This window comes from Lynx rufus, unplaced genomic scaffold (assembly GCF_022079265.1).
Source record: "Lynx rufus isolate CCGP_SWC_20201006 ecotype Redwood Valley unplaced genomic scaffold, mLynRuf1.p SCAF_2, whole genome shotgun sequence".
NCBI lineage: Eukaryota > Metazoa > Chordata > Mammalia > Carnivora > Felidae > Lynx > Lynx rufus.
Window position 1 is genome coordinate 194647840 of NW_025814834.1, and position 142578 is coordinate 194790417.

General features: G+C 46.1%; 4 protein-coding genes across 9 annotated transcripts in view; 1 reads left to right on the forward strand and 3 right to left on the reverse strand.

Annotated features, from left to right (window-relative positions):
- Positions 1-2891: 2891 nt before the first annotated feature.
- Positions 2892-5264, forward strand: EVA1B (eva-1 homolog B). The gene is made up of 3 exons (XM_047084792.1): positions 2892-3826; positions 4229-4334; positions 4562-5264. The coding sequence occupies exons 2-3, from the start codon at positions 4268-4270 to the stop codon at positions 4990-4992; spliced, it is 498 nt and encodes a 165-aa protein (XP_046940748.1). The 5' UTR covers positions 2892-3826; positions 4229-4267; the 3' UTR covers positions 4993-5264.
- Positions 5265-5918: 654 nt separating this feature from the next.
- On the reverse strand, positions 5919-18568 carry SH3D21 (SH3 domain containing 21). 2 transcript variants are annotated; one of them, XM_047084791.1, is made up of 12 exons: positions 18063-18568; positions 17833-17888; positions 17698-17743; positions 17447-17547; positions 17241-17327; positions 17036-17078; positions 7884-7977; positions 7744-7796; positions 7513-7607; positions 6507-7354; positions 6358-6421; positions 5919-6279 (listed from the first exon to the last, which is right to left on the reverse strand). In XM_047084791.1, the coding sequence occupies exons 1-12, from the start codon at positions 18178-18180 to the stop codon at positions 6208-6210; spliced, it is 1677 nt and encodes a 558-aa protein (XP_046940747.1). In that variant the 5' UTR covers positions 18181-18568; the 3' UTR covers positions 5919-6207. The 2 variants fall into 2 exon arrangements, with proteins under 2 accessions (XP_046940747.1, XP_046940746.1); XM_047084790.1 differs by having other exon boundaries at positions 5919-6421.
- Positions 18569-20410: 1842 nt separating this feature from the next.
- THRAP3 (thyroid hormone receptor associated protein 3) lies at positions 20411-94536 on the reverse strand. Of its 3 annotated transcripts, none has more exons than XM_047082273.1 (12): positions 94460-94535; positions 66330-66431; positions 40709-40876; positions 35210-36115; positions 32952-33665; positions 31839-32011; positions 30975-31086; positions 29856-29940; positions 27705-27892; positions 24676-24871; positions 24105-24248; positions 20411-22007 (listed from the first exon to the last, which is right to left on the reverse strand). In XM_047082273.1, exons 3-12 carry the CDS (start codon positions 40843-40845, stop codon positions 21786-21788), a joined length of 2877 nt encoding a protein of 958 aa, XP_046938229.1. In that variant the 5' UTR covers positions 40846-40876; positions 66330-66431; positions 94460-94535; the 3' UTR covers positions 20411-21785. The 3 variants fall into 3 exon arrangements, with proteins under 3 accessions (XP_046938229.1, XP_046938230.1, XP_046938231.1); XM_047082274.1 differs by having other exon boundaries at positions 40709-40880; XM_047082275.1 differs by lacking the exon at positions 24105-24248 and having other exon boundaries at positions 94460-94536.
- Positions 94537-121180: 26644 nt separating this feature from the next.
- MAP7D1 (MAP7 domain containing 1) overlaps positions 121181-142578 on the reverse strand; it is a 23858-nt gene continuing 2460 nt past the window's right edge. The window contains exons 2-18 of one of the 3 annotated variants that reach the window (XM_047084303.1): positions 130414-130764; positions 130205-130273; positions 128978-129141; positions 128134-128248; positions 126580-126690; positions 125304-125426; positions 125041-125207; positions 124796-124938; positions 123928-124256; positions 123469-123646; positions 123243-123381; positions 123001-123105; positions 122669-122722; positions 122454-122496; positions 122261-122351; positions 121946-122139; positions 121181-121777 (exon numbers count right to left, since the gene is read on the reverse strand). In XM_047084303.1, the coding sequence (XP_046940259.1) occupies positions 121767-121777; positions 121946-122139; positions 122261-122351; positions 122454-122496; positions 122669-122722; positions 123001-123105; positions 123243-123381; positions 123469-123646; positions 123928-124256; positions 124796-124938; positions 125041-125207; positions 125304-125426; positions 126580-126690; positions 128134-128248; positions 128978-129141; positions 130205-130273; positions 130414-130764 (2387 nt within the window). In that variant the 3' untranslated portion in view covers positions 121181-121766. Of the gene's footprint in view, positions 121778-121945; positions 122140-122260; positions 122352-122453; positions 122497-122668; positions 122723-123000; positions 123106-123242; positions 123382-123468; positions 123647-123927; positions 124257-124795; positions 124939-125040; positions 125427-126579; positions 126691-128133; positions 128249-128977; positions 129142-130204; positions 130274-130413; positions 130765-142578 lie in introns of all 3 variants that reach the window. The other 2 variants (XM_047084302.1, XM_047084304.1) reach the window with 2 other exon arrangements.

A 142578-nucleotide genomic window follows, 5' to 3' on the forward strand; every position in this document is an offset into this window, starting at 1 on the left:
AAGGTGAACGTGCACATAGCACTTCGCCAAGTACCAGCTACCGGGAGGGCACTCGTACCCATAACTGTTACTGTTCATTGTGCAAACTCCACTGTGCCCTCTGCCCAGCAGCTGTCCCAGGGCTAAAGGGTGTTCAGAGGGCTGGGCAGGTTTGAGGAAGCCATCGGTTGGTCACCTTCTCTCCTCCGAGACCTAATCAGCTCCTGAACCCCTCAGTGGGGAGGCCCCAGTGTCAGGAATAGAGCTGCTGAGGCCAATCCCCAGCTCGGCCACTGGGGAAGGGGGCAGGGTCGTGTCTCGCGTGGGGCTTTGAAAACGCCAGCCCCCCTGAGATCCCTCCCAGAGGTCTGTTTCTCTCAGTCCCCTGACCTCCCATGAAGACCTGTCTTGGGGCGCCTGGGTGGCTCAGTCAGTTAAGCATCCGACTCTCGATTTCAGTCGGCTCAGGTTATGATCTCACAGATCCGGGAACTCGAGCCCCGTGTCAGGCTCTGTGCTAACAGTGAGGAGCCTGCAAGGGATTCTCTCTCTCCCCCTCTCTCTGCCCCTTCTGTGTGCACACACGTGCCCTCTCTTTCTCTCTCAAAATAAACATGAAAAAAAAAAAAAAAAGACCTGTCTTTCCTGTGTTTCATCTTAGGATCACTCTCTGTGCCTCCCAAGGTGACAAATTTCAAGTGTCACAGGCTGACAGGAAAGCGGAGAGGCAGCCCGCAAGCGGGCAGGCCTCAGGTCAGAGGCCGGCAGACAGGGCGGAAAGTCAGGTGGACCGACGGGAGGCACGCCAGGCCGTGATACATGCGCAGAGACCCGGGCAGCACAACAGGAAAGCAGGCGGCTGGGCAGACCCGCGGCCAGGCTGGCGGGCAGCGCGAGGCAGGCCGAAAAGCAGATAGGCAGGTGGCCAGGAGGGCATGAGGGCTGTGGGGATGGATGGCCTTTGGGCACATCCCCCGGGGCCGCCCCGAGCAGCCCTCAGCCGCTTTTGAACCTTTCCAGGGCCAGGCTGCTGCTTCTCCCACCCAGCCGAGCCTGGCCACACGCAACCCCCGCCTAGGGAAGGCGGCGCTCTGGGCCCAGGAACCGGCTCAACCCCCACTCTGCTCCAGCCTGGCCGCCTGCTTCCCCAGGGCCGAGTCACACCTGACCCACTCCAAACACACAAGTCACACACCAGTCCAGCTACAGACACCTGTGTCTGCAGGGAGCAATCCCCAGAGGTCCGCATAGCACGCTCACGGCTTAACACGAGCGTATCCTGATCCGATGCCGCCCTCATAGGTCCGGCGGGGGGGGGGGGGGGCACGCACGTGGAGCCCCACAAAGACACAGGTGCCAAGGGAGGCACAATCGGAGGCACAGCATCCTCAAGGGGGGTCGCGGAAGCACCGCCGCAGCACGCGCCACTGTTCGCTCGGGTGGGAGGCATTCTGCAGCTCGCTGCACCCGTGGAAACCCACCGGTACCACAGCCAGTGGCTAGATTCTGGCCTCACCCTCGCCTCTCCGCTCAGTGTGGCATGGCCGCCCTTGTCCTCCTCCCGGCCGACTCCTCCTCCCACCTCACCCGTCTCTCACCCACTCCTCCACGAGAGCCCTCGAGGTTGCGGCATCCGAGCTCAGGCTTCGGCGGCTTACTCTTCCCTCCCGGCCCCAGAGGTGATCCCACCCGCTCCCCGAGTGTCCAATCCATCTTAGGTGTTGAGGGCCCTCAACTGCGCGTCCCGCCCAGACCCCTGGCGGCTTCCCCCGTCTGCCACCTCCCCTGGGTATGTGGGGGACATCGCGTATCTAACAATCTAGCCTGAAGCTCTGCCCCCAAACCTGCTCCGCACAGAAGCGCCCTCAGGTGTTCAGGCCCAACATCAAGCCGTCCCCCCACATTTTCCCTCACGTCCACGTCCAAGGCGGGAATTGTTGAAAGCCTTCCGAAGACCGAAGACCGCTTGAAGGTGATGCCCTCACCTCCTCCAGGGGGACTTCCGAGCCAAGCCCCGGGGCGCTGTTTGATCAGATGGCTGCAGTCGCTCACTGCTCTCCCTGTCGTGGCCCATGCTACACTGAGCGCCCACGGGGTCTCTCCAAAGTACATCAGGACCCGTGACGCTCCCCTGAGACTCTCAGGGTTCCCCACCACACTGACGGTAAAGTCCAAGCACCCTCCACTGCACCCCAAGACACTCCTGCCTCAGAGCTGGCCCCCACTCCTGCCCGGACACTCTCCCCCCCCCCCCAAGATCCCGCAGTGGCAGGATTCAGGCCTAGCCTCCAGTGCCCTCCAGGTGTTCTCCACCACCCTCTGAGCCTTAACACCCAGGCTACCTTTATCATGTAATGTCTGTAATGTCCTTTCCATGAGGGCAGACATTTGTGTTCTGTTTATGGCCGAACCCCCATTACTAGGAGGTCCTGGGCAGATGCCCTCAGCATCTGCTGATGAGTGGCTGTATGGATTTATCCACAGCCGTACCCACGCCCACACAAATGCTCAGAGACAACACGAAAATGGACGTGCACACACACAGATATGGGCAGAAATGCCTCCGCGCACATACACAAAACACACAGGAGTCCTTTCCCACCCCCATGGGGGCCAGTCTTCCCTTTCTCCATCTAGATCTGCCCTCTGCTTGAACCCAGGCTCAGGACTGGGAGTGGGGGGTCTCCAGCCTGGACAGAGAGGGGGGTCACTGGCCCACAGGCCTCAGGCAGAGCCTTCAGCTATGTCTGCAATTTCCTCTCCCCCTTCCTTCCCTCCTCCTCTCTGAGGCTCCCGCCAAGAAGGCCTCCCCCTCACCCCAAGCCCCAACACAGGAAGGGGGGCCCAGCAGGGGGGGCTGAGAGTCTGAGCAGGAAGAAGCCTCAGGCCGCACGCGCGGATCACACAACACATGGTACCCTCGAGCCCTGCGCCCAGGCGGGCATGGATGCGGCCGCATCCCGCATCGGCAGGTTTATCCGGGAGCGAAACGCGTCACTTCACTGCCGCCTGCTCTTGTGAAGGGCACAGGGGGCCAGAAGTTCCAGGCTGGGCTCTGCAAGGCCGGCCTGCGCCTGGCTCCCAGCCGGACTCCAACATTCATTAACCCTGTGTGACAAGATCTCTGCCAGCTGGACACACTCACCCAGCCTGGGCCCTGGGAGGAGGGCATTAGAGCTCCCTCCGTTGTAAGTTGAAAATCTGGGGGAGGACTGGAGAAAAGGAGCAATCTTCCCTGGGTGAGGGGGCCTCCTGGGAGGAAGAGCAAGGTGTAGAGGAGGGGTTAAGAGCCCGGGGCTCTAGAGGCAGAGAGCAGTGGATTCAAATCCTGACCGTTTGGTAAAATTATTCAACCACTCCGTGACTCAGTTTACTCATCTGCCAAGTGGCGACAATGGTACTCACGTTCTAGGATTGTTAGAATATCGTAAAGGGCACTCACGCACTGCCTGGCACCCAGGCAGAACTTCATCCTACTATTATTGTTGTTATTGGTAGCTTGGGGGCGGGACGCTGCCACCGGCCTCCCCAGCGGTTTCCTGTGGGGGAGCCGGCGGCCCCGCGGGCCTCGCTCCCCCTCCTCCCAGTCGCTCGCTCCTCTCCCCTTCCTCTCCCGGCCCTTTTCCTCCCCGCCTCCCCCCGCCCCGCCCCGCCCCGCCTCTTTCCTCGGAGGAAACTTTCCGCCGGCTGGTCCATCGGCCCGTGTCCGGCCCGCGCTGCCGCGGCCTGGGAGCCGAGTGGGGCAGGCGGGGCGGCCGGGACCGGACGGGGCGGCAGCGGCCGGGTCCAGGGTGTATGCGGCGGCCGGACGCGCCGGGGCCGGCAGCGGGGAAGCGGGGCGCTGACGGTGAGTGAGCCGGGGCCTCCGGGCCGGTGGGTCCCCGCGGGGCGGGCTGGTTGGGAGAGTGAGGCGGCTTCCCCTGCCGGGAGCCCGCCCTGGGAGTGGGGAAGGCGCTCGCGTCTCTCTCCTCCATCCCACTGCCGGGACGTCGAAGCCGGGCCTCATTTGGAGACCCGACGAGGGGGCGGAGTCTTCTGCGGCCCACTCCCCTGACCCCTCCAGTTAGAGGGGAGTCTGCGCCCTGGGAAAGGGTCCCCCCGGCCGGGCCGAGGTCTGTAACGAAGTTAGGGAGCTGCTGTCGCCAAGGTGGGCCCTAGGGCTGCTCTTCCAGGGAGGAGCTGCCCGGAGGAAGCGGGGTAGGGGCAGCTCTAGGCTGGGGATTGGGATCTGACCTTGCTGACCTCGCAGGCTGGCCGGGGGGCTGCCCTTCCACCCCCGGAGCGCAGCATGGACGCCCCCCGAAGGGACATGGAATTGCTCAGCAACAGCCTGGCGGCCTACGCACACATTCGCGGTGAGGGCGGGCCCCGGGGGGCATGGGCCCCTCCCTGCTCCTCTGAGGCCCCACTCCACCCCTTCCCTCCCCACCTCCCTGCCCCCCCCCCACCGCCCGAGGGCGGCTACCTACTCTCTCAAATAAGGAGTACTGTCCTTGGCCCCCAAACTTAGAAGCGGGGGGAGCTCCCCTAAATGGAATGGGGAGTCAGGGCTCCTGCATGACTTCTGCCCTCTGACCCCCAGCTAACCCCGAGAGCTTTGGCCTCTACTTCGTGCTGGGAGTCTGCTTTGGCCTGCTGCTAACGCTGTGCCTACTAGTCATCAGCATCTCCTGTGCGCCCCGCCCGCGGCCCCGGGCCCCTGCTCCGCGCCGGGACCCCCGCAGCAGCACCCTGGAGCCGGAGGACGACGATGAGGACGAAGAGGACACGGTGACGAGGCTGGGCCCCGACGACACGCTCCCAGGCCCAGAGCTGTCCGCCGAACCCGACGGGCCCCTGAGCGTCAACGTCTTCACGTCGGCGGAGGAGCTGGAGCGGGCGCAGCGCCTGGAGGAGCGCGAGCGGATCCTGAGGGAGATTTGGCGCACCGGACAGCCGGACCTGCTGGGTACTGGCACGCTGGGGCCCAGCTCCACGGCCACAGGCACCCTGGGTCGTATGCACTATTACTGACCCGTCCCGCTCCCGCTGCGAGGCACTCTGAGTACTGGTCAGGGGCGTGAACTCAGAGCTGCCCCAGGACGTTGGAACTGCCCCTGCCTGCGGTGCTATGGAGGCCCCACCCCCCACAGCTTCCTCAGTGCTGTTGCGCATGGATCCCCACCTTCCGGGACCCCCAGTCCTGCCAGAAAGCCCGTGGGGGACGACAGGACACAGGATCCCCAGCCTCTCTCTGAGGACCGGTTAAGAGATGAAGTGACCAATGAAAACTGCATTCTCAGTGAGTCAGTCTCCCTCCGTTACTCCTGCCCCCAAGATCCCCCAGGCTCCTGCCCTGCAGGGGGCCCCTGGGTTGAGACCCTCCTCGACTCTTTCACCAGGCTGACCACCTCCATCTACCCACCCAACACCTCAGCACACATGCTTGCATTCAGTTCACAGACTCTGCAAAAACACACACTCCACCACCTCACAGCCTCACGCACAAAGAACAAGTTATCACTGGCATTCCTTCCTCACGGATGCATTCCTTCCCGCCGAAGGCGTGGGCACACTTTGCCCCCATCCCTACAAATGCTCTGTGATCATGCATCATGGCAATCACACACAAACACGCACGCACGCACACATCAGGCCCCGGGACCCCGACACCAAGGCACTATTCGCCCCAATGTTAACCGTGTGTGCCTGAGCTGGGCTATGGACTTCGTGTCCGAGCAGAGGTGCGTTCCAGTGAGTCCTTCTGAGCAGACTGTGGGGCCAACTGGGAGGGGTCAGGGCTCGAAAGCAGGCCCGCCCAGCCCCTCCTCTGGCGCACAGCTGGATTCCGGAATCCGGGCCCACAGGCAGAGTCCCACCCCGCCTGGGCCCCTCCGGCCGGCCGTCTCTCCAGCACCCGGCAGACGTCCGAAGGAGACGCCCCCCACCCACCCCCGCCATCCGGTGGATAAAAATAGCCGCGCGCAGGCCTTGGGAACGGTAATGGGAGCCACATGTTGGCCAGATGTGCCCGGGAGAGACCGCCAGGAATGCGGAGGGCCGGGAGCGCGGGGGGCCGGTCCCGCCCCCGCCACGCAGGCCCCGCCCCCGCACGGACCAGGCAGGCAAGGGGAGCGCTTACACCGCAGTTTACTTTCTTGTGTTTCTCAAAGTCGTGTGGGAGGACGTGGGTGGCCGGGGCCTGACTTCCCCCCAGGTCCCGCCGTAGTCCCCCTCCCGGGCCCACCCTCAGTGCGTCTGCGTCTGCACGTGGATGGAGCCCCGGGTCCGGGACTCCTGGGTCCCCTGCTTCATCTGCACCTAGTCGGGAGAGGGCGTCAGGAGAGGCGGGCAGGGGAGGGCCAGCCCCCAGCCCCCTGGGATCCGCACCCCACCCACCTCCAGCAACAGGCGCTTCTCTTTCTCGCTCTTCAGCTCCTCCCAGATGTCCGTCAGCTTCCTCCTGCGGACAGAGACCAAGGGTAAGGGGTGGGCTGGGCAGGCTTAGAGCCCCCGCCTCCCTCCCTGCCCTCCCCCTTCCCACTTACTCCAGCTGCACCCACATCCGCTCCAGCGACCTTTTTAAAGACTCCACCTCGTCCTGTAGCCTCATTATATCGCCTCTGTCACTTTTGCTGTCCGTGAGATTTTGTGGGACCGGAGAAAGTAGGCTGGGAGTCTCTTGGGGGTCTGGAGTCGACTTGATAGGATGAGGATTCTTTTGAACAGGGGCTGTCTCTTTGGGGGACTCCTGCTCTTTGGGGGGTGCCTCCTTCTTCTGGGTAGCCTCATGCTGCCCAGGTACCTCCTGGGCAGGCACGGACCCTGGCTTGGACTCAGACTGGAACGGGGAGCTGTCCTTCTGATCCACAGGGTATGTCCTCATGCAGAGGTCAGGCTCCTCTGGCATATGGACCTCTTGGGATTGAGCCTCATTGGCCACGAGAGGCTTGAACTTCAGCAGGGCTTGCTCCGGAGAGAAGTGATGGAGCTGAGTGTTGTCTCTAGTGGAGGCCTCTGCAGAGAGCACCTGCTCAGGGGTCAAGACCTTTTCTAGGGTGGGGGTCTCATCCCCAGGCAGGGCCATCTTTGGGCCAGGGGCTTCATCCTCAGGTGGGACGTCTGGGGCAGGGGCCTCATCCCCAGAAGTCACGCTGTGTGGGCTGGGAGCCTTGTCCAGAGTCAGGCTCTCCTCTGGGGTGGGGTTCTCTGGGGCTGGGCCCTTGAACTCCAGAATCTGGGCCTCCTCTGAGATGGGGACCTTATCTGGAGTCAGGGTTTCCTCTGGAGTGGGGGCCTTATCCAGAGACAGAGTCTTCTCTGGGCTGGGAGTCTTGTCCAGAGTAGGGGTTTTATTCACAGGAGGGGCCTTTGCCAGGCTGCTCTGCTCTTCCTCCTGTGGTGATGCGGGTCAGGTCTCAGTTGAGGGCTGGGTACCTTGACAGTTTGAGTCAGGTCCCCCTTGGCCTGGGATCCTTCCCTCTTGTACGCCACGCCCCTGGGAACCAGACCCTGCCCAGCAGTCTCACTCTCCTGCGTCTCAGGCCCTCTTACCTGACTGGTGGCAGAGCGCTGCCAGGAAGTCTGGGTGTTCGATCCCTTTCTACCAGGGTGGCCTGGACCCCTTCTGAGGAAGCTGCCACTGGAGCCTAGAAGAGCAGAACCTCAGGGGTACAAGCTCCCCCGACTCTGGGTCCTTCCCCATCTCTGTCCTTCAGCACAACCACCCTGTCCCTGTCCCCCATTCCTCGCCCACCCCCGCTGGAGGGGGGCTGCGAGACCTACCGGAGTCTCGGGAGGGGCGCTTCTGACTGTCTCCACTGGGTATCCAAGATGGCCTGGAACATATCACCATCAGACCAGAAGGTGGGGGGCAGGGAGCAGCCTTTCCTTTGTACCCTCCCCACCCCCACCCTGCTCCTTACTTGGGTTTGCTGGGCTCAGTGGGGGCTGTCACCAGCTTCTTGACTGTAGGCAGGGCTGCTTTGGGCATCATCCTTTTTGGTTCCTTAAGAGGAGCTGGGAGGGAAGAAGGGAGTGTGGCACCCATTCACTCCCTTATCCGTTCATCTAACGGTTGGTGGCCCTGTCCTGTGCACAGGGGACTAGGGACAGGAGATGAACATTTGACTCTGCCTCCTCAGAACTCTGGGGAAGCCTACCGCCCTCGTGCCGCGTGGGCATGGGGAACCATGGGAGCAACCTGAAGGGGCACCTGGCAGAAGACAGTTGTCAGGGAAGGCTTTGGAGGGAACATGCTTTCATATCCTGCCCGTTTTTAATCCATTCTTTTCTTTTCTTTTCCTCTCTTTTCTTTCCTTTTTTAAAGTAATTCTGTGCCCAACGTGGGGCTCAAACTCACAACCCCAAGATCAAGAGTTGCACGCTCTACCGACCGAGCCAGCCAGGCGCCCCTATCCAGACTTCTCTAAGACCTGTCTCCTGCTCGGTGCCCATGGCTGTCTCCCTGGGTCAGACTTCATCTTTTTCCTAGACCACAGCAATAACCTTCCCCAATCCGGTCCTCCCTCTGTAGAACTTCTCGGTCTTCTCTATCTCATTTACTCCCTAAGAGACCTCACCCAGTTTGAAGGATTCAATTAGCAACAACAGGCCAACGACTCCCGCATTTTCATCTCTAGCCCCTGAGCTGCAGACACTGTCCAACTGCCCTCTCTGTTTCTAGCTGGGGAGCTAAGTGGCATCATACACTTAATGTACCCAAAACTGAACTCTGACTTGTCATCCCCCAAACCTGCCTCTCTTCCAGACACCCCCTCACGCACTTGCCCATTTGCTCAGATGACGAGTCATCGCTGACCTCTTTCATTCCCTTATGCTGCACATCCAAACCAGCGGTCCGTCTCGACTGCTCTACCTTCAAAACGTCCTGAATTCAATCACTCGTCTCCACCTCTGCCACTAAGTGCTCTGGACCCAGGCATCTTCACCCAGACTATGGCCAACAGCCACCACCCTGCGCTCTGGCTTGCACTGCCCCCCTGTCCACAGCATGTTCCCACAGCAATCAGAGTGAGCTCAGGTCCAGGCATCTGGGCGGCTCAGTTGGTTAAGCATCTGACCGGTTCGGGTCATGATCTCATGTTTCGTGAGTTCGAGTCCCGCATTGGGTGAGCCCTGCTTCTCTCTCTCTCTCTCTCTCTCTGCCCCTTGTAGGATTCTCTCTCTCTCCCTCTCTCCCTTTCTGCCCTCACTCACTTGCGCCCTCTCTGTCAAAAAAACCCCAAAAAACAAAAACGAAAACAAATGAGCTCATATTCTACTGGGGAAGCAGACATAAGCAAAAGTCGAATATGCAATGTGTTGGAGTTATCAGGTATTACTGAGGAAGAATAAGCAGAGGAATGTCAATTTTATTTACTCTTTTAAGTTTATTTATTTTGAGAGAGAGAGAGAGTGAGAGCACGAGCATGTGAGGGGCAGAGAGAGAGGGAGAGAGAGAGAGAGAGAGAGAGAGAACCCCAAGCAGGCTCTGCACTGTCAGTGCAGAGTCCGATGTGGGGCTTGAACCCATGAACCGTGAGATCATGACTTGAGCCGAAACCAAGGGTCAGGTTCTTAGCGAACTGAGCCACCCAGGCGCCCCAGGAATGTCCATTTTAAATGGGGTGGTTGGAGAAGGCCACACTGAGATGACATCGGCGCGAACACAGTCACACGCGGGGACGTTCATATTTGTGGACACACGACCAGCCACTCTGGCACGTGCACACATGCTGGCATTTAGTCACACGCACAGTATCACACGCAGACACATGCACAAATCCTGACGGTGTGCATAGTGGGCTAGAGCGTGGATCCTATTGCCAGACACCAGGCTTTGACGTCCTCCATTACTTGCCAGCTGTGTGAAAACTTGGGTAAGTCACTTAACCTCTCTGTGCCCCGGCATCCTCATCCACCCAGTATACATCTGGTAGGGTTGTTGTGAGGTCTGGGTGACTTCCTTCACATGAGGCGCTTAGAAGAGTATTTGGCATATAGTCAAAGCTCAGTAAATGTCAGCTTTGACTTCAGCTGCTCGTACTTCGGCTGACAGGTGCTCGATAGGGCCCTCCCACTGGAGAACAATTATATCCTCCTTAAGATACAATTTTGAGGCACTGTTGGAACTCGAAGAGGTGGGGGAGGTCCATTAAAAAGGAGGGAACTGAGGGGCGCCTGGGTGGCTCAGTTGGTTGAGTATCTGACTTCGGCTCAGGTCATGATCTCACGGTTCGTGAGTTAGAGCCCCACCTTGGACCCTGTGCTGACAGCTCAGCGCCTGGAGCCTGCTTCGGATTCTGTGTCTCCCTCTCTCTCTCTGCCCTTCCCCCGCACTTGCTCTCTCTCTGTCTCTCACAAATAAATAAACGTTAAAAAAAATTGTTTTTCTAATAAAAAAAAAAGGAGGGAACTGAGGCCAGAAAAGTAGGGAGAGGGCAGCACTACTGTGGCTACTGAGCCTGGGCCTGTGATGAGCAGATGCCCCACGGTGTCTCCCTTGGCTCTCCACACAACCCAAGCTTGGTTGCTACGCAGCAGTGAGCCCTTTCTTCCAGAGGGCTGAAGTGGTCTCTACTGGTGGGTGCCCTGTAGTTACTGGTGGGAGTAGAGGCAAGTCCTCTCTGGAAGAAATCTTCCCCTACTGAGGCATACACAACTCACTCAGGTTGGAATCGAGTCATGAGCTCACACACAAAAATCATAAAACACACGAGAAAGGAGGCCCCTGAGAATGGGACTCAGCAGACACAACACACAGCAGACACAGGAGTTGTCAGAGAACATAGTTGTGTGCAACATGAGCACGAAAGGAAGGGACCATCAGGAATAAACAGGCAAATGTGGGAGGGCGGGGAAAGAAAACTGAAACTGCTAGAGATGAAAAACAGCGTTCTTGAAATAAATCAAATGCACTACAGGTTAAATAGCAGATTCAACACAGCCAAAACAGCAGAGAGATCCAGTAAACAGGAAGCACAGTGAGACAAGGAGCAGAAAATCTGAAAGCAGAGGTAAAGGAGTGGATAATGACAGGGGGTCTGACCGCGGCTGAATGAAGGGCCAGACAAATCCTCACCTCTAAAGGCAACTAGAAAGCTGGACAAAACCATCATTTCCATGCCCTGGAAATGGACCAAAGGCATGAGATAATCCGAGAAGCATTTATGCTTGATGGCGTCCTTGCCCACGGCTGCACCTGTCCCTTCTCTGCCAGCATGATCCACACCGACCCTCTGTGGCCTAGGTCAGGCTGCAGGAGTTGGCAGCTTTCATGGCCATGAGAGAAGGGAGGTCACATGATTTGGGGTTTAACCTGAGACTTGGCACAGGTTTCGGAGATATGACACCAAAAGCACAAGCAACCAAAGAAAAAAAATAGGGAAGTGAGACTTCATCAAGATGTAAAACTTTTGCGCATTAAAAGGTACCATTAAGAAAGTACAAAGACAGGGGCGCCTGGGTGGCTCAGTCGGTTAAGCGGCCGACTTCGGCTCAGGTCATGATCTCGCGGTCTGTGAGTTCGAGCCCCGCGTCGGGCTCTGTGCTGACAGCTCAGAGCCTGGAGCCTGTTTCAGATTCTGTGTCTCCCTCTCTCTCTGACCCTCCCCTGTTCATGCTCTGTCTCTCTCTGTCTCAAAAATAAATAAACAAAAAAAAAAAAAAAAAAAAGAAAGCACAAAGACAGCCGACAGGATGGGAGAAAATATGTGCAAAGTACGTGTCTGATAAGGGACTTTGCTCAAGATATATATAAACTCTACAGGTCGGGGCACCTGGGTGGCTCCATTGGTTAAGCGTCTGACTCTTGATTTCAGCTCAGAATATGATCTCACGGTTGTGAGATCAAGCCCTGGGTTGGGCTCCATGCTCAGCATGGAGCCTGCTTGCGATTCTCTCTCTCTCTGCCCCTACCCACCTGTCTCTCAAATTAAAAAAATAAACATTAAAAAATAAAAAACTTCTACAAGTCAAATAACCCAATTTAAAAATGGGCAAAGGATCCAAATAGACATTTCTCCGGAAGATATATAAATTGTCAATAAACATATGAAGAGACAGTCCACATCTAAGCTGGCACAGAGAGGTGCAGCAGAAGAACCACAATGAGAAACCACGTCACACACACTAGGATGATTATCATGAAAAGGAGAGGAACAAGGGCTGGGGAGGATGTGGAAAAAGTAGAACCCTCGTGCACCTGCTGGTAGGAACAGAAAACGGGACTAGCGCTTTGGCGAACAGTCTGACGGTTCCTCCCAACGCTAAATACAGAGCGGTCACAGCACCCAGAAGCCATTTGCCTAGGCATACACCCAAGAGAAATGGAAACACGTCAACACAAAAACTTGTACACAAATGTTCATGCCCCCAAAAGTAGAAACAACCTCAATGTCCACCAGCAAACACGTGGATGAATTGTGGTACATCCATACGAGGGAATATTATCGGGCAACCAAAAGGAATGAAGCATAGCACACGCCGGAAAAATGGATGAACCTTGAAAACAAAAGGTACGATAGAAAAGGTGTCTTTTTAAGTACTTGAATATATTAACAAGTCTCTGATGAGACTGAACAAGAAAAAAGAGAGGAAAAAATTACTAGAAATGAAAAAAGACTTTTAAGTACAGATACGGATTATAAAAGAACATTATGAATGACTTTATGCAAATAACTAGAAAACTGATAAAATGGATAATCACAAATATAACTCATTAAAACTGATTTAAGAATTTAGCCAGATTTTTGGTCAGCCATCAGTACCCAGGGACCAGGAGATTAGACTGCTAATGGTGCAAGGCTCCTAAAATGCAAGGTTTCCTCCCGAGTTCCAAGGTCAAGCCATTTGAATAACAGTTGCAAAGGGACCTTGCAGATGTAATCAAGTTAAGATGAGGTCATACTCTCCCAGGCGCCTGGGTGGGCTCAGTTGGTTAAGCATCTGACTTTGGCTCAGGTCATGATCTTGCAGTTCCTGGGTTTGAGCCCTGAGTCAGGCTCCACGCCGACAGCTCAGAGCCTGGAACGTGCTTCTGATTCTGTGTCTCCCTCTCTCTGGCCCTCCCCCGCTCATGCTGTGTCTCACTCTCTCTCTCTCAAAAATAAAATAAAAAACATTAAAAATAACTAAATAAATAAAGGAGAAAACCCAGAGAATCATTTCAAAAGATTCATATAAACAATTTGAGAAAATTCAACACATACTTGTTTTTTTTAATTAAAAAGATTTTTTATGATTATTTTTGAGAGAGAGTGTGAGTGGGGGAGGAGCAGAGAGAGGGAGACACAGACTCCGAAGCAGGCTCCAGGCTCTGAGCTGTCAGCACAGGGCCCAACACGGGGCTCGAACTCACAAACTGCGAGATCGTGACCTGAGTCAAAGTTGGGTGCTGAACTGACTGAGCTGCCCAGATGCCCCTCGACACATACTCTTGATAAATATTCTAAATAAACTAGAAATAGAATCGTTGTTAAAGGAGAAGTTTGGAAACATTCCACTTGAAATCAGAACATAGTAATGATGCTCAATGTGACTACTTCTATTCAATAATGTATTGAGCCCCTAGCCACTATAGGAAAATAGGAAAATAAAATGAAGACATAAGGGGTAGAAAAGATAGAGCAAAATTGTCATTAGTCACAGATGACATAACTGTCTTCAAAGAAAACTTATTAGGAATCCATAGATAAACTATTAGAAATAATAAGAGTTTAGCACCGTGGCTGGCTATAAAATCAATATATGAAAATCAATGCATTTCTATATTCCAAAATAAACAGAAGAATATCTAATTTTTTAAAAGGCACAAGAAAAAAAATAAAAATAAAAGGCACAAGAAAAAATCTGTGGTATTTAGAAATAAATTTTATAAAAGCTGGGTAAAAATCACGCGGAAAATAATAAACGATGCTGAAATAGCTCCTTGTCCATATGGAAAAAGTTCTAATTGGGTCACTCATTAAAAATCAATGCCACAGAGAATGCAAACTGGTGCAGCCACTCTGGAAAACAGTACGGAGTTTCCTCAAAAAAATTAAAAATAGAACTACCCTACGACCCAGCAATTGTACTACTAGGTATTTATCCAAGGGATACAGGTATGCTGTTTCGAAGGGGCACATGCACACCAATGTTTATAGCAGCACTATCAACAATAGCCAAAGTATGGAAACAGCCCAAATGCCCATCGATGGATGATGTCCATCGATGGATGAATGGATAAAGAAGATGTGGTATATATACACAATGGAGTATTACTCGGCAATCAAAAAGAATGAAATCTTGCCATTCGCAACTACGTGGATGGAACTGGAGGGTATTATGTTAAGCAAATGAGTCAGAGGAAGACAAATAGACAAATATCATATGACTTCACTCATATGAGGACTTTAAGATACAAAACAGATGAACATAAGGGAAGGGAAGCAAAAATAATATAAAAACAGGGATGGGGACAAAGCATAAGAGACTCATAAATATGGAGAACAAACAGAGGGTTACTGGAGGGGTTGTGGGAGGGGGGATGGTCTAAGTGGGTAAGAGGCATTAAGGAATCTACTCCTGAAATCATTGTTGCACCATATGGTAACTAACTTGGATGTAAATTAAAAAAATAAATTAAAAGAAAATTTCTTACAAATAAAAATACTCAAAAAAAAAAATCAAAGCTACAGAGATGAAGGCACTTTAAAAAGCAACACTTCAAATGTTTTAAAGAAATATAAATGAAGGGTGCCTGGGTGGCTCAGTTGGTTAAGCCTTGGACTTCAACTCAGGTCGCGATCTGGCGGTTTGTAAGGTCGAGACCCACATCAGGCTCTTCACTAACAGTGCAGAGCCTGCTGGGAATTGTTTCTCTCCCTTGCTCTCTGCTCCCCGCCCCCACTCATGTTTTCTCTCTCTAAATAAAATAAGCTTAAAAAGAAGAAATAAGCTTAAAAAGAAGAAGGGGTGCCTGGCTGACTCAGTTGGTTGGGTGTCCTATGTCAGCCCAGGTCATGATCTCCCAGTCCGGTCCGTGGGTTCCAGCCCTGTGTCAGGCTCTGTGCTGAAGGCTCAGAGCCTGGAGCCTGCTTCAGATTCTGTGTCTCCCTCTCTCTCTGCCCCTCCCCTACTCACGCTCTCTCTCAAAAATAAACAAACATTAAAAAAAAAAAAAAATATATATATATATATATATGACTGTTTTTCTGAATTTGGAGCAGGAAGGATTTCTTAGACAAGGAAAAACCTGCTAACCATTAAAGATTGATATGTTTGCATTAAAATTAAGCATTCCTGCTCATCAAAGAACACCATTATACAAAAAGAGACAATAAACCACAATGAGAAAAAATATTTGTAAGGCATATAACCCACAAAAGATTGGTATTCAGTTTATATAAAGAACTCCAACTAATTATAACTAACCAGGGAGGAGCATCTGGATGGCTCAGTCGGTTGAGCAACTCCGGCTCAGGTCATGATCTCACAGCTTGTGAGTTGGAGCCTCGCGTCGGGCTCTGTGCTGACAGCTCGGAGCCTGGAGCCTGCTTCGGATTCTGTGTCTCCCTCACTCTCCACCCCTACCCCTCTCATGCTCTCTCTCTCTCTCCAAGATAAATAAACGTTAAAAAAATTTTTCTTTAATTATAACTAACCAGGGAAATAAATGCAAATTAAGTCCAAAAGGAGATGCTTTTTGTAGCTACTAGATTCACACACACACACACACACACACACACACAAGTAAAAGGTGATAATACCTCTGTTAAAGAGGATTTGGATTAACAGGATCTCATACAGCTCATACACCGATGGTGGAATATTAAAGTGTACAACACTTTGAAAACCAAAGCGACTTTATGTCATAAAAACTGAACATTCACGAACCCTATAATCTAGAAGTGCCACTCCTAGGATTATATCCTAGAGAAATTATTGTACGTGCACACCAGGACAGAGGCTCAGGAATGTTAGAACTATTTGTTGTAACAAAAACTAGAAATAATGAAAATGTCTAACATCAGGCGATCAGATACATACAGAAGCTGTGGTAAATTCCCTGCAAGGAATATTATACAGCAGAGGAAAATTAGTGAATTTACATCTACATACAACATGGATTAATCTTAGAAATATGATGGTGATTGGAAACAGCAACTCCCAGAAGACTATAAACAAGATATCATTTTTATCAAGCTCAAAAGAAGCAAAAATTAATTAAGCAATACATTATGTAGGCGCATACATAGGTAAGGAAACTTAAAAACTCAAGGGAATTATAAACACAAAATTCGGGATAGTGGTTACCTTTTTGGGGTAGGTAGCAGAATGGGAAAGAAAAGGAACACACAAACTATTAGCAATATTCTAGTTCTTGGGTTTGGTGACAGATGGCGAATGTTCACGGGAGTCCATTGTTGAGGTTTAAAGCACATATGTACGTTTTGCGTGAAATATTACATTAAAAGATAAATAAAATAACCCCAACAGAACTATTCACTGACACGTTTATATGACGTGTGAACACACACATTGTCTCATAGACGCAGACGCATTGATCCATACCTTTCCTTAAAAAAGGAAATGAATCTATGGGGCGCCTGGGCGGCTCAGTCAGTTAAGCGGCCGACTTTGGCTCAGGTCATGATCTCGCGGTCCGTGAGTTTGAGCCCCGCGTCAGGCTCTGTGCTGACAGCTCAGAGCCTGGAGCCTGTTTCAGATTCTGTGTCTCCCTCTCTCTGACCCTCCCCCGTTCATGCTCTGTCTCTCTCTGTCTCAAAAATAAACATTAAAAAAAATTTAAAAAAGAAAGGAAATGAATCTAAACACGCTGATAGCCACATTCTCAAGACACACAAAAAATTATGAACACAGTAATACACTGATTCCTACACACTGATCTGCACACATTCCTACCAGGTCCTTAACTCACATAGAGGTAGCTCCTAAGGGGCTATAATACTGAACCACTGGAGAGCTATGGGTGTTTACGGATGGGCAACTAAACTGGTGAGCCCCCCCCCGACCCCCGCCGACAACAAAATCCACCCCCCCCACACAACTCCCAGGCTTCCTGGGCACCCACCTGACTCCCGAGATGCCACTTTCCGTGGGATCAGCTTCTTGATCTGTGAAGAAGAAAATTATCAGAATCTGAAGAAGGGTCCCCACATTTCTAAGTTCACCCTCATTTAGGGGCGAACTAAATGCCCATTAAACACCACGACCCCCAACTTTGTCCAGAGCAGCACACCCCACCCCCCTACCTGAGTGTCTGGCTCCATACTCACTGGGGGTGGGGGGAGCACAAAGTTGTCTGGAAAGACTCCTCTTCTGCCTTGAGACTCTCCTTCCCACCAGCCCTTATCCTCTGTGGTCTGGGAGAGCAAGAGGCCATGGGGAAGGGAGCCAGATCCCCAAGCTCCTTCCTTCCAGGGTGCCTCCGCTTCTTCACGCACCCTTCCGGGCCGCCTCCCCTGCCCTGCGCCTTTCCTACCTTCCTCAGTACTTTCACCTCGTCTCCTCTCCGCAGCGCCAACTCATCTGGGGCCTCAGGCTGGTAGTCGAACAGCACCCTATAGATCTCAGGGCGGGAGACTGAGGGGAGGTCAGTCCACTGAAGCCAACTCCTCTCCTCGGATCAGTCAGCCGCTCCCTCCCCCATCAGCCTAGTTGGGGGTTCCCCTCTCCCAAGTCAGGGTGGCTCTCAGGAGGGGGTTTCCAGGAAACCTTTGGCTGGGTGCTCACCTGTCTGCAGGTAGTCTGGAGGGCTGTCATAGGTCAGACTGCTCAGCTAATGGAGGAGGGGGAGGGTGGAAGAAGCTGAGCCTCCACCTCCCCAAGAGGAACTCACCACTCCTGTGCCCACCGCACCCAGTTTACCTTGGGAGGCCGCTGGGGACTGGGGCTGACTGAAGGCATGTCTGGGTTCCCGAGGCCTGGTGGGGACAGTGAAGTTAGGGGGCTTGCTAATTCAGTTTAGATCGTGGGAGAGGTCAAAGGGGTCACAGGGTCAGGATGTGTGGATCACAGGCCCGGGCCACCGGGAGGGTCACTGGAGATTCCAGAGTCTGGTCACAAGGGTTCTCGGGGTCACAGGGTGCAGGTCTCACTTGGGGGCCCACTGTCCAGCAACTCCACAAAGTTGGATGGGAAGGCTCCCAGCTGCCCGTTCTTCTTCCCCAGCCACCAGCCGTCCTCAATCTGGGGAGGAGGAGGACGCAGGGCCATCTGGTTCTGCCCCAGGGTCTTTCGAGAATTCTTCCACCATTTTTTCTGCCCCGATTCTGCCCAATGCCCACCTCCTCCTTTGCTCCCTCACTTTCCCGTTTTGGCGCCCTCACCATCCCCATCGCCCACACCCTCACTTCACACATCTCCCTGGGGACGCAAGCGCTCCAGCACCTCAAGCACCTCCAGCCCTCCAGCACCTCCGTCCAAAGCCTCTCATCATCACCTCGTCCCCTCACCTCCTTTATCACTTCCACAATCTCCCCAGCTTGCAACTTCAGCTCGTCCGCCTGCTCCGGGCTGTAGTTGAAGTTCACCTTGCACCATCTTTGGGGGCCCCGAGATTTGGCGGGGCGACCTCAGATCGGACCAGAGAGAGAGGCCGCTGATCTGTGAGCCCCAGTCCACTGAGCTCAGAGAGGGGCGGGCCGGGAGCGCCCTAGCAGAAGCTCCAGGCCCCGCCCTGAGGCGGAGCATTGTACCCAAGAACCAATCACAGACCACAGAGTGCCGATTGGCCCCGCCCAGAGCCGCGCCCGTCACGTCCCGCTAGGGGTGGCCGGAGCCGCGCAGGCTCCGCGCGCCCGCCCACCCGGCCTGGCGCTCACCTCGGCGGCGCGCACAGCGCGGGCTCGGTGCCTCCCCGGCGCCGCGCAGAGCCTCGGGGATCTCCTGGAGATGAGGGCATGGGGACGTGGGGGCTCTCAGTTCCTGAGGGCGCGCACTGAGACCCTCCTCCACCCGACCTGCGGCCCGGCCTCACCTGCACCGACCTCTCGGGGAAGAGGCCACAACGACCCCGTAGCTCTCCGCGCAGCCAGCCCCGTGCGGACCCCTCGCACACCTGCCGGACCACGTCCCCGGGGGCCAGATTCAGTTCGTCCTCCTTCTGCGCGCGGTATCCGGCCAGGACCAGCACCTCTGCGGGCGGAGGACCGGGCGGGGGCGCGTCTCAGAAGGGACCGGTCTGGGCACACTGGCTTAGGCGAGAATCCCGGGCTCCGCGTGGAGGACAACGGGAGAGCAGGGCGGTGGTGTGAGCCATTTCCGCCACCCCAAACCCTCTGCACATACCCATAGCTTCAGGGTCGCGCTCCAGAGCCGGGCGCTGGAAGGACAGTACTGTCCCGCAGGCAGCCGAGTACTGGGCCCAGGTAGGATGGGTGGGACGAGCTGCGAGGTTGTGAAGCGAAGGAGGCGGAGACGCTAGCCGATAGGTCGGGCCCCGGATTCTGGGAGTGGGTGTGGGAGAGGGGGCGGCCCGGCTCAGCAGGTTCGGCCCCCAACCCAGGGATGAGGAGGACTCCAGGGTCCCTGGCCAGTGCTGGGGGCACAGCTCCCCCACGTGTTTATCCCAACCTAGTCACTTAAATTACAGTCTAGCCGCCTCTCCTCCCCCTGGCAGCCGTAGGCCCTGAGGCTCCCACCCACCGTTCGCAAAGAGCCTTCCCTGGCCTATCTTCTCCCCGCTGGCAAGCTTTGAGCAGCCGGGGAAGAGGCGGGAGAGGCGCATACCAGGGTGGGGCCCCCAGCAGGCTGCAACTGCTCTGAGGCAGGCCCTGGGTGGAGGAGGTGGCTGTCTAGCGCACACAAAGCTATTCCTAGTGTACTCCAAATCTCTGCTGTCCCTGGAAGGCACGTTACCCCCACAGCCCCACCCCAGGTCAAAGGAGGAGGGCAGAGACCCCAGCTTCCCGCCACCTGGCTTCTTTGGTTTCATAAAACACCTCCCAGATTCTCCTTGGGAAAAGGGCGAGAAAAAAAGAACTTGAAGAGCTTCCGTGGCTCCTGCTCAGAGCCAAGCTCAGAGCTAGTAAGGGCTGAAGTTTAGGGTCCATCTGGCGCGAATCCCATCCAGGCTGGGCTTTCAAGTAATCTTTCTGCTCAGTGGTGAACACGGAAGGCTGAACCTGTTGTCCACGACCCGTGACCTTTACCCCACCACTTTGGAAGCCAAAGTCCTTGCCCATAACACAGGGAAAAAACCTAGTTCTCTTGGGGTGTCCAAGTTACAGGATGATGCAAAACCACTGGGGTGACGAGTTACTAGCCAGCAAAGGGTGGCAGTCTCCTCCCAGAACAACTGGGCACGGAGCTGATGAAGAGACTGAGCAACAGTCTGGGCCCAGCCCTCACAGACATTTGTCTTTCAGCTGCCCTGAAGCTGCTGTGGCAGGTACCCTCCCCCCCTCCCCCCCCACACACTAAGGGTGACAATGACCAGAGTCCATTTACATCTGCCTTCTTCATTTATTTATTTATTTGCAGGAGGAGTTGAAACAAATTTGAAGGGTGTTTTCATTTTTTCCCCCTAAACATGAATCATTCAAGTAAAACCAACTTAACTATAGAAATGTAGCAAAGTAAGGGGAAAGAAGCACAACAACCCAAGAGGCAAAGGTTGGGGGTGGGGGGAAGAGGTGGGTGCAGTCCGCATATAACATATGCATAAATGCCATATGATTCACCTGCTCAGGACCGCCTCCCCAGAAGGCAAGCACAAGGACCCATTTTAAGAGGATGTTTTCCCCCCAAACATCCAAGAATGTTTCAACTTAAAGCTTAAGGTTTTAAAAAAAAAAAAGGAAAAGAAAAAACAAACCCCCACAAACCACTCAGCCATAACCACCTTCCTTAATCGATCATAGGAGTTTCTTTTCATTTTATAAAAAGATTAATAAAAAATATTGAAAAAATTATTTTCTCATCTTATATTTGTAAAGATAATAGAATTCAGAAGTTTCTTAGAAAACAGACCAGAAACTGCCGTCCAGTTTCCACCCCTGTTGCTGAGAGGATCAGCAGGACTACAAAGTTTGGGATACTGGAGCTGCTGGTGGAGAATGGGATGCCCAGCCCAGAAGAAATCAGAAAATATTGGGGTGTGGGGGGGACGTGGGGTATGGTTAGCAGCACACCATCGGATACATGGCTGTGCAGAAAAGGGGAACACAAGGTGGTCAGAAAGGCCTTGAACTCCTCCTCGACATACAAAACCAATTTTTACAAAGATCCAAGCAGTTTGGTCCCAAACTGAGGTGAACACTTCAAAGTTTATTCACATGCTTTGTTTTCTCTTTGAAGAATCAAAGTTGCCCAAATTAAATCTTTCTGCTATGGTTACTACATATGCCTAAAAAAAAAAAAAAGAAAAAGAAAAAAGAAAAAAAAGGAAGAAGAAGGGCTTTTAAAATCAGGATAAGGGAGAAGAGATTGAAAATCAAATTAGTCCTCTTAGCTCCAAATGAAATTAAGAACAAAACTGTTGGTTTCTAATAGGGAACAAACCAAAATCCAGGTATCGCTCTCCCCTCCCTACCCCAGCCCCCACCCCGCACACCAACAACAAATGAGAAACACAGCTAAAGCCCAATGTGTTGTGTTCTGCTCCAGAGCTGGGCCCAACCCCCAGGCCCCTCAGCCGGCCGCCTGTCCAGTGGGACTTGGCGCCAGGGATGCTTTCGGCGGTGATATAGGATTCTGCGTGGCTGGGGGGTGAGGGGGGTGGGATTTTCGCAATCTTGAGGCTTCTCTGTTTCGCTCCTCACCAGCCATCTTCCCAGCGCCCTCTCTCCCCTGGGCAGGGGCTCCCATCAGAGTGGCCCCTACTCAGTTGTGGGCTGTAAATTGTCCTTCTCTTCTCGGTTCTCTGTCCCACTCTCGTCGTCTTCAATCTCCCCTTCCTCCCCACTGAACTTGTCATGGGCCCATTTGGGGCTGGTGCTGGATTTCCGGAACATGAACCGGCCTCGACCCCGGGGGAAGGCTCCTCGGCCCCGACCCCGGCTCACCCACTTGTCACTGCCTTCGCCTTCACGGTCATCATGCTGAGAGGAAGGAAAACTGCCATCAGTACTGGAGCAAACAATCATGGCCAGAGCCCTCTTCTCATCCAAATGTGACTCTCAAACCAACCTTTTGCCCCACCCCACCGTTTGTTCCTTTTGTGTCCTCATCCCTGTGCCCTAGTCCAAAAATGCTACTGATTCAGATCCAAGACGATCTTCCTGTTGTGTGCCTTAGGAATTCTAAGGCAGTGGCTTGGGGGCATTATAATAATGATGATAAAACCCTCACTGAGCACTGAAAGACCTTCACACCCATGACCTCATTTAATTCTCACTTCTACCCTCCTATCATGATCACCCTCCACCATGCAAAAGAGGAAGGAAAAAGGCTTAGCAACTTTAGGTGACTCCATGTTATTTAATACACCATCTCTCAAAGGACAGGTCTGAGAAAGCCAATCACACCAAAACATGAAACTATGTCTGATGTGGGACATCAGGCAGCTACCAGAGGAAGTGACAATACCTCGCTGGGATGTCAGCTTTTCCCACCCGCCCCACCCCCCCACCCCAACCAGCCTGGAACAGGAAGTGAGAACAAAGGCAAATGACTTGGTCACAGTGTCAGACCTTTAAGTGGCAAAGGCAGGACCAGAACCCAGCCTCCCATCTTCTATCCCCCCTTTAATTTCATGCAAAGAGGCAGTGTGGCTGAGCAGAAAAAAAACACAGCCTGCATCTCAATCCTGTTCTGATGATCTCATGAGAGAAGGAGGCTCCAATGAAAGAATGAGAAAGCATTTTGAAAACTAGAAGTTGGTGTTCCCTCATGAGCCGCATGGCTTCAAAAACTCCAAACCATCACAAGCAGGACCTCAGGCTCCAGGGGTCAACTCAGCTAAGGGCCAGCTGCGTATTACCAGGGCTGCCTGTTCAACAGCCTAAATGCATGAGCCAGCAAGGCTCCTTCAGAAGGCAGATGGGAGACAGGGAGAAGGGCTCTAGATGGACTTTAATCCTTCTCCTATAGCAGGGCCACTCCAGCACTGATCCTAGGCCACACCAACTCCTCCCTGGAGGGTCCAAGGGTCCTCTAGGAGTCTCAACTCAGCTCCTAGCAGCCCCAGAAAAGTCAAGTTGGCTGTACATAACCATCTACAAAACATGTTTCCTAACTGTGCAACTGACAATACACACCAACACCAGCCCTTCTTGTGGGTGATGAAGCCTTGGCTGCAAGTTTACTTTGGTTACAACACTCAGCGTCACGTGCTGGGACCTAGGCCTGCTAGTGATATATAGCAAGGCGGAGAGAACTTACTCACTGGCAAGGTAATCCAGCCTAGAAGAGCCCCAATATGAGGGAGACAGGGAGAGCCTGGGAAATGCCTGCTACTTCGGAGTGACCAGAAGCTGAGATGAAAGGAGCCCAGTGTCATTTCATTCTGGAGACAGATTCCCCTCCCTCACAGAGACCCTGTGCTGTCTTTTCTATCTATCTTGCACGAGGGAGTGAGAGTGGAACTGCAGACTTGGGAGAGGGTTATGACTCCATCCCTGAATAAAGGCTGGAGGGAGGCTGAGGTTGGGTTAGCAATTAAAAAGCTCACAGACCTATGAGGCACCTGGGTGGCTCAGTTGGTTAAGTGTCTGACTCTGAACTTTGGCTCAGGTCATGATCTCACAGTTAGTGAGTTTGAGCTCCGTGTCGGGCTCTGTGCTGGCAGTGCGGAGCCTGCTTGTGATTCTTTCTCTCTCTGCCCTTTCCCTGTACGGTCTCTCTCAAAATAAATAAATAAACTTAAAAAAAAAAAAAAAAAAAAAAAAAAAAAAAAAAAAAAAAAGCTCACAGACTAAAAAGGCCAGAGCAAGCCTTCTTGTTTATCCTAGAATCCATAAACCTCTTAGACGATAAAACACTTCTGAGGCCAGGACCAGCTCTCAAGAGAACACTCATCTTTGCCGGCACTGTGCTGTCCCTCAAGTACAAATCCCCCCCCCCCCCCCCCCCGCCATGCAATATGTCTGCACACGTATTTAATCACATTCTGGACAGATCAATTAAAGCCTTGGTATCAGCTACTGTGTGTGCCCAAGGCACTGCTCCGGCCCTTCCCGCTTATCCCAGACACCTACCAAGTAATACTTCTTGCTTTTGGGTGTGTACTCGGGGTCCCACTCCTCCTCCCGGGTTCTCTTTTGAAAATCATTGTTGCTGTTATTGTTGTTGTTACCAGAGTAGTTGCCTCTGCCCCAGCCTCTCCCTCTGGCTCGAAATTGCTGTGGCATAAGTAGGGAAAAGGAACAAAGGACTCTGTCAGGAATGGAGAAAAACAACTCCCTGCCTTCTGTTCAAATCCTGTTCTAGTGCAGAACAGACAGCAGTCCTCTGGTCAATCTGCTGGTCAAATGGTCTCTAGCTCAAGTCTGGAGCCCATACAGAGAGGACCGCATGGCACAAGGCCCTCCCTACAGACACAGCAGGGACTCAAGGTAAGTAGGGGAAATAATGAGGTCAGAAGCCCCAAGAGGTTTTCTAGGTAAGAAATATAAGTAAAAAGAAAAAGCTTAAGGAAGAGGGGAACCACAGATTCTGGGATCTATAGACTGAATTCCTTGTATCAAGGACAATAAAACTAGTATTTGGATAAACAAACAATTGGGAGGAATAGGGGCTCAGAGAAAGGGAGAGGGGGCAGGATCTTACAAAGGTCCCTCGAGCTCTGCCTCCTCTTTCACTTGGACCCACGAAGTCTTTGGTCCCCAGTCTGGACTTGTCAAAGCCTGTGGTGCTCTCTTCCCTCTCCTCCGTCTCTTCAGTGTATTCTTCCGCTTTGTAGGAGTGGGATGACTGGGAGGAAGAGGAGGATGACCTGGACCGGTCTCGCGCTCTCCGGTGCTTCCTACGAAAACAGAAGAGCCAGGGATTCAAATCACCAAGCTCCAGGGTACAGCCCTTGGCTGGGGACTCACTGGTAAGAAGCACAGGGCAATCAGGAACATATCTGTGATGAAAACACTGAAGACACTGAGTAACCTCAAAACACCCAACTCACCCCCAACTTACCCACCCAGGGTACCTAGGAGGCCTCCTCTCAGTTCTGTGGGTCATGTTCAGTGACAGGTCTATGTGTCAGCCTGTGATGAACATGGGACATACACAGAGAAGGAACAGAACACAGCCCATGGCCCCGTATAATACATTTGCATGAACTAGAAAGGCAGAGGAGAGAACACTGCATTGCAAGCCACGATGTATCTGGGACTGGGACAGAGGCTTAATATATTACCATGTGTTTAGTGCTTTACATTACTTTTATTTCTCATAGGAAGAACACTACTGGCCTAATTTAGGCCTGTTCGAGAGACTGAACAAACAATATGCTTCAACACTTCACAATGACATAGCAGGTGAGTAGTGAATGGCGGCTGTGATTATTCAGTATTATTTCTCCCACTTTATAGACAAGAGATTCAGGGTGACAGAGCTGAGCAGAACTGGGGTTCAAACCTAGCTCTAATTATACCACTATCCCACATACCACCTCTCACTGAGCTCAAACAGGTTGAGTTATTAAAACACAGGATCCGGCAAAACTCTTCCCAGAGTTACTTCCCTCCCTTCCCTTCATCTGAGAGAAATTACAGACCAGGGCAAATTAGCTTACTACAATGAGTCACCGTCTATGGAGAAGTCGGTGCCAGCCCTGCCATGTGCTAGTGGGGGTTATTGGCTGCCTTTAAGATGGCAGAAAGGCCAGGCTCCCAGGAGTAGAGGACACTTAGAGGTAAAGGCCAGCCAAGCGCCAATAACCTACTGCTATCCTCCCTTCCCATGTCCTCCTCCATTTCGCAAACAAAGCACCCTGCTCCCCCTCCCACTACATTCGACATTTGAGAAGCTCAAGAACTTAAATATTTAAATCCTAGTGCCTCTTTCTAGCATTTACTCATAAATAGGGGAAATCTAAGTTATCATCACAGGATTTTTCTAAGAGGTTTTAAAAACAAGATCCCAAAAGGCCTCAGACTGGAGTCCCAGCATCACTTTTATTACTTGTGTGATCTTGGGTTAAGTTGTTCTTCAGTCATTCAAGAAACCGTTTTTGTAAACTGAAGAGTGATGTGATATATATATATATTTTTTTTAATTTCTTTTAATTTTTTTTTTTTTAATTTATTTTTGAGACAGAGAGAGACAGAGCATGAGAGGGGAGGGGCAGAGAGAGAGGGAGACACAGAATCTGAAGCAGGCTCCAGGCTCCGAGCCGTCAGCACAGAGCCCAACACTGGGCTCGAACTCAGGGACTGTGAGATCACGACCTGAGCCGAAGTCGGATGCCCAACCGACTGAGTCACCCAGGAGCCCCTGAAGAGTGATATTTAACGAGATTAAACATCTTTCTTCTTGCCCCAATCACAAAACACTAGGGTTTCAACATCACACAGCAAGTCAGAGGAAGAGGTACATGCTCCAGGGAAAGGAATCAGGATCAATAATCCAAACCCAACCCTGAAATGTTTGAGGGGTTTTGCCTCCTTTCCACCAGAAGCAGTGCTGAGGACTACTGGACCACCACATCCACTCCCTGTTGAGGACTATCAGGTCCCTTTGTCAGGGGGGGCAGCCCTGGCAAGTACCAGGGCTCCTGATGCACAAGTAACACAGTGGAAGGAAGAAAAAGTGGAACAGAAGATCTGAGTTTTGATGTCAGCTGATAATATGTCATTTCAGAAAAATCATTATAAGCTCAGCTTATCTTTCAAATGGGCAAAGCGGGTACCATACCAACCGTGCAACTTATCTCAAAGGATTGTTATCAGAAAATGGATAATGAAAACGCCTGCTGGCCAAAGTTCAGAAACAGCAAAAGTGGTGTTGCTTCATATGGGAATGTGTGGGGCCTCAATTCTACGTTTAATGAGACATGATTGAAAAGTCATGGAACTTTCACAGATGTAAACAGAAATGACAGTACCTTGGCATGAATGCTGCCCTATGAAGTTCAACAACGCTACCTTTGTTTAAAGAATATTTGGAACACCTTACTTGGAAGTGTCTGTCAAACTAGATCTTAAAGGGCATTTAAGATCAACAATCTTGGGGCGCCTGGGTGGCTCAGTCAAGTATTCAATTCTTGATTTTGGCTCAGGTCATGATTTCATGCTTCGTGAGACAGAGCCCCAAGAACCCCCTCATCATGCTCTGTGCTGACAGCATTGAGCCTGCTTGGGATTCATTCTCTCTCTCTCTCTCTCTCTCTCTCAAAATAAACATTAATGGGGGGGGGGAGGTAATGTTCTTAAAAAAAAAAATCAACAACCTTGTCCTATATTTAGTTTCACCCTATGTCTTTGACAAAAGTGTTACTATGAGCCAACAACTTTGAGCCATTTCTAAAACATAACCTCCCCATTAAAATTTGTGATGAAAAAGAATGTATCAAAGAAAATGTCTAAAATAACCCAAAAGGAATTCCCAAATGGTTTTCCACTCCATCCCTAGAGCCAAACTAAACACCCATCTCCCAGGAGGCCTTCTCTGGACAAGGATCATACCCCTACTTTGATGCAGAAGTTGTTTTCAAGCCAGGGACCTTACTTGACAGTTACAGGATATCAAAGAACAAACTGCTATCATCCCTAACCCTAAATGAAACTGTGGTATAGAGCCCAGAAGGAGCAGACAAGAGACCCCACTCAGAAGTCTGAATGAGGGAACAGGGGCTTACGTACTTCTGCTTCTTTGATCCTTTATGAGTTTTCTCTGTTTTCTCAGCTGATCTTTCCCTCGAGTGGCTTGAGTCTCGGGAATCCACTGATTCTCTTGATTTACCTCGTTTAAGATCTCTCTCCTTATGTTTTTTACGACGTTCAATATCAAGGCGGAGATCAACAGGATCATCTTTGTATTTTCCCTCAGTCTGCCAAGAGAGAAATCAAAATGAAGGTTTTTGGGATTCAGGGCTGCCAACTCAACCACCCCACAAACTGTGGTTTCCACTCCAATGGAGTGGTACAGAGGAAGCACTGGGAGTGTGAGGCACTGCACCCAAGCTTGGGAGGGATACAGGACGTCCCACAGAAGTCCCTTCCTGAGGGTCCCTCACAGAACCCAAACCAGTTCTCTGAAATAATGATGTCTACCTTCCGAAAATGCTGAACATTGATCTCGCCTTGTTTGCTTCCTCTGTGGCCCAGTAATGACTCTGGCTAGCCTACAAGCTGAGAAGGCCAAATTCCGCTTTAGAGGGTGGCTGGTTAGGCTGGCTCAGGCCTATAGTCACCACCAAGAGCGGAAATGCCTGTGTCGTGTTGTCCTTCCCTACCTATGCTGTAGCAGCCACCATGGGTTTATGCTCTCCTTGGAACTGGCTCTGAGCATGCAGCCCAGCAACAGAGCATGGGACACTTCAGCAACCTTCCAAAATGCTTACTTACAATGAGAAACAGCTTTAGAGAGGGAACATCAAAAACCATAATGGAAAATTCATGAAGTGACAATACCAGGTTGAGATTTATTTTAAAAAAGAAAAAAGCAGCAGAAAAAGAAAGCAAAACCCCGTTTTTGCTGACTTCCTAGGAAGTCGAAGCCTCAGGGCACATGCACCGCAGATGGACAGCAGTAGCACTGTGCGTCCCAAACCAGGGCAAAGGCTTTCGACAGCTCTTGGGACACTCAGAGCAGAGGGCAAGGTGGATTCAGGATCATTAAGCACCAGGATTTGCCTCATGGGAAGTAAAACTTCCCTAAAAGAGGAAGGAATGGGGAGCTGACTCTGTATTAACACTGCACTTACACAAACTACTAAGCCTTTTGCCGAAATAAGTTTAAGGTTTATTTTTATCATGTTGGTTTTGAGAGGGAATGGGGCCTCTGCACCCTCCAAAGACAAAAACAGAACAAAACAACAAAACAAAGGCAGACGCTGCTCCCTGAGGCCGTGCACCCCCAGCACCTCTATGGGGTCAGCTCTGCGAGGCCTTGAGGACCAGCTCTCTTCTGCTGTTTCAAAGCCTTGCATTTCACATGGTTAGTGCCGAGCTGGGGGAGTACCGGGGGGTGGGGGAGGCGACAAATGGAGAAAAAGAAAAGGGGGTGGGAGAGAAGACACTGTGCCAGAGTGCTTCTCATCACATTCAACTACCAGGACAATTCTGTCCAGAAGACTTGAAGATTAATATCTTTAGAAAAGGTTTCAGCAGCAATGGAAATCTTTAATTTTAAATTTTAACTGCATATGTGAATGAAGGTCAATAAACACTAAGACTTAAAAAAAAACCCAAACCTATTATTTCACAGTAAAAAGACTGCATACAAGCTTTAACTTCTTAATAACTATGTTTGCGTGCACATCATTGCAAATGTAGCTGGGCTATCAAAATAATGTTTAGCTTTTAAAGTAACAGTAACCGACAGATGATAAATATGGTACAATGTTAGGAAAAAAAACTGGACTAGCTGTTTAAAACAGTCTACCATGTTAAGATATGAATATTTCACTCTCCTCTGACATGCATGTCTTTTTGAAATCATGGTTGGAAATAGTGCATGTAATATAGTTGATTTGATAATACTTACAAGCAGAAAAATATCACAAAAAGTTTCTTCTCTCATCATGGGCACTTGTTCCAAAACTCCTCTCTTTTTTTTCTCAAGCTCACCTCAATAGACTTTGGGGTCATTTACCATATTCTAACCACTTCACAAAGGTTGTTGATACATTTAATAAAAATTAACCCTTTGTAGTTCATTTTTAGAATTATGCCCATCCTTAAAAGAAAAACACAAACTTAAGTAGAGAGTAATTTAAACAAACACATTTCTGTCAAGTTCATGCCCAACGCACTCATTTTGTTGGAATTACGATCAAAGCAACAGTTCACCTTGTAGCCAGGTTCCCGTGGGCTTTTCATTTCGTCATGAGCCAAACCATGTTTTCTGAATGTACTGGGAGAAATGTCTATCCTCCTAAAAATTGAAAACAGAAAAAAGGTTTAATATCCCACCGTATGAATACAGTAGTGGTAACATTTTAGTTCATAAGCTGGGCAACAGAATCATAGGCATTCTTTTTCATTATGTTTCCTAACTTAGACACATACATTATTTACATTCTTTGCTTATATGTTTATACTCTCCCATAGGTGTGTCCGTGAGCACACAGGCGCGTACACACAACATACGCACCAACCTCTCAAACTCAAACTGAAGAAACTTCTCATTCCTTCCCAATACTGTTACAGCCAGGAAGAAAGACTCACCTACACCCACACCTTTTATCTCAAATTCACATCAAGACTATCCATGCCCTGCTAACCTCAAAGAGCAGTTTTCATCTTGGGAAGAAGAATATAATAGCCCATTATTTACCTATGAGATTCGGTCTAGATGAGAAAACAACGGCCTGGCACGTACACACACCCCAAAGACCCTAAAACCCGAAGACTGTTGTAGAAACAGCATTCTCCTACCTACCGCAACAGGCTCAAGAGCGGACTATTAAGAAATTGAAGATACGGCCAAGTTTGTTTCTAGACAAAGTCCGTAACTGCTGAATATACAGCCACAATTGAATGTGATACTCTAAAACTGCTGGGCTTTTAAACCCTTTGACACAATTCTGCAAGCTCTCCCACCCACTGCAAATTCTTCCAAAAGAAGTAGATATATGGAACACAGGGGTTGCTTACAGAAAGTGAGCATTTACTCTGCCTATAGAAAGTTCACAGTGGTCACAGGTTACTATTTGTCAGCTCCCAACAATACAAGGATTCATCTATATCAAAAGGCCGGTCTTCCTCAGGCCCAAAGTGAGCAACCATAGTCATTAAGGCATGTCCTTTCCACTCAAACAACAAACGCCCACTGCTACCCTAGAGTCTGGAGAGTGTTTACCCTAAACCCTGCTGCTAACGCACCTAATGTTGATAAAAACAAGAGGAGTTTATTATCTGATGAGCAATCTTTTATGGCCACCTCCAGTGTAAGGCTGAAGTCCTCACCTGTGTATCTCTGGGCTTTTCTTGTTTTTAGCCGCCTCCTGCTCAGTTCCTCTCTTTAGGTATTTAGTAAAGCGCTCATGCAATGTCATTCCTGAGGACCCAAAGTGATGCTCTGTGGGAATTCAAAGAACACGTTATGCTACCAAAGGCAGAATATTCAACTCTTCTGCATGAACCTGTAGCCAGAGATGTGACTCAAGTCGTCAAATACACGTAACAAACACGCTGAAAAGAGGAAGGAAAAACGGCTGGTTCAGACACGATCCAATGTTGGCCAATGGGTTTCCACTATATAAGTCCCTTGTCTTAGGACATGGATACAAGGAAACCGAGAGCTCACTTCTCTGTGAATCACAGCACCAACTCCCACTGGAGTTTAGATTTCAGGTAGAACCTGTAACTGGCCCAACCTAGCTTCTGTATCACTTCTCTCAGCCATTCCCAACCTGCCCACCTCAATCTGCCCAGGAAATGGTAGAATAATGTGGGGAAGAAATTCACACCACAAAGTCTCTGAGAGATCTCTACAGGCTTTCATCTGCTAGAAAGGAAAAGACAGAGGTGCTGGAAAAGCCACTTTTCATACTTCCTTCTGCCAGCATTTTAAACCTTACATGAAGTATTTTACCTATTCTCACGAGCACAGGTTACTATAATTTCGAAATGTTCAAGTCTGTAATTACAAAATGGAAACTCCTCCTCGGAAGGAATTTCCTTCAAGCCAGTCCCTAGCTTCAAAGGCCCTTTTGATGAGATAAAGGGCCCCAAAAGGTTCCCTTAGTCACCCACTCATCCTTCTGCTTATAGCAGAGGAAGCTAAGCACGCAGAAAGGGAGGCTCAAGCAGGCTGGGGTCTGCACTCACCTTTAACATGGTGAACAATGGTCACTATATGCTGGGCAAACAGTTCAGAGGGGCTCCGCTGAGATTGAGCTGACTGTATGTGCTGGAAAATGGAACGAAATTCCTGTTCCTTTTTGTTGCTATGGACTAGATCCCGACAGAGCTTGCGTTCCTGAGCCAATAAGCCACTGGGTCTGAAAAAGAAACATAGGGAGGCCCCGTGTAACAAGATATACAGGAAGTCAAAACACTCAAACCCTAAAAATACAATGCTTTTTTTTCCTCAGTAGTTTTAAATTTACCCACAAAGTTCCTTTTTGCTTCCTACCCAAGTTCAAAGTAATTTCAATGGACCATAACTAGGGAAAAGGGCATCCAAAATCTCTCTTCCCTTTTTTCACTGGGAGTCTTTGAGAGGAACAAATGGTCAGGGTAAAGTACTGAACATCAGTAACTCTGTTTTTGGAGTCGCTGCTGGTTTTAACACACACAACAAATTGAAAAGTATTTAAAAGATCAACTAGCTTGCCCAGCCAGGGCCACTCAGTGAAGTGACACAGTGACGTGGGAGGTGCCTGGAATGCTGCTCAGGCAGACTTCCAACTGGCTGTGCGGTTCTCACACCAGGTATAAAACACAGTCTGGGCCTTACCGTTCTTCCCTGAAGTTCTGCCAACACACCCTTCTTCCACCCAAGCCCCAACTTTAAAATTGCTATGTTATGTGATGGAGGTCTGTAGTAATAACTGACTCTGGTAACCAGCATGGAAAAATGGATTCTGGATGGCTCCACAGGCAAAATCACCTTAAGCACATTTAAGGGGAAAAAATGGGATGACAGGGGATATGGGGTAGGGTAATGGACAGAGGTCAAGAGGGGACCCAACACCCAGAAAGCCAGTCACTGAAGACTGCAAAGATGCTTCACCACCCCTGTGATACTGCCCCCAACACATAACTCCTTAATGACACACACTTCTCCACTGAACACAGGTTGACGTATCAGCTATGAAACTTGGATAGCACAGGAAATACAGGAGGGGCCTGTCCTGGTTCCAGAACATCCTTAGAGAGAGGGATAAGGAGATGCCCCTTAGACCACTAAAGCCCTGAGGTTCAAGGACCACACCTCACCTGGCAAGGTCCTCATCAAAAGAGTCCATCCGGACATTGACCTGGGCCTCTCGAGTAATAGAAAAGGAAGACTTCCCTGAGGAAAAGTCTCCTTTGGCTCCTAGCTTCTCTCGGCTCTCAGAGGTCTTTCTCGGGGGAGGTGAAGAGCTTTTCTCCTGGACTGCTTTGTAAGCGGTCACTCGGAAATTCTTTTCAGGCACAAACCCCCGGTGCCCACTTTCGGTTCTCTTGGGCCCTCCCCGATCCTCCTTTTTGGATCTCTCTGAGAAAGATTCCTCCTCCAGCTCCTCGGTTTTCCTCTGCTTTTCCTTTCCTGGAGGCGCATACACCAGGCCCTCCCATTTGCCGGACTTCTCCTCCTCCTGGTTTTTGTTTGCACCTGCTATAACTTTCGACATAAATTTGGGTTCATCATCAAACTCTGATTCCTTCCTTCCCTTTGCTTTGTCTTTATCTTGACCATCCATGTCCTCCTTATGGAAGTCAGCCATCTTCTTCTCAAAGTCATCTCGAAGCTTATACCTTTTGGGAGACTGGCTACCCCGAAAAGACTTTTCAGCATCAGTTTTGGGAGCAAATGGATCAGATTTCATTTTCGCATCACCCAAGCCCGTGTCAGAGAAGCTCCCTTTTTCTTTCATTTTCTCTTTATCAGTGTTTGTTTGTTTCTGTTCCTTATCTTTTCCGTTCTCGGTCTTCTGCTCTTCTAGGTACCTAGTTATAAAACACAAGGGAGACACAAAAGAGGCTTCTTTAAGCAACCTGATCTAAAACAGCACCATTCTTTTTTTTTTTTTTTTTTTAATTCTCTGAACAAACATGTCTTGTAGATTCGTGTTACCAAAGGACTTTCTACTTGGTTACTTTCTAGTAATTTCTAAAAAGTGGCCCTTCACAGATCTATGAACTTGGATGCCATTTAAGAGAAAAATACATGGCCCATGGAGTTGTATGTTACAAGAGCAACCAAAAAGAAAACAGCAAAGGTAATTTTTTAGGATACTAAAAAACAAAAACCTACTTACCTGTAAGTGGTCTAGGAAAAAAAAAATTAAGGTCTTATCCAACCTTCACTCAGTCACTTAAAATCTGCTTTCAGCAAAGTTAACATAGAATGTTCAACCTTGGACTGTTTTGCTTTTTATACAACTCACATTTGGAAATACAAGTCTCAAAAGAGACTTCATGTTTGCTTCAAGTCACCTAGAAGATCTAAATATGAAATATACTGCGAACACAAATAAAAACAAAATACAAGTTAATTGGGGGAAGAGGGCAAAAACCATCCTACTCGTTCTTATGGAAAAGCAGAGCTCATCCTTGAGTCTCCTAATGAGACTCCCAGTCCTGGCAAGGAACCACACTTACACTTTAAAGCAGACTCACTGAAGACTGGAAAGTACAGAGGCTGAACGTCTCATTTGTACCATTAACGAAGGAAGTCTAATCAAGTTATAGTTGAGTTAATATGGCAAAGAAGAATCAAAGGACAGCAGGGGCACCAAAGAATATGCTAATGAGACAGAGAGAGAGAGAAAAGGAGGGGGGAACCACCTGCCCGGTTAAGTACCTCTTGACAACCTGGTCCCAATGCAACTTCCCTGTTCTGTCTCTGCCATCCCAATCCATCCAACCACACAAAGATTCAGGTTCCAACTCACCATGTCCCCCACAGCAGAAGCACAGTCACGTCCTCTCCTAACACACGCAACCTGGTTAGCTTCTACTGGGACACACACCCACCTTGTGATTTTAAAACAAGGGCTTCCTGGACTAAGCCTCAGGCTTTCCCATTTTGCCCAGTCTCCTCAACTGGAGGGTGTGAGGGTACAAGGTGTAGCTCTTCATCATCATGGGCTGATGCAGACTGATCACAGTAGATGGTGGGTCCTACAGGGTCTAACATCTCCAATGGCCCGCTCATTTTGGCAAAGACCATAATTTTTTGATAGGTGACCCACAAAACTCTGTTCTCTGGCTTACGTTGGTAGAATCCAAGGCAAATTTTAAATGTGAAAACATCATTGCAGAGCAGTCTAAAGAAACTTTATGCTACAATACAAATTCAGGGAGGCAGGAAAGCTAGAGTTAAGCTAAAGGTTTCCTTGGGTGATGCTTTTCAAGGTTGCTACTGCAAAGTTTAGGAAACGGGGATTACCTTATTACCATTAATCAGAGCTCTAACCTAGATCACATTACAATTAAACTGCCAGCTGGCGAGATAAAAACACAACCAGGAGAGGAAACGAGACACTTGCCTCTTTGTATAGGCTGCTCCTCCTGGAGCAGCAGCCTCCTCCTTTTGAGACGAGCCATACGTGGAGCCAGTGGCCGGTGGACTCTTACCCACAGGGCTCTTTTTGGATGGACTCAAGGACCCAGAGCCATGATCGAATGGACCTTGGTGTGTCCCGGCCTGGTACCCAGCACCACTCTGCAGAGTTGAGCCCATCTGGGACGTGCTGGAAAGTGGAGGGCTAGGTTTTGGCACAGGGCTAGGACGGGGTGAGCGCCGCCTCACCACCACAGACTGGAGCGGGCTTTTGAGAGCAGGGCTTCGCTCCCGGGGACTCAACTCAGAAACTGCAGAGGCCCGTGACGCAGAACCAGCAGTGTATGTGGTGGCATCTGGCCACGGTTTCGAGCTGTCAGATGCTTTTGTGTCTTGAGAGGTGCCTCCAGAGAACGTCTGCTCCTTGGCCTCATCTCCTTGGTTATCCCCAGCAGCCTGAGACGGCCGGCTATCCTTGGAAGAGGACTTTTTCTCCTTTGCAGACTTGCGCTTAGAAGATTCAACTCGGCTGTGGTTGGAGGAAGAACGAGACGATGAGGAGCGCCTCGACCTGTCAGAGGAAGACTTATCGGAGTTTCTAGAATGGCTCCTGGACCTCGGTGAAGGGGACCTTCTCTTTGGGGACCGGGATCGGGAACGGCCCCGACGAGGACTGTATGCTTGCCGGTAATTCTGCCAATTCGAGCGGTAGTTTCCATAGCCTCCTCGGTTATACTGGCCCCACGGATAAAAGCCTCTGTTGCGCCCACGGAAATAATAGGGCCTTCTATAGCCTCTGTTGTGACCTCGGAAATCCCGGTTCTGATATACTCTTGGATGATTTCTCTCTCTGTTATGAGCTGGAGAATATGATCTGGAACGAGACCTAGAACTGAAAAGGGGGAGGAGGGAAACATTTGAATTTTTGACACAAGCCTTTTATTTAAGACATCCCTGCCAACAAAGAGCTAACGGTTTGAGATCCTGTTCTTAAGTATTTTATTTTCAAAGAAAGGGCACAATTTAAATATCTGATCCCACTGCTGACCCATATGAAGTCCAAATACACAGATATGAATCGTTTTAACAATTACACATTGAGATTGCTTCATTAATATTGTAGCCCTTTTTAAATAGAAATGTGTTTCTACAATGCTTAAAAGAATAATGTTCTTAATGTAGTACACTAAACAAAATCATTTTAATATAGTATACACGTTGCTGAGAATTTCACATGGGATTCTACAGGTCCCTAAACCATTGGAAGCCAGGAAGAATGCAAGCTTGAATCTGCAGACAAAGGTCCAGACTAAATGTAGGTCCTCACCCCCTATCATGGTATAACACTCTATTCCTCATCCCATTCAGCCCTCTCTGTCTATGCAGGACTACTTCCTTAGATTCCACTAAAACCTTGGGTTGTAAACACACAGTCCCAACCAAAGAACACTTAAACAGGAACTTGGAGATGCTACTGCTCAGAGCTTAAAACAATTCACTGAAATCAGGTCAGCAAAAGATACAAAAATACTGTTTTTCTTACTGGGGACCTGGGGGCACCTGGGTGGCTCAGTCGGTTTAAGAGCCCAACTTCAGCTCAGATTGTGATCTCATGGTTTGTGGGTTCAAGCCCCACATCGGGTTCTGTGCTGACAGCTCAGAGCCTGGAGCCTGTTTCAGATTCTGTGTCTCCCTCTCTCTCTGCCCCTCTCCCCACTCAACTGTCTCTCTCAAAAATAAACTTAAAAAAAAATATTTACTGGGGACCTGGAAATGGTTTCATTTCTTAGGTGGATGACTTTCTGTTGTTGAATCACACGATCCTACCTAGGTGCCACAAGAGGGCACCATCTGACCATAAACACCCAAGTACACAGGAGGTTCAGTAAAGAAAATGACAAAACCAACCCATCTTCCTGCACCACCACCCACACGTCTTTCAAGTGAACCTAAAGCCAAGTGTTGTGTTCTTCATCCAACAATCTGGGACTCTAATTGGGCAAAAGGGCATTTCCAGAACCACAGGGATTTAACAGTAACCTGATTTTGTAAAAATTACATGTTTATGAATGCTAAGTTTGTCAATGACAGGGAGCTGTTTCGATCCAAAAGCCAAAGTTATCTGTTGGTATAAAAATCTGCTGGGGTTCTTGGACACCGAATGTGCCTTGTCAGTTATGATATACATCATTAACATAAAAGTATCTAAAATTACTAGAAAAAAGTCTTCGCAAAAATACTTTCTTTACATACAGTAGAATAAAAACCTTCAGTTAATCAACAGAATTTTTCATATTTGGCCTAACCAAAAACAGATTTTATTTGCTTGTTTTATAAATAACTCCATTTAGCAAATATGACATATCTTAACTAAACAAATGGTGTTTTTGAAAAGAAATTTATATTAATATATAGAAGATAAGAGTGGGATTGGTCTTCCCACGGTGTTCTTTATTCACCCAAGAACAATTGTGACTGGCAAAAACGTATCTTATGGCTGGTTGTTAACAGTTACTATTTAAGTACAATGAAAAAAAACTTACCTTCCATACTTTTCATTCGAAAACAGTAACAATATAAGAAAAGAAGGAAGAGGCGGATGCAGGCTATGAAAGTGTGTATGACCCGATTAAATGGCTATACTTGAGGGAGGTGATGCACCACCAGCACTAAGGAGGGTTTAATTCATGTCCCATCCTCAGAGGCTACTGCTGCTTCTGTCACCAACTACTAGTGCGGGCCCTGTGGCATACCGCATCCAAACCCCGCAGTCATTGCACAGATGCAAGAACATGAGTCTCTGCAGATTGCAAATGAAGTTATTTACAAGAAGTCACTTAAAAGGATACAGTCTGTGAAATACAAGGAAACAATCAATTTTCTCCAATTCTGTAGAACTCAGCAGTTAAGTTAATTTAAAGGCATGGTTTCTCAAACTCTCTGGATAGTATACTTTCCTTGTAGGAGAGGGGAAAAAAAGGAAAAAAAATCATGGAACAGATAAGCCAGAAATAAAAAGTGAACATCCAGTGGCAAATTTATCTGTTTCTAAAAAACAGAGATGTCAGACTAGAATCGAGTATAAAAACATGTTTTCCAGTGGAGAAATTCCTCCAAAATAACAATCTTCTCGGTATAAGATAGCACATAAAGTGGCTCTAGCCCTACCCCAGCACATACTGCCCGAGATATTTTTCCCTCATTTGCCAAGTCAGTGACCATGCCAAATAATCTGTAGAATACGAAGAGATCTGTCCAGACAGATCTGCCCGGAATCCCAGCTACCACAAAATACTTCAGAGCCGGTTAGCATTTTTCAATCTGGTTTGTGTGCGTTCAATTTTGTCATTCAGTTTTGGTTGTAGAGCCCTTGTTTTTGAGGCAATTACTTAATTTCCATCTACTAGATTAAGTTTTAAAAAAATTTTTTTTTTTTCAACATTTATTTATTTTTGGGACAGAGAGAGACAGAGCATGAACGGGGGAGGGGCAGAGAGAGAGGGAGACACAGAATCCGAAACAGGCTCCAGGCTCTGAGCTGTCAGCGCAGAGCCTGACGCGGGGCTCGAACTCACGGACTGCGAGATCGTGACCTGGCTGAAGTCGGACGCTTAACCGACTGCGCCACCCAGGCGCCCCTACTAGATTAAGTTTTAAAGTGTTACTCTCTTCAGAACAAACTGAGCTAAAGTGAAGTTGAAATGGCACTAATCAAAAGACTCTGGGGGCAAAGCAGGAGTAGGTTACTAAGAGTCTCTGCTCAGTCCCATGCCTTGACAGCAACTTCCTAAGGTAGATATAAATATATTTCGGTGGGTTTCCCTCTTCTTTTTTTCGGGGCTGGTGAAAGGTAGAAATTTATTTATACTGACTCTGACACAATTAAGCAACAGTCTCTAGCCTAGGGCTTGAACAAAGTTTGACCTAAAAATGCATGCCCAAAAAACATGGAAGAAGAGAGGGTGAGAGACTAGGACTCATTATCACAAAGTGTCATATTATCTTTAAAAAAAAAAAAAAAAAAATCTAGTGTTTCTTCTGTTTGAGGAAGAGACTGTATATTCTAACTTATAGCAGAATCATTAATAGCGGTACCTGGGTGGCTCAGTCGGTTAAGTCTCCAACTTCAGCTTGGGTCATGATCTCACAGTTTGTGAGTTCGAGTCCCGTATCTGGCTCTGTACTGACAGCTCAGAGCCTGGAGCCTGCATCAGATTCTCTGTCTCCCTCTCTCTCTGCCCCTACCCCACTAGCGCACTCTCTCTCTCTCAAAAATAAATAAGCACTAAAAAAAAAATATTTTTTTAAAAGAATCATTAATATTTATGCACACCAACTTTTTATTCACCCTCTGGTCTGAAATTAATTTTTTCAGGCAGGCCTCTCACAGATTCCATTTAAGATGTTGGGAGGAAAAAAAGAATCCCCCCAATTCCTTAAGACATTTTAGAAGTGTTTCACAGGACTACAGAAGTAAAGAACACAACTTAATAACTACTTTTCCTGAGGTTTATTTTAAATTTTGTAATCAATTCATTTAACAAAAGAATTCTAGAAACTTATGTGAAATAAGGAGTACAGGGCAGGGGGAGGGGGTCCAAGTGGTGAAGCTGAGAAACTACTTCCTTGCCTGGTGCGATTCTGATAACAAGAACGAAGCTGTGCAAATATCCCCCTTTGGTATTTAAATACATCAATATTCATGGATAGAAACTTGTATCTACAAAAAAGTTCTTGTCTGTTCACAAGAAAAAATTACAAGTTGTAAAGAATGAAAAACCCAACTCACAATACATGAAAAGAGGAAACGAGATGGAGGTTTTTCTAAGACATAACTGAAACCGGGAGACCCACTGAAAGATGTGAAACCTGACAGAATTAAAGAATACTGGCAATAAATTCAAAAGAATTATTTGTACACTTAGGCACAGAGATATCTACCAGAGTGATTTTTAGATAGTTTTGCTGTGTTTTACTAAATAGACACAACTTGTTAGTGACTGGCACATCAGATGTACACAAATGACTCCTGTTAAGTTTTTGTGGTTTAATTACATTATTGAATTAATGAGGCTTCTTGCCTCGCAAAGTTGCTCATAGTATTAATCCCCTTAGCTATCTTTTCTTTGGTGATGATGCATACAACCTTTTGTCCAAAGCCTGCAAAAATACCTCAGGAAGAAATCAATCACGTGTAGAGATTTGAAGCAAGCAGCTCAAATAAAACAAAATGCTCTTTCTTCCAAAGTAGATGAGAAACAGTACATGCTGGCAGAGGAGAAAAGGAATTAGGCAAACAGTATGGCAATCAAAGGTGATTTGGATTTGCAGCGTTTGAACAAACCTGTAATATCTGACAGCCCAACCCTCTACTTGAAGCCAACCCCCCACTCCATTTGACACTCACAGAGTCTAGCAAAACATCTTCAGAGACCCTCACTGACCGATACAATGGTTATCCCGATATACAATCACATCCCCTTACCTCAGCCTGCGCTTCCTTGAACGAGAAACAGATCGACTTCTGGACCGAGACTTCGAAAATGAACGAGAACGAGATCTGGATGCAGATCTTGAGCGAGAAGAGCGAGATCCAGACTTGGATTTGTTTGTTTTTGACATCTCTGAAGAGAGGGTCACTTTTCAATTACACCTAAAGTAGAAAACAGATGCAAACAAATGAGGGAATACCTTTGCAAACTTGAACTTCTCTGGACACTTAGAAACAATTGTTTTTTTTAAACAAATGAAATGACTGATTAAAAACACTGCCCATTTATCAAGAGGAATTTCTACGGTATTCACACTTCATTTAAAAAGATTTTTTTAGGGCCAGGTGGATGGCACAGTCGGTTAAGCAACTGACTCTTGATTTCAGTTCAGGTCTTCACTCTCGGGGTCACGAGTTCAAGCCCCATGTTGGGCTCTGCCCTGGGCATGAAGCCTACTTAAAAAATAAATAAAATTTGGGGGGGAGGGGTGCCTGGCTGGCTCAGTTGATGGAGCATGCAACTCTTGATCTCAGGGTTGTGAGACTGGGCCCCATGCTGGACATGGAGCTTACTTTAAAAAGTTTTTTTATTTTTTATTTTTTTTTAGGGAAGGATTTCTAAGCAGCACAATCCCAAACAAACCAAGCCACAGCAGCAAATGGAAAATCTGACCTGTAGCTCTGACTTGGAAACACAATAAACCACTTAACAAAGTGAGAGGAGCTACCAATGATTTGGTACACATAATCTTTTTTTTCAATAAGCAGACAAGTTTTTCAGACTAAGTCAGCTGTTAAAAGTATTGAGAAGACCTGGGACAGGTTTCCCAATTCTTTTTTTTTAATTTTTAATGTTCATTTTTGAGGGAAAGAGGGAGAGGGAGTGGCAGACAACAAGAGACACAGAATGTGAAGCAGGCCCAGATTCTGAGCTGTCAGTACAGCAGAGCCCGATGAAGGGCTTGAATTCATGAGCTGTGAGATCATGACCTGAGCCGAAGTCAGACCCTTAACCAACAGCCACCCAGGAACCCCCTGGGTTTCCCAATTCTAAGAAAAGAAACTCTATGCAATGATGTCTTGTTACTGAGTGTATGGCAACATCTGACCATTTCTCTACTCCCTAGGCCTTAAAGCCACGGGGCAAATCCTTAATATTTCATTCCAAGAAAGAGGCTTAAAAAGTGTGCAAGAACAACACAAAATGGTGTTGGGAAAACTGAACAGCTACATGCAAACGAATGAAATTGAATGACTTTCTTATACCATACACAAAAACAAACTGAAAATGGATAAAGGACCTAATAAATGTGAGACTTGAAACCATAAAAATCCTAGAAAAGAGCACAGGCAGTAATTTCTCTGACGTTGGCTATAGCAACATTTTCCTATATAGGCCTCATGAGGCAGGGGAAACAAAAGTAAAAATAAACTATTGGAACTACGTCAAAATAAAAAGCTTCTGCACAATGGGGTGCCTGGGTGGCTCAGTCGGTTGAGTGTCTAACTCTTAATTTTGGCTCAGGTCATCTCAGGCTTGCAGGATCAAGCCCCATGTCGGGCTCTGTGCTGGGCTTGGAGCCTCTCTCTCCCTCTTCCCCTCTCCCCTGCTCCACACTGTCTCTCTCTAAATTAAAAATAAAAATAAATGTGTTTTAAATAAAGCTTCTGCACAGTGGGGGAAACAATCAGTAAAACAAAAAGACAACCTACTGAACAGGAGAAGATACACGCAAATGATATATACGATAAGGGGTTAGTACCCAAAATATATATACAACTCAATACCAAAAACAACAAATAATCCAATTAAAAAATGGGCAGAAGACACAGACATTTCTCTTCAAAGAGGACATACATAAACAGCCAAGAGACACATAAAAAGATGCTTGACATTACTCATCATCAGGGAAATGCAAATCAAAACCACAATGAGGTATCACTTCATGCCTATCAGAATGGCTAAAATCAAAAACACAAGAAACAACAAATGTTGGTGAGGACGTGGAGAAAAAGGAACCCCTGTGAGCTACTGGTGGAGATGCAAACTGGTGTGGCCACTGTGGAAAATAGTTAAAACTTAGAAACAGAACTACCTTATGATCCAGTAATTCTATTACTGGGTATTTACCCAAAGAATATGAAAACACTAATTCGAAGAGACAGATGCATCCCTATATTTATTGCAGCATTATTTATAATAGCCAAAATACTGAAGCAGCTCAAGTGTCCATCAACAGGTGAAAATATAAAGAAGTTGTGGTGGAATGGAATATTACTCAGCCATAAAAATGAGTGAATTCTTGCCATCTGCAACAACATGGATGGATCTAGTGGGTATAATGCTACATGAAGTCAGAGAAAGACAACTACCATATGATTTCACTCCTATGTGGAATTTAAGAAACTAAACAAATAGGGGTGCCTGGGTGGCTCAGTTGGTTAAGAGTCTGATTTTAGCTCAGTCATGATGATCTCACGGTTCTTGTTTTCGAGCCCTCTGCTGTCAGCGCAGAGCCTGCTTTGGATCCTCGGTCTCCCCATTTCTCTGTCCCTCCCCCTGCTTGTGCGTGCTGTCTCAAAAATAAACTTTGAAAAACAAATTTAATTTAATTTAAAAAAAGAGAAAGAGGAAAAAAGACATAAACAAAAAAACAGACTCTTAAGCATAGAGAACTGATGATTACCCAAGTGAAGGCTGGAGAGAGGGGGAACGGGTAAAATAGGTGACAGGAAGAGCACTGAGTAATGTACAGAACTGTTAGATCACTATATTGTATACCTGAAACTAATGTAACATTGTATATTATACTTGAATTAAAAAAAAATGCAAGAGTATTCTCAAATACTCTAATACCATGGTACTACAGCCTGTAAAATAGAGGATATTAATCCTAAAATATAAATATAATCCATAAAACACAGTCCTGAGGTAATTTATAAAGTGAAGAACTGTCACTTTCTTTTAGCTCTTCTTTAGCATCAAGGGGCAACCTTTTTGGGGGGTCATTTGCCCATGAAAAAACAAAACTGTCTTTTTCCTTGTTTTTCCTCCCCGGCAGGAATGAATGAATGAATGGAGAGCCTCAGAAATGCGCCAAGCCCGCTGAGTTTGGTCAGCAAGGCACACTCGCACTCTATCAAGCCGTCTCACTTATTCTCCTTTATACCCTAGGACTACAACTGTGGCGACTTCCAAGGAGCAAAAAGTTGAAGGGCTATAGCATGTGTGTATCAGGAAGAACAAGGGATCGGCCAAAAACCACAAAGCTGGTTAATAGCCAAACCGGGCCAAAATTCTAGGGCTTATTCTATCACACCTCACTGCTTCACAGTTTTGCTGTAGATTCTTTTATGATGCTGACCCTGGTTTGTAAAGGGAAAATGATAATCAATAAACATTTCACCCTCCCCTACCTCTCAGATTTTGTTATTCATATCTCAGCTCAAAAGCCATCTCCTCAGGTGGCTCAGTCTGTTAAGGGATGGACTCTTGATTCCGGTTCAGGTCGTGATCTCATAATACGTGAATTCAAGTTCAAGTTCGCCCCAGTCTCTAATTATTACACCCCAGTTTTAGATACAAATTTTAAGAGTTTGTAGAAAGGCAAGCAAGTCCAGGGAGCTGCTATCGCACTAGATCATAGGGGAAATAACTATACCCATAGGAAAGAGACCTGATTTGGAGGACGGAAAACCACTAGGAAGCCAGAGACACAAACGATAGTAAGATATTGCTAAATGAGGGAACCAAAGACCTAGAGTCTAGGCCTTGCCAAAGGGACTGAACTGTTGTGTGCTCCAGCAAGGTCAAAGAGATTTCCATTTGAAGCCGATTTTTGGCAGAAGTGTCACTGTACAAAGCCAGGGTAGAGGACTAAGTAGCTATTCAGGCATGAAGAGGTGGAGGTGTAACTGAGCAATTTAAAGGAACTGAATACGGAAAATGCATTTTGTTTTTCTGGTTGGCCTTCAGCAAATTTTAGGTATAGTCTTGCTGAATGGATTTTTTTCTGTCACAAATTTAGGGCTATTTCTGCCTCGTGATATCTCTGCCCAATCTTCAATTTTAGCTGATGTCAGAATGAAAAATCCTTTTAGATCACTGGTATTGTCCACAACAGGTGGACAATAAAAAAAAGAAAAAAGAAAAAAAAGGATCAGCAAGCTAGTGTTGAAATACTCATTTCACCCCCAGAAATTAGAAAATTACAAAGCTTATTTTCATTAAGAGGAAGAAAAACTTGTCATCTAAATGCAGATAAAGCCAAACCTAACACTTCTAAATATAAACTTACTAGAATTGACAAGTATGCTTAAGAGTCACAATACTGTGATACCACCCTTACTCCTACTCCTGGAACTTTTTAAACGTGAATTGAAACTGATTTTAAAAACATCATTATACTCTGAGAAATAAGTGGAGTGACTCTGGATAAAATGAAACCACAGCTGGAGATAAACCAATGAATCACTTAACTCATTTGAGAGGATGCTAAATAGAGGATAAACAGTTAAATTAAAATTAAAGCAGAATTGATTCTGGCCTTCATGGATCCCAAAGTCTAGAGGTGCTAAAAGACAGCAAATAAGGAAGCAAGCAAAGATGTAATTACAAATTCTGGTAGTTACTAAAAGACAAAGACCACATAATGTTAGTAAGCTTATGCAGAGTAGTACTGACTTATTTTATTTAGATAAGATGATGAAGATAAGATGGTGAAAAGCTGGTATTTAAGTGGTCACCTGAAGAATAACAAACAGCAAATTACAGGAAGCAAAAGGGAAAGGAAGTGTCCAAAAGACATGAAGTTTTTTCTCTGGATATCCATAAATACATATATAAATAAATCCTTTTTAGTATAAGGTAGGGACAAACGTAAGTAAAGCCATTTGATCTGATCAGCAAAGTTCATTCAAAACAACTCTCAATTCTATTTTGAAGACTTTCAGACTTTACGTGATTACACACACCTTTTCCTGTTTCTACCATTTCTTCCTTGTTCATGTTCTACAAATATATCGGGAAATGGGACAAACATCACCTTGGAAATCAATCTGGCGCCTTTTTACATGTTACAAATTCCTAGCATTTGATTTCTGTTCAAACTAAAATTTCCCCAAAGGGAAGTTTTGCTTCTTCAACAAACCCCACTCTTCCTGGAGAGGCTTGTTTCATTTCAAATACTATAGAAGAGTCTAGTCCTTACAGAAGAACTATGGCTTAATATGGCAGCTCATGGCTATGAAATGTGCCTCAGGCAAAAACATACCCCCTCAAACACAATCTGGGTAAAAACTTCTTCTCACAATGAAGGTAAGGGAGTGCTGTTCCTCCACCAGCATTATAGAAGAATCCACCGACGGAACAAGTAGCGATCAATACTTACTATCCACTATGTGCCTGGCATGTTAAGGATGCGGAAGCATAGGACCTGGCTCCTAAACTCCTATAGTTAAGGGCCTGGTAAGACCCAAATATCCTCAACTTTCCAATAGTCTTTAGATGATGTGGTACCAGTTTGTCTTCCTTCATTGGAAACTCAGAACTTAAAGGAATTCTCCAAATGTGGCCTACTACAGAACTCTTTAGATACTATTAATGCATCTGAAAATGTCTCTTTCTGGAAAGCCATACCAAGCACATGTAGATTTGGAGCACGTCCCAATGTCTTCTCTCACACACCCTTCTGCAGCTGCAAGATGTCTTCCTCCTCCATCTTGTGTGTTTATCCGACTACCGTTCTCTTTTTTCCTACCTTTTCTTTAAAACCCAAGAGAAGAATTTCAAACAGCCTTTTTGAAATTATTTCAGATACAATTCAGTCACTTGGAGCAAGGGTTCACTTTCAAACTGTTCCCGCAGAGCCACTTGAGAGCACAGTCTCCCAAGCCTTCCCCACCCAAACCACTCCCTCCTCTAATTACCAAGCAGATAAACAGGCCTTGGGAGAACAGATGCATTGTACTTAAAATGAAGGCATTAAGATATATAATTATATGACTTTTATATCATTAAAAACATATCTTATTATTCAACTCAAAGAAGAAGTAACATTGGCAGACAAAGCCAAAACTTCTCTAAATCAAAAACTCTCAAAGGATGAATTAAATTATTCCTTTTCCCTTCTCACCTCAGATTAAGTTTCTTCTCAGTGTCCCTAAGTGATTATGCCAGCATTACCTTGGCCAAGTTGTAGGCATCTGCTGAATTCACCAGAATAAACATTATGGGAGTATTTACCCCATGGCTGGAACCCTGCAGGTAGCCTACTGAAAGGAGGCAGGAGATTGGGTTCCTAAAACTAAGTAGTGCCAGATAGAACCTCAATAGGCCACATGGGGTTCCAACCTTTGCATGCCAAACAACCAAGCTACACATAAACCAAACAACTATCCTTCACTCCATAAATAATTCGGTTCATATTTTAAAAGGTCTTCTCAGACTTTATTTTTAATTATTTTTTTTTACGTTTATTTATTTTTTTGAGACAGAGAGAGACAGAGCATGAACAGGGGAGGGGCAGAGAGAGAGGGAGACACAGAATCTGAAGCAGGCTCCAGGCTCTGAGCTGTCAGCACAGAGCCCGATGCAGGGCTCGAACTCACGGACCGTGAGATCATGACCTGAGCCGAAGTCGGACGCTTAACCCGACCAAGCCACCCAGGCGCCCCTCAGACTTTATTTTTAAAGAAAGAGCATTTAGGGGCGCCTGGGTGGCTCAGCAGGTTGAGCATCCAACTTCAGCTTAGGTCATGATCTTGCGTTTGTGAGTTCAGGCCCCAAGTCGGGCTCTGTGCTGACAGCTCAGAGCCTGGAGGCTGCTTCGGATTCTGTGTCTCCCTCTTTCTGCTCCTCCCCCTACTCATACTCTGTCTCTGCCTCTCAAAAAATAAAAACATTAAAAAAAAAAAAAAGTGTAAAGAAAGGATTTTATTAGTCAAGCAAATAAAAATTAAAGGCAAACATACAATAACCTAAAAACAGAATGGTAACATGAGGCAGACCCAAATCCTCCCTAATATGTGAAATCAATTCAAACCTAAGTCCTTTAAAGCTTTCTAAACCCATGGAAAGAGAGGGAAACGGGAGCTGGGCAAGGGACAAATGCCTATGACGAACAGTCTGACCTCTGGATAGCTGCACCTAAACTATTCTGAATGGCTCCACTGCTCTAATCTAATGTCTTGTAGAGGGCTTTGCTGGGCAGACTATATTCTTTTTTTTTTCTTTTCTCATTCCCATATCACATTTACTATCTCACAGGACATTCGATTTCTTCAAGAGATCTCACATACCTTGAACATATTCACAACATTTCGCATGGTACTAACTCTCATTTCAATATACACATTACAACCAATTTAAGACCAAAATCCTAGGTATTCTCCTGATAAACACCAGCCTCTTCTAGCACCAGCAGCTTCCTTGCAGCAATGAAGCATATAGAGGTGCCTTTGTCTTATCTTCCTAAATTACTCAGATGTATTAACATCATGAAACTTTCATTACTAATGCTTACTCCAAGGAACCATGACAGAAAAGCCAAGTGTTAATTCAAGAAAGCAGCAGTGTTACAAAGGAACATTTATTTTAATGTTTAATTTGGGTTACAGGACCCAAGTAAGCTCTAAACCAAGAGAATTTCAGGAAGGATCAATAAATATCACCCTCTAAGAGGCAACTAATGGTCAAAACAATGGATAAGAATGGTCACCTATGGAAATCTTCCCCAAAACTAACCCTCCAAAAAGAAACGCAAGAATCTTAGCATAAGGCTTAGAGTTCTTTTAGGTAAGTCTCTAATTTAAAACGTAAATACCATGATACACTGAAATATTGAAATGCATAACATCTAAGATCTAACTTTATAAAACACACAAGTTTTAGTCACGAATAAATACTGAAAGGAGGAAACAAGCATTAAGAATTTGCATCTTCTTGAAGTTCAGAGAAAGAGAAAGCTAGAATTTAATGACCCATAACATCTAAAGAAACCTAAAAGTACAGGACCATAGAGTTCAAACCTGAAAATTAGCAAATAACCCAATGGAAGTTTCTGCTTTGTTTCTGGCTAAGACAGGCTAGGGTGGGGGTTGTTTGTCCCCAGCAATGTAAAGTTTATAGGATACATACTTATGATGACAATGGGGAAAAGGATTTTAAATTGGGACTATCCTGAAGAGTTAGGATACATCATTTCCTCAAGTAGGGCAATTCAGCTATGATGATTTGATGGGCTTACTTCTTAAGAACATCTAGCTTCTGGGGCACCTGGCTGACTCAAGTCATTAGAGCATACAACTCTTGATCTCAGTCACCGTTGTGAGTTCAAGCTCCACAGTGGGCACAGAGTTTACTTGGGGGTAAAATAAAGAATATCTACTTCCTCCTGCTCTAGATCTAGAATGAGTTCAAGTCCTGCGTTGGGCGCAGAGCTAGCTTGCAGGGGTGGAGACACATCTAGAATCTATACCAAGAATACATTCATCAAACATCCTTCTAAATCAGTTTTGGCCTCTGAATGGACCTGCCTATCATAAAAGACTGTCCTGCGAACTGGCTTTCTTGCTAGATATGTATCTAATGGAAACGGATTCCTGGCACTTTGATTTATCAATAACAACTGCTAGGGGGTGCCTGGGTGGCTCAGTCTGTTGAGTGTTTGATTCTTGATCTCAGCTCAGGTCTTGACATCAGGGGCATGAATTCAAGCCCTGCGTTAAAAAAAAAAAATTGTTTTTTTGTAATTGAGAACCTCAATAACAACTGCTAATATTTACCAAGATATGCCAGACAAGGAGCTACAAACCTTCAGCATTAGCTCATTTTATACACACAAACCTCACTAAATACTATGCTCTGTCCTGTTTCACAGACAAGAAAAAAAAAGGACTTAAGGGGTTAGGTATCTCACCCTCAAAGTTCCAAAGCTAAATAGGTCCAAAATTCAAACATGAATTTTTTTTTTCTTTTTTAAAGTTTGAGAGAGAAAGAGCACGGAAGCAGAAAGGGTGGGCGGGGGTGGCGGGCAAGGAGAATATCCCAAGCAGCCTCTACACTGACAGTGCCCCAACATGAAGTTTTTAATATGGTGACTCACCATTACCTTAAAGGTTTAGCTACTCCATTTGCATATTGTACCCATCAGTCTCCTGTGAATCTGATCAAGTTAAAGTAAGAATCTCTGGGGGAGCCTGAGTGGCTCAGTCGTTTAGGTGTCCCACTCTTGGTTTTGGCTCAGGTCATGATCTTGAGGTTCCTGAGTTCAAGCCCAGCATTGGGCTCAGCACTGATAGTGCACAGCCTGCTTGGATCCTCTCACACTCCCTCTCTCTGTGCCCCTCCTCCACTCACTCTTGCTCACTCTCTCAAAATAAACTTGAAAAAAACTTTTTAAATCTCTGAAGCATAATGATCTCTGAAAGAACTTAATTCTTATACCAGCAAAGCTGAAATGTTTAAAGCACAAAACAGCTCTCTCCCCCCACCCCTATCTCCAGCTCTAACATTCCAAAAAAATGGAAATAGGCTCTACTTGAAACAAGTCTCAGAACTTCCAGCACAAAAAGTTGTCTCTTGCCAAAGACAGCAGGAATGTTTCTGCCATCAGTCATTTTACAGAGCCTAAATCAGAGAGATACAGCCAGGTGTAGAGAACAAAGAGCTTCATGTGACAAGAGACTGATAACAAGAAACATGAATACACCTAGGATTAAAAAATGGCCCTCACTTGGGAAGGGAAAATTAGTTTCCACTGTTTATGGATCTCTAACATAACCCGAAAAGGATGAAGAAAGTTCCTGAGGACTGAATCCACATGGGCCTGGACTGGCTGTCCTTTGCAATCACCCCAAGACTGAGTCTCTGCTCTGCCAGAAGACAGCACACTTTTCCGGATCAGATGGCACTACACATTTGAGGACCGTAAGGTTGCTAACCAAATTAGTTTTACAACCTGGGATACCAAAACCAGGAGGCTACAAAATGAGCTGGTCAGAGATCATGTCTGATTTGCTCTCCAGTTGTATCTTCAGCACTTTGCAAAGTCATTAGCCACAAGACTGGACACTTCACATTTCAAACTTCCTCTTCATTCTCCAAGCTCTCCACCAAAGTAGCAGTTTATCAAATATAAATAATACAATCCAGGAATAGAATTAAGTATATACCATAGGCTAACCACTCCTGCTCAATGGGAAGTTGAGATCACTCTTTCTTGTCCCTTCTACATCTTACTCCAAGGTACAGAAAGCCAAACTGACCTCCGTGTTAGGGAGATACTCAAACTCTATTTATTAGTGCCAGGTCAGAGTAAAACTTCAATGCCACCAAGTCCAATCAAGACAGTCATGCTTTGGGGGCGCCTGGGTGGCTCATTCAGTTAAGCATCTGACTCTTGATCTCAGCTCAGGTCATAATCTCAAGGTTCCTGGGATCATGTCCCATCCCACAATGGGCTCTGCTCTGACAGCACGGAGCCTGCTTGGGATTCTCTCCCCCTCCACCGCTCATGCGTGTGCTTGCTCTCTTTCTCAATACAATAAATAAATTAAAAAAAAAAAAAGGCATGCTTTTAATAGTCACTAGTGCAAGAAGTAGAAATTCTTGGTCAACAAGACACAAAATGACTAAGATAAACAAAAGATAGACGGAAAACTACCAAGAAAGAAATTCACCATTCATAAAAAGTTGTGAACAAAGCAATGGTCTGACTTGTGCTTTGTATGCCTCTGGATACTTCTGGCTGGGAAAGCAGGGCTCAGGTGAAACATTACACATGTTTACTATTTTATGCTTTTCTCTGGAGATTATCCCTCTCCTGAGTGAGAGACAGAAACAGAATCAAGAGCAGCTGGGGGTATCTCTAGGGTAACACTTTGCTAAGGCTTCACACCCCACCCACATCCCTGAAGAAACTGAACTCAGGTGGGGGAGGGGCCTTTGGGGAGAATGACAATGAAGGGGGTCTCTGATCTGATTTCCATTCAGAACTGAAATTAGTATTATATTTACAGATTTAATAATCAACTCTATTAACTGGCTCTCTTAAATTATGAAGTAAGCTAATAAATACAATACTAATTTCAATTCTGAGATTCTAAAACTTATAGAGAAGAATAATCACACATGCATTAAGTACCTTCCTAAAGGTGGGAAAGGGCCTTTGGGGAGAATGGCAATTTTATTGCTTAAACAACCTAAAGAAATAATAAAAGACTTGACCTTGCCTAGGTTATAAAATCAAAATTATTCTGGGGGCGCCTGGGTGGCTCAGTCAGTTAAGAATCTGACTTGGCTCAGGTCATAATCTCACAGTTTGTGGGTTGGAGCTCTGCGTCGGGCCCTGTGCTGACAGCTCAGAGCCTGGAGCCTGCTTCAGATTCCATCTCCCTCTCTCTCTGCCCATCCCACACTTGCACTGTCTCTCTCAAAAATAAACAAACATTAAAAAAAAAACTTTAATATATTCTGAAGTTTAGTGCTGAAATTCTTAAACTTTAAATACTGAATTCTATGGAATTTGGTAGAACTTCTTTAAAAATGTGTAATATGTGGGTGCAGATGTACATATAAGATGTACCTACTTAAGCACATGCAGCAAACTGTTTACAGCTGTTACCTCTGCAGAGCAGGAAGGAAGATTTAAGAGGAAGGGGGCAGGAAAAGGGAGAGACACAAAATGAGGGACACAGAATGACAGCTTCTTACTTTACATATAATTCTCTTAGCTGGTCATTTTACAGATGACTTCACCCCATTATTCTAAACATAAAAGTTGTTGACATTCTGGAGTTAATGGGTTGATTCTTTCATCTTTAATGTGGAATCAAACACCTATCTACCTTCTTCTGAGATATTTTAAAAAATCTAAAATAGTAACTTCCATGACCCTAAATAAATAAAGCTGCACTGTAATTACTCGAAGTCCATTTGAGAAAGTCTTATCACACTGGAATTGTTTTATTCTTTTAGGACTTTAGAGAGGGTTAGGAAAGGCTTGCTTTACAGTCAACTGAGGTCTATTTCTTTAAAATGTTTTTATTATGGAAGTGTTGATTCATACTCAAAAATAGAACAGTGTAAGGAACGCAAGTGTGCCCACCACCCAGCTTCAAAAACCATCAACTCTCTGCAGGTAGGCTCTACTTATGGTCAAAACGCTAACAAATTTGGGTGAATGTAGCCAGTCTCTGCAGCTATTTTCCTATATCTTTTCCCTTGAAATAAAAACAGAAAACAAAAAACAAAAGAACGAAAAACGAGAGACTCCTTATATTAAAAAAAATTACAAATATAAATATCAAATCATTATGTTGTACACTTGAAATTAAACTTTTTTTTTTTAATTTTCTTTTTAAAACGTTTATTTATTTTTGAGACAGAGAGAGACAGAGCATGAACAGAGGAGGGGCAGAGAGAGAGGGAGACACAGAATCTGAAACAGGCTCCAGGCTCTGAGCGGTCAGCACAGAGCCCGACGCGGGGCTCGAACCCACGAACCGTGAGATCATGATCTGAGCTGAAGTCGGACGCTTAACCGACCGAGCCACCCAGGCACCCCTGTTGTACACTTGAAATTAGTATATCAATTATACCTCAATAAAAAAAACAAACCTGGGATGCCTGGCTGGTTCAGTCAGTACAGCATGTGACTCTTGATCTTGGGGTTGTAAATTTGAGCCCCACGTTAAGTGCAGAGACCACTTAAAAATAAAATCTTAGGGGCGCCTGGGTGGCGCAGTCGGTTAAGCGTCCGACTTCAGCCAGGTCACGATCTCGCGGTCCGTGAGTTCGAGCCCCGCGTCGGGCTCTGGGCTGATGGCTCAGAGCCTGGAGCCTGTTTCCGATTCTGTGTCTCCCTCTCTCTCTGCCCCTCCCCCGCTCATACTCTGTCTCTCTCTGTCCCAAAAATAAATAAACGTTGAAAAAAATAAAATAAAATAAAATCTTAAAAAAAAAAAATCAAAACCCAGATATGCAATGAAGAGACCCAAATCGCTCACCTCTACATGCTTCTCCTTGTGTGCTCTACAAATAAGTCTAAAAGAAGAATCATTTATCAGCAAATAACAATCACTCTGATTTAAATTCGAACACATCTAAAGCAAATTCCAAAGTGCAACCCTAAACTATCTCCTAATTCCAGGACATGAGTAGTCCAAAATACCGTTCCCATTGTGTGCTGTTTCATCAACTTGTTTTTAGAAGTGTGAATACTTCGTAACAGCTGAGAAGATCACGATGAGAAAGTAGAAAATACATATTAACAAACTGTATGTTTGATTAGCAACCCCCCAAAAAAACCCAACCCAAGGTTTCTAATTCTACAGAGTCCAAAATCCACTGTAAAAATGGTGACTTCACCACAACTGTTTGGTATTTAGGAAAATACAACTTTGTCATTTTTTTTTCCCGATGTGCCTTCTTATGTCAGCCTTATTATCAACTTCCCTAAAAATAACTTTTATTAATGAAAGCATATATATTTATGCTAACAATGGACCTGTTTACAAAACAAATTCCCAACTGTCCTAACAGTAGGAGGAACCAGCTTGGCAACCTTCACAGAAATCATGCAGTCTGTACCCAGAAACTGGAGGGATAAAAGCCAGCCAGCAAAGCCCACACCCTTGGAGAAACTGTATCTGGCCCCCGGTTCTTATGTCAGGGTTAACTGCAGAAACAAAAGGCCCAACTGTGTGTACTGTTTTCACTACATAAAAAACTAACATGTCAGTTATCCATAGACACACGGACAATATGTCTAAGTGAGCATTAAGAAGTTTCTCTGAGGGTGAGCTATGAAGTAATTTAAAAGTAGAGCAATTAAGGAATGGCCAGCCTAGCATAAAACTACACATACTAGAAATACTAGGCCAGCTTTTATCCACAAGAGTTCAATTCCAAGTGCTCAAAAACTCAATCTCTGTTCTTTCTTTCCTATCCCTAGTGTTTCTTTGGATGGCAAATGAGAACTCCAAGGTATTTGTCTCTTAGAAAATCCACACCCAAGATTGCACTGTATGTTAACAAACTTGAGAATACAAAAAAAAAAAAAAAAAAAAATTCTTTTAAAGAAAAAAATCCATGGGGCGCCTGGGTGGCTCAGTCGGTTAAGCGGCCGACTTCAGCTCAGGTCATGATCTCGCAGTCCGTGAGTTCAAGCCCCGCGTCGGGCTCTGTGCTGACCGCTCAGAGCCTGGAGCCTGTTTCGGATTCTGTGTCTCCCTCTCTCTCTGACCCTCCCCCATTCATGCTCTGTCTCTCTCTGTCTCAAAAATAAATAAACGTTAAAAAGAAAAAATCCATACCAAGCTGAATAGCAAATAAAGAAAAAAGTGACTTTTTGCTGTCACTTCACACTTGAGGGAAATAGGGAATTCCTTTCTAAAAGTTATTACTATTTACTTTGGATGCTTTGGGCTGCCCTGACCTGTTGGAACAAAACTCATCTCCAAAAGCCACCAGATGATCTGTTACAGATTCTGTGGGTGTATCCAGCAGGGAGCCCATCCTACCTGAGAAAAAGTCTTAACTTCCCTCCTTCTAAGCCCAAGCACCAGTCAGCTAATATACAAGAGACTTGCTCTAGTCTTCTGTTGAGCTATAAACTGCTTTCTTCCTTCTCTCTCCCCACAAAATATCAAGGCCCCCAGGGGAGGGCAGAACTGATCTTTTTCACTGACACTGGTGAGCAATGAAAGGCTGGAAAAAAAATAATTACCTGGCACCAAGCAAGTGCACAAGCACCTTAAATGAGGGAAATTTATCAAAACCAAATTAATGCTAATAAACCCAGAAACCCTTACATGGGCCAAGTATTTTTACCTCTCTGTGACTGTTTTTTCAATAAAATGATGACTTGGAACAGTTTCCTACTGTCAAAAAGCTTGAAAATCTACACAAACTTAGGAAGACATCCCTCATCCTTACTTCAGGTATATCTTACAACTGGAATTAGGGGCCCCTTGGTGGCTCAGCCAGTTAAGCTTGCAACTCTTGATTTCAGCATAGGTAATGATCTCAGGGTCATGAGATCAAGCCCTGCATAAGGCTCTGTGCTAAGAGCACAGAGCATGCTTGGGATTCTCTCTCTGCCCCTCCACTGTCTCTCCTTCAAAATAAGTAAATAAACTAAAAACAAACAAACCTGGAATTAAATGGAATAGCTTAAGTTTTCAGCTTTTAAAAAAGAATCTCATCCGGGTGCCTGGGTGGCTCAGTTGGTTAAGCATCCGACTTCAGCTCAGGTCATGATATCAAGACTTGTTGAGTTCAAGCCCCACATTGGGCTCTGTGCTGACAGCTCAGAGCCTGGAGCCTGGTTTGGATTCTGTGTCTCCCTCTTTCTCTCTACCCCTGCCCTGTTCATGCTCTGTCTCTCTCTTCTCAAAAATAAATAAAAACATTAAAAAAAAAAAAAATCTCATCCTTCCATCCCCTATCAACTCTGAGATTTACTGTAGAAGAAATCATTTAAGATTCACATCATATTCTACTCCTTTACAAAAACTAGCCAATCTGCCTGAAACCACTTACTTTTTTTTTTTTTTTAATGTTTTTATTTATTTTTGAGAGGCAGAGCACGAGTAGAGGAGGGGCAGAGAGAGACAGACCGAGACACAGAATCCAAAGCAGGCTCCAGGCTCTGAGCTGTCAGCACAGAGCCCAACACAAGGCTTGAACTCACACTCCGTGAGATCACAACCTGAGCCGAAGTCAGACGCTTAGCCAACTGAGCCACCCAGGCACCCCTGAAATCACTTACCTTCTAACTGTACTTAAAAACTTATCACTTGCATCGGGGAGAAGCCACCTATACCAAATTCAGGCAGCACCAACCTCACTTGGTAAAGATGAGCTCCCAGAACGAGTCTGGGCTCTGCTACAGAATCCTGTCAGAGTGAGGGACACTGCTGCTAGCTTCTTCCCATCACAGAGCCAGCAAGAGGTCACATTTCCTTTTTCTTCTTCAGTGACTGAATTCATTTCTTGTCTCAATGACATGGCAAGCTCCACCCCTTCCATCTTTCACTTTTTAAAGGAACAGGACCATATTACTTCTGAATAACTTGGAAAGGTAGGAAAAATTCAATGATATGTATTTTTCCCTATTGCACAGAATACAGCAGGCAAAGAGGCACTAATTATTTCAAACCTGATTTCCATACAGGAATCAGAGTTTTATAAAGCTTGCTTGCTTGCCTGCTAGGACATTGGAGAAAATATTAATTTAAGACCACAGTGATAAATCTTTGCTAGGAAACACCTTTATTCACTCTTTTAATCAAACTATTTCTCCTTTAATCAGAAATTAAAACATATGAAAGTCTTAACTAGTGGGATATTCATTCACAGAAGGCAACATAATCAGTGCCTGAAAATTCTGAAAAATGCACACAAACAATGAACTTAGGTCCCAAGTCACCAGCTTGAAAAAAGCTAGTAAAATAAAATGCCTATAAGAAATTTTACACACCAATTAGTTTTAAGTATATATAAAGCATATATATATATACACATATATACGCTTATATAAGCATATATGCTTATAAAGCGTAAGTATGCCTCTTAAAGGTATTCTGAAGGAATAACAAGTGTGTAAGTGATAACTTTATTTGCCAGCATCTTGTGTGTAAGTACAGCGTAAGGTTTATCTAATAATGTCATAGCAAAAGGAAGTGACATGGATAAGAGAGGCGTTCTGGGGAACTTTAAGAAAGTAATAATCTCTATAGATTTCAGTTTATTCTTTTGTGAAACGTGGATAATACTAGACATACAACTTCTAAGACTTCAGGATAAGTAGCAGGTTGGGCTTTACAAACAAAATAGGACACTGCATTAAGAGATGCTTAACAGAAAGGTAAATACACCATTATTTCATAATTTAAAACTTAGTCTTGCTTTCTCATTAAAGCAAGATTCACAATCTCTATACACAGGCATACAACGGGAGATACTGCAGGTTTGGTTCCAGACCACAGTAATAAAGTGAGTCAAGTGTTTTGCTTTAAAATTTATGTCTACACTATACTGTAGTCTATTAAATGTGCAATAGCATTGTGTCTAAAAAAATGTACACACCGTAATTAAAAAATACTTTACTGCTAAAAAATGCTAAACATCATCTGAATTTACATAAGTTGTAATCCCTAATCATAGATCACCATAACAAATATAATAAAAAACATCTGGAATACTGCAAGAATCACCAAAATGAGACACAGACATGAAGTGAGCAAGAACTGTTGCAGACATGTGCCAACAGACTAGCTTGATGCAGAATTGCCACAAGCATTCAATTTGTAAAAACAAAAAGAAAACAAAACACAAAGTGTCTACCAAGTGCAATAAAGTGAAGTACAGTAAAAGGTAGGTATACCTACAGTTACTTTGGTTAAGACTGGTATGTGTATATTCCCCAAAAATACCACTGTCCAGCAAGAACCAGGAGCATTCTGTTCACTCTATGAGAATTTATTGAATGCTAATTCTTATGTTATACATTATGCAAGATGCAGCAAGCAAGAGAGAGAAGTTCCCTGTCGTGCTGTAATTATACATAGAAAAGTATTTTGGGGGGCACCTGGGTGTCAGTAGGTTAAGCGTCCAACTCTTGATTTCAGCTCAGGTGATGATCCCAGGGTCGTGGGATCAAGCGCTGCATTGGGCTCTGCGCGTAGCATGGAACCTACTCAGGATTCTCTTTCTCCCTCATCCTTTGCCCCTCTCCCTTGCTCACGCTCTCTCCCCCTCTAAAATAAAAAATAGTAGTAAATTAAACAAAAACCACAGCAGCTTTAAAAAAAAGTAGGGGTGCCTGGGTGGCTTAGTAGGTTAAGTGTCCGACTTCAGCTCAGCTCATGATCTCACAGGTCATGAGTTTGAGCCTGGCATCAGGTTCTCTGTCAGTGCAGAACCCACCTTGGATCCTCTGTCCTCCTCTCTCTCTGCCCCTCCCCCGCTCATGCTTAGAGTGTCTCTCTCTCAAAATTAAGTAAACATTTTTTTTTTTTTAATTTTTTTTTTTTCAACATTTATTTATTTTTGGGACAGAGAGAGACAGAGCATGAACGGGGGAGGGGCAGAGAGAGAGGGAGACACAGAATCGGAAACAGGCTCCAGGCTCTGAGCCATCAGCCCAGAGCCCGACGCGGGGCTCGAACTCACAGACCGCGAGATCGTGACCTGGCTGAAGTCGGACGCTTAACCGACTGCGCCACCCAGGCGCCCCTAAGTAAACATTTTTTAAGAAAGTATTTTTCACTATCTCTTCAGATTCACAATGTGACTTTGGGAGTTTTCTTTTGCAGGCACCAGTGTAAAGTCAGAAACAATGTCACTAGCTGTGCTACCTTTTGCCAGTCACATCTTCTCTTTGAAGTTTTCTCAGTTGTTAAAAACAGGGGTAACACTTTAATTCATAATAATGTATCATTATTGGTTCATTAATTGTGCTAAATGTACCATACTGGTGTAAGGTGTTAATGAGGGGAAATTGCGGGGGGGGGGGTGCCTGGGTGGCTCAGTCGGTTGAGCACCCCGACTTCAGCTTGGGTCACAATCTCACAGTTCATGAGTTTGAACCCCACGTCGGGCTCTGTGCTAACAGCTCGGAGCCTGGAGCCTGCTTCGCATTCTGTCTCCCTTGCTCTCTGCCCCTCCCCCGCTTGCTTGTGCGCATGCATGCATACACTCTCTCTCAAAAATAAACACTGAGGGGCGTCTGGGTGGCTCAGTCGGTTAAGCGGCCGACTTCGGCTCAGGTCATCATCTCGCGGTCCGTGAGTTCGAACCCCGCATCGGGCTCTGTGCTGACAGCTCGGAGCCTGGAGCCTGTTTCAGACTGGAGCCTGTGTCTCCCTCTCTCTGACCCTCCCCTGTTCATGCTCTGTCTCCCCGTCTCAAAAATAAATAAAACGTTAAAAAAAAAATTTTTTTTTTAAATAAAAATAAACACTGAAAAGAAAATTAAAAAAAAAATAAGGGGGGAACTGGGTAAGGGGAATATAGGAACTATTATGGGTTGAATTGTTTACCCTCACCCCCAAAATTTATATGTTGAAGTCCTAACCCCAAGTACCTCGGAATGGGACCTCATTTGGAGACAGGACCTCCATTGAGGTATAGGACTGGTGTCCTTATAAAAAGAGGAAATCTGGACACAGGGATATGCAGAGGAAAGACAATTTCCTCTGCACCCCTATTTTAAGTCACTTTTAAATTCATATTTATTTCTGCAGTTTACAGTCTCTATCCAGTAAGATCTTCCTGTTGATAGAACCACCTGATAACTTTCCATTTACATCTGCTCTTCACCAGATAAGTTGAGGAAAAAAAGAAATGTCTTGGGGTGCCTGGGTGGCTCAGTCAGTTAAGTGTCCAACTCTTGGTTTCAGCTCAGGTCATGATCTCATGGCTTTGTGGGTTTGAGACCCACATCGGGCTCTGTGCTGGCAGTGAGGAGCCTGCTTGGGATATCTCTCTCTCCTCCCTTGCTGCCTCTCGCCTAGTTGTACTGTCTCTCTCAAAATAAACAAACTTAAAAAAAGAGAGGGAGAGAGAACTGTCTTAAATACACATAAAACTCTACGTAAGAAACCAAAAATGATTTCATTTTGGATTTTTTTTTTGTTTTGTTTTGTTTTTTTCATTTTGGATTTTATCAGTCACCTGAATCTACAAAAGGAACCAAGAAGAACCCAACCCACTGCTTCCATTAAAATGAATTAAGGCACCATTCGAAGCTCTCTAAATTTAAAGACAACACAACTACCCCAACCCCAGTTAGATCCAAACACCCAACCAGAACTTGGTTCGCATATTATGTGATCAATACAGCTCCTCTCTCTGGGATTTCCTTTAGGAACAGCATATAAACTACCTATAGAAATAGGTCTATTTATTTCCTAGAACATCTTGTTTAGTTTTTTAATAAAGGAACAAAACTGAATTCATCATTTAGGTATGGAAGATCAGGCTTGCCATAGTTTCAAAATACTAAGTGATGTGGCCCTTGCCTACTTGTCCAACACCATCTCAAACCACTCTCTCCCAGGCACAATGGCCTTCTTTCTGTTCCTTGAACAAGGCAGGCATTTACAGTCCCAGCACCTTTCCACTTGCCATTGTCTTCAAATGAACTCTTCTGCAGTCCCCAGCATGGCTGGCTTCTTTCCCATCCTGCTGATCTCAGCTACTTGAAAAGGCCTTCCTTTAGTATATTATCTAAATGAAACCTCACTGCTCCCCCACCCCCAATTTATCTGGCTGTCCTATTTATTTCATTCCTGATACTTAGGAAAATCTGAAATTATCTTATCTGCCTCCCCAAACTAGAAAGCAAGCCCCCCAAGAACACAAGTCCTGTCTGCCTTCCATGCTCACTGCTGGTATCCCCAGCACAGAAAGCAGGCACAGTAATAAGGACTCAAGGGGATACTGACTGAATGAATCAAAAAATTCCAAAGCAGCCTTCAAAGACAAAGGAGGTTAAAATCCAGTACGCTTATTTGAAACACTGTGCAACTGGCTTCCTATGTACATTCCCTTCTAGTCTTTATTTTCTAATTATCAACACTTAAGTCTCTTGAAGAACTGCCATATTTCTGTATGGATAAAAACATGAAATATGGAAATAATTATACTTTGTTTGCTCAGGGTGGAGAAGAAAGAAAGGCTTATACCACTAACTAAAAGATGAAATAAGGCTATAATAATAAAAACACTGAGTATCAGTACAAGATTAGAGAAATAAATGGAACAAAATACAAAGTTTCAGGGTGCCTAGCTGGCGCAGTCAGTTAAGCATCTAACTCTTGATCTCGGCTCAGGTCATGATCTCAGTTCGTGAGTTCAAGCCCCACATTGGGCTCCACACTGATGGTGCAGAGCCTGCTTGGGATTCTGTCTCTCCTCCTTTCTGCCCCTCCTCTGCTTGTATGTGCGTGCGCGCGCTCTCTCTCAAAATAAACAAACAAACAAAAAACTTAAAAAAAAAGTTTAGAAGTATACCCTCCCTGTCAGGGACACCTAGGTAACTCAGTTGGTTAAGTGTCCGACTTCAGCTCAGGTCATGGTCTCGCGGTTCGTGGGTTCAAGCCCTGCGTCGGGTTCTGTGCTAACAAAACAGCTCAGAGCCTGGAGACTGCTTTGCTTTCTGTGTCTCCCTCTCTCTCTGCCCCTCCCCCGCTCAATGGTCTGTCTTGCTCTGTCTCAAAAATAAATATAAACATTAAAAAAAAAAAAATTTAGGGGTGCCTGGGTGGCTCAGTCGGTTAAGCGTCCAACTTCGGCTCAGGCCATGATCTCGCAGTCCGTGAGTTCGAGCCCCGCGTTGGGCTCTGGGCTGATGGCTCAGAGCCTAGAGCCTGCTTCCGATTCTGTGTCTCCCTCTCTCTCTGACCCTCCCCCGTTCATGCTCTGTCTCTCTCTGTCTCAAAAATAAATAAACGTTAAAAAAAAAAAAAAATTTAAGGGGCACCTGGGTGGCTCAGTCCGTTAAGTGTCCAACTTCAGCTCAGGTCATGATCTCACAGTCTGTGAGTTCGAGCCCCACATTGGGCTCTGTGCTGACAGCTCAGAGCCTGGAACCTGCTTCAGATTCTGTGCCTCCCTCTCTCTCTGCCCCAACCCACTCGCATTCTGTCTCTCTCAAAAATAAATAAACATTAAAAAAAAACCTTTTTTTTAATTGGAAAAAAAAGAAAATATTAGTGTCTATTTGATAAGCCTATGTAAGCCTATTTATTAATTTTCTCAGAGATAAAAGATATTCTATCCATCATAAGCGGACAGGAATATAGTAATAATAATAAAAAAAAAAATAACCAGGCACTTCTCTAAATGCTTCACATACATTAATTCACTGAGCTTACAACACTGCTATGAGGTACACACTATTATTACCCACATTTTACATGAGGAAATGATCCACAATCTTAAATACTGAACTATTTCACTTCTCTGCTGCAGAGAACAAAAGGGAGCTCTTGAAAACTAAACATGTAAGAACACATGTTCAGCAATCCCACTTCTGGGTATTTATCCAGAAGCAGCAAAATCTAGACCTCAAAGAGATGTCAGCACTCCCATTCACTGAAGTTCTATTCACAATAGCCAAGATGGGAAAGAATCTAAACATTAAAAAAAGATGAATGGATAAAGATGAATGGATAAAAAACAGATGAATGGATAAAGAAAACATGGTATATACATACAATGGAATACTATTCAGCCTTAAAAAAAAAGAATTCTGCAATGTGTGCCAACATGCACCAACCTTGAGGACGTTACGCTAAGTAAAATAAGCCAGTCACAAAAAGACAAATACTGGCTGATTCCATTTATATGAGGTATCTAAAACAGACAAACTCACTGATTCAGAGTGGAATGGCTGTTGTCAGAGCGCTGGGGGGAGAGGGAAATGGGCAGGTACTAATCAAGCACATCAAGTTTCAGTTACGTAAGATAAATAAGCTTTAGAAATCTGTTGTACAACACTGTATCTACAGTCAGCAATAATGTACCATATGCTTAAAAATTTGTTAACAGGATAGATCTCATCTTAAATGTTCTTACCACTATAAAATAAATATCATCATCCATGATGTCAGTAAATTGAAAAGCCTTCATAAGAGGTGGGAAGGAAGGTTTGTAGTTTACTGCAGCTGGAATCTCTGACTCACATGGGACAATTTAAGAACTAACTACTGCCTGGGGGACTCAGCCTGGTTAAGTGTCTGACTCTGGATTTGGTTCAGGTCTTGATCTCACGGTTTGTGAGATCAAGCCCTGCTTCTCCAGATTCTCTCTCTCTGCCTCTCCTCAACCCTCTCAAAATTTAAAAACAAAACAAAAAAAAATGATTTCCAGCTTGTCTTGAAGACACAAGCTTCTGCATATGTATGAAGGGCATAACTATATTTTTGTAGGGACTGCAGTTGTTTAGAGTTATATGAAGAACTGAGTAAATAAAGATATTGATGAATATGGGGGTGTTTGGTGGGCTCTGTCAGTACAGCAACTCTTGATCTTGAGGTCGTGAGTTCAAACCCCATGCTGGACAGAGATTACTTTTTTAAACAGTTGATAAGGGGCATCTGGGTGGGTGGCTCAGTCTATTGAGTGTCTGACTCTTGATTTCAGCTCAGGTCATGATCCGAGGGTCGTGGAATGGAGCCCCATGTGGGGCCACGTGCTGAGCATGGAGCCTGCTTAAGATTTTCATTCTCCCTCTCTTTCTCTCATTCCCTCTCTCCCTCCCTCACTGCCCCCTCCCCCGCTCGTGCACACTCTCTCTCAACAAGAAAAAAGCTGATGAATGTGGAAAAAAAAAAAATATATATATATATATACACAAACATAAATGATAAAAACAACAAAGGTTAGAAAATGCAACCCAGAAAATAAAGAGATGGAAATAGCAGAAAAAAAGATAATTTACAGGATCAACCCAAAAGATACAACATCCAATTAATAATAATTCCACAAAACAGTAGCAAAAATAAAGGGGAGAAAAATCAACAACATAATTCCTGAAAATTTCCCGGAACTGGGGGACTTTTAAGTTTCAGTCCATTAAGAGACCAGCACATTAGATGAAAACAGCCACACCAAGAACATCGTCGTAAGATTTCAGAAAGCTGAGAAAGAGAAGTTCTGAAGTTTCAGGGGTCAAAGGTAACTTACATCTCATCAACAGTGAAAGCCAACAGGCAATAGAACAGGATCTTAAAAATCTGAAGGAATATTATGTTCCAACTAGAACTCTAAACCCAGCCAAACTAATAATCAATATTAAGGCAGAATAAAGGCATTTTTAGACATGTATGTCTAAATAATTTACCTCTTGTGGACCCTTTTCTCAGAAAGCCAACGGAGAATGGCGCTTCTCCAAAACAAGAGATTCGATCAAGAAGGAAAGGATGTGGGAAAAGATAATGGGATCTAGCACAAGAGACACAGGAAAAATCATGAGGATGATGATGCTGAGACAGCAAGTATGACGGCTGGGCAGCTACCTTGAGAATATCCAGAATGGAGCAGATTAGAAGGTATCTCCAGGAAGATAAAATTTGTCATATAGCTAAAACATTTAAAGTATCAAGGAAGATTTACACTTCTGGGTAGAGTTTAAAGAGGAATAACTGAGGAAAAATAGAAATTAAGCAAAACAGACCAAAAAAAAAGATCTTTATTAGCAACAGAGAAAATAAAAAGTCATGCAAGGGGCGCCTGGGTGGCTCCGTCAGTTAAGTGCCTGACTTCAGCTCAGGTCACAATCTCATGGTTCGTGAGTTCTGACAGTTCAGAGCCTGGAGCCTGCTCCCAATTCTGTGTCTCCCTCTCTCTCTGCCCCTCCCCCACTTGCACTCTATCTCTCCCTCTCAAAAATGAATAAATATTAAAAAAAAATTTTTTTAAGAAAATGAAAAGTTATGCAGAACAGGAAAATTAACCATAGCATGTAACATGACTTGGCTGTGAATAAGTTATACGCAACCATAATACTGTCAACAGTGAATACTAGCCAATTAGGATTGTATTAGAAACCACTACTATCCAAGGTGGGGGAGGTAACACATAATACCAAAAACTAGAAAATCAGTAAGTAGCAAAATAAGCTTATTACTTAAAGGCAATATCAAAAGAAATGGTAGAGTTGAAAGTGATTGCATTAGGGACTAGAAAGGGTTTCTGTACGTTAATAAAAAGAAAAAAGTACAACATATAAAATGCTTTCTAAAGTTAAGGAAATCAAATGCATTCATGAATTTATTCATGTCTATTACACAGTTATCCAAGACAGAGAAAAATGCGAGAAAAGCCTAAATGTCTACCAAAAAGGAACTAGTTAGGTAATTTTAAATTATTTTTAAAATTTTTTTTTTCAACGTTTATTTATTTTTGGGACAGAGAGAAACAGAGCATGGACGGGGTGGGGCAGAGAGAGAGGGAGACGCAGAATCCGAAACAGGCTCCAGGCTCTGAGCCATCAGCCTAGAGCCTGACGCGGGGCTCGAACTCACGGACCGCGAGATCGTGACCTGGCTGAAGTCGGACGCTTAACCAACTGCGCCACCCAGGCGCCCCAAGGTAATTTTAAATTATATGGCACATCCATGATGATGAAATGCCATGAGTCACTTAAAAATGCAAACAGGGAAAGACTTGCTCTTGTTAACAAGAACCAGGTGAGACAAAAAAAGTCCAGCCCCGGTTTTGTTAAACACACACACATCCAAATAACACATGCATGGAAGGAGACTATTCACCAAAATATTAACAATGATTATACATACGTCAAGTTTATGGATGATTTTTTTCAGTATTTTCTAATGAATAAACATGCGTTATTAAAGGACTCAAAAGTTAGTTAAAATAAAAAAGGTAAGTGCCAATTCTACAACTTAGAATAGAATCAGAGAGGAGAGCAGAACTACTTTATCATCTTGTTTCAGTTTATTAAGCTGAAAAATAAGCACTGCTTAACAAGAACCCAGGACTTCCAGTAAGGAATCTTCTCGATTCCTTACCTCTTAACACAAGACTGGTTTTATAAGCCAATGAAGTAATTATTAGTTCCTTTTACCATCATGCATTTACCTTAAACAATGATTCGACTTGCACCGGATCCCAAAGACACTACCTGAAAAGAACACTGGCAGTGTCACTGGCTTCTCCAATTTACAAAGTCAGGATACTATTCTGGAACGAGAAGAAACAAGCAGTGATAAGACACTTACCCAAACAAACCTTGCAGATTGTATCCTGAAATACAGATGCTAGAAATCTCTAAACAAAACCTCTACTTTTTTTTTTTAACTTTTTCAAATTTTTTTAATTTATTTTTGAGACAGAGAGAGACAGAGCACGAGCAGGGGAGCACAGAGCCTGACACGGGGCTCGAACTCACGGACTGTAAGATCCTGACCTGAGCTGAACGGACGCTTACCCAACTGAGCCACCCAGGCGCCCAACAAAACCTCTACTTTAACCCTCAACTTCACTCCCAGTGGACACAGGTTTCTTTCTCAAAGAATGCTGGCCCAGAGGTCTTCTGTCTCACACACGTTTTCATGCATCCAACCCCCTGGAGTAAGGCTGCAGAATGGAAAGCTAAAACCTTCCTCTTGTATCCTGATACTCTCACTGGCAGTGTTTCAGGTGCTACAATTTGCATTATGAAAGACTGACTGGCAAACTCCATAATTTAACCTGGAGAATTACTTCAGAAGATTTAGATTACTTGAAACAAAAAAATTTAACTGAGGTATGCCAAAGTGAATTTAACAGATACATTTCAAGTTAAAACAACTCCTCATCCTCATCCCTCAAAGCACAAGAGAACCCTTCTGATCCAGTGGTTTAAATATTCCCCTATCTAAACATTACTAACATGGCCATATATCAAAGCTATGTAGTGTTATCCAAAACAAATAGGAAAACAAAGTTCCCAGATCAGAAAGTATGTAGTTAATGTCCTTACTCCTACATTATTAAAGCTTTATCATTTGTTCACATTGCTATACAGTAGGAAGCACTCAAAATTCAAATAATCTGAAGATGCAGTCTTAACAATCTCTTTTTTCACTTGTTCAGCATTCACTCAATTAAGGACACCCACCTTAACTTTCTCTGAAATCTGTGGTTTGCACATAGCAGAATCCTTGCCCAATTAGCCAGGAAAGAAAGGAATGTATTTCCTTAAGCTATGGTCTCTTGGTACATGTGGAACCCTCAGCCTAGAATGCCTCCTCCCCTCCCACCAACCAAACTCCTACTCATTCCTACAGGGGTCTCCTCCCCCAGCAAGCTGCCCCTGGTGCACTCAGGCTGAGTTAGGTACTGCTTCTTGTTGTTACCCTAGGTGTGTCTCCACTTAGATTCATCTCATTGTATCCACCAATGTCAATTTTCCTCAAAGGGCTGCAAACTCTATATACCTAACAATGATATGTATTTGCTTAGTAAACTGAAAACCCAAGCAATAAAATCTTGACCAATGCCAAAAGTAAACGCGTAATTAACATTAGGAAGTGGCCATAAAAACCTACTCTTAAAACAGGATAAGACAATTTTATTAAGACAAAATTAGTATTCCATCAGACACTTTACCAAAATAATGACAGCGTTTACATCTTAGTTGATAAATGGTAAAAACACAGCACTTTAAAAAACTTTCTTGCAAAATATTTTTCCATATATTCTTGCGGCTTATTCTTAGAACGTATTCCTAGGTTACATCAGCCAAAATTTCCTTGTTTTTAACTGCAGAGGCACAGGTGCTCATATCAGTCAGCTGCAGGGAAACCCCAATGACTGCTCCAGGATTGAGAACCGCTTAATCTGTAATGAACTGAATTAAAGAAACGGACTGATCCAATATACCCATCCTTATGATTCTAACCAAATAGTTCGCTCACGCTCGCTCTCTCGCTCTCGCTCTCTCTCTCTCACACACTCACACACACACACACACACACACACACACACACACACACACACACACTTCCCCTTCCTTCCATTTTACTACCCCATCGTGTTTCCTATTAATCAACCTCCTCTTGGACACTGGAAAGAATTTTATCACCCCAGCAAGTCTTCAATCTTCCACTGTTGCAATGGGTGGAGAAGCAAATCTAAGGACCTAGCCCTTAGTTATTCTGTGACAGTGAGGAGACACATGAAGCCCTGAGTCACCCCTGCCACCAGTTTTTATGCGCCCTCCCCAACTCGTCCTGTGTCATCTGGACATAGTCATACTTTGCAGCTTGTCTCTAAACCTCCCTTGGTCAAATACCAGTAGACTATTAGCTGGGACACTCTGACACTGCCAACAATATAGCTTTTCCCCTTCTACACAATTTCCCTTCTAACTGTCCACTTACCAAACAAAAATTTATTAAGTACCTAACACATTGCCAGGCACTATCCTAGGCAATGGTGTTTCAACAGTCTAAAAATCTCTTCATTTCTGGAGCTTACATTCTAGGAGGAAGTTGGCGGCACAGAGACATGGGTGAACAGGGCCTTGCAAGCCATTTTAAGGACTTTGGTTTTCTTCTGGATAATGTGGGCAGCCACTGGAGTGTTTTCAGTGGAAGAGTTAACATGCTGAGAATTATGTTTTAAAAGGATCATTTTGGCTGCTGAGTGTAGCAAGGTCAGAAGAAATTGGGAGATATTGCCTATAATAATCCAGGTAAAGGACAGGAGTGGCTTAGACTAGAGGGTATCTCGGAAGACTCCCGTGTTCCAGATATTACCAGACCTTGAGTTACAACACAGTTCCTAAACCCGACCAAAGGATAAACACTAATATTCTTAGGACCGCAGAATTCGTACCCCACTATGGTTGAAGACTTAATTTTTTTTTCTTATCTCACCTCAGGCACCCACAGTAATCTTTTACTGAGATTAAGAACATAGATGACCTTGCACGCTCCTATGAACCAGAGTTCAGAGCTAGTCTCCTTTAAACCACCAAGTATTACTTGCATGTGTACTACCTTAAAGACTAAAACAGCATGAGGATACCAATAAAAGTGAACAAAAGAGCACAGTGTCTTCTATTCGAGTTTACCCAAAGTATCCACCAAAGAACAATATTTAACATTAGCTACTTCCCCTTGAAAAAAATAGTAGGGATTGAGGAGATTATGATAGCTGACAAACCTTTAGTGTTTTAGCACAGAAAACTGTGCAATGTCTGCTTTAAGTTCCTTCCATGGCATCAATCAGAATGGAGAATGAATCCAAGGCTGGTGACATTACTACATATGGCTTTGTAAAGAGAGATACTTCCAAATGGGTCATGTATGCAGAGGCTTCTACATTAAGGGGTCAGCAAATGATGCACTCAGACCAAATCTAGCCCAACTTTTTTTTTTTTTTTTTACCATCCACGAGCTAAGAATGATTTCTACATTTTTTAATGGTTGAAAAAAATCAAGAGTATTTCAGGATGTGTGAAAATTCTATGAAATTGTAACTTCAGCATCTATCAATAGTTTTATTGGAACAGAGCCACATTCCTTCGTTTACAGATAGCTGCTTTCACACAACAGCAGAGTTGAGTAGTTGCAAGAGAGACTGCACATAGTGGTCTTACCACTTCGCACTACTACAAATTTCAGTGAAGTGGTTATGGCCCAAGAGTAGTTCAAAAGTACCATGCATTCTGTCATATCACATTTTATTATTATTTTTAAATTACCAGTGTATATCCAGATGTTGAAACAAGAAGCCAGGGCACCTGGGTGGCTCAGTTGGTTAAGCAACCGACTTCAGCTCAGGTCATGATCTCATGGTTCATGAGTTCAAGCCCCACATTGGGCTCTGCGCTGTTAGTGCAGAGCCTGCTTCAGAACCTCTGTCTCCCTCTCTCTCTCTGCCCCTACCCCTCCCACACGTACATGTGTGTGTGCACACACATGCGCTCTCTCTCCCCAAAACAAACATTAAAAAAAAACGATGACAAAAGTGGACTTTGAATGTTACCCATTTAAGGGCAAGTGTGAAGTGTGGATTATTTTAACAACTTATATGGCAAAACACTGTCTATTATGAAAAAGCACCATGGCTGTACCAAGAAAACAATATCCATCAACATTACCAAACTAAGAACTCATCACAATAATCCCATTTCACAGAATTTTACTAGGAAGATTAGAAAATTTGGGGCGCCTGGGTGGCTCAGTTAAGCGTTCAGCTTCAGCTCAGGTCATGATCTTGCGGCTCATGGGCCCAAGCCTCGTGTTGGGCTCTGTGCTGACAGCTCAGAGCCTGAAGCTCACTTCGGATTCTATGTCGCTCTGTGCCCCTCCCCAACTCATGTTTCTCTCTCTCCCTCTCTCAAAAACAAACATTAAAAAAAAATTTAAAGAGTATCTCATCACAACAGAAAACCTTCACAAAAACAAAAAATAAAAATGAAGCTACAACCAAAGTAAGTTTCTGAGTGGTTCATTTGTCAGCTTAACAAGGAAAGCCATTTATTTAGTGGGTTGATCAAATCATGTTTGCGGCAGCAGCCAGAGAAATGCGTCCATAGAAAATGAACTCATTGAGAATGCAAACTGGCGCAGCCACTCTGGAAAACAGTATGGAGGTTCCTCAAAAAATTAAAAATAGAACTACCCTACGACCCAGCAATTGCACTACTAGGTATTTATGCAAGGGATACAGGTGTGCTGTTTCGAAGGGACACATGCACCTCAATGTTTACAGCAACACTGTCAACAATAGTCAAAGTATGGAAAGAGCCCAAATGTCCATCGATGGATGAATGGATAAAGAAGATGTGGAGAATATATATACACACAATGGAGCATTACTCGGCAATCAAAAAGAATGAAATCTTGCCATTTGCAACTACATGGATGGAACTAGAGGGTATTATGCTATGTGAAATTAGCCAGAGAAAGACAAATATCCTATGACTTCACTCATATGAGGACTTTAAGAGACAAAACAGATGAACATAAGGGAAGGGAAACAAAAATATATAAAAACAGGGAGGGGGACAAAGCATAAGAGACTCATAAATATGGAGAACAAACAGAGGGTTACTGGAGGGGGTGTGGGAGGAGGGATGGGCTAAATGGGTAAGGGGCATTAAGGAATCTACTCCTGAAATCACTGTTGCACTATATGCTAACTAATTTGGATATAAATCTAAAAAAATAAAAAAAAAAAAAGAAAGAAAATGAACTCATTTAAGACTATTAGCCTTTTGACTGTAAGGGTTGAGGACAATGGGAGCAACATTAGTAGTCAATTAAAAAATAAAGCAAGTGGAGGGAAAAGGAGCTGACCTAAGTAACTATGAAAGGAGTGGAACAGGGAAAACTAACAGCAAAAGGAACTGCACATAACCACTGTATTCTAGTTGTTAAAGTTGTTTCCCATGGGGGTATGGGGTAACGATTCTTAAACAATTACACATGTATAGTGGAATTATAATAAATAAATGGATGGCAAATGGCGAGAACCAAATTTCTCACTGTTGGGAATCGGACGTCACAGACAAGAAAGGAGGGAAAGGCTAGAATGATCCAACGGTACTGGCTTAGAAGTGGAGCTATCAAGGGGCGCCTGGCAGGCTCAGTTAGTACCACACACAACTCTTGATCTTGGGGTTGTTGAGTTTGAGCCCCAGGTTGGGTGTAGAGATTACTTAAAAATAAAATCTTTAAAACTATAATTATTAAAAGTGGAGATACCAATATAAACTCCTGTTTAGACAGATACAAATGAATACGCACAGGAACATCAGAAATATTTAGATACTTCTCTATGTATACAAAATGTATTATACACACATTTTCGATTACGTATACATACATACCTTTCCTTACTTTGTCAGCTGAAAAGACCTATGAGCAATAACATCCCAGTAGCAATGAATACACTTAGCACCCAGACCTTGACTTTTTTTAACATTTATTTAGAGAGAGAGAGCACAAGCAGGGGGAGGAGAGAAAGAGAGAGGGAGAGAGGAAAGAGAGAATTCCAAGCAGGCTCCACACCATCAACACAAAGCCTGACGTGGGACTCAATTCCACGAACCATGAGATCACGACCTGAGTCAAAATAAAGAGACGCCCAGCTGACTGAACCACCCAGGTGCCCCCAGACCTTGATTTCTAATAATATTCTCCAATAAAAGAAACAAAGGCTTCTGGGAGAAGTGACGGACTCTAGGGCTGAGGCAAGGAATACACTGGATAAGCCTGGAATATCTTGTAGTGCCAGAAAGCAAGGACTGCATAACAAACAATACACCATAATGTGTACGTCAAAAGGACATTCCTGCCCAAATGAGTTTTCAAGTCAAATCAGAAAAAAAATTGATTAAAATGTAGTCGTGGATAACTCAAAGAATACAATATCCATGAGTCTATATGGATTTAAATAAATGGATGAAAATAAACCAATCATTCGTGCAGAATTCCAAATAATTTACGTATATATTTCACCCTCCAGAAGGTGGAACATAGCTCTCCTCCATTCCTTAAGTGGAGTGGGGTGAGCCAAGTGATTTCCTTCCAAAATTACAGTATGGGGGCACCTGGGTAGCTCAGCCGATTGAGCATGCAACCTGATTTCAGCTCAGGTCATGATCTCAGGGTTTATCGGTTCGAGCTTCAGGATGGGCTCCACACTGACAGTGCACCTCCTGCTTAGGACTCTCTCTCACCTCTCCTTCTGACCCTCCTGTGCACGCACTCTCTCTCCCCCAAAAAACCTTTCTTAATTAAACAAACAAACAAACAAAAAAACCAGGGGCGCCTGGGTGGCTCAGTCAGTTGAGTGACTGACTTCATTCAGCTCAGGTCATGATCTCATTGTGCAGGTCATGATCTCATCGTTTGTGGGTTCGAGCTCCACGCTGGGCTCTGTGCTGACAGCCTGGAACCTGGAGCCCGCTCCAGATTCTGTGTTTCCCTCTCTCTCTGCCCCTCCCCTTGCTCACACTGTCTCTCTCTCAAAAATGAAGAAACATGAAAAAAATTTTTAACAAAAATTTAAAAAAATAAAAAACAAATCAATAAATTATGTTGATAGCATGTACTCCTTATATATATGACGTGATGAAAATGATACCTCATCTCTGTGGTCTTTTATCACCAAAACCCATTAACACCAGTCTAATCATGAGAAACATTCCAACCGAGGGACATTCTACAAAGTATCTAACTAGCAAAGTATCTAACTCCTCAAAACTAGCAAAGTATCTAACTCCTCAAAACGGTCAAAGTCACCAAAAATAATAAAAGTCTGAAAAGGTGTACCAGCCAAGGGGAGTCTAAGGAAACATGACAACTAAATATATATCCTAGATGTGATCCTGGAACAGAAAAGGGTCATTAGGTATAAACTAAGAAAATGTGAACAAAGTATGGACTTCAGTTAGCAAGAATGCATCAACACTGGTTTGTTAGTTGGGACCAGTGTACCATACTACTCTGTTAACAGGGGTACGGGTATATGGACACCTTTTGTACTATTTTCTCAGATTTTCTGCAAATCTGAAACTACTCAACAATAGAACATTTGCTAAAGGCGGGGGGAAGGGGGGTGGAGGAGTGATTTCAGTGGTGTTCCTTGGTTCTTGATTCAACAATTATTGACACTGCTTAGCTTTTTACTGGAGAAGGTCAATGCCCAGTGTGAACTAACTGAAGAGTTAGCCTCTATGAATAGTCTATGGGGAACAACTACAGGTAAGAACCTTTCAAAGACACTGAAAGAACACTAATACAACCTGAATTTGAATCTGCTAAGATGTGTCACAAATGACCGTAGTAAAAATATGTCTAGAGAAGGGCATAATTGGATAAATTTACAGAGCTTGTGAAAATGTAAGGTATTTCAAGCATATGGTTATTCACTGTACTATTCACCAGCAGGTACTCTGCAAAAAACTTTTCATTACACGTTGAGCCAGTATTGTTAAGAGTAACCTCCATTCACTCTCAATTCACTTTTGTAGATTTAACCGTTGTCAGTTTTGTGAGTTTTTGTCAGAAATAGAAGGTGGATCCTGATTTGCACTACCAACAGCAGTTCAATGGCTTAGCAGCAGTAAAATTTTACTGTGATTTTTTTTTTTTTTTTGAGAGAGAGAAAGCATGTGCGGGGGAGGAGCAGAGGGAGAGGAAGAGAGAATCTCAAGCAGTTTCCATACCCAGAGCAGAGCAGGATGTGGGGCTGCATCTCAAGAGCGTGAGATCATGACCTGAGCAGAAATGAAGAGTTGGACATTCAACCAACTGAGCCACCCAGGCACCCCTAGCTGTAATTTTTTTTAATCTGAATTTTTTTCTTAAAAAACCACCCTTCAACATTATTATTGAATACTGAAAAGCTTTGAAAATTAACTTTTGTTGCAGACTTGCTAATGTTTCTTAATGAATTCAATAAAAAGTTATAAGGCAAAATAGCATTTTTATGGGAATGATTACTATGGCAAATTAATTTGAACAAAAGTAAACATGGGGCGCCTGGATGACTCAGTCGGCTGAGCGTCCGACTTCAGCTCATGATCTCACGGTTGGTGAGTTCGAGCCCGCCACCAGGCTCTGTGCTGACAGCTCAGAGCCTAGAGCCTGCTTTCAGATTGTGTCTCCCTCTCTGCTTCTCCCTCGATCATGTCCACACACACACATACACTCTCTCTCTCTCTCAAAAATAAACTTGAATTTTTTATTTTACTTAAAAAAAATTTATTTTTTACTTAAAAAAAATTTTTTAAGTAAACACTGTTTTAACTTCAAGTAATGTCAAATTATTTCCTTCACTTCCTGTACTGTCAAAAGTTAACACAAGCAATGAGATCTCTCTGTTCCCACAAAAATCTGAAGCAGACATATTTTAACTCAAACTACACTTCCAGCGTATTTCCAATCTTAATTAAAGTGCAAAGTATACTACGTGGCAATGAGAAAAAATGAAATATGGCCTTTTGTAGCAAAGTGGATGGAACTGGAGAGTGTAATGCTAAGTGAAACAAGCCATACAGAGAAAGACAGATACCATATGTTTTCACTCTTATGTGGATCCTGAGAAACTTAACAGAAACCCATGGGGGAGGGGAAGGAAAAAAAAAAAAAAAGAGGTTAGAGTGGGAGAGAGCCAAAGCCTAAGAGACTGTTGGAGACTGAGAACAAACTGAGGGTTGATGGGGGGTGGGACGGAGGGGAGGGTGGGTGATGGGTATTGAGGAGGGCACCTTTTGGGATGAGCACTGGGTGTTGTATGGAAACCAATTTGTCAATAAATTTCATATACATAAAAAAAATAAATAAATAAAGTGCAAAGTAAATCTCCATCTTTGAAAATCTCTCTGTGAAACTGAGAAGTTTCCATCTAGGGGCGCCTGGCTGACTCAGCCAGTGGAGCCTGTGGCTCCTGTTCTCAGGATTGTGAGTTTGAGCCCCACGTTGGGTGTGATTATTTTAAAAAATCTTTAATGGGGCACCTGGGTGGCTTAGTCGGTTGAGCATCCAACTTCGGCTCAGGTCATGATCTCATGTCTCATGAGTTCGGGCCCCACTTGAGGCTCTGTGCTGATGGCTCGGAGCCTGCTTCGGATTCACTCTGTGTCTCCCTCTCTCTCTGCCCCTCCTCTGATTGCATGTGGTCTCTCTCTCAAAAATAAACATTAAAAAAATTTTTAAGGGGCGCCTGGGTGGCGCAGTCGGTTGAGCGTCCGACTTCAGCCAGGTCACGATCTCGCGGTCCGGGAGTTCAAGCCCCGCGTCGGGCTCTGGGCTGATGGCTCAGAGCCTGGAGCCTGTTTCCGATTCTGTGTCTCCCTCTCTCTCTGCCCCTCCCCCGTTCATGCTCTGTCTCTCTCTGTCCCAAAAATAAAAAAAATAAAAAAATAAAAAGTTGATAAAAAAATTTTTAATAAAATCTTTAAAAAAAAAAAAAAGAAGTGGGCTCAGTGGGTTAAGCATCTGACTCTTGATATCAGGATCTTGAGTTCAAGCCCCACATTGGGCTCCATGCTGGGCACGGAGCCTATTTTAAAAAAAAGCAGCAGCAGCTTCCATCTAATCTTCCACTGGAAATGAATACTTTGCAGTGTTAATGGCATACAAAAAGGCAAATATCAAGAAATGAATCTAACAGAATTCTGTAATTGCCTTCCAAATGATGAATGTGCCCAAATAAACCATATGCTCAAAAAAATCATATGCTCATGGATTAATATTAATATTTGGCAGTACCTGTCTGTGTAAAGACATTTTCAAAGACACATATGTGAAATCTTCACTACAGATTTCTGTATGAACAAATGAACACTTGCCATCCATGTCGATAGGTAAAGCTAACTTTGAACCCCAGTGACACGAAATGGTATCCCCCAAAGTGAATTCCACTCTTGTAACACAGCTGCCTTACAAAAACTGTACTCAACTATTATATTTTGAATTCTGCCAATGAAATATTTGTTTTCTCAGGGCGCTTGGCTGGCTCAGTTGGTAGAGCATGCAACTCTTGATCTCGGAGTCGTGAGTTCAAGCCCCATACTGGGTACAGAGATACTTAAAAAAAGGAAGCACCTGGGTAGCTCAGTCAAGCATTCAACTCTTGATTTCAGCTCAGGTCATGATCTCACACTTCATGAGAACGCGCCCCAGGTAAGGCTCTGCACTGCCTGTGGAGACTGCTTGGAGTTCTTCCCCTTTCTGTGCCCCTCTCACACTCTCACACATGCTCTCTCTCTCCAAATAAATAAACATTTTAAAAAAAGATAAAATAGCGGTGCCCACGTGGACCAGTTGGTTAAGCATCCACCTTCAGCTCAGGTCATGATCTCACGGTTCATGAGTTCAAGCCCCCTGCCAGGCTCTCTGCTGTCAGTATGAAAGAAATATGCTTCAGATCCTCTGACTCCCTCTCTCTGTGCACCCCCTCCCACTCTCTCTCATAAATAAACAAACATTAAAAAAAATTTTGGGGGGGGCACCTGGGTGGCTCAGTCGGTTGAGTGTCCGACTTCGGCTCAGGTCATGATCTCACGGTCTGTGAGTTCGAGCCCAGTGTCGGGCTCTGTGCTGACAGCTCAGAGCCTGGAGCCTGCTTCAGATTCTGTGTCTCCCTCTCTCTCTCCCCCTCCCCTACTCATGCTCTGTCTCTCTCTGTCTCAAAAATAAATAAAAACATTAAAAAAAATTTTTAATAAAAAAAAAATATTTAGAGAACATTTGCTTTCTCTACTGTTATTTAAGTACTCACATTAATAGCCTCAGTTTTGCCTCTTGGCCTCCAAAGCCTAAAGTATTTTCAGAACCGTTAGAGAAAAAGTGTACCAACTCTGGTTCTACATCATTTGCTTATTTTTTCTTTTTCTTTTAAGTTTATTTATTTGAGAGCAAGAGAATGAATTTCAAGCAAGCTCCATGCGGTCAGCACAGAGTCCAACATGGGGCTTGATCTCACGAACAGTGAGATCATGACCTGAGCCAAAATCAAGGGTCAGACACTTAACCAACTGAGCCACAAAGATGTCCCTACATCCTTTGCTTATTAACAAAGGCATTTAGTACAAATGGCCATACAAGAATAAACCCTTAATGAGCAGTAATTCTCAAAACCGTAGGGGTCTCAAATGGTAAAAACTGTCATTTTTTAATCCTTGTACCTAGTAACTTATAGTAAGACAAATACAATTAGTAATCAACATCCCAAAGCAATTTCCAAAGCACTGGCCCAGTAAATAAGAAAAAAACACATGCTTAAAGGCTGACTACCTTTGATTCCCCAGCACCACCAGCCAGTAATTTTTTCACCTGTGATAAGTTACTTTATTAAATCCCATTATCTGTTTCCTCATCAGTAAAATGGGTTCCTGCTACAAAGAGCTGTTACAAAAATTGAATGAACTGATGTATGTGTAAAGTACCTGAAAAAGTACGTAGCACATGTTAAGCACTCAACAGATAAATATTATCAATCAGGCCAATGTCAAAATCAGAGTTAAAAGACCAGACTTCAACCAGCTAATATCGGTAGTCATGTGGTCATTAAACAATGACTGTGTCTCTTCTCCCAAGAATTCAGAATTTGTCTTTATGGTAGACTAGGAAGGTAAGACCATTATACATCTTCAGAACCTCTTAAAGAAGCAGTAACTCTGGCAACAAACCCAAGCCTAAACTTGATCCCAGACTGAAAGAGCTGGCTGCCTAAATGACACCACTATTCTGTGCCAAGGTCCTCAATTTACAAGAGAGAGAGGGATCAATATGTCATCCCTACACCTGACAGTTTCTACCCAGATTGGTAGTTTTTAAAATCAAGCTTTCAGGCTACACAGAAGTACCTTGGGGCAACATAACATTCTCACCTGAATCCTCCGGACCAACCAGCAGACAAAACTGCCAAGGAATTCCTAAGAGCTACTTTCCCATCTTTTTATCACAATGCAAAACTTTTACAAGCTACCACTTCCTGAAAACTTAAACCTCTATTTCCTCGAGAGGCTCCTGGGTGATTCAGGCAGTTGAGCGTCCAACTCTTTTTTTTTTTTTAACGTTTATCTATTCTTGAGAGAGAGAGAGAGAGAGCACGCGCAAGCACGCACAAGAGAGCAGGGGAGGGTCAGAGAGCAGGGGAGGATCAGCTCTAAGCTGTCAGCACAGAACCCGATGCGGAGCTCAAACTCACGAACTGTGAGATCATGACCTGAGCCGAAGTCAGATGCTTAACTGACTGAACCACCCAGGGGCCACGAGCATCCATTCTTTTTTTTTTTTTTAATAAACACTTATTTTTGAGAGACAGAGAGACACAAAGTATGAGCAAGGGAGGAGCCGAGAGCCCGGGAGACACAGACTCTGAAGCAGGCTCCAGGCTCTGAGATGTCAGCACAGAGCCCGACGTGGGGCTCGAACTCACAAACCGCATCATGACCTGAGCCAAAGTCGAACACCCAACCAACGGAGCCACCCAGGCACCCCTTGAGCATCCAATTCTTGATTTCAGCTCAGGTCATGATCTCACAGTTTGTAGGATTGAACCTCGTACTGGGCTCTGCACTGACAGCACAGAGTCTGCTCGAATTCTCTCTCCCCCTCTCTCTACCCCTTCCAGGCTTGATCGTGCACATACACTCTCTCTTAAATAAACATTAAAAGAAAATTACCAAAAGGGCACCTGGGTGGCTCAGTCAGTTGAGCGTCCAACTTTGGCTCAGGTCATGATCTCACAGTTCGTGAGTTTGAGCCCCACATCAGGCTCTGTGCTGACAGTGTGGAGCCTGGAGCCTGCTTCAGATTCTGTGTCTCCCTCTCTCTCTGCTCCTCCCCTGCTCACGCTCTGTCTCTCCCTCTCAAAAATAAATAAACATTCAAAAAAAAAATTTTTTTTAATGGGGCGCCTGAATGGCTCAGTAGGTTGGGCGTCTGACTTCGGCTCAGGTCATGATCTTGCGGTTTGTGAGTTCGAGCCCCGTGTTGGGCTCTGTGCTGACAGCTCAGAGCCTAGAGCCTGCTTGGGATTCTGTGTCTCCTCTCTCTGCCCCTCCCCCTCTTGTGCCTTGTCTCTCTGTATCAAAAATAAATAACTGTAAAAAAATAAAAAGAAAAAATAAATTTTAAAAATTTAATAAAAAAGAAAAAAATAAAAAATTTACCAAAAAAGCAAAAAAAAAAAAAAATACCTCTCTTTCCTTGAAAACCACTAGTTGTGTCATATTAGTACTAAATAGCTTCTTCAGGGCAAGTACCAAATTAAATTCCTTTCTGTATCCCCAGTGTCTAGGTACATGTCTGCTGAATGACAAACAAATGAATTATTAGCCATATTTTGTTTTATTATGGAAAAATAAACATAAACAAAATTAAACATTTTAACCATCTCTGAGTGTACAGTTCAGTGGTATTAAGTACATTCACACCGTTACACAACCATCACCACCATCCATCTCCAGAACTTTTCCATCTTCCCAAACTAAAACTGTGTGCCCATAAAACAATAACTCTCCCACGCAGAACACTCTACCCTATGAATCTGACTGCTCTAGGTATTTCATGTAAGTGGAATAATAAGACTTGCCTTCTACGTATAGTTTATGTAACCTAGCATAGTATCTCAAGGTTCATCCATGTTGTCATGTATATACAGCTTTAAAAAAGAGAAAAGCAGGTACAGAATTGTGAAAGTTGAGTATTAACTAAGCTTTTATTTGCCTAAGCAAACTGTTCAATTCTTTTTACCTAGTTTTTTTTCTTCTTAGTAGTACACGCACAGTAAAAATGTCAAACTGTACAAGAGTATACAATGAAAAGAGGTCTTTATGGTTTCTACCCTCCTTATCCACAACTTCTAATCCGCCTCCCTGATTGAATTTTTAATTTTGGAACACAATCACCAAAAACATGTTACCTTGCCTTGACAACGTCCTATTAGTAAGACATTCACTTGGCCTATCAAGACTGGCCATTCCCCTCTTCTGAAAATACTATCATAAAGATAAAACAATGTACTTAAAAATTTTTTTAAACATTTTACAAACACTTCACTCAGTTAATACTCATTGAGCACACGCTGTAACATCTTTGCTAAGCAGCATACTGTGGCAAGAAAAATTACAAGCTCTGAAATCACATAAAAATTAATTTAAGGAACACCAGGGTGGCTCAGTCAGTTAAGCGTCCAGTTCTTGACTTTGGCTCAAGTCATTTTATTTTTTAATCTGATCTTTTATGTTTTTAATTTTTATCTAATTTTTTTTTTATCTGGTCTCACGGTTCGTGGGATCAAGTCCCATATCTGGCTATGTGCTGACATTGCAGAGCCTGCTTGGGATTCTCTCTGCCCACCCCCTGCTTACACACTCTCTGTCAAAATAAATAAAACGTTAAAAAAATTAGTTTAAAACATTCTCTTGTAAGCCTGTTTCCTGATCTATAAATTAGGAGCAATACTACCTCATAAGCTGCTGCAATAATTAAATGAGAAAAACGTCTAAATTTTAGTAGAGTTCCTAGTAGTAGAGCAAGCACTCAACAGTAAAAATAATTCTTGGGGTGCCTGGCTGGCTCAGTGGGTGCAGCATGCGACTCTTGATCTCGGGGCTGTAACTTCAAGCCCCACATTGGGGATGGAGATTACTTAAAAATACAATCTTTAAATAAATAAATAAACAGTTCTTAGTTTCTTTCTCTGGACACTGTGGAAAGCATAAAGATGAATCAGAAACTCTGTACCTTTCCAGGTGCTTATAATACAATGGAGTTTATCTCGGCTCAGTTTGCATTATCATTATTCTGCTGACAACCTGGTTAATACAACTTCCAGCCAGCTTGCATTTAATAACGTTTATGGATCTATTTCTAAATCTCATGAAATAAGTATCTGAAAAAATAATTATGACTTGAAGTGCTAGGAGAATAAAGAGAAAATTCATTACCATCAAGACTATACAGAGGGTGTGTTAGCCTCAAGGCAGCCTACAGCTGACTTTAATCAAAGAGCAGAGAGTCTTGTGATTAAGAGATCACAATCCACTCTAAAGGCAAAACACTATCCAAGAGAATATGAGTTTTGGACAACTAGGACTAGGAGAGTCACAGAGCATTAAGACCTGGAAGCACTCCCCTAGAGATCGTATCTAGTACAACCTTAGTTTTACAGAAGGGAAACAGCTCACAAAAAGGAAGGGTTTTACCCAAGATGGTGACCTAAAACTAGAGTCTATGGGGCACCTAGGTGGCTCAGTCAGTAAGTGTCCAACTCTTGATCTCAGGGTCATGAATTCAAAGCCCCACATTGGGCTCCATACCAGGTATGAAGCCCACTTAAAAAAAAAAAAAAAAAAAGAAAGAAAAAGAAAAAGCCCTTGGTCTTCAGTGTCCCAATTCTCTCACATCATGATGCTAGCCATTTACCTGTTAAAGAACCTTAAGCCACAGGGGCACCCAAGTGGCTCAATCGATTGAATGTCCTACTAGGGCTCAGGTCATGATCTCGTGGTTCATGATTTCGAGCCCCGCATCGGACTCTGTGCTGACAGCTCAGAGCCCGAAGCCTGCTTCAGATTCTGTGTGTCTCTCTCTCTGCCCCTCCCTACTCATGCTTGCTCACTCGCTCTCTCAAAAATAAATAAACATTAAAAAAAATTTTTTTAATAAAAAATTTAAAAAACTCACATGAAACTTAAAACCATGCAAAAAAAAATACGGTATTTTGTTTAGGAAACCATACATGTTTAGTAAAAGTCTAGAAAAACACACAAGTATCATAAACACCAAAATCAGAAGCAAGGTTGAGAGAGAACATTCCTAGAAGATTCAGTTGTGGTAGCAGAGCTTTAGTTCTTAATTGATCTCTTAAATACACAGGTACTACTTGTATTATTCTTTGTACTCTTTTGGTTACCTTCATATTGCAGGCTTTTTTTTAAAGAATGAAGAAAAAGTTTATACAACACTGAACACTGGTTGTGCTCCTTTTAGATTCACTCCCTTTCCCAGTCTCTAGAGGAAAAAAAGATTCTCTAGGATAGTGACAGAGAAGTACAAGTATTCCCACATAACTCACAAACTTCCTGGCCAAACACAGATTTTTGCAAACACTTCTAAAGCTTGAAATAAGATTCATAAAGCAGTGCTCTTAAGGTCACATCAAAGAAACAACTCCACATAGGGGCACCTGGGTGGCTCAGTCAGTTAAGCGCCTGACTTCAGCTCAGGTCATGATCTCACCATTCTTAGGTTCAAGCCCTACGTCAGGCTCTGTACTGACAGCTCAGAGCCTGGAGCCTGCTTCCTATTCTGTGTCTCCCTCTCTCTCTGCCCCTCCCCCGCTCACACTCTGTATCTTCTCTGACTCGAAAAATAAACATTAAAAAAAAAATTTTTTAATAAAAAAAAAAGAAACAACTCCACATCGAAGGAAAAGCACATGAAGATTTCTGCTGAATACAGGCAGAATGGTAAAGTCATGTTGCAAACACACAACTAACCTGAATTAGCATCCTGACTCCATTTCTTTGCAGGCTTGAGCAAGGTGTATAATCTAAGTTTCCTCAGCTCTAAAAAATAAATACTGTACACTAATCTTACAATCTATCATAAGAATTAAATGAACCGATGAATGTAAACCACATAGCACACCGTATTCTAAAAAGGCAGTTTGAAGAAAAAACAAAATTGGAAGGGAGAGGCTTTTTCCCCAGCAACGTGTTTACATAATTGCCAAAAAACAAAACAAATCCTTAAAGGCAATTGTTTTCAGAATCATCTCCAAAATACTATGCTGATACACAAATAGCTGTACAATGAAAAGCAGAGATCAGGCTAAATCCCTAGGATGTTGCCTAACTCCACATCAGGTCCAATTCAGGCACAGACTGCTGAGTGAGGGGAAAAAAAATTACACTAATTGCTATATAACTTGTAACAAGAAATGTAGTCAAGAAAAAGTTTTAAATATTTTCAACAGGAAACTAAGATTGCTCAAGAGTTACTCTAAGAAAATCTTAGTTTTGCAAACATAATGCTTTATGATAAAGAGACAAACATCAAAAAGTGTATCCAGGATTTATATATTTGAACAATGGTTTCTTATTCACTAAAAGGAATAAAGGCAGAATACAAAGCCTGTATATTCCTATAGCTCTGCAGTGATACTTAATACCCAACAAGGAAACCAAAGATCCTCTCCTGAGAAAGTGCCCTCTATTCCTTGTTGGCAACTCTCAGATTAGTTACCAGAATAAGATGAGGTGAGAAGGGTAAGGTCAAAATTCCAGCTGGAATAACATACTGTACATAAAGCTACAGCTTATGTATACTTTTGACTAGCACATAAAATCCTCATTTCCGAATAACCACAGCAATAATTCAGTTGACTACTTTGAAATTAAGTAACTTATCTTTTATTTACACTTATGATTCACATACTCAAATACCTCATTTATGATGAGTGTAGGTATCATATTTTATCAGGAAGTTAGCACTTTGAGTTAACCATGTTAAAAAATTCTTCATTAAAAAAATTTCATTAAGGGGCACCTGGGTGGCTCAGTTGGTTAAGCTTCCAACTTCAGCTCAGGTCATGATCTCACAGTTCGTGGGTTCAGGTCCCACGTCAGGCTCTGTGTGGACTGCTCAGAGCCTGGAGCCTACTTTGGATTCTGTGTCCCCATCTCTCTCTGCCCCTCCCCCATTCATGCTCTCTCTCTCAAAAATAAACAAACATGAAAAAATTTTTTCATTAGGTTTCCTTCTCTGAAAGAGATGTTCAAAAATTATCAAGAGATGTTCAGGGCATCTGGTTGCCTCAGATGGTGGAGCGTGCAACTCAATCTCTGGGTTGTGAGTTGGAATCCCCACCTTGGGTGTAGAGACTATTTAAAAATAACATAAAACAGGGGCGCCTGGGTGGCGCAGTCGGTTAAGCGTCCGACTTCAGCCAGGTCATGATCTCGCGGTCCGTGGGTTCGAGCCCCGCATCAGGCTCTGGGCTGATGGCTCAGAGCCTGGAGCCTGTTTCCGATTCTGTGTCTCCCTCTCTCTCTGCCCCTCCCCCGTTCATGCTCTGTCTCTCTCTGTCCCAAAAATAAATAAACGTTGAAAAAAAAATTAAAAAAAAAAAATAACATAAAACAAAACAAGAAACGATCATAACTGCTATGGCAAAGCATTTGCAACAGTTAAATGACACTCTTATGTATCACTCATCCAATAAATTTCAGATCCACTGCTACTGAGCCAAGAGTCCAACCATTTACTGAGATTATTCACTGAAATGGCTAAACTCAAATTCAGATGGAGTTTAAAACAACTACATATGAGGGGTGCCTGGCTGGCTCAGTCAATAGAGCACGCAACTCTTGATCTTGAGGTTTTGAGATCGAGCCCCACATTGGATGTAGAGATTACTTAAAATCTTAAAAAAAAACTACATGTGAGAATTTCTAGTGTGCTCAACTAACACTGTTTTATTCAACTGTGAAAACAGCACAAGACTAGAGGGCTTTGGTTCTATTTGTGCCTAAACTTGTGTGAGACAGGGTTTTCACTTTTACACATCCAAACTATTTAATAATAAATGACAATATGTGATTATATTAAGTTTCATAAGATATTAAACTGTACAATTTTTCACATATTCTTTACATTAATGTCAAACATACATACTGTTTAATTCTCTCAAAGAAAGGTATATTTTCATTTTAAAAATGAAAAGATGTGGGGCACCTGGGTGGCTCAGTCAGTTAAGTGTCCAACTCTTGATTTTGGCTCAGGTCATGATCTCATGGTTCATGAGACTGAGCCCCACAAAGGGCTCTGCACTGACAGAGGGGAGCCTGCTTGGGATTCTCTCTCCCTCCCTCCCTCCCTCCCTCTCTCTCTCTCTGCCCCTCCCCAGCTCGTGCTCTCCCCCCACCCCCAAAATAAACAAACACTTTTTTAAAAGATACAAAAAGCTAAGCAAATATGGTCAATTCTGAAATACATCTTCTGTCATTCTATCTGCAGCAGTGAACCACAAAGTCTGTCAGCTGAATTCAAGCCCATTATTTCTGATTAAAAGTTAAATATTTTAACGTTAGATCTAATAAACATGACAATAACAAAATGGAGACATTTTATTATCTGAGGACCCTGTCTTAATTTAGTGACCAATCCACTCCCTAGACCACTACTCTGAGCAGTACAGCACAGTGACTAGGAGGAGAGGGTTAGAGCCACACCTAGATTCAAATCCTCTCTCTTTCCTTGGGCCTCAGCGTCATTTGTAAAACAAAAAGTTCTTTACTAACCTCCCAAAATATAGGTTTAAATGACATAATGCATATAAAGTGCTTAAATAAACATTTACTTTTGAAAAAAAAACTCAATCTATAAATGTGCTTCTTTAGTATTTAGATTGAGTTTACATCTAAGTTTGCTAAAGACATTTTACACCTGTTGTCCCAGCATATTAATAGCATTCTCTCAATGGTGTCCTGCTTCAAATTGATAAATTATATGGTCACAATACTAATCTGGCAAAAATCTAACTCAAGACAAACATCATCATTAAATCAGAGGAAAAGTGAACTATTCCAGTTAAGAAATGGCACCCAAAACCTCTCCATTCAAGCACTTACAAAGATGGTCATACTTCAGTGTGTATATTTTACCTCCCTTTCCTTCTCTCCCTGCTAAAAGGGAATCCAAAAGCAAATACTGAACTCTAGCTAACAATATGCATGTTGAAGTGTTTAAATGTGAAATGTATGGACATCTGAAACGGACTTCAAAATGCTTCAAAAATGTGGGGCGCCTGGCTGGCTCAGTCAGTGGAGCATGCTACTCCTGATCTCAGAGTTGTGAGGTCAAGCCCCAAGTTGGGCATGAAGCCCACTTAATTAAAAAAAAAAAAAAAAAGGGGGGGGGGGCGCCTGGGTGGCTCAGTCGGTTAAGCGTCCGACTTCGGCTCAGGTCATGATCTCACGGTCCGTGAGTTCGAGCCCCACGTCGGGCTCTGTGCTGACAGCTCAGAGCCTGGAGCCTGTTTCAGATTCTGTGTCTCCCTCTCTCTCTCTCTGACCCTCCCCCGTTCATCCTCTGTCTCTGTCTCAAAAGTAAATAAACATTAAAAAAAAAAAATTACCAAAAAAAATGCTTCAAAAATGTTAAGATGAGAAATAGTCAAAAGACTTGAATAAACATTTCTTCAAAGATACACAAATAGCCACAAGCACATGATAGCCAACATAACGGGTTTTAATGCCTACCATTTAAAACAAACACAAAATAAGTGTTGACAAGGATGTGGAAAAAATGGGAAACTAAGATTTCTATCTCCATTTGAAATTGAACAGATACTCTAAAAGGATAAGCAACTTGCCCCAGAGTCCCAGTTTAAAAAAAAAGGGGGGGTGGGGGTGGGGGGCACCTGGGTGGCTCAGTCAGTTAAGAGTCCAATTCTTGGTTTGGCTCAGGCCACAATCTCACAGTTCAGTGAGTTTGAGCCCCTGCATCAGGCTCTGCACTGATGGTGTAGAGCCTGCTTGGGATTCTCTCTCTCCCTCTCTCTCTCTCTCTCAATCTCTCCCATTCTCCTTCTCAAAATAAATAAACTTAAAAATTTTTTTAATAAAAATTAAAAATAAACAAAAAAAGGACTTCCATTTCTCATCCCTTGCATCTGATAACTAAGGCCTCTAGGTACCAAAGATCATGTACCTCTATGAGCACACTCTACTAACACCGCAACAGAAAATGTTTTGCTGAAAATACAAAAGAAAAAAAAATACAACCTATCAAACTACTTTCATCAAACTACTTTCATGGGGCGCTTAGGTGGTTCAGTCGTTTAAACATCTGACTTCAGCTCAGGTCATCATCTTGCTACAGTGAGATTAAGCCCTGTGTCAGCTCCCACTGGGCTGGGCCTGCTTGGGATTCTTTCTCTCTCTCTCTCTCTCTCTCTCTCTCTCTCTGCCCCTGGCATGCCCTCTCTCTTTCTCAAAAATAAATAACTATAACTACTTTCATGTTAGATGTATCCTCCAACACTAAGTAGCCTCCAGAGCAAAAAAGGAAAAGAACAAGCCAACAAATGAAAATATTCTCTTCCTCATTCTATAGTCATTCAATATGGCACTACATTCAAGGCCACTTTAATCACCTAATATGGCTGGCTGAATGGTCAAACAACTTGTACTTGCTAATAGTAAAATGTCCAGCAAAAACTTATGTGACAAATAATCCCGAAACAAAGGGAGAGAACAGGCAAGCTAAAATCTATGCTATGAACAAAGGAAAAACACTTAACATTAACCCAAGAATCAACACTATCACCCAAATTTTCCAAGAAAACAAGAGTATCACAAATATACTTTTGCACTTTAAGTCCTTTTAAAGCAATGTTTTAAGTATTCAGCTTTCATAATAAACCAAGAGGTTCATCTCTACTTCCTCCTTGGTTCCTTCCTGTCTACCTTTACTATTCAGAAATACCTTTTAACCGGCATCAAAGGGTGGAAAAAAAAATCACAAGTACAACAAATGAGAACAGAAATCTCTTCTATATACCCAAATTGCTTACACTGGCCTAAAGAGCTAGCATTATACACAGGAAACTTATTTTCTACATTACAAATTTCTGCAATGTTATTTTTTTCAATAAGCACCTACCTATAAACAGAGGAAATAAAACTGAAGACAACTACCTGCCCCCACCAAGGGTTTTACAGGTTGTGCCTTGCTTAACTAAACCACAGGGCAGGGGGAGGAGTTAGGGAATCAATGTTGTTTTAATTTTTAAAAATGAAATGTTGGGGAGCCTGGCTGGCTCAGTCAGAAGAGCATGTGACTCTTAATCTCAGGGTCATGAGTTCGAGCCCGACATTGGATATGGACTTAAAATAATAAATTTAAAGAAAAAAATTTTAAATAGATAAAAATGTAATGTTAAGCAGAACCCCAGAGTAAAAAATTAGCAATGCAGAAATGCTCTTTCCTGAGGCACCCTCCTCACTCCAAACAGTATCTGAAGTTCAATGCAGAGCTTGAACTCACAACCCTGAGATTAAGACCTGAGCTGAGATCAGGAGTCAGATGCTCAACTGACTGAGTCACCCAGGCACCCCTCCAAATAGTACTTTAAAATCTCCCGTCGAATCTATACTTGACTAAACTTACAAAAATTCAAGAAATGCCATCATTATCACAACTTATACAGTTAACTCAGTTTTACAGAATAGCCTTTACAGAATGGCTTTTGAAAACAAATTTTTTTTTTAAACGTTTATTCATTTTTTGAGAAAGACAGTGCGAGCAGGGAAGGGTCAGAAAGAGAGGGAAACACAGAACCCAAAGGCTCCTGAGGCTGTCAGCATAAAGCCCAATGCGGTGCTCGAACCCACAGGCTGCGAGATTGTGACCTGAGCCAAAGTCGGATGCTCAACCGATTGAGCCACCCAAGCACCCCGTATCTTGCCCTATTAAAATAGAAAAGAAAAACTGAGTTATTACCCCCCCCCAAAAAAAACCTACACACAGAAATTGATAGCAAAGGACTTCACACAGGCATATTAAAAACACATACAACTTTGGTTCTTATCCCTGAGGACAAGAGTCTAAAGTCTTCTAATTAGACATTCAGCAACTTCTCTTTGCTTGGTCTTCTTCTATGTTCTGAAACAGGCCCAGCTATGCAGTTACAACATTCCAGATGCTAAAAACCAAATCAGGCAGAACAAATATGAGGACCCTGGGGGCACCTGGGTGGCTCAGTTGGTTGAACATCTGACTTCAGCTCAGGTCATGATCTTGTGGTTCGTGGTTGTTCAAGCCCCACATCAGGCTCTGTGCTAACAGCTCAGAGCCTGGAGCCTGCTTCAGACTGTGTGTGTGTATGCACGTCTCTCTCTCTCTCTCTCTCTCTCTCTCTGGCCCTCCCCTGTTCCCACTGTCTTTCTCTAAATAAATATATAAATAATAATAATAATAGTAATAATAAATGGGCAGGGGTCAGATCAATGCCTTTATGCTTTTTAAAAGACCTTGGGTTTCTGAGTTTGGAAACAAAATAATACAATGTTCTGAATTTTATCTCCCTCACTGTCCAAAAAAAAAAAAAAAAAGGCACCAATACGGAAAACAATTTTTTCATTTTCTTTTAATGTTTATTTATTTTTGAGAGACAGAGCACGAGCAGGGGAGGGGCAGAGAGACAGAGAGAAACACAGAATCCACAGCAGGCTCCAGGCTGAGTTGTCAGCACAGAGCCCAATTCGGGGCTTGAACCCACAAACCCCAAGATCATGACCTGAGGTGAAGTCAGATGCTCAACCAACTGAGCCACCCAGTCGCCCCCAGAAAACAATTTTTAATGATGATACAATGTTAAGACAGCAAAAGGACTTCCAGTGCAGGCAGTAGAGACCTATACCATATATCTAGAACAAATTAAAATGCCTACAAACAAGTAATATAAAGGTGTAAAATAGGGGCGCCTGGGTGGCGCAGTCGGTTAAGCGTCCGACTTCAGCCAGGTCACGATCTCGCGGTCCGTGAGTTCGAGCCCCGCGTCAGGCTCTGGGCTGATGGCTCGGAGCCTGGAGCCTGTTTCCGATTCTGTGTCTCCCTCTCTCTCTGCCCCTCCCCCGTTCATGCTCTGTCTCTCTCTGTCCCAAAAATAAATAAACGTTGAAAAAAAAAAAAAAAAAAAAAGGTGTAAAATAATACCAAGTGACACTCTGCTCCGTGTCAGGGATACATGTCAGGCTGTGGTGAGGGCTACGACAAACTGGAGAGGACATGCCCAACCAGAGAAGATGGCTGCTGCAAAGCAGAAACACACTGCCAGAAGAGATTTTTCAAAAGCACACTGAATCCAAATTTTTACATAAAATCTCCTTGGTTTTTTAATGTTGACAACAAATTCAAATTTACAATATTGTGTGAGCCAATCAAAACACATCTGGAGATTGGATTTAGTCCATAAGCTTTCAGTTTTCAACCTCTGCCATATAAAGAAAAACACATGCTTCTCTCAGTGGTAGAGCTCTAACTCTGGGGTAGAAAATACACCCTATGCTTCCAATAACATGCTGGCATGTCAAAACACACTACAAAAAAATATGAATATACATCTAAAACCCCTAATTGCTGAAGGAAAGCAAGAAGAAAATCTTACTCTGCATTTCTACCACTAAAATAGAAACTATTTCTTCCAGTGGAAGAAAAATTAGGAAATGGGTTTTCATGAAACCGAGCTCACTAATGTTCAGCTTCCTCAGTATATGCATCAGCCCGTACCTTGCGAACAAAAAGAAACTAAAAGATGACTCCTATGGCACATTTAACTTTGATTTAAGAAAAAAGTTCCTGGAGCACCTGAATGGTTCAGTCCAGTTCTTGATCTTGGCTAAGGTCATGATCTCACGGTTCTGAGTTTGAGCCCCGTGTTCACTAGGCTCTGCACTGACAGAGCGGAACCTGTTTGGGATGCTCTCCCCCCCTCCCTCTCTCTGCCTCTCCCCTATTTGAGCTCTCTCTTTCCCTCCCTAAATGAATAAACATTAAAAAAAAAAAAAAGTTCCCATAAAAGACTAAGAAATGGGGCACCTGGCTGGCTCAGTTCTTGGGGCGACTCGATCTCAGCATTTTCAGTTTGAGCCTGACGTGGTATACAGAGATTACTTTAAAAAAAAATAAAAAAATTCTTGAAGAAAATCAATGTTTTAGAAAAGGGTACCCGTGAGTCTGAACTCTCTTGGTAACCCATGGGCAATTAGTTTTTTATGGGTTATAAACCAGCATAACAGACTCTAGAGCAGTGGTTCTTAAACACTGAAACTAATGAATAAGATGGAACATATTGAACTTTGAGGAAATACACTCCCCCACAAAAATTTTACGGAGTTCAAGGGCCCCCTACAGTACATGGACCACGGATTAAGAATGGCCTGTTCTGGGGCGCCTGGGTGGCTCAGTCAGTTAAGCATCTGACACTTGGTTCTAGCTCAGGTCATGATCTCATGGTTCGTGGGTTCAAGCCCCACATCAGGCTCTGTGCTGATGGTGCGGAGCTGGCTTGGGATTCCCTCTCTCTGCTCCTCCCCAGCACTGCTCTCTCTCAAAATAAATAAACTTAAAAAAAAAAAAATAGAAAAGAATGGCCTGTTCTAAAACCTACACCGTCTAAACCTACACTGTCTCCAAACTCCTCCCTTCTTCCCACCAATACATCTCTATTCTATCCCTCTACTTAAGCAACTACCATGTCCAGCCTGGACCAATACAACAGCCTCTTAAATGTTATCCCCCATCATCCATCTTCCACACCTCTACAAAAGTGATTTTAAAATATAAATCAGAAAGCCTTGATGGCTTCCACAAACAACCTTACTGTCCATCTGTTCAGTAACTACTCTGTGTGTCAACTACTTTCGGCCTCTTTTCAGTTCTGAAAGCACACTAAATTTTCACCTTCAAGTTTCAGCACTTGCTGTTACGTCCACCTAGAAATGGTCCCTCCTACAAAACTGGCTCCTCACTCTCACCCAAAAGAACTTCTCTGACCACCCTTAGGTCTCCCTTGTTAGCAAAGAGTCCCCTGCTAGGGATCTCCACATTACTTTTCTCAATTTGTCATTTATTTGCTTACCTGCTATATCTTTCCCCCACTATACTGGCAGTTCTCCAAAAGCAAAACCCCTTTGTCTCACATGTCCCTGTACTCCCAGAGCCTAGCACAGGAGCCGGTAGATGGTACGTCCTCAGGCACTATTTACTGAATCAATCTTAGATGTTTACAGAATGACCATGTGAAGCAATCCATCAAAATCTAATATCTGAGAGATGAGCATTAACCACACTTCCTTCAACTCAGGATGTCAACGTGCCCAAGAGAATCTTAAGATTCTCAGTGGTTGAGACTATCCAAAGAAATAAATAAATAAAATTAATCATCTGCCTCCGCTCCCTCTCAGGCAGCCTCATCTTCTTCCATCTCAGCACTAATCTGCGCTAATCTCAGAAATATTCCAAGCTTCCTCCCTGCAATCGCTCAGTACAGAACAGGACACTCACTCTTTTTATAATCCATGATTTCAATGGCTAAATCAAATTCAAAAAGTATCTGTATGTGGTGGCAATGCTAATGAAATATGCTAAAGAACTGTAGTTTTTGCTGTAGTTCTTCTACACCACCACTAAAACTGGACTGTACTTCATCTGCAGACTAAAAACATCAGTCCTCAAAACCGGAGATCTTTCACTGCTGCCAAAAGGTTTAAAGAACAAAAAAATAAGCCTATATTGGACATAACGATTATTAAACAGTGTTTTATGAAAACTTCAATTCACCTATTACAAGATACAATCAAGCCTGACTGGCTACAGAATAAACTTGGTTTCGGTATTGCTAAAGTCTGTGCACTAGTTCACAAAGCAGAATTCCCAAGAAAGAGCAAACTAAGCCCTATTTGCTCCAGAAGTTTTTCATGGCAGGAACCACTTCTGACTTCAACAGGCTACTGTTGGGACACCTCAAGCTGTCCAGATAGCCTAACAGACAATAGGTGCATAAACAAAAAAGGGGAGGGCCATCCGAAAGGAAAGGAAAATGATAGTGTGACACATGCCTTTCCACTCTGGGCCCACACTGGAAATCCTGTAAGCGATGAGGATAATAATAATGGCGTTTAATACATGCCAGGTAATGAGCTAAGCGGTTTTCAATTTAATCTCATTTAATCTTCACAAAAACTCTATAAAATAACCCCGTTACTTACCGCTATTTTGCAGATAAGGAAACTGAGGCACCTGGAAGGGAAGCCCCTTGACCTAAAATAAAAAGCTAACAGAACCAAAATTTGAACCCACGAAAGCTGGCTCCAGAGTCCATCTGTTATGCTGCCACCAGAAGCTTCGTTGGCTCTCGCCCGCCAGGCTCTACCATACTGAGGCTTCTCCTTCAATCCAATTAACAATCCCTCCGTAAACACCCTACTACCATTGATGGCTTCGAACTTCTGGGCACCAGCGCTACTCGCCAGCTTCTGCCAAGCTCCACCCCTAAGATTTAGAAAAGCAGTGAGAATAGCTGATAAAAGTTGCTGAAGTGCTAAGGGAGGCAAAGAAAATTGCCTTCTACAAGCAGAACACACGCCAATTACCACTGGAATGCATATCGGCTTCACCTCCACCCCAAGAGACTGAAATAAAAGTGGGCGCACAAATGTTCCCGTAGCAGATAAATTTGGACTATGCCTCCTCTGGCCGCAAGGCAAAAAAGAAGGACTAACATTTACTGAGGGCCAGCCACATGCGCCCTAGGAGAAGGCAGAACCAGGCCAATGGAGACCGAGGGGAGGGGGAGGGGGGCTGGGTTGCACTCAAAGAGTTCGGGGAAAAGAAAAAATCCAAATAATGGGGTTCCTACGGCCAAAGGGAGAGATGAAGGATGTGGAAGCCTCTCCCTCACAGCTTACGGGGAGGAAAAAAAAAGAAGTACGAGCTGCTCTCGAGAAAAGGAGGACTAAAGCGTCGGGAGCTAGGCCGAAGCGAGGGGAAGCCCTGAAGGGCGGGGAGGGGGAGGAGCCGAGAGAGTGGGGCCCGCTCAGAGGCCTGGGGGTAGGCGCGGGGAAGCGGCTCCGCGCCGGGCCTGCCGGGGACCCTGACCCAGCCGCCGCGGAGAAAAGACAAAAACGAAAAAGACTGGAGCTGGCGGAGCTGCCCTAATCCCCATCAGAGGCCCTCACTCACCTGGGCCCACCGCAGCGATCGCAGCTGCAACCTCGCAACGGCACAACCGGCCCGAACCTCGCCCCCGCCCGACAGCGCGCCCCGCGTCCCCGCTCTCCGACGGCGGTAGCTGCGGCGTCGTCCCGCTGCCTCCTGGGAAATGTAGTGCTAGGCCCGCCCCTCCTCGCCAACTTGCCGGCCGGCTTAACTACGTTTCCCAGCAGGCAAGGCGAGCGTTGGGCCCGCCGCTTTGCGTCACGCGCCAGGTTGTCGGCAGTCACGTGGGTTGCTCCGTTCCATCCCCTCCCCCCGCCTGGGTGGCCTGGGGAAGAAGGAGGGAGGTGGACGGAAGGGGCGGGGGCGTTGCTGACGCCACTACCCCCACCATTTTGGAACCAGCCTGAAGGGAGGGCCTGAGCCCCACCCACTCGCGGCCTGCCTTCGTTGTGGTGGAGACTCTGAGCTGGGAATTTGGTCGCCAGGCTTTCCGTCTCTTCCCTGCTACCTCTCGTTTTGTGACCTTGAGCACATCGCCTCCCCTCAGTGAGCCTTGGTTTCCTCCCTTACGATACGAGACGGGTAATTTCTATCCCGCAGAGTTGCTGCGAGAGTCCGACAAGTAAAGCACATGAAAGCGGCTTGTACCCTGAAAGCAGCGTGACTCAAAATGGAGCTGTTTTTATTGTGATAGCGTGACCTCTATGGGAACCCCAGGAGCCCGATGGGTCAAGCTCCGTCCGGCCTCATCTCCCGCATCCCCTACCCCCACTCCCCCACCCCGGCCTATGACTGTGGGAGCACAGAAAGAGATTTTCTGGAAGAGTAGTCCCGTGAAGCTTGTTAAAATGGATGCCACTCACCTATTAAACCAGAAGTTTCCCAGGAACTATATAGGCTTGGAATCTGTGTTATAAGCAACTCTCCAGTGATTCTTATGCACCTACAAGCTTGAGAGCCACTGCATTTATCAGGGTTTTGCACATGCTTGTTTCCTCCAGAATTACTGCACTAGTGAACTCCAACCTTAAAGACTGGCTCAAATGTCACCTCTTCTATGAAGCCTTCCAAGTTTACAAGCTCCTCACTATATGTACTCCCACCTTATTCTATAATTATCAAGACCTGTGTTTGTCTCCCCCACCAAACTGTGAGCTCTTTGAGAACAGAGATCGGTTTTGGTGGATTTCTGCAACCCCAGGGCAAAGTAAACATGACTAAATATTGAAGAAATGTACTGTTCTTTCTGCAACGAAAGCTCACCAGGCTCAACTCAACTCTCAGACCGTGCCACATCAGCCCTCACCCTTACTGACCTCAGCAGCAGTATTTCCAGGCTGCTTACTCTTTCTTCTTTGAGCACTTCCCTGCGTGTTGTGTAATGTTTCTTGAAAGGTTCTGATTCAACTTAATTTTCAATTCACAGATTTTCTGAGTGTCTGTTACATGCCATACCCAGTGCAAAATACTAGGAACACAATGGTAAATTAGAGGGATACAAAAACGCATAGTCGTTCCCCTTGGTTTCTGAAATACTCTGTTGGATCGCTTCTTACCTCTCTCCCACCTCTATCCGTTCCCTGGCCCAAAACTTACCGCACGGTTCCAGCCTCCTCCCTCTCTTTTCATTCAGCCTCTCCTCGCTCCTTGAGTGATCTGGCATACTCGGGTAGTTTTCTGTCTCTCCTGTGCGTTTTACTCCCTTAACATGTTAGCATCAACTCAGACTGTTTCAGATGTGTAGGAGTCCCCATACCTTGGTATCTCAAACTAATCCTGCTGAAGACTGAACTCTTTTTGCCTCCAATACATTACCTAATTGTGTAGTTAATTGTTTATGTGTCTGTATTCTCCACTAAGCTTTGAGCTCCTCTCATGAAAGAGAACATTTTAGGGGCACCTGGGTGACTCAGTCAGGTAAGCATCCAACTTCTGCTCAGGTCATGATCTCATGCTTCATGAGTTCAAGCCCTGAGTCAGGCTGTCTGCTGTCCAGCACAGAGCCCGATTTGGATCCTCTGGTCTACCCCCCCCCCATCTCTCTGCCACTCCCCTGCTCACTCTCTCTCTCTCTCAAAAATAAACACTAAAAAAAAAAAAAAAAAAAATTTTTTTTAAAGAACATCTTTTCACTGCATTCATTTGAGTCAGGCCTTGTACAAGAAGCTCAGGAGGAAAATGATAAGCAAAACAAATGTGGTCCATGCCTTCACAGAGCTTACTTCTAACTGGAAAAGACAACATTAAGAAATCTATTGTTGGGGGTCCCTGGCTAGCTCAGTTGGTAGAGCGTGTGACTCTTGATCTCGAGGTTCAAGCCCCATGTTGAGCTTATAGATTACTTAATTTTAAAAAAATTATTTGGGGGGAGGGGGCAGCTCCTGGATGGCACCGTCAGTTAAGCATCTGACTTCAGCTCGTGTCACGATCTCATGAATCGTGATTTCAAGAGCCGTATCAGGCTCTGCGCTGACAGCGCGGAGCCTGCTTTGAATTTTCTGCACCCCACCCCCCGCCCCTCCCTAGTTTGTGCTCTCTCTCTCTCTCAAAAATAAATAAAGAGTTGGGGGACACCTGGGTGGCTCAGCCCATTAAGCTACCGACTTTGGCTCAGGACATGATTTCACAGCTCGTGAGTTGAAGCTTGTGAGTTTGAGCCTCACATTTGACTCTATGCTGACAGCTCAGAGCCTGGAGCCTGCTTCCAATTCTGTGTCTCCCTCTCTCTCTGCCCCTCCCCTACTTGTGCTCTGTCTCTCTGTCTCAAAAATAAATAAACATTTTAAAAAGGTTTTTTTTTTAATTAAAAAAATAAACATCTGGGGCACCTGGGTGGCTCAGTCAGTTAAGCATCCAACTTCGGCTCAGGTCATGATCTCATGGGTGTGCAAGCTCAAGCCCCACATCAGGCTCTATGCTGATAGCTCAGAACCTGGAGCCTGCTTCAGATTCCCTCTCTCTCTGCCCTTCCCCTGCTCATGCTCTGTCTCTCCCTCAAAAATAAACAAACATTAAAAATAATTTTAAAATAAATAAACATTTTAAAAATTCAAAAGAATATTCTTGCATCAAGTTTCTTTAAAAAAAAAAAAAGAGTCTGACTCTTGGTTTCAGCTCAGGTCATGATCTCACAGTTCGTGGGATCGACCCTGGCATAGGGATTTGCACTGGCAGCATGGAACCTACTTAGGATTCTCTGTCTCCCTCTCTCTCTCTTTGTACCCCTCCCCTGCTTGCACTAGTTCTGGCATGTGTCCATGCGTGTTCTCTCTCTCTCAAAATAAATAAACATTAAAAAAAATTTTAAGTCCATTGCAAAAAAAAAAAAGTCTACTGCATGCATGATTAATTATCACTGTGATAAGTGCAACACAGGAAAGTATGTGATATATGCCATTGACAACATAGAACAGGGGTTGGCAAACGATAGGCTACAAGCCAATTCTAGCCCTCCTCCTGTTTTTGGATGGCCAGAAGCTAGGAACTGTTTTTACATTCTTTTAAGTTCTTTTTTTTTTTTTATTCATTTATTTTGAGAGAGAGAGAGCAAGTGTGACCAAGGGAGGGGCAGAGAGAGAGAGAGAGTCCCAAGCAGTCTCCACACTGTCAGCACAGAGCCGAATGCAGGGCTCAAACTCATGTACCTCGAGATTGTGGCCTGAGCTGAAATCAAGAGTCAGATGCTTACCCAACTGAGCCACCCAGGTGCCCCTGTTTTTACATTTTTAAATGGTTGGAAAAAATCAAAAGAAGACTAATATTTTGTGACATGTGTTAAGTACATATGAAATTCAAAGTTCAGCATTCATTAGTTCATTATGTATTATCTATGGCTGTTATGACACAGAATTGAGTAGTTTTGACATTCTGTGACCTGCAAAGCCTAAAATATTTATTATCTGCCCTTTATAGAAAAAGCTGATTCTTTTTTTTTTCTTTTTCTTTTAGAAAAAGCTGATTCTGACATGGAATCTAGAGATCTTGACCTAGGCTAGAAGGTCAGAGGAGGCTTCGCTGAGGAAGTGACTCATAAACTTGTAATCAACCAGGCCAAGAACTAGGGAAGCACATTACAGACAAAAGGAAAGGCATGTGGGAAAGCCCTGTGACCTGAAGGAACTTGGCACATCGTAAATATTGTTAGGCCTACACACTGAGTGTAATAGGAACTAAAACACAATAAGCCTGATGAGGTCCTAACCAGCCATATCCTGCTGGGTCTGATTGGCCACGTTGAGGATATTGGATTTTATTCTGAGAGCAATGGGAAGCTATTGAGAGATTTATAAGCAGGGGAGGGATTCAGATTTCCTTCTGTAAAGGATTATTCTGGCACAGTGTGAGAATGGATTAGGGCAAACCAGAATGAAAGTGGAGAGACCAATTAGGAAGTCATACTACAGCAGTTCAAGTGAGAAGATAAAATGTCTTGATCTAATGTGTTTTCAGTGGGGATGAAGAAAAAGTAAACATATTCAAAAGATGCCCAAAAGATATTTAGGAGGGGAAGAACAAATATTGTTACAACGTCGATACTACCCAAAACAATCTACATATTCAATACAATCCCTATCAAAATAACACCAGCATTCTTCACAGAGCTAGAACAAACAATCCCAAAATTTGTATGGAACCAGAAAAGACCCCAAATAGCCAAAGCACTGCTGAAAAAGAAAACCAAAGCTGGAGGCATCACAATACAGGACTTCATGATGTATTCCAAAGCTGTGATCATGAAGACAGTATGATACTGACACTAAAACAGACACTCAGATCAATGGAACAGAATAGAGAACCCAGAAATGGACCCACAAACGTATGGCCAACTAATCTTTGACAAAGCAGGAAAAAATATCCAATGAAATAAAAATAGTCTCTTCAGCAAATGGTGCTGGGAAAACTGGACAGCGGCATGCAGAAAAAAGAACCAGGGCCACTTTCTTACACCATACACAAAAATAAACTCAAAATGGATGAAAGACCTAAATGTAAAACTGAAAGCCATCAAAACCCTACAGGAGAAAACAGGCAAAAACCTCTTTGACCTCGGCCGCAGCAAATTCTTACTCAACACATCTTCAGAGGCAAGGGAAACAAAAGCAAAAATGAACTATTGGGACCTCATCAAAATAAAAAGCTTCTGCACAGCGAAGGAAACAATCAGTAAAACTAAAAGGCAATAGACAGAATGGGAAAAGATATTTGCAAATGACATATTGGATAAAGGGTTAGTATCCAAAATCTATAAAGAACTTTTCAAACTCAACACCGAAAAAACAAATAATCCAGTGAAGAAATGGGCAAAAGACATAAATAGACACTTCTCCAAAGAAGACATCCAGATGGCAAACTGACGCATGAAAAAACGCTCAACATCACTCATCATCAGGGAAATACAAATTAAAACCACAACGAGATACAACCTCACAACTATTCGGAATGGCTAAAATTAACAACTCAGGCAAAAACAGATGTTGGTGAGGGTGCAAAGAAAGAGGGTCTCTTTTGCACTGCTGGTGGGAATGCAAACTGGTGCAGCCCCTCTGGAAAACAGTATGGAGGTTCCTCAAAAAATTAAGAATAGAACTACCCTACGACCCAGCAATTGCACTACTAGATATTTATCCAAGGGATGCAGGTATGCTGTTTCAAAGGGGCACATGCACCCCAATGTTTATAGCAGTGCCATCGACAATAGCCAAAGTATGGAAAGAGCCCAAATGTCCATAGATGGATGAATGGATAAAGAAGATGTGGTATATATATACAATGGAGTATTACTCGACAATCAAGAAGAATGAAATTTTGCCATTTGTAACTACGTGGATGGGACTAGAGGGTATTATGCTAAGCGAAATTAGTCAGAGAAAGACAAATATATGACTTCACTCATATGAGGATTTTAAGATACAAAACATGAACATAAGGGAAGGGAAGCAAAAATAATATAAAAACAAGGAGAGGAACAAAACATAAGAGACTCTTTTTTTCAAATTTTTTTAACGTTTCTTTATTTTTGAAAAAGAGAGAGAGAATGGGGGAGGGGTAGTGAAGGAGGGAGACACAGAATCTGAAGCAGGCGCCAGGCTTTGAACTGTCAGCACAGAGCCTGATGCGGGGCTCAAGCTCAGGAACTGTGAGCTCAGGACCTGAGCTGAAGTCGGATGCTTAACTGACTGAGCCACCCAGGCACCCCCATAAGAGACTCTTAAATACAGAGAACAAACTGAGGGTTGCTAGAGGAGTTGTGGGTGGGGTGATGGGATAAATGGGGAAGGGGCATTAAGGAAGACAATTGTTGGGATAAGTACTGGGTGTTACACATAGGGGATGAATCACTAGAATCTACTCCTGAAATCATTATTGCACTATATGCTAACTAACTTGAATGTAAATTTAAAAATAAATTTTAAAAAAAAGAGGGAATTTTATGTGGATCCTGAGAAACTTAACAGAAACCCATGGGGGAGGGGAAGGGAAAAAAAAAAAAAAAAAGAGGTTAGAGTGGGAGAGAGCCAAAGCATAAGAGACTCTTAAAAACTGAGAACAAACTGAAGGTTGATGGGGAGTGGGAGGGAGGGGAAGGTGGGTGATGGGTATTGAAAAGGGCATCTTTTGGGATGAGCACTGGGTGTTGTATGGAAACCAATTTGACCATAAATCTCATATATTAAAAAAATAAAAAAATAAAAATAAAGAGATAAAAAATAAAAACCAAAAAAAAAAAAAAAGAGGGAATTACCTATGCTGCAGAAACTTTGTATCTTCATGGTACCTCTTAGTTACCACTGTAATCTTTCTCTCAAAACTGATAATTATCTTGACTTTTAACATTGTAAATTTTTTTCCTATTTCTGTGTTTTATGAATAAAATCATAACACTGTAAAAAAAAAAAGATATTTAGAAGGGGTGCCTTGGTGGCTCAGTCAGTTGACGTCTGACTCTTGATTTTGGCTCAGGTCATGATCCCAGGATCATGGGATCAAGCCCCATGTGGGGCTCCGTACTGCGGTTGGAGCCTGCTTAGGATTCTCTCTCTCCCTCTGCCCCTTTCCCCAACTCGTGCTCTCTCTCTCTTAAAAAAAATAAAAGATATTTTGGAAATCAAACCTACTGGTCTTGATGATTGACTGAATGAGAGAGGGAGGCAGAATTCAAGTCTCCTTTTCCAGTTGGAGCAACTGTGTGAATGGAAGTGCTGTTACTGCCTCCTTCCTACTCTGCTTGTACAAGTCTGCCCACACTCAGCACAATATATTGGAATCATCCATTACATGCCTGTGTCTCCAGCAGAGAGCCATCTCCCAGAAGGCAACAATGAGCTTGTTCTTTGTCTTCCTAGAGGCCAGCAGCCGTCTAGGCACAGAATTGGCAGCAGTATATGCCTATGGACTTTTCTTGGTTCTTCTTTCTGTTTCTTATAGGGTATCCTCTAACATTCTGATCACCCAGGTTCAAAATCTTAGAGGAATCCTGGCTTTCTCTTTCTACCTCATCCACCATATGGCATCAAAGTCCAGTGTATTCTGCCCCCAAAACATCTTTTAAATCCCCTGCCACCCCGTTCCAAGCCTTGACACGTCCCAACACCTGCGAAGTGATTAGAATCGTATCTGGGCCAGAGTAAGGAGTAAATAAGTGTTGGCTCTGATTAAAAGCTCTTCCCTGGCCTCCCTGCCTCCTGCCTCCTCCTACTCTCCATCCAGGCCCTGCTCCAGAAGGTAGTCAGAAAGCTGTCTCTCAAGCCCAACCCTCATTGTTTTGTTCTTCGGCTTCAGTGCTTTCAGGATCAAACCCTAAATCCTCAATGTGGTCTACAAGGCCCCACGTGGTCTAATCTCCCAACTGTCTTTCCAGCTTCATTTTCACTTTCAGAGGCTGTCCATTGACATTGGGATGAAGGGCAAGCCCAAGGTCTTCCCCCATCTGGCCTCCATGTCCTCACCAGCCTCAGCTTTCAACCCAGCATTCCAGTCATGCGTGCTTGTCTTGACCATCCTCTGGACTTCCTGCCTCCTTGTGAGGGCTCATCCCCTTCTTTCCCAATGGTCCAACCTATCAAAGGCTTTATCTCATCGGTTCTAGTCCCTCTCCATCAAGAGTCCCCCAACACCTACTCTGCATTTGTCAAATTCTGTCTTACGTTGTTGTGATTTCTGTACATCTCCTCCTAACCTGGGAGCAAATAGAGTGACTATCAGTTGCTATGGCTGCTCAGCCCCCTTCCATTCCTCCTCCTCTGGTAAGAGCACTCTGATAATCCTCTGAGAAGCCTTCCCACCCCCACTCTGACTCCAAGATGAGCAGGTGACTCTGGTTGATCAGCACATTTCATTCCTTTGGCCACAATGATTGGCGGGTGGCTCAAACCAGGCTAACAGAGGGAATTAACATCAGCCTGACACCCATGCTGGAACCCTGAGAAAAGAGCCCTCTTTTTTTTCTGGGATTGCTAAACCAGAAGAGGAGCAGCCTGGACTTGTTAATGTCATCTTCACCAGGATTTGGAGAGAGCCTTCCTGAGAATGAAGCCAACACGATTGGAAAGCAGAGCCATGAGTTGAGAAAGACAAATTCTGATGTGGAAATGGCGGGGTTTGGAGCTAACAGCCAAGAAAGAATTCTTGAAACATCTTTGGTAAAAAAAAAAAAAAAGTGGTTTTATTAAAACACAGGGACAGGACCCCTGGGCAGAAAGAGCTGCACTGGAGTTATGACGGATAACTGATTACATACTTTCAGGTTGGGAGGGGGTTAGGGATGGCCTAAGTCTCTAAGGAATTTCAGAAGGTTCCCAGGACCTTGAGGGGGCTAGCTGTTGTTAGGAAAAGGTTATTTATCACTGTCTAATAAAATCTTAGTCATGAGACCCTTCAGATGTATATCAGTGGGCCATATGCTTGGAGGATGATTGCTAACGTGTACTTGGGAGGTAGAGATAAAGAAGTTTCCAAAGGAATTTTTATGTATTAAAGGAGACTTACAGGATCCTGGAGGTGAGATAAGGTTAAGATTGCTTTTTGCCCTTAGCAAAGTGTCATCATCGAGGCAGCTGAGTTCCCAGAGGAAGGTCACTCTGCCTGTCTCAAGGACCTGTGGGGCGCCTGGGTGGGTCAGTTGGTTAAGCTTCCGACTTCGGCTCAGGTCATGATCTCATGGTTCTTGAGATCAATCCCTGCATCAGGCTCTGTGCTGACTGCTCTGAGCTTGGAGCCTGCTTCAGATTCCGTGTCTCCTTCTCTCTCTGCCCCTCCCTCCACTGACACTCTCAAAAATAAATAAACATAAAAAATTTTTTTTAAAGAGCTCGTCAATAGACTATAAGTTGTAATGAAATTTAATTTGTTTTTCTTTTTTTTTAATTTTTTAACGTTTATTTATTTTTGAGACAGAGAGAGACAGAGCATGAACAGGGGAGGGGCAGAGGGAGAGGCAGTTTCAGACACAGAATCTGAAACAGGCTCCAGGCTCTGAGCGGTCAGCACAGAGCCCGACGCGGGGCTCGAACTCACGGACCGTGAGATCATGACCTGAGCCGAAGTCGGACGCTTAACCCACCAAGCCACCCAGGCGCCCCAATTTGTTTTTCTTTTGCCTTTGCTTCCTACATCATATTCCAGTTGGAACTGGCTATACCAGTTGAGCCTTTGAATTTAGCCATCTCTGAAGTTAGCGCCTCTGGACTTTTCCATGCACGAACCAAAACATGAATTGGTTTGAGTTGGATTCTAAACTGGAGTCATGACTAACAGAGAGAAGCTGTTGGAGCTTTCTATTGTATACAAGAGGCTCTCAGGGGAAGAAGGAACCTGGGAAGGGAAAACAGAAGAAACTGAGACCAGCACCAGTGTGTGACCCTCTAAGCTTGAAGGGCCGCCTGTGGAAAAGAGAAACAGTTATCTTTGCTACTGTTCAGACCAGCCAAAGAAACTTCACCTCCATCTCTGCAGAAGAACCAAACCAAACACTCTGGTCAGGGGAACAGTTGCTTGTTTTCCTGTTGATCATTGGCAAAAGGAAACCCTTCATGGCTGAGCTTAAGCAGATGGTTAGTCCTTAGCCAGTTGGCTAGGATCTACCATCAGGGAATATTCTAGTCCAGTGTTTCCCAAACTTGTCTGCACATTGGAGTCTTCTCAGGATATTTTAAAACTTCCAACACCCAGACCACATCCCAGGCCAAGCAAACACAATCTTTGGAGGTGGGACACAGGCATCATGAGTTTTGAAGTTTCCATAGGTGGTTCCAACATGCAGACAAGTTTGAGAACCACCAACAAAGGCCCCCATCCTCCTGTTTTCAAGGCTGACTCTTCTATAAATCAGAGGTTCTCTATGTAGTTGACATTAAATCAACTAGGGATTTTTATTTTATTTTTTTAATGTACAAGTCTAGGCTGCATCTCCTGGAAATTCTGATTCAGTTGGTATGGGGGTGGGGCCTTCATACCTGCTGCTACAGATTGAATGTGCCCCCTCCATTCATATGTTGAAACCTAATCCCCAAGGTGCTAGTATCTGGAAGTGAGGCCTTTGGGAGGTGATTAGGTCATGGTGGTGGAGCCTTCATAAATCTCCCTTATAAGAGAGACTGCAGAGAGCTTCTCCTTACCGTTCCCCTTCTCAATCACTTGCTCCTCCCTGAGGAGAAGGAATATTTTGTGGGATGGTTGAGACTGAGAGAAGCTTCGACAGGCAAATAAGACCTGGGCTCCCCTCCCTTTTCAGACCCTCCTATTTCTGTCCTTTACGTGGTGAATACAGGCCAGCGCTTGAATCAGATTTCTAGAGGCAGGTCTGCAGATCCACCTCTCTGATCCCACTCTCAGCGTTAATTAGCCCAAGGACTGGGTAGGTATGTCTGTCCTGCTGGCCCAGACTCCCCCTTGGGTGGTTCTTCCTGAGGTCCAGACGTGGGAGGGGAAAGTATTTGAGCTTATGTCCAAATATGAGCAACTAGCAATAAAGCTCATTTGGCTCTCCATCCTACTGTCTCAACTGGCCTACGTGGACACCACTTGGTTGGTTTGAACTTGGTGGAGGGGTTGTAAATATCACTCTCAAACCCCAACACTACCATTTGTACCAGCTTCCGTTCATTCATTCTTCTGACCAAACTGGACAGAAGTTTGCATATATTGCATCCTGTGTCCTCTGTGTTCCCCTAGCACAGAGATTGCCACAGCAGTTCTCAATATAAATAAAATAAAGTCTTGACTGAATTCCTGCCCCGTTTATGAGATAGGAAGGTATACAAAATATGCAGATGAGATACAGTATAAGCCTTGCCCCAGGGGTCTTCAGTTTCACCAACGGCCTTGGAGAGGCAGGGAAGGTTTCCCAAAGAGGAGACATTTGCACTGTCAGTGCAGAGCCCGATTCGGGGCTCAAACTCACAAAATGGGAGACCACGACCTGAGCCAAAACCAAGGGCTGGATGCTTAATGGACTGAGCCACCCAGCGCCCAGGCACTCAGTTGTTAATCTGACTTCATCCTGCGTTGATAGGGAGCCATCAGAGGATGTTATGTGAGCTTGGAAGCCCATGTCAACTTTGAGTGGTTGCTGGGGCAGCCCGGAGGGGAGACTCTTACCCTCACAGTGTCTGTGTTTAATTCCCTCCAGGCAGGTCAGGAGTTGTCTCTTGAAGTCTAGCTAGAATCTCTTCTTTTTGTATCATCAACTCTTCCTTTTGCTTCGTTCAGTGCCTCAGCTGGTTGTTGCCAGCACAGTGGTCTGACTACAAGGCAGAGGTTGTAATTTGCATTTTGGTCGCCTCGCGTGGTGGGTAGGTTTCCTCCTTTTTGCCTGGAGGGTGGGGACTGAGGCTGTTAAGGCCAAAAGCCGAGGTTGCCAGGCACCACAAGACATCCCTCAGCCAGGGCTTTTGTTTACCGAGGCCGGGCTCTAGGAGACATGGGACTGGGTTATTCCAGAGTGCAGGGCTCCCAGGCTTGGGAGGGGGGAAGTGGCCCATCAGAGGAGGTGGGGAGAGGTTTCCCAAGCCTGAGAAAGTGAACAGGGGTCTGGGTGTCTTTGCTGAAGCTGTGATCCTTCCTTGAATAATAGCAACGTTGCAGCACTCCCGCTCAGATCTCCCAGGACCTCTGATGGGCCTGCAGAGCTACTGTTTCCGGGGAAGGATGGGTGTGCATGTGTGTGCTGAGTGTGGTGGTTTGGGAATCAGAGCCAAAGACCATTGTGGCAAAGCCAAGCAGATTCATGAGGATAGAGCAAAGTTAATTGCTAATCAGAGTCCTCTCCTGAACGTTCTAGACTGGACACACCCTCGGGAATAGTGCTTAGGAGGGATGGGGACATTATCAAAAATTAAATTATATAAACTTGCAGTTAAAGAAAGTATATTTGAGGGGTGCCTGGGTGGCTCAGTCAGTTAAGCGTCCGACTTCAGCTCAGGTCACGATCTCACAGTCCATGAGTTCAAGCCCCGCGTCCGGCTCTGTGCTGACAGCTCAGAGCCTGGAGCTGCTTCGGATTCTGTGTCTCCCTCTCTGTCTGCCCCTCCCCTGCTCACACTCTCTCTCTCTCTCAAAAATAAATAAACATTAAAAAAAATTTTTTTTTAAGTCTATTTGAGGCACCTGGGTGGTTTAGTCGGTTAAGCGTCCGACTCCTGGTTTCTGCTCAAGTCATGATCTCACAATTCATGAGCTGGAGTCCTGAGACAGGCTCTGTGCTGGCAGTGTGGACCCTCTCTCTCCCTCTCTCTCTGCACCTCCCCAGCTCATGCTCACTCTCTCTCTCTCTCTCTCTCTCAAAATAAATAAATAAAACTTTAAGAAATTAAAAAAAAAAGTGTATTCAAAGGTAATAACATTCGAAGTGCATCACTTCCTAATCATTTCACTGCATTCTGCTATCATCTGTGCTCCTGGGCTATTCACATCTGTAGGGCGGAAACGTGGCATGATGGTGCACATCTACACAACACTTCCGGTGACATCATGTTGGCAACTAGAAATCTGCTGTGGTGGCACTATTTATACCACGAAAAAGAGACAAATTAAGTCTCTTCCTAACGCCACCCCCCCCCAAGCTGTTTGTAGACATTTACCGGCACACCACTGGGTAGAGGATTCCCCAAATATTACTGTGATTGAATTTCCCGCCAGTCTGGCTGAGGGGTGGGGGTGGGGCAGGGGGTTAGAGCAGATAATGTGATATAGAGAAATAAATAAATGTGACATGTCTTACATCTGAGCATTGCGGGTAACATGCATACTTGCTACAAGTGCCTAGTACAGATGTACTTGGGGGCTCATGTCTCCCTCCTCCTATCAAGACAAGGGTGCACACCCACTCAAAGCACCCTCTTGCACACCCAAGGCACACCTGCGGTACCTTCTGGATGGAATAGGACCAGGAATGCCATGAGGGCAGGGACTCTGTTCACTACTGCTTTAAAAATTTTTTTGACATTTATTCATTTTTGAGAGACAGAAACAGACCATGAGCAGGGAGAGGGGCAGAAAGAGGAGACAGAATCCAAAGCAGGCTCCAGACTCTGAGCTGTCAGCACAGAGCCCGACGTGGGGCTTGAACTCATGAGCCGTGAGATCACTACCTGAGCTCAAGTCGGACACTATACCGGACTGAGCCACCCAGCCACCCCAAATTCATTGCTGCTTTGGTCTCAGTTTCTCTGGCTTCCGAGGCAGGCAGTTGAAGCCATGCTGGGGGGGGAAGGGGGGAGCACAAGGGCTGATGGGAGAACCAGCCAGAAACCAGGAGTTGGTTCTTCTCCAGCACATGGTTATCTAGTTGGGAACAGGGAAGATTGTTAGCCAGGGGCATTTCCTCCCCAGGGAACATATGTTTTGTTGTTTTGTTTTGTTTTAAGGTTTGATTCAAATTCCGGTTAGTTAACATACAGTGTAATATTAGTTTCAGGTGTACAATATAGTGATTCATCCCTTCCCCAGGGAACATTTGGCAAGATCTGGAGACATTTTTGGTGGTCACAACCTGGGGGGAAGGGTGTACTAGCATCTGGCGGGCTGAGGGACTTAGCAGCAGCTAACTATCCTACAATACACACGACAGCCTCCTCCCACCGACTATCAGAGAACTGTCCTGCCCCAAACATCAACAGGACTGAGGTTGAGAAACCTAGGGATAGAGGACACAGAGGGGAGACACTCAGACCTGGCAGGGCTTAGGAAGAGACAGAGAGAAGGTCTGTCGATGCGTCCCTCCACCACCAATTTCTCTATGTAGAGTTGAGTCTCTCACTCTGTGTCTCGCCCTGCTACTCTGGTCTGTCTCTGGTGTCCGCCCTGTTTATCTCTTCTTATCTCATGGCCACTCTTTCTCATCTCAGTTGTGCCATCTGCTCTGCTGGATCCCCGTGTTCTGAGACATGAGACAAGCCTCTGGCATTCCTACTCCCTCGGCCCACACTAATCACTCCAGCTGCCTTGGCCTGGGAGCTGAGCCAGGAGGCTGGCAAAGAGGGAGGGTGGACAGACAGGGGAGCCTAAAAGTTCCCACTCTCCCTACCGCCCATCTTGTTTTTACTCCTAGGGCCCCTCTGTGTCTCTGAGAGATCTGGAGCTCCAGCCCGCTCTCACCCTCGGGCCTGGGACCTAAGTCAGTCTGCCCAAGTGGCCTTGCCCTGTCCACTGACCCCTTTTTCCCTACCCCACCCCCAGCTCCTTAAATTTCCTGTCTAGCCTGGTCCAGCAGCTGTTACAAAACAGCTGGGGGCTGGGCAGCTCCTCATCCCCAGCCCCACCCTAGACAGTAAGGGACACCAGGCTCACAACTGCTGCTGAGCTGAAGTTCCCTTTGCCCAGTGACCAAGAACTCCTGGCCTTCTCCCTGGTCCTGGTTTCCAAGACCCAGAGTCCAGCACTCAGAGCCAGGACGTGATACCCTGTGCTTGAAACCCAGTGCCCAGTATCCAGGCTCAATTACCAGTGCCCATCACCAGGACCAGTCCTCAGGGCCTGGCCAGAACTGCCTGACCTGCTTTCTCCACTCACCTCACTCGGCAGACACCAGGTATGCTGGGGTCTGCTGTGTGCTGGGCCAGTGAAGCCAGGGGCAGCATTGTGTGAGGCCAGAGACCCTGCAGAAAAGTCTGGTGGCAATTTTTAAAACAGATTTGAGGGGCACCTAGGTGGCTCAGTCGATTAAGCATCTGACTTTGGCTCAGGTCATGATCTCACAGTTCGTGGGTTTGAGCCCCACATCAGGCTCTGTGCTGACAGCTCAGAGCCTGGAGCCTGCTTCAGATTCTGTCTCCCTCTCTCTGCCCCTCATCTGCTCGTTCTCTGTCTCTTTCTCTCTATGTCTCTTTCTCTCAAAAATAAATAAACGTTTTAAAAAATTTTTAAATAAATAAGTAAAACAAATTTGAATGGCTTTTAAGTAAAAATCATTCAGATGAGGATTTAAAATTAAAATTGGCAGAAGGACCAGTAGTATGGGCTGAGAGAGAAGAAAGGCCAGGGTAAAGGGTTGCCAGATAAAATCCAGGAAAATTTAAATTTCAGGGAACAATACTTTTTAAATGTATGTCCCATGTCATATTTAGAATATACTTATACTGAAAAATTATCCATTGTTTGTCTGAAATTCTACTTTAACAGGGGTCCTGTATTTTGATTTGTTCACTCCAGCAATCCCACCAAGGGCTAGGCCTCTCCCATAGCCCTCATCCAGATTATCTTTCAGCAGCTTTAGGTGGGGACACAGGGAGGGTTTCTATCACTACTCACTTTCAGGTAGAAGAAACATAGGGGATCCTATTTTTTATTATTTTTACTTTTATATATCATCTCATCTACTTTAAGGGGTCAACATTGGTTTATAATACAAAAAATCAAATGTTATAGACATCATGTCTTGAGTAGATGTTCAGTCTTTAAAATGACTTTCTGATGGGCACCTGGGTGGCTCAGTCAGTTGAGCATCTGACTCTTGATTTCAGCTCAGGTCATGATCCCAGGGTCATGGGATCAAGCCCTGCATTGGACTCCGCACTGAGTGTGGAGCCTGCTTGGGATCCTCTCTCTCTCTCTCTCTCTCTCTCTCTCTCTCTGTCTTGCTCTGCCCCTCTACCCTACTCACTCTCTCCCTCTCTCTAACATAAAAAAAAAAAATTAAAATGATTTTTTGACCAAGTAGTACACTCACATGCTTCAAATTTTCCACAGGTACAAAGAACATGCAGTGAAATGTCTCTTCCGCCCGTGCCCCTTGGCCATCCAGTTCCCTTCCTCGGTTTCCCTCCAGAGACATCTTATGGCCACAGCCTCATAACTTCCTGCCTCCAGTCTTGTCCACCTGCCTCCACCCTGTGGTTGGCTGGTATTTTCACCTCCAATTATGTTACCTCCCAACTTAAAACCCTTCTGTGAGTTTTCCATGCAATAGGGGAAAGAAGAAACGTCCCAGCTAATCAGAATACAAGGCACTCAGTGCCTGATTCCTGTCCAGCTTCTGGGACACTTGGCAACATTCTTTCCTGTCTCACGCTGCACCAGTGTGAAACACGACCTGCCTATTAGTCTCCCTCTCTCACTCCCCCAACTGTTCTGGCCTGCACGCTCTGGCTCATGTTTCTCTCTGTCAGACATTTATTGTACACAGACAGCATCTAGTGTGTGCCAGGCACCGGGGCCTAGGAAGGACAGAACTGAAATGTTCCTGCTCTTGTGACTCAGGTTCTGGCAGAGGAGCATTTAATAGACAAACAGTTGGGGTGCCTGGCTGGCTCAGTTGGTGAAGCATGTGATATTTGACCTCGGGATTGTGAGTTCAAGCCCCCTATTGGGTGTAGAGATTACTTAAAAATAAAATCTTAAAAAAAAAAAAAAATAGGGGCACCTGGGTGGCTCAGTCAGTTAAATGTCTGACTTTGGCTCAGGTCATGACCTCACAGTTTGTGAGTTTGAGCCCCGTGTCAAGCTCTCTGTTGTCAGCACAGAGCCTGCTTCGGATCCTCTGTCTCCCTCTCTCTCTGCCCCTCCACTGCTCTCTCTTTCTCTCTCTCTCTCTCAAAAATAAACATTGGGGCACCTGGGTGGCTCAGTCGGTTAAGCGTCCAACTTCGGCTCAGGTCATGATCTCGCAGTCTGTGAGCTCAAGCCCCATGTTGGACTCTGTGCTGACAGCTCACAGCCTGGAACCGGCTTCGGATTCTGTGTCTCCCTCTCTCTCTTCCCCTCCCCTGCTCACGCTTCATCTCTCCCTCCCTCTCTCTCTCTCTCTCTCAAAAATAAATAAACATTAAAAAATAAAATAAAATAAACATTAAAAAATAGACAAATAGTTACAATAAAGCATTTGTTGTGCTAGGGTAGGTACAGAGCTCTGGGGTCAAAGGAGGCCTCCTGGGAAAAGTGGTATCTTTTTTTTTTTTAATTAATTTATTTATTCTGAAAGAGAGAAAGATCAAGCACACCAGCAAGAACAGGGAGGGGCAGAGAGAGAAGGAGAGAGAGAATCCCAAGCACTGACAGTGCAGAGTTGGACATGGGGCTTGTACTCATGAACTGCGAGATCATGACCTAAGCCAAAATCAAGAGTCAGTTGCTTAACTGACTGAGCCACTCAGGAGCCTCAAAAAAGTGGTATTTAAGAGTTCAACGGGGGCACCTGGGTGGCTCAGTGGGTTGAGCCTCTGACTCTTGATTTCGGATCAGGTCATGATCCCAGGGTTGTGGGATCCAGCCCCCGCATCGATCGCACTCTGCACTGAGCATGGAGCCTACTCAGGATTCTCTCTTTCTCTCTCTCTCTCTCTCAAATAAATAAAATGAAAAATGAAAAAAAGAGAGTTGGATAATCATCAGCCAACCTTGATGGGGGGAGACTGGGAGTGGGCAGGGGAGAGTATCCCAGGCCAAAGAAACAGTTCATGCAAAGGCCAAGGAGAATCACAAAAGCGAGGTAATGGGAACACAGAGAAGAGAGGAAGAATGTGAGGGCCCCAGGGTGACAAACCCCAAGGATGCCACTCTACACAGCTGTGCATCTTATCCTGAGGGCAAGGAGGCCTGGGAGGGCTTGAAGCACGGAAGTGTGGGGGTGGATTTATGGCTGCTGGGCAGAGACTAGACTGGAGGAGAAGCCTTGCTATCCTCTCCAGGATGGCCTGGGCTAGTGTGAGGGCACTGGTGGCAGAGTCAGACATATTTAGAGGTGAGGCGGTGTGAGGAGTGACTTCTGAGGTATCTTCTGGTTTTGCAGACTGTTGGATCCTGGGGATGTTCTCTAGGGTAGGGTTTCTGAGTTCACTTTTGGACTTGTTGAATTGGTGGTCCTTGCAAAACGCCCAAGCCAGGATGGCCAGCAGACAGATATACAGGCTGTCAACCTCGGGAAAGAAGTCTGGACTGGAGGTTGGTGTTTGGGAGCCATCGGCATAAAGATAACAATAAAAATTCTATCTTCATTGAGACTTCATTGAGTACTTAGCAAGTGTCAGACACTTTTCTAAGTTCTTTACACGCACTAACTTATTGATTCCTCCCAACAACCTCGTGAGATACGTGTCTTCACTCTTGTCATTTTACAGATGAGGGGGGAAGAGTTAGGTACTATAACCAAGGTCGCACAACTACTAAATAACAGAGGGAGGTTCAAACCCCAGCAATCCAGTCAGAATCCATGATTTTCACCACACCATACAGCCTCTCACCTAGACAGTTGCTTGAGCCCCAGAAGTGGGTCAGATCAACTTCAGGATAGGGAGTGAGAAGGGCAGTTAATCAACCCTGAGGAATATGAGCCTCTAAAGCCCAGGGGCTGAGTCCTGCTCTTAAATTTTCTTTGAAATGCTTAGTGTTTTCATTTTTAGAAATGAATCGCCATACAAAATTCAACTCGAAATGAGTCAAAGGCCTGAACGTATGTATTAACACTATAAACCCTTAGAAGAAAACTCAGGGGAAAGATTTCATGACATTGGATTTGACAATTATTTCTTTGAATATGACACCAAAACACAATCGGCAAAAGAAAAAATTGATAAATTAGACTCCATCAAAATCAGCAGACTGAAAAGACAAACCAAAGAATGGGAGAAAATAATTGTAAATCACATATCTGATCAGTGGGTAATATCCACACCCTATGAAGAACTCCTATAACTCAACAACAACAAAAACCCCTATTAATAAATGGGCAAAGAGGCATGCCTGGGTGACTCAGTCTATTAAGTGGCGGACTCTTGATTTCAGCTCAGGTCATGATCTCATGGTTTGTGGGATTGAGCCCTGCGTCAGGCTCTGCTTGCTTGAGAGTCTCTCCCTCCTTCTCTCTCTGCCCCCCCAATAAATAAATAAATAAACAACAACAACAACAACAACAAAAATAAATGGGCAAAGAACTTGAATAGACATTTCTCCAAAGAAGATATACAAATGGCCAATAAGCATATGAAAAGATGTTGATTCTCACTAATGCAAATTGAAAGTACAATGAGATACAACCTCACACCCATTAGGATGATGTCATTAAACAAACAAAACAGAAAATTGTTGGTGAGGAAGTGCAGAAATTGGAACCCTTGCATATTGCTGGTGGGAATATAAAGTCGTACAGGTGCTATGGCAAACAGTATGGCCGTTCCTTGTAAAAATTAAACATAGAATGGCCATATGATCCAGCAATTCCACGCCTGGGTACATGCCCGAAACAACTGAAAGCAGGGACTTGAACAGCTATTTGTACACCCATGTTCATAGTGGCCTTATTCACAGTAGCCTAAGGTGGAAACAATCCAAATGTCCATCAACACATAAATGGATGACAAAATGTAGCATGCAATGGAACATGATTCAGCCCTAAGAAGGAACGGAATTCTGACACATGTTACAACATGGGTGAACCTTGAAAACATCATGGTAAGTGAAATAAGCCAGTCACAAAAGGAGAAGTACATGATTCCACTTAGATGAGGTACCTAGAGTATTCAAATTCGTAGAGGCAGAAAATAGAATGGTGGTTGCCGGGAACTGGGTGGAGAAGGAATGGGGAGTTAACTATCATCCTGTTAATGGGTACAAAACGTCAGTTTGGGAAGATGAACAGTTCTAGAGATGAATGTTAGTGATAGTTGCACAGTGAATGTACTCAATGCCATAGAACTATACACTTAAAAAATGGTAAATTTTAGGGGCGCCTGGGTGATTCAGTTGATTAAGCTTCCAGCTCTTGATTTCAGCTCAGGTCTTGATCTCAGGGCCATGAGTTCAAGCCCTGTGTTGGGTTCTGTATTGGGCATGAAGCCTACTTAAAAAAAAAAAAAAAAAAGTAAATGTTGTTATGTATACTTTGCCACAATAAAAAAAATTGAAAAAATATTAACAAAAAGGATAACTTTAACTTTTATAATATTAAGTGTGGCAAGACATTTCATGTTTGAGTAAATTTGCACTTTCCAAATAAAAATATGATACCTTACAGTTCCCACTGTTTTAATTTTAAACACAAAATTCTGTTTATTGTTGAGTTTTAATGTTATATATACAAGTTTAAGGGTGACCGGCTGGGTCACTCGGTAGAGTGTGTGACTCTTGATCTCAGGGTTGTGAATTTGAGCCCCATGTCAGGTGTAGAGATCACTTTAAAATAAAATCTTTAGCGGCACATAGGTGGCTAGTCAGTTAAGCCTGCAATTCTTGATTTTGGTTCAGGTCATGATTTCGTGATCGTGGGATCAAGCCCTGCATTGGGTTCCAAGCTGAGCATTGGGCCTGCTTGGGATTCTCTCTCTCTTCCCCTCCCCCCCAAATAAATACATAAACTTTAAAAGAAAATTTAAGAAAATATTTTCAAAAAGCATATATATATATATATACACACACACAAGTTATTAGTGCAAGTGTTCACATAAAATGACAGAATTTAAGTAACTCAAGTCTGTTTCTTTGCCTTTACAATGATTATGTCATTGTTCTTTCTTAAACTACTGTTTCAACTCAGAAATATGTAGTGTCACAGAGTTGAAGACACCTATTGAGCCCAAAGCAAGCTTGAGCGATATCACAATGAATGTGCATTATCTGAAATCTGTGTGTGTCAAGAGGTGACAATTTAAGTGAGATTTCTCCTAATTAACTTCCAGGTAGAACACAATGTTTATTCAAAGGTAAGTAATACATTGTGCTAATCTGAAACAAGCATATATATTAATAAACTCAACAGTATCTGTACTAACTATTTAGAACTTAAACCAATAAACTTTTTTTTCGGGGAGAAGCTTTTTTTTTTTTTTTTTTTTTTTAGGGAGAAGCATTTTTTTTAACTGACATTGTTTAAATTTTTTTAATGTTTATTTAATTTTGAGAGAGGGAGAGAGAGAGAGGAAGACAGCGTGCGCATGAGTGGGGGAGGGGCAGAGAGGGAGAAACAGAATCCGAAGCAGGCTCCATGATCTGAGCTGTCAGCACAGAGCCCGAGGCAAGGCTCCAACCCAGGGACCACAAGATCATGACCTGAGCAGAAGTCAGATACTTTACTGACTGAGTCACCCAGGCGCCCCAATATTATTCTTTTTTTTAAGTTTATTTATTGACAGAAAGAGAAAGTATGTAAGCAGGGGAGGGGCGGGGAGAGACAGACTCCCATGCAGGCTGTCATTGTCAGTGCAGCAGGGCTCGAACTCAGGAACCAACCGTGAGATCATGACCTGAGCCAAAGTCAGACGCTTAACTGACTGAGCCACTCAGGTGCCCCTAACTGACATTGTTTAATATTGCTGATGGATGGTAAAAATAAAAAGCTGACCCATTTTTAGCCATTTTTATTCTGGCTCTTAAATTCTCTATAGACAATGCATCTTTACTGATCACACCTGGGTAGGGAAGACCCCTACCATCATCCTACACTTGGTAGGCCACCCCCAGCAACACCGGGGTCCAATTCCACCTGGCAACTGTGGACCTGAGCTGAATGCCCGGGGGGCTGCCCTTTGGAGGCATTTAGTTTTTCAGTCCTTAATTTAAAGGACCCTCCCAGGAAACTCCCCCTGACATTCTCTCCCCCTTTGAATCTGGATTAAGTATTTCTCCGTTCTATTCCCACAGGACCCTGTGCCGGTTCTGTCAGTGACCTCTTACATTGTATTACATGTCCCCAATTCTAGGCTGAGCACCCTGGAAGTAAGAACTGGACCCTCTGAATCAGTGAGTGCTCTAGGTTCTGGCCACATCAGGATATGTCTAACATGTCTGTCTCCAAGTTAAGTGCTTTCAGGAAGGGGCTGGTAGTACCCAGGAGGTGGTGTGGAGCTGCCCCAGGGTGTCAAGCTCCCTCAAGGTGTGGAGGGGGCCTTGCAACTAACAAAATTCTTTTATTCTATTCCTCACATCACTAACCCTAATTAGCAGGTGAGAAATGGAAGCTCACAGAGCCTGGAGAAATTGCTCACGGCTACAGAGTGACTCAGTGGCCAGCTCTGGACATACACTTACTGACCTCTCAGCCAGGAACCTACCACAGCCCTGCGTCCAGTCGGGGCAACTCCGACGTCACCCAGTTTGCCAATGTGCCCGTTTCACCGGGAGGGGGCGCTAGATGCCCGTTCCTTGGGAAGCCGGGGCGTTGGGGTGCAGGGACTGCTCCTTTGAAGGAGGCCCACCCGGACCGATGCTGTGGAACTGGGGAGTCCCGGTAAAGAAAGGGTAGTGTGTTGGGGGCAGTTTTGTAAGGGAGCAGGGGTTCAGGAGCGTTGGCGGCTGGGATGGAGGGACGCGGTGGGAAGGGGCATTCGTTGCCTCCTTTTGGCTTTGCCTTGTCTGGCCCAGTTGGAGAAAGGGAGGGGTCTCCAGAGCGGAGGGCCGCTGCCTCCCCCTCTATTCTCAGGCTCGCTCAGGGCCTGGAGCAGACCGGACATTCCTAAGTCTCCGACGGGAAACCAGGAAATAGACCAGGGGGCCAGCCTCCCTGCAGCCTGGGCCCGTTCTTCTAAAGCCCGCCCTGCCCCAGGACTTGCCCGGAAGAGCCCTGAGGTGTCAGAGGCTCCAATCCCCAGGCTTCTGAACACTGCTTCGTCCCTGGAACTTCCCCTCCACACTTCCCTCCCTCCCTCCTCGCTCCTCCCCCACAGCCTGTGGGATCAGACCCATCCCCTTGAGCGCCAGACCTGTACAAGAAATGGTTATGCACTGACTTCCAGGTCAAACTCATGATCTATCCCCCTACACCTGGCTCTCTTCCCGAGTTCCCTCTCTCGATTAGTAGACCAGTATCCATCTGGTTGTTTGACCTGGAAAGCTTGGAATCATCCTTGACACTTTCTTTCACCTTCCCCATGGCCAACCCGGTTTTTCTCCTCTTGTGTCTGGGTTCCCACCACTCACTGGCTAATTGCCGGTCATTTCTTATCAGAGTTTATGTTCTTGTCTGGACTCACTACTGTCTCTCTACTCCCCCTCTCCGCTCCATCCCTTCTCCAGGTGGTAGCCCTGGTAATCTTTCCAGATTGTCAATCTGATCAGGCCACCCACCTCCTGAAATCTTTCCATCGCTTCCTCTAGTGCTTTTGCAATAAAGACCAAATTCTTAGCATGGCGCATAGGGTCCTGCTTGGCCTGGTCCTTCCTACCTCTCTGGCACTACCCTCCCTCTCACTCTCTTTGTTCCAACTACAAGGGCCGTGCTCGTCACAGGGCCTTTGCACATGCTGTTTCTGCTTCTGCCTGGAAACCCACCTTTCTGCCTTGTTAACTCCTACTCCTTCAGATAGAGGCTCCAGCATTGCTTTCTCAGGGACACTCTCCTTGACCTCCCTGGCCAGGTCAGATCCCCTACTGTTGACTCTCCTAGCACCACATACTTCTCCTTCACATATTTGTCATAGCTGTAATTGTTGATTTGTTTGCAATATTATGTAATTAAGGTCTGTTTTTTTCCATTAGACTCTAAATTTCATGAAGATAAAGACCGTGTCAATTTTCACTCACTGGAAGTCTCCAGCACCTATATATATGCCTGGGCACATACCAGGTGCTCAATGTTTCCTGAATAAATAAGCAAATTAGTGTGGCATATTTCTCCTGATCTCTATTTCCTGAGCCTAAGCCTCTATTGTCTCCTCTCTGGACCTCAGCAATCACTTCTTCAGCGGTTTCCCAGTTTACAATCAAGCCTCTACCGGTTTCCCAACCAAGAGCCAGAGTGGTCTAATAAAAATGCCAGGCTGACCATGTCACCCTTCCCACCCCATTTTACAGCCTCCCATGGCCCTCGAGATAAAATCCAAACTCCTGAACACAGCCTTACAAGGACTTGCATGGTCTGGCTCACCTCATCCCAGACACCACCTTCTCAACAGACCTTTCTTAATTCAGCAAATATTGATTGAGTGCCTATTGTCCCAGGCCTGAGGACTTAGTGGTGAGTAAAAACAGACTCCTTCAGATCTGCTTACCATACTCCAGATACTTCTCCTTTCCATGCAGGGCCTTTGCACATGCTTTTCCGTTTGTCTGGGAAGTGCTTCTCTCTTCTTTCCTTTCTCCACGCTGTTGACTTTGCCCAGTCAACGCCTACTCACCTACCAGATCTCAGATTAAACACCGTTTATTCAGGGATATCTTATCCAACCTTCAACCTAAGGGTTCCTCTGTTACAGGCTGTAGTTGCTCCCTCTATTCTACCTTCCTAGCACTGACTGCATTTCCTATTTTTAGATTTGTGTATTTGGTTAATACCCACCCTCCCCACCAGGAGTTTCCATGTCTGGTTTTTGCTTACTATCATATCCCTCTGGTGCTTAGCTGGTGCTCCACAATATACTGAATAAAGGAGTGAATAAATGATTCTTCTGCAAGAGTATTCCGGGGGGGTGGGGGGGAAGGGGCAGGAGGGGTGCGCCTGGGTGGCTCAGTTGGTTGTCTTTGGCTCAGGTCATGATCTCACGGTTTGTGGGCTCAAGCCCCACGTCACGCTCTGTGCTGACAGCTCAGAGCCTGGAGCCTGCTTCGGATTCAGTGTGTGCCTCTCTCTCTGCCCGTCCCCTGCTTATGCTCTGTCTCTCTCTCACAAAAATAAACATTAAAAAAATAAAATAAGTAAATACCGCTTTCCTCATTAAAAAAAAAAAAAAAGTATTCAGAGGGTACTGCTGCTTGGAAAATGTTGGTGCCTCTGCCCAGGTGTGAATATGAGCTGGGGCTTAGGCTGGGGGCTTGGAGGGGTATGCAAAGGATCTCTCTCCCAGGAGAGGGCCTAGAAGCTGTTAGTCCTGTCCTGGCGTCCTTGCGGTTCCTGATCCCCAATACCTGAGATGCGGCGCCCCCAGCCCTCCCCATTGCTCACACCTCCTGCAACTCTTCTCCCTGTTCTTTTTCACATGGCTGGCTCCTCCTCAACCTTCAGGTCAAGTCTAAATGCTGCTCCTTTAGAAGACACCTTATCTGAGTCAGTTTCCCTGGTATCACTCAGCCTTTCATCCAGTTCATTTCCTTCGTTGAAATAGAAATGCGTTTTACATTTATTGTCTGTGTCCCTAGAAGAGTTAGAAGCTTTTGATTACATCAAACAGAAAATCTGATTGTGTTGGCATAAACAATAAGTTGTCCAGTGGTAGGACTGGATTTGGGGTTGGTTAACTCAGTGGTCTTCTCAAGGACCTAGGTTCTCCCCCTCTCCCTGCTCTGCCACCCTTGATGTTGGCTTTGTCCTCAGGTTGGTCAGCAGGATGGATGCGGCAACTCCAGGCATCACAGTCGGACTTCATATCATACTGTTTTCCCCTTGTTATGTGTCTTAGTTAACGATTACCATGTAATGAATCCTCACAAAACTGAGCGGTCTAAAATGATATTTATTATCTCACAGTTTCTACGGGTTAGAAACCCAGGAATGGCTTAGCTTGTTGGTTCTGGCAGAGGGTCTCTCACGAGGTTATTGTCAAGCTGTTGGCCAGGGCTGAAGTCATCTGAAGGCTTGACTGAGGCTGGAGAAGCTGTTGGCATGTGGCCGTTGGCAGGGGGGCTTTGGTCCCCTGGCATGCGGACCTCTCAGGCTGTTTGCACTGTAGCAGCCACTCCCTCCAGAGTGGGTCCAAGAGCAAGGGGCGACCACGACAGAAGCTGCGGTGTCTTATATGACCTAACCTCTCGTATGACATGCCATCACTTCTGCTGTATTCAGTTGGTCACCCAGCCCTGGCGCAACATGGGAAGGGATTACACAGGGTGTGAACACGAGGAGGTGGGGGACACTGGGAGGTCCTCATTTTTTTTCTCCTAGAAGCCCAAGAGACTTTTCTTTATATCTGCCAGCCACAATTGTGTCACATGCCCGTACCTAAACCAGTCACTCATGAGGGGTTTGGGACCACCATTTTCAGCTCATTACAATCATGATTCACGCCTGGGCCTGGGATCTATCTCGAACGAAGCACAGAGGTGGGGGTGGGAGGATCCAGGAGGAAGATGGCCACCTGAACGAAATCATTTCTGTTCAGGCAATGGGAATGGATGTTGCATAGGCAACTCAGTGTCCATGACACTCACCTGCTAGACTGTAAACTCCATGAGAACAGAGGCTACGTCTTTTCCTGTACTGGATCCCTAGCATGTAGTCCACTGCCTGGAACCATATGTGTTAAATGGATGAATTCGTGACAAGATGGAGACTACAGGCAGGAGGTCTAGGACTGGTACCTAGGGGTGGATATTGCCAGGCCCTGGCTCCTAAAGTTCTGAGAACGCAGGAGGCACCTGCTCCCACCCACCGCCAGCCCCAAGGATAGACAGGACTGGCAGAATTATTCTCACTTTATTTCTGGAGAAGTTTGATCAGATGCAATAACACTGATTCCAGGCGAGGGCAGGGGGCATGGGTACCCCTAAAGCAACCAGTATTCTGTGGCCCAAGGTGCCCCCCCAGCCCCAGCCCTGGGTTCCCCCTCAGTTACAGTTAAATAGAGAGAGGAAGATCACCCCAGGGAGTCTTGGGAGGGTCTGCCTCCTGCACCCGCCCCCTCCACGCAGAGGAGTCTGAGCACAAGCTATTTACAGTATTCACATCCACTGTACCCCACCAAACCAAGGCAAATACTACAGGCGGCCCTTCCCCAAGGGAGGTGGCCAGAGAGGCTGTGAGTGTATGTGTGTGTATGGGAGGGGGGTGTCCGCACGTGCGAGCACACGAATGCACTGAGGGGCAGGGCCTGGCTCCAGCCAAAGAGACATCAGTCTATAAGGTGCAGATTAAAAATAACAGAGGACCCACCCCAAGGGGCCCAGGCCACTTCCGGCTTTGTTCTGTCTCTTTCTCTTCCAGACGTCCTGGTAGATGATGCAGAGGAGCCCTCATAGCTATGCCTGGATCCAAGGCGACCCCTTAAAGGACTTCTGAGGGAAAAGCAGGAGGGGAAACAGTCAAGGCAAACCAGGCCTCCTAGCCCAGATGTCTGGGGGTCTTCAGGGAGGAGCGTGAGAGGGCCTGGGGCAGAGCTGGAAGAAAGGGCAGGGCTGGGGAGTCTGAGGAAGGCTGCTGGGAGAAAAGTCGGGGATCCCTACCTGTGACCTGTGGGGGCTGTACCACAGCTTTCTTGAGGAAAGCTTCTGCCTCGGCGAAGGGCAGGAGTGCCTCTGGCGTTCGGCCCAGGCTCTTGTCCCCAGAGGGCCCCTTAGGGGAGAAGCCATTCTCCTGGTGTGCAGGGAGAGGCTGCAGGCCGTTCACCAGGGATCCTGGTGACTCTTTGCTTGGCAGGCTGTGGATGCAGGGCCAACACTCAGGCACCTCCCACCCCAGGACGACTCGGGCACCCCACAGCCCCAGTGTCATCCTGCCTCCCTGCCCAGGGCCCCCAGGATCCAGATCGTAGCAGATACCTCCACTGAGGCTCCTGGGGGGCCAGCTCCTCTTTCTGCACTGCCTCCTTCTGCAGCCCTGACGGCCGAGCCTCCCCGGCTTTCACAGGGTCTGTCACAGGGAAGGAATGCCCATCAGTTAGGGGCTGGGGAGAGCAGGAAGTTTGAGGATGGGCGGCCGAGGGGACAGAGATGAGAGGAACAGGGCATTTACCTGGGCTGAAATTGTTGGCTTTTGCCTCCTTTCTGTCCAGCTTCTGCTTTGAATTGGAAGAGCAGTCAGACTCAAGGGATATCTGGCCCCAAGGGACTGAGGTGCTGAATTCGCTTTCCCGGCCCAGACCCCGAGGGCGCCCCACCCCCAACCTCTTTTCCTAAACCCACCGCCCTCCTCCCCCGCTGCCAGCACTGCCTTTGGGGAATCCTGACCTTGGTTTCAGCAGCTTCTGACTTCCGGGTCCTCTTCATTATCTCCTCCAGACGCTGTTGGGACGCCCCACATCAGTTAGACCCAAGTGCTGCCCTGTTCCTAAACCTCCCACCAGCCAGCCCCTCATCCTGTCAGGGCCCTTCCAGCTCATACCAGTCCTTTCCAGGCAAGGAACCAGAACTCACCCCACCTGCTTCTTGGTCTACCCTTTACGAGCCCAAGGCAGGGCCCACTCCCACTCCCCCAGCCTCCACTATCCCAGTAACTGAAGCCAGAACCCAGCACAGAGCATGGCCCCGCCCACATAAGCACACAGCACGGCTCTGCAGACCTTTTTGCGTTCTTGCCGCTCCTGCTCCTCCCGCTGGAAGTGCTTTTCCCGCTCCAGACGCTGCCGCTCCGCTTCTTCCCGGGACCGAGCTTCAGCCTCTTCTTTCTGCCCAAGGTTCCCTCGAGCTTTAAGCAGCTGGACTCCAGCCTTCCCTCCGGGCCAGCCCCCTAGCCCGCCACCAGGAGGCGCCCACACCCAGCCCCGCACCGCCCGCCCGCCAGCCAGCCGGCCCGCGGGGGCACCTGCTTCTGCAGCCGCTCCTGCTCCTCCTGCTCTGCTTGCGCCTTCTCTCGGGCCTCCTGCTCCTCCCGCCTCCGGGCCTCCGCCTCCCTCTCGGCCCGAGCCTCGGCCTCCCGCGCCAGCTGCTCTTCTCGCATGCGCCTGGGGGACAGAGGAAACTCGGGTTCCGTCCTGCGCTTCTTTCACAGCCTCCATAAGGGCCCCTTCAGTCCCCATGGGTTGACTCACTTGTCCCTTTCTGCTTGCAGCCTCCGCTCCTGTTCCTCGCGCTCCCGCTGCTCCCGTGCTTGGCGCCGCTTCTCAGCCAGGAGTCGAGTGGCCTCTTCTCGGTCTGTGGTGCCCGCCATGGGTTTGCTAGGGGTCGCTGGTGGAGCAGGGGCTGGGGGTGAGGTCAGGACAGCAGTATCTGGAGTGGGATCCAGGACCAGGAGTCAGCACATACCAGCTCAGGCACCTCCATCACCACTGCATGCCCCTGCTTCCTGGACCTCAGGGAGACCCACCCACACAACTTCTGCCATCAACTCAGAGTGGTGTGGTTCTCCTCTCTGGCCTGCGTTCTGGGCCTAGACCTGCTGAGGGCAAGAGCCTCCTCTGCCTGTCTGCCAACACCCAGTCCCCAGGCACCCCTGGGCCCATATCTCTGACCACCTCCGCCTCACAAAGTTGGCTTCCCTGGCAACCCACCTGCAGGGATGTCGGCTGTGGGCTGCTCCTTCTGGGGCTGGGCTGGGGTGGGGGAGGGCACAGGTGAGGGAGCTGGTGAGGCAGGGGCTGCTGGCTCCTTCTCGTCACCGGTCTTGCCCTTGTTCTGGTTCTTGTCCACAGGTCCTGCCGAACTGAGGCTCTCCTTTGCCTCGTCCTTCCTCCGAACCCGCCCCTTGGGTGATGCAGTGGTGCCCCGAGGGGACGGTGGTTTGGGGGGCAGAGCGTGACCTGGCCCTGGGCTGGGGCAGGGAGAGGCAGGCCTGTGCCAGGATGTGGAGGGAGAGGATGGCCGAGCCTTGCCTTTGGGACTGAGAGAAAAGGAAAAGTTAGGCCCTGAGCACAGCAGCCACACACTTACACACCCTCTGAGTATGTCATTTCCTCAAGGAAGTATCCCCCTCTCCCCACAGGGCTGGCTCAGCCCTGCCCACCTTATATGCTCTCACAGAACCAGATTATTTCCTTTTAGAGCATATCCCAGTTCGTGATCACATTCTCATTTGTGAGTCTTTGATTACTGTCTGTCTCACCAATAGCCAGGAAGATTGAAAAGAGCAAGAACCAGCCCTGGTTTGGCTCATCAATGTGTCCTCAGCCCTCAGAACAGTACCTGGCGGGTCCAATTCATTCATTCAGCAGGTATTTGTTGACTGCTTACCAAATGCCAGGCACTGTTCTAGGTGCTACTGTACTTCAGTCATCCAAACACTCGTACAAAACAGAATAAATCTGCCCTCAAAGAGCTTTCATTTTCACTTTAGGAGTGGGTGCCCAACAAATATTTGTGAATGGATGGATGGATGGATGGATGGCCTGGTGATGTGCAGGCAGCACTGTGCGCGCCCACCTGAGCTCTGCGTTGCCGGCAGAGAGGCGGGGGCGCGGAGACGCAGGCAGTGACTGGCGCTTCTTGAGGCTGCGCTCCCGGGCCAGGGCACTCTTCTCCTTCTCATTTTCCCGCTCCTTGTCCTTCTTCTCCTTTTTCTGCACCTGATAAGGAGGGGGAAGGAGAGCGGGGAGCAGAAGTTGACGGCGCCGCGCTCCCCCGGCCTGGCCGGCTCCCTGCCCCAACCCTGCGTGCCGCCCACTCACCGGCGAGGCTTCAGGCCGGCGGCGGACCTGGGCCGGGCTGCCCCCGGCGCTGGGCTTGCGGCGCTCCCCGCGCTCCCCAGCTGGGGCGCAGCGGTGCACGCTTCGGGGGGCGCTGCTCGGCGGCGTGAGGGGGCTGGCGGAGGCCGAGCGCGGGCACACGGGCACGGCTGCAGAGGGATGAGTGCGGTCGGGGCGCGGCCCACGAGCGAATCTGGCCCCTGTCCCGCCCCTCGTGGGGGCTCTCCCAGGGCCGCTGCCCCTACCCTGATCCCGGCCGTTGCGGGGCAGTGTGACCGCACTGCGACTCCGTGCCAGGAAGGAGAGGGTGGGTGTCATCAGACGGTCCACGATGCTGCTCTCCCACGCGCTGAGCTGCAGGCTGCGATCTAGAGGGAGAATGCCAGAAGCGGGTTACCGCTGGGGGTCGCAGCAGGGAGGCAGAAGCGCAGGGAACTGTCAGGTGCCATCGCCCTGCTAGGCCCAGAGAGGCTTCCCCAGGACCCTCACCCCAGTCCGGTGGAGCCACATTTGTCTGCCCTGGGGCCTGACCTTCACTGCAGACCCAGGCAACAAGATGTTTCCCAGGGCAATGCCCTGCATGGCTTGAGGGCCCCCTCTACCACTTTCCCTAGGTGACAGACCCTGCCCACTCCTGCATCCCACTGTAGCACCCTGCACCTCCTGTTATCAGAGGGCTGGCCCGGGGTTGCATGGCTCCATGGATGGGGGACAGTGAGGGTCCTTGTGCTCCTGACTGAGGGGTGTCCCATGCCAGAGAGAGACTGCTAGGGGGCTTGGCTGGCCTGGGCCACCCTGCTCTGTCCCCTCAGCTGCTGGGTTATTTTTAAGCCTCAGTCAGGTGGAGTTGGTACAGCAGCTGATTTGGTTGCTAGGCAACAGAACAACCAAATAAAAGCTGGAGAAACTTATAAATAACTCCTACCATGGCCCCTTCACATGTGAGCACCAGGGCATGGTAGGAACACAGGGGCCATGCCACCCTAGTTGCCCACAACTCTGGAGCCAGCTGAGGCCATGGCTAGGGCTCTGAAGGCAGAGAGGGCGGGGTCGTTTGGGCCCCCCAGGGTAGAGCCAGAATAAGGGGCCCGCTCTGCACACACAGCACCCAGGCTAGTCTGGTACTTGGGGGCAAGGCCACCTGCCTAAGGCGGGCCTAGGCCAGCTGGCTGTGGTTGGAGATGAGGCTGCCTGCCCATTCCCACTCTCCACCCCTACCCCCAGCACCACCCCCACCCCCACCTCCACCTGCTCTTGAGGCCCCAGCCAGGCCTGCTGTCTGCTGGGACACTGCTCTTTGTCTCTGTTCTCCTCCCCTGCAGGGCACATCTCTGTCCTCAGGGTCCAGACCCATACACCCGGCTCTCCTGAGGGGTGCAGAGCCCTGGGTGGGGTAGAATGGGGATGGAGACCTGGAGTATGTGAGGGCTCCTGGGATCTGGGGTTCTTGCTGAGCTCTGGAAGAGGCTTGGTGGGGGCTACAAGGGGCTCTGGAGGGAGGAGGGCTGGGCCTTCTCTTACTTCTACTGGGGGAGTTCCAGAGCGTGGCAGAGGACTTTGAGAGCCGCTTGTTGATTATAGAGTCCACGTGTTTAGGCAGGTTTACTGCCGACACGGAGCACCTGCTCCCACCTGGAGGGGAAAAGACACGGCATTAGGGCCGGGCCGGACAGGAGCCAGGGGGGGCACTGAGGCCTTCCATGCAGGATGCTCCGCGGGCAGGGTGGGAGAGGGAAGAGTGGGCAGGCTAGGAAGGGGAGGAGAAGGCGGACTTGGCTCTGGGAGGAGGGGATGGGGGATAGGTGACCAGAGACAACCTGGATTGGGGGAGCCAATGGAGAAGGAACAGAGGAAGGGGACGGAGCAGAACTAGAGAAACTATAGCCTTCCTGGCCAGGAAGCCATTCCCTGGGGCTGGGCACTGCAACCCCTCCCCCACAGCCACCCGGTGTCGGCGCTTGCTGGCACTGCCCTGCCAAGGCGCTATGGCTACCACACCCACGTACCGGGACAAATGCAGACATTCCTAAACAGAAGAACCCCGAGTCACAGTCACTCGCACAAATCCACACGTTCACACGGGCACACAAAGACAAAGACATGCAGGGGCGTGTAGAGTGAAAGGTACACTTCCACATGCACATGTGTGTGCAGACATGCACAGATACAGAAACACAAACACGGACAGATAATGGGTCGGACCCAGATGCACACAGGCACAAACACATCGAAGCAACTGAATCACGGTATTCGTAACAGCTAACGTTTGTTGGATGCTTACCATGTACCAGGCACTGTGCTGGGCACCACACACATGTTACCTCACTTGATCCTCCCAAACATCTACCTACAACCTCGGAGGCAAGTAGTATCGTTATCCCCATCTTACAGGCGAAGAAAGTGACATCGAGATGTTAGAGGTCACACCACAAGTGCCAGAGCTGGGATCCTAACCCAGTTCCGTCTGACTTGGTGAGCCCTCACTGAGGTACACAAGGCCAAAAACACACCAAGGCAAACAAACAGATGCATATTTTGACGTACAACACACACATATCCACGAGCACATACACCAGAAGGTCCACAGCTGGAAATACTGGACTCTGCTGTTACATAAAGACATTCAAACACGGTGGCACATACATGCCAGCAAAGAATCAGACCCCAATCCTGATGGCCCGGCATGAAGAAAACTCAGAAACACAAATCTGCCTCCCAAGACAGGTACACAAGGGGGTGGTAGTTTTCTTAAATACCCAGTGTCTGCAAGGCATTAAAGTGTTCTTTTATGTATCATCAACCGATAGTAATAATGGGAGCAAAGAAGGCTAATCTAAAGTGACAGAGGTTTGAAGAGCAAACCAAATGAAGAGAATTCACCTCTGACTTGATAGCAGAAGTCCTCGGGAAGGGACAATTTGGTTTACAAGGTCATTCGAGAAGACACAGGTCGTGTGAAGCAAGGCATACCTGCTGCAGGGTGCTGCCAGCCCCTGGCACCAACGCTGGTCCTTGTCCCCACTCGTCAGGCCCCAGCCCCACCCACCCACTCACTAGGCCCTCCAGCCCACTCACTGGTCTTATGTCCTGGGGAGCTGTGGTGCAGGGCTCCTGCCCAGGACCAGCGCTGCTGCCGGATTTCGGCCCATGTCTTCTTCACTGACCTCTGGATGGCCGCTTCATAGCGCTCCTGGTGGGGAGAGGGGAGAGGAGAGAGGTCTGGGCTCAGAATCATCCATCATACCTGGGAGAAAAGCCCCTTCTCTCGCCTGTGACAAAGCCTCCCCCACCCAAGAAGTTTTCCCTGACTCATTGCAGGTAACCAAGGTTACTGAATGCTTGCTATGATTAAAGGCCATTTGTAACAGATCCCTTCCAACTTGTTCTTGGGGAGCTTTTCACTGTTCTTGAGTCATTTCCTGGATGTATGAGCTGTTTCTCTGAGGATGGGGTGGGACTTCCCCTGCCCTGGGGCTCCCAGGGAGGGCCGTGTCCCCCCTGGCACTGAGGGTCCTGACCTTGGGACTATGTTTTCCCTTTAGCCTGAGGGCCCTCTGGCAAGACCGGGCCACCTTTTCCTTCCTTTCCTCACCAGTGCACAAGCCAGGGCGCTCCTCATGTCCTGGAACTCAGCACACTCACATAGACACGCCTCTGCATACACGCACATACAGGACACACACACAGACACTCGCACTGACAGCATACGGTTACAGGTGCCCACCCCAGCATGCACAGAACCAAGCGCGTTTGCGGCTGCACGGGTGCCCAGATTGTGCGCTCAGGGACATGACAGCAGATACGAACACAGACATTACCGTGTGGGCACGGATGACACAGAGGCATGAACACGGATGTGTGGACACACACACGTGTACACAGGCCATGCGTGCCCAGCCAGAAGTCAGCACGCACGCACCTTGTTTTTCTCCAGCTTCTGCCGCTGCCGCTCCTCGAGGGCCGCGCGGCGTTGCTCGGCTTTGAGCCTCTGCTCCTCCAGCCTCCGGCGGCGCTCCTGGAGCTGCTTCTCCCGCAACGCCTTGGCCTTCTCCTCCTTCTCCAGCCACACTGCTTTCTTGGCCGCTGTGGGAAAGGAGCCCCGGCGGGGGGAGGGTGGGGGGGTGAGAGGTTTTGCTGCAGTCAGGCCAAGCCTGTCTCCTCCAACTGGGTGGCCTTCCCGGTTACTGTGTCCCCGGGTGGGTCTTTCTCCTGCCTGCTTGGGAGGGGAGAGGCCTCTGCCCCCAGGCTCCCCCCCCCACCAAACTGAAGGGCTTTCTGAAGGCAGGCTCAGGTCTCAGAAGCAAGATTTCCCTGATGGAAGGTTTCTTTTTCCCCCATTGGCCTCATGGTCTCTCAGTGCTAAAGGAGAAATGAATTCCTTAGGGCCTGTCTGCCTTTGGAGCTGCTGGACATATTTTCATGAATTGTGATTAAGAGCACGGGACTGAGGGCGGCCTGGGTGGCTCGGTTGGTTAAGCTTCCAACTCTTTTTTTTTTTTTTTTAACGTTTATTCATTTTAGAGACAGAGAGAGACAGAACATCAATGGGGGAAGGTCAGAGAGAGAGGAAGACACAGAATCTGAAACAGGCTCCAGGCTCTGAGCTGTCAGCACAGAGCCCAACACGGGGCTCGAACTCACAGACCACGAGATCATGACCTGAGCTGAAGTCGGTTGCCCAACCGACTGAGCCACCCAGGCTCCCCTAAGCTTCCAACTCTTAATTCCAGCTCAGGTCACACGATCTCACAGTCGTGAGATCAAGCCCCATGTAGGGCTCTATGCCTACCACATGGAGCCTCCTTCGGATTCTTTCTCTCCCTCTCTCTCTGCCCCTTCCCCCACCTCTCAAAATGAATAAATTAAAAAAAAAAAAAAAAGAGCACGGGATTGAGGGTGAGGTCAGGCTTCTGGGTCTGAATATCAGGTATTCTACTAGTTGTGCAGCTGAGGAAAATGATTTCACCTCCCTGAGCCTCTGTTTTCCCATCCTCAGGAAGGGTCGAGAGACCCATTGAGATAATGAGATAATGCACGTACTGCTCTTAGCACAGTGCACGTAATGAAGCATTCAGAAGTGTTAGTGCTGTGGATAAGAGGCTGATGGCGAGGATGGTGGGGATGATGACGCTTCCCCAACACTCACCCAGGTACTTGGCTCGTTCTTCTCGCCGCTCCTTTGCCAGCTTGTGTCTCTCTCCTGCCTTCTTTACATCTTAGACAAGGGAATGAGAACAGACTTAGGTCAGAGGCTCCCCCCAAATGGGGAGTCAGCCTCAGGGCCCTCCCCCAGGCCTCATCCCCATCTTGTTCCCCATCTCCTCCTGGGCCCAGGAGTGGGCACATCATACATACCTTGCTTGGTGGGAGGGCTGTCAGAGGCTTGCACCGCCGTCGGGGATGGCTGGCTGCTCCTTCGAGGAGGTCTGGAATCCCGGGGGCCTGTGGCTGGTGGGGTGGGTCCCCTGCTCTTCCCTTCTGAGAAAGGGGATTCTTCCTGCTGGGGGGCTGATCTAGGCCCCACTGGCCCTGTGGGGCTCTCTGGTTCCAGTGGGAGCTGCTTAGAGCTAGCGGCATTCTTCATGGCAGGTGGGGTGTCTGGCGGAGTGTCAGGGACCAGGGTTGACATCGGTGGTGGTGGCGGCGGTGGGGAGGGGTCACCTTCAGGAGAAGGTCTTGGCTCTGGGGGGGTCCTGGCTGCCACAGCTGGAATACCAACACAAGAGAAGAGAGAGAGTGAGATAGCACAGCCGTGCCCTCAGTCCAACATGGAGCTCTCTCCCTCGTCCAAGTGACTCCTTCATTCATTCACGCAACATGTTTATTGAGTTCCTTCTGTGTACCAGGCCCTGGTCCAGATACTAATGATATCATGCTGAGAAAACAGCCATGGTCCCTGCCTCCGTGGAACCTACCTTCTAGCAGGTAGACAGATAAATAGCTAGGCAATTACAGCATAGAATAAGTAAGTACTATGTCGGAGGGTAACCCAGCAGAGATGGTTAACCTGCATTTAGGGGGCTTCCTGAAGAAGTAACAACCAAGCCAAGAGCTAAAGGGTGACCTGGAGTTGGCAAAGCAAAGGGGAGAGGGTTCTGGCAAAGAAAAGAGTATTTGCAAAGGAGCAGGAGGGAGCAGGGTGTACTGGAAAAACTAAGAGAAAGTTGGTAGCACTTGTTGGTGCACCAAATGGTCACATCTGCCTCCCGCCTCTTTCTGCTTCACTTCGGGGTCACGGTGCCCAACCCAAGGCCTGGTACACAGAAGTGCCAGTGCTGGGCACAGGGGACTGGCCAAGAGGAAGGCCATGAGTCTGGGCACAAGTGGGAGGCCATGTTGCTAAAGCCCCAATGTGGGGGCGGGGCAACCAGCTACTTTCACTTTGTAATCTTTTTTTCCTTTCCCAAACACACATAGATTTCTTCTTTTAAGATAATAATATTTCAGGGCCGCTCAGTCGGTTGAGCGTCTGACTTCAGCTCAGGTCATGATCCTGCAATCTGTGAGTTTGAGCCCCGCTTCGGGTTCTGTGCTGACAGCTCAGAGCCTGGAGCCTGCTTCGGATTCTGTGTCTCCCTCCCTCTCTCTCTCTCTCTGCCCCTCCCCTGCTCATGCTGTGTGTGTTTCTTTCTTTCAAAAATAAATTAACATTAAAATAAAAAATTTTTTGAGACAATAATATTTCAAGATCCCTGTAAAAGACAACACAGTGCCAAGTAAGGAAGCCACATGATTTGGTATGTACGTGGATATGCACACATGTGAGCACATGCATGTTATGGAGAGTTGAGAGACAGGTTTTGGAATCAGTCAGATGAAGGCCCAATTCTGATTTTACCACCCCAACACAGGAAAGGAGGGCATGCTTCCCCAGCAGGTAACCTTGGGGAAGCCATTCAACCTCTTTAAGTCTCTGTTTTCCTATCTGTAAAATGGGGATAATGGGCCCAAGCTAGTAGGGATGTCAATGAAGCACCTGGCATGATTCACGTGCCAGCAAACACTTCCTGCCCTTTCCCTGTGGGTCACATAAAGCTCTGCAAAAAGTCCTGTTGACATCTGCTGCTACCCTCTGAGCGCTGAAGGGAACAAAGGGATACAGCCACTGAACCTGGGCTTAGAGAGCAGGGAGCATGGGAAGGTGAGTCTAAGGAAGCATTTTTCGCTCTTACCAGAGCAAACTACCAGACTAAGTGCTCTCCTCTGGGAAATCTGGCCCTCTCAGGAGGTGGCAAACTCCCCATCTCTGTGGGTGACAATGTGTGTGTAGGGAGAGGACACTCCCAAGGAGTCACGTTTGGGACTGTGGGTACCTTTTCCAGGGAGACAGGTATCCAGTAACTGAATGTGAGCTCTGAAGGCAGATTATCTGAATGTGAATTCTGGCTTCCCCATTAACTGTGTGACGTTGGGCTAGTTACACACCCTCTCTGTGCCACAGTTCCTGTGGGGATACTACCTACCTCGCAAGATTGTGATTTTAGTGCTAACGATAACCTTTTAACAGTTACTATATTTTAAGAGCTTCCTATATTCAAAGCAGTTTACAGATACTCGTTTTAGTCCTTACTGAAAATACTTAGGCAGGAGACACTATAAATATCTTTTTTACGGATGGGAAAAAGTAAAGCAATTTGAGGTCACTCAGCTGGTAAGTGAAGGAGTCTGGACTTGAACCCGGCACCTGTCACCAGCATCCGTGCTCTCAGCAATCACAGCCTCCTGTCTCTGTTTAAGGCAGTACGAAGTAGTATGTGTTATGCAACCAAATCTGAGGATCACAGTTTTCCCCTCATTCCTTCCCTTGTAGCTTCCTAGGCTCAGGCAGGGCCCATAAAAGTCTGCCAGCCTCTAGGCTCCGTGACGGCCCACCCAGCTTTCCCCACACCAGCTTCGGAAGGCTGCCTGGCCACTATTAGTCTACTTCCCAGCCACCCACAAACTCCTTTCCAACTCCAGTGGGCAAGAAAATTAGCAGCTATCACTCAGTGCTTACTGCATCCCAGGGACTAAGCTAGCCCTCTGCATCCCTATCCTGCATCCTTATATGAGCTCTGAGAGGTAGAGATTCTTACCCCCATTATACAGATGAGACAGTCAAAGCTTACCCCACCAAGTGATTTGCCCAGGGTCATAGAAATAGCATGTGGCATGGGAATGCAAGCTGGTGCAGCCACTCTGGAAAACAGGATGGAGGTTCCTCAAAAAATTAAAAATAGAACTACCCTATGACCCAGCAATTGCACTACTAGGCATTTATCCAAGGGATACAGGTGTGCTGTTTCGAAGGGGCACATGCACCCCCATGTTTATAGCAGCACTATCAACAATAGCCAAGTGTGGAAAGAGCCCAAATGTCCATCGATGGATTAATGAATGGATAAAGAAGATGTGGTATATATATACAATGGAGTATCACTCGGCAATCAAAAAGAATGAAATCTTGCCATTTGCAACTATGTGGATGGAACTGGAGGGTATTATGCTAAGTGAAATTAGTCAGTCAGAGAAAGACAAAAATCATATGACTTCACTCATATGAGGACTTTAAGAGACAAAACAGATGAACATAAGGGCAGGGAAGCAAAAATAATGTAAAAACAGGGAGGGGGACCAAACATAAGAGACTCATAAATATGGAGAACAAACAGAGGGTTACTGGAGGGGTGGGGGAAGGGGGATGGGCTAAATGGGTAAGGGGCATTAAGGAATCTACTCCTGAAATCGTTGTTGCACTATATGCTAATTTGGATGTAAATTGAAAAAAAAAAAAAAAAAAAAAACAGTGTGTGGCAGAGGCAGGATTTGAACCCAGGGCCATCTGGAGCCAAAAAGCTTAGGTGTGTGAAGTACTCAGCTTGAAGGCTGAGGGTGAGGCCTGTTTACTGTCATTCTTCTAGCATCTGTGCGTGTTACGGGTGTTGCAAGGAAAACTGGTGGGTGGATGTTTGTCTACACCTAGGCAAATCACACCCACCAGGCAAGACAGTGAATCTCCAACTAGGTCCTGAGTAGCCGGGTGCAGCTTGGGAGGAGGTGGAGGGATGAGGCCTGGGAGGACCGGCCCTCAAGTGTCAGATGCAGTGGAGTAGAAAGATCTTAGGCTTCAGAGTCAAATAGGCCTGGGTGGGAAATCCCAGCTCTGCTGTGGGACCTGGGGAAAGCCCTGAGCCTGTCTGAGCTGCAGTTTCCCCACTGAGATGTTGGTTCCAACAGCGAGTGGGTACATCATCTTGGGCACCTGGCAGGGGCTCAAGAAACGGCACCTGCCCAGAAGACTCTGTCCACTTCTCCCAAATCTCTGCTACAAGAGTCTGCTTGGGTCAGGCCTTCACCCCTGCTGCTCCATGACACTGCTCTTCTCAAGGCCACCAATGACCTCCACACTGTGAAAGCAGCAGCCGTTTCTCAGTCCTCGGTTTGCTAACCTGTGGGCTGCATTTGACACAGATGATCCCTCGCTGCTCCTTGAACACTTTCTGCACTGGGCTGTGGAGACAACACACTTTTCCTGGCGTTCCTTCTACCTTGCTGGCCATTGACTCCTCAGTCCCTTTTGCAGATCCGTCTTTAATTGCCTAACCTCTTAGCGCCTGGTGCCCCGGGGCTCAGTGGAGGAGCTCATCTCTTTTCCATCTGCATGTACTCCCTTGGTGACCTCATCCAGACTCATGGCTTTAAATACCATTGCTCTGCTGATGACAACCGAGTTTGTATCTCCAGCCCAGACCTCTCCCTTGAGTTCCAGTTTCGCTCATACAACTCCCTATTTGACACCCCTGCATGTCTTACAGACACCTCGGCTTTAACACATTCCCACCTGAGCTCCCGATCTTCCTCCCAGAACCCTGCTCCTCCCCGTTTTCCCCATCTCAGCCAAGGGCAACGGCCAGCCGTCCTCCCAGTCTGTCAGACCAAAAATCTTGGGAGTCATTGTAGAGTCTTTTCTTATCTCACATCCCACATCTAATCTCTCAGTAAATCTTTCTGGCTCTGTGTGCAAAGTATGTTCTGAATCCAATCACTTCTCACCATCTCCACTTCTATCATCTTGGTTCAGCCACTGTCATCCCCTATAAAGACTCCCTGCTGGGGTGCCTGTCTGGCTCAGCAGCAGGGCTTGCAACTTGATCTCAGGGTTGTAAGTTCAAGCCCCATGTTGGGTGGAGAGATTGATTTAAAAAATAAAATCTTTTCAAAAAAAATTTTTTTTAACGTTTATTCATTTTTGAGACAGAGAAAGACAGAGCATGAATGGGGGAAGGTCAGAGAGAGAGGGAGACACAGAATCTGAAACAGGCTCCAGGCTCTGAGCTGTCAGCACAGAGCCCGAAGCGGGGCTCGAACTCACGGACCACGAGATCATGACCTGAGCCGAAGTCAGACGCCCAACCGACTGAGCCACCCAAGCGCCCCTAACAAATAAAATCTTAAACATAAAATTAAATAAATAAAGACTCCCTACTGCCATTCTTTGTTCCCCTTTCATCTTTTCTCAACACAGCAGCAGAGTGATTCTGTTTAAAAATAAGTTAGATCAGGGGCGCCTGGGTGGCTCAGTTAGTTAAGCGTCCGACTTCAGCTCAGGTCGCGATCTTGTGGGTTCCTGAGTTTGAGCTCTGCATCGGGCTCTCTGCTGTCAGTACAGAGCCCACTTCAGATCCTCTGTCTCCCTCTCTGCCCCTTACCCCCTACACACATGCATGCGTACACGCTATCTCTCTCTCTCCCTCAGACATAAATGCACATTAAAAAAAAATTTTTTTTTAAGTTAGAGCAAGTCAATCCCTTGCTCTAAGGATTTGGAGGATTTGTCAAAATCCTCCAAAGACACCTCATCTTGTGGGGAGGAAAAAACAAAGGCCTTACAACGACCTCTGAGAATGTCAGGATTCCCTTCTCCGGCCCATTACCTCTTGGGCCCATCTCCTCCTCCTCTCCCTGCCCCCTGCTCAGTCTATTCCAGCCACTGTTCCAGGCATTCCCCTGCTGCAGGGCTATGCACTTGCTGTGCTCTCTGCTGAGAATTCTCTGCCCCCAGATTCAGCGTGTCTCACTCCCTCCTCTCCTTCATGCCCTTACTTCAATGTCACTTCTCACTTACACGCTCCCTGACCCTATTTAAAATTACAAACTGCAATAGAAGTCTCCTTCCCCTCTCCAATGGTACGTTTTCTTTCCAACACTATTTTTCTCTCAAGTATTAACACCATTGTAACACTGTCTCCCATCTCTAGAAGATAACCTCCATGAGGGCACACGTGTATGTCTGTTTTGTTAGCTGTTCTAACCCTAAGACCAACAGGGCCGGCACATAGGTGCTCCACAACTATCTGTTGAATGAAATAATCAACAGACTCCACCTTGGCTGATATCAGCATCTCTCTTACCTGGATGACTACAACGTCTTCCCACTGCTCTCCCCACCACCCGTTTTCACTCTGCTCTCTACTGAGCAGCCAGAGTAATTGTTTCCAAATGTGAATCTGATCATGGTACTTTTAGACACCTGAAACCTCCCAGTGGCTTCTCATTGCTCTAAAGATAAAAACAGAATTCTTGAGTGCAAACTACAAGCCTGGCATAGTCTGAAGTCCCTGTCCCCATCTCCCGTACCTCTTAAATCTCTTCTGCATGTTCCCCACTTGCTTTCTGTGCTCCTCCTACACTCACCTTCTGATTCTGGTAACCACTCATACTCCCTCCTGCCACAGGGACTTTGCATATGCTCTTTCTACACTTATTTTTTTTTAAGTGTTTTATTTATTTTTGAGAGAGAGAGAGAGAGAGAGAGAGAGAGAGAGAGAGATGGAGCATGAGTCAGGGAGGGGAGGGGAGGAGGGAGACAGGCTCCAGGCTCTGAGCTGTCAGCACAGAGCCTGACACAGGGCTCGAACTCATGAACCATGAGAAGTTGCACGTTTAACCGACTGAGCCACCCAGGAGCCCCTGCCCTTTTCTTGGTTAAACCTCATTTAGCCTCCAGATCTTAGCTCAGACACCATTTCCTCAGGGAAGCCTTCCCTGGCTTCTCTGATCAGGACAAATTCCTTCATGGCTTCGTGTGCCTCTTGTTTGGAGCACTGTGACTAATACAACTTCAAACTTCTTTGTGGGCCTCTCTTGTTATTGTCAGCCTCCCCTTAGACTGGGAGGAAGCCCGACAAGGGCTAGGCCATGTCTGTTTTGCTCACTGCCGCACCAGTAACAGCCACCAGAGTGCCAAGTACATGGAGACACAGTCATGAGATGCTGCTGAACGAGAATAAAATGCCATACCAGAAAGCCACCCTGGCCTAACGCAGTGCAAGAGAAGATTTTTACTCTAATAAAGAGTAAATCCAGGGCACCTGGCTGGCTCAGTCGGAAGGGCATGCAGCTCCTGATCTCAGGGTTGTGAGTTTGAGCTCCACGTTTGGTGTAGAGATTACTTAAAGTAAATTAATTACATTTAAAAAAAAAAAAAAGGAGGCCAATAATTAAAAAAAAATAAAGAAAGAAAGGAGTACCTGTTCAGGAGCCAAAACAACAACAATAACAAAAAACAAAACAAACAAAAAAAAAAAAACAAGAAACAAAAACAAACAGAAAAGGAGTAAATCCACGTGGCAATTTATTGCAAAGGGATAAACACTTGAAGGGAAGCAAAACAACGCCATCTCAGTTGCATTTGGGCAGCTTCCTGGACGAGGCACTCAGGTAGAAGTTAAAAATAATAATGAGCGTTTGACTCCAGCAGCTCAACAAGAAAGACTTCTCAAGAGGGGCGCCAGGGTGGCTCAGTCGGTTAAGCGTCTGACTTCAGCTCAGGTCATGATCTCATGGTTCCTGAGTTTGAGCCCCACGTCAGGCTCTGTGCTGACAGCTCAGAGCCTGGAGCTCCTTCTGCCCCTCTCATGCTCTGTCTCTCTGTTTCTCTCTCGAAAATAAATACGCATTAAAAAAAAATTTAAGAAAGACTTCTCGAGAGGCAAACAGGACATTTGGATCTCTTCTTTTGACCTGGTGGACTATTGACCCCAAATACAAATATTTTCCTCAGAAGTATGCCAACACTGACGAAATGCCACTGGGACAGGGTTACCCAGAACAAATCATAGTAAGCCAAATAAATTATTCGGTAGGTTATCTATACGGTATGGTTAAACCGATTTCTGATTATTGCCACTTTCACTCATCAAATGTGATCCTTCGGCCATCGCACTTTATTTTTGGCCTGGGTCAAATTGTGAGGTTTTAGCTACTGTTAGTTTTATTTTGCTTTGCTGATATTTACTAGAAGTATTTGCTAAGAACTGGATAAGAGACAGATAGTTTGTATTTATTTCTTGGCACAAAGAGCACCAGCAGGGCAAAGGTGTAGGAGCTGATCACAGGGTCACAGAAAGTCTTATCTTCTCAAGAGCCCAAGAGGGACCGCATGTGGGGTCTGCAGAAAGATCCGGGCCAAGTCTCTCAGAGGGTGTGTCACATGTCTCAGGGTGCCTGCTTACGCCCCATCTCCACCCTCTGGGAGCTGGCAGTCCCTTTCCTCTGGTCCTTCCCTCCTTCATACCAACAACTGCTGCTGGGCCAAATATTCCTCTCACAACACTGATAACTCAGTCTGGTTCTTCTGTTTGCCTGCTGCCCCTGTCCCTGCCAGCATGGGAGATCATGGAGAGAAGGGACTGGGTCATATGCCTTCTTCCAGCCCGGGGCCTCACATAGGACCTGCCGGCACAGAGCAGGGGTTCTGTGTCTGTTTAATGAACACATGGATGGATAAACACATGGACGGGATGGGGGTACTGTGGAAAGCCACCTAGCCAGCACAGAGTCAAACCCCGAGCTGCTCCAAAGCCTCGCCTCTCTGAACCCTAAAGGTCCTGCTCATACCGGAGCCCTGTGTGCACCCTGCCGGCAACTAAGCCCAGGAAGAGAAACAAGCTAAGGTACTGAAGCTCTACCGTATGCCAGGTACTTTTCCTCATCTCATTTCATCCTTATGACAGCTCTAAAAGGAAAGTTCTATGGATGGCCCCCCTTTCACAGGTGAGAAAACTTACTCAGACAAGTTCAGTGAATTACTCATGTCAGCATCAGAGGTAGGATTTGAACCCAAGGCTATCTGATGACAGAACCCTTATGTCACAGTGTTTCTGGCAGGCGTCACATCACCCCTCCTTGAGGTTCCTGCCTGTTCTCTGAAGAAGGAAGTGATTCGGTGGTTCCCCCAGGGAGGTTCCCCCCAAGATGGTGAAGGGTGCAGGTGCGGCAGGTAGGCACTGAGCTCAGAGGGCAGGAATGCAGGATAAGGCAGGCTCCTGCCCAGGCTGGCCACCAGGAGGCAGGAAGTGAGGCACCTGGGCAGGAGATGGGGGGAGAGTGGCCTTCCTCCAGGGGCCAGAGCAAAGGAGTGCCCAGAGGAGAGCTAGCAGACGGGGGTGCATGGACAGCACCCCTGGGTGGGGAGCATGGGGAGGCAGAGAGAGGAAGCAAGACAGAGATGGGCACCTGTAGCCAGAGCCTTCCGGCTCTCACAGCAGCTCCTCGGGTGGCAGACAAATGAAGATGGCAAGGCCAACAGAGGGGCAAAGACCCATAGAGACAGAATACATACCACAGAGAGAGAGAGAGAGAGAGAGAGAGAGAGAGAGAGAGAGAGACTCAGACAACGTGAACGGAGCCTGAACAATGGTGAGAGACAGAACACATTCTTTTCTCCCTTCTCTCTCTCTCCCTCCTATATACACAGGAGTCAGACTTAGTGGGATTTGGAACTCGACAGACACATAGATACACACAGACACACACACAGAGCCAGGCATCCCTCTGAGGCACAGATGAAGCCTCAGAGACCCACACAGCACTCAGAGACACAGTGTTCCCGGCACACGTATACAGCCCCATTCCAGGTCGCTTCTGCCCTGCCCCGTCTGGGCACTCCTTTACCCGGGCCAGGGGAAAGTCCTGTCAACACCAGCAATAGCTAATGCTGTGTCAGGCACAGCTAAACACTTTAAACGCATCAGTCCCTTTCTTCTTTACCACAATCCTACGAAGCAGATGTTATTACCCCATTTGACAAATGAAGAAATAGATTCAGAGAGATTAAGACACTTGCTTAAATCACACAGCTGGTGAGTAGCAAAGCTGGGATTTGGGCCCGAATCGGCATGACAGTCTGTACCTTCACTCAAAGGGGTACAGCCCCCTGGGTTTCCCCTCCTGGAAAGATCTGATCTGGGAGGATGGGGCAGGGGAAGGCAGGAAGGACAAACTCTGCGAGATGCCTAATTGCCGGGCTGGGACAGAGGGGACCCTTAGGGGGCAGCATTACTCCCGGCCAGTGTAGAGCTGAGCCAGCTCAGAGAGCGGGGCAGCCTGCTCCAGCAGTCCTCAGGACCTGGGCCACAGGCCCTTAGCGGCAGGGCACTGGGGCCAGGCCTTGGGCCTCTGTGGATGATAAAGCCGGGATCACAACTGAGACCGCAGATCTGAAGGAGCTCTCTGGCCTGGTTGGCGGCCATTGTTCCCAGCCTCCAATCAGGAGCACCCACTTCCTGTTATTTTAGGCGGCAGGAAATGACCCCATCCCGCAGCTCAGGCCCCACCACGGGTCCTCCCTCAGCCTCAGCAGGGCTGCCCGGGCTGGGGCCTACATGCTCAGGGCAGGGGCCTGGGGATGGCCTGCTGGCTGCACTGTCCCCACTGCCTGGGTCCAGGGCCTCCTTCTGAGCTGACTTACTCAGACTCCAACCGGGCAAGATGCACAGGGGACCCAGGGCTCTGCTGGCTCTACTATGCCTGCCAGAGAATGGATCATGGGGTCCCTAAGACCAAGACGCCAAGATGCCAAGATCAGTCATGCAAGGGAAGCATGTCAGACTCTATCACTGGCTGGCTCAGCCACGGTAGTTCAGTCTTGAGGTTTGGTGCAGAGGCTTTAGAGCCAGATGGACCTGGGTTCAAATCCTGCCTCTGTCAGTTCCTAGCTGTGGGACTTTAGGCAAGTGACTTTCCTCTCTGATCCTCATCTGTAAAAGGAGGATAACATTAGGCTCTACTCAAGGATTGTTTTGAGGATCAAATGAGACAATGCACATGACAGGCTAAGCATCATGCCTGGCACAGAGAAGGCCCTTAATAAATAGGAGGCTGGAGATAAGTTGGACTTATCCCTCGTAAGAGCCTGAATCTCCTCCTATTGGTGAGGAGCACTGATGGAGGTAGCAATACCGCGCTATCTACCCCCTACCGTGCTCTCTGCTCCCCTCAGGGCAGAGCTGCAGCTGAGGGGTGGTGGAGGAGATGCTGAAGGCTGTGCCCCGGGGTGCCAGGCAGCGCTACCACAGCCAACAAAGCTGCATTATCTGGGCCTGGCTCCTTGGCTCCCTCACTTGTCCCAAGGCCCAGTGGGGAACCAAGGACATGGCTCCCTGCTGCTTGCGGCCTAACTTCCAGCCTTGGTAGACCCGAGACCTGCCCTGGCCGCTCTCAAGTGCCGCCACTCCAGTCAGGGCCCTGCTTTCAGCTCATTCCCCCTCCCTCGGCCCTGCCCCACCAACAGCTGATGCCCATCCTGAGGGAAAGGGGGAGTAAACTGGCCTGATGCCCCTTCCTCCTCGTTTGCATATGCGTGACTGCACATTAGGGGCTCATTAGAGGCCTCATTTACTGGGCCCAGTGGCCCAAGCAGGGACGAAGCTGTCAGTGAGAGGCACCGGCTAGGCTGGCTGCTATATGTAGAGACAGCTCGTTGTGTCAGTCTCGCTAACTTCTACTCATCCTTTTAGGTCCACTTCAAATGCCTCCTCCTCTGTGAAGCCTTCCACAAGTAGAGCCCACTGACCATTGTATCACCCTTATACCTGGGTTCCCCTACAGTGAACACATCGCCTTCTGTCACTGGGTCAGGAGCTCCCAGAGGCTAGTGACTCTGTCTGATTCACTTCTCTGCCATCTGCATAGCCAGCACATGGCAGGCATCACTATGTTGTGCTGGATGACTGTCTGCACGCACCTCCTGGGTCTCTCTCCTGCTTCCACTGCCCTACCTCAAGCACAGGGGCCCCTCTGTCCCCCCGATACACCCTGGCTCGTGTGTATCTAGAACTCCCCTCTCCCTGGCCCTCTGTCCCATACTGACCTCCTGGAATTCTAATTAATCACACCTCCTCCTCAGGCCTTCAAAGGAATTAAAGACAATAAACAAAAGAAACAAACAGTTAGAGTTTATTGAGCACTAACTATGTGCCAGGGCTAAGTGTGTCATGTGTTCATCTGATTTAATGATCCCAATATCTCCATGAGATAATTTCTGGTGCTATTCTCATTTTATAGATGGGAAAATTTAAGACTCGGGTTAAGCAACTTACCTGAAGCCGCACAGCAGTAAGTAATGAAGGGGAAACTTAAACTGTTTGATTCCAGAGTCTACATTCTTAAGCAAACCAGCTCCCAATTCCTGTCCTCACCTCCCCCATATTTTGTACCTCCCTGTTGGCACCAGTTCTGATGAGCATAACCACAATAATG

Excerpts from the sequence above, each read along its gene's own strand:
- EVA1B (XM_047084792.1), top strand. The coding sequence starts at position 4,268 with ATGGACGCCCCCCGAAGGGACATGGAATTGCTCAGCAACAGCCTGGCG. Across the intron at positions 4,335-4,561 it reads GGCCTACGCACACATTCGCG|CTAACCCCGAGAGCTTTGGC; the intron begins GTGAGGGCGGGC and ends TCTGACCCCCAG.
- SH3D21 (XM_047084790.1), bottom strand. The coding sequence starts at position 18,180 with ATGGCCCTGCGTCCTCCTCCTCCCCAGATTGAGGACGGCTGGTGGCTG. Across the intron at positions 17,744-17,832 it reads GTCCCCAGCGGCCTCCCAAG|CTGAGCAGTCTGACCTATGA; the intron begins GTAAACTGGGTG and ends CTCCTCCATTAG. Across the intron at positions 17,548-17,697 it reads TCCAGACTACCTGCAGACAG|TCTCCCGCCCTGAGATCTAT; the intron begins GTGAGCACCCAG and ends ACCTCCCCTCAG.
- THRAP3 (XM_047082273.1), bottom strand. The coding sequence starts at position 40,845 with ATGTCAAAAACAAACAAATCCAAGTCTGGATCTCGCTCTTCTCGCTCA. Across the intron at positions 29,941-30,974 it reads AAAAGCCCAGAGATACACAG|GAGGATAGACATTTCTCCCA; the intron begins GTGAGGACTTCA and ends TTCAATTTTTAG. Across the intron at positions 27,893-29,855 it reads CACGGGAACCTGGCTACAAG|ACTGAGGGAAAATACAAAGA; the intron begins GTGAACTGTTGC and ends CTCTCTTGGCAG.